The sequence below is a fragment of the Gekko japonicus genome, unplaced genomic scaffold (assembly GCF_001447785.1).
Source record: "Gekko japonicus isolate JY-2015 unplaced genomic scaffold, Gekko_japonicus_V1.1 scaffold45, whole genome shotgun sequence".
Taxonomy (NCBI): domain Eukaryota; kingdom Metazoa; phylum Chordata; class Lepidosauria; order Squamata; family Gekkonidae; genus Gekko; species Gekko japonicus.
The window spans coordinates 907,800-1,051,978 of NW_015177011.1; the positions used below are offsets into that span (position 1 = coordinate 907,800).

The following is a 144,179-nucleotide window of genomic DNA, read 5'->3' on the forward strand; positions in this document are numbered from 1 at the left end:
ACAGGTCAGGCAGGCGAACTTTAGGCTAATAATATGGCAGCGTAGCTGACGCAGTCCCTGTAAACCAGTTGTCACTTTCCCCCAAGGAACCCTGGGACCTGTAGTTTCGTGGTGCTGCTGAAAATCCTGTTAGAGGTCCCAGGTCTCTTAGGCCAAAGCCATGGCAATGAGCAGAGTTTACATGTTATGTGTATACAGAAAAAATAGAACTTTTATTAAATTTTATTTATTTATTTATTAGATTTGTATCCCACCCTCCCCAGATGGGCTCAGGCCGGCTTCCAACTGCGGCAAATGCCATAACAAACAATTAAAACAGTATAAAAACAATCAATAAATAAAGTGCGGTGCTCTAGATGTTGACTTATCGCTCCAAGATGGGATCCATTTATCAACCTGGCCTGACAACATGAGTTCTTGGTCCCCTAGGCGTCTTCCCAGGGCTGAATCACTTATAGATCTAATCCACCGTCATAGATGGCAACTCGGTGGTGCACAGTACACACCCTTCATGTACTCTCTTAGCAGAAACTGAAGGGCAGAATTTAATGTTACAAGGAACAGAAGATGGCTATCAAAAGCAATGATTGTATGTTGAGTTTTCCTCTTCCCCACATAACATGTAGTACAACCTTCTCCATGTCCTGAAGTCATCATGCTATTTTGCCTTGCCTCACACCGCATCTGAAGCTACAACATTGGTTAGTTATATGCTGAACTCTCTTACACTGAAATAACTGCTTTAAAATGTTCAACATTAGTTGTTTCAGACCTTCCCTTGATTTTCCCCTTGTGGTTTCCAGCTTCCTTTTTTTCATCCAGGCAATGACATCAGCTCTAGGCACTTTGCGTTGAACCTGATTATCTAAATTCATTTGAATCTGGCTTCTGGCCATGCTTTGAGACAGGGATTGCTTGGTTGTCCTAGTGACTGACGTGTGAGAGGGAGACTGGGGAAGGTTGACCATGTTGAATCTCCACTCAATAGCTTTTGATACTATTGACCATCATATATTTCTGGGTTGACCTCATGGGATGGGGCAGGCACTGTTGTATGGTGGTTTCACTCTTACCTGGTTTGTAAGGTAAGAATTTGGTTCTGTGAGCTGTAGCATCCTTTATCAGCAGACAACACAATCAGGTGATGTTGTGGAAGGTAACCCAACCCACAAGTTTGCTCTGAATATACATAAGGGAGAGGAAGAGAAGTAGATTGTAAGCCGCTTTGAGACCCCTTAACCTTGAGAATAGCAAGGTATAAATACCAGCATTTCTTCTTTGTGTGTGTGTATGTGTGTAATATTTTTTTTTACTCTCCCAGCTAACCATCCTGGTGTCCCACCATTCTTTGTGTATTAGCACGACAAAGTAGAGTTCAAGGGTCCATGCAATATAAGAGTCTTCCCTCCACATCCGCCATACTTATGGACATTTTATAGTTTATATAAAATTCAAAGTTGATAGCTGCAATCTGAAACCATTGCAGGCACAGTGGTAACTGTGGCAGACAGAGCTCTGTGAGTGCTAGCAATGGAGAAGCCCCGGTGACACACTGCCCCCCCCAATACATTTTATCAGATCAATTTAAAGATTGTCAGTGGCCTGGTAATGGAGAGGCAGACAGGTGTATGTATTTGATACACTGTGTATCTCCATAAACATTGCTACAATTACCATTTTTACAGAATTTTAGAGTACATAACATTCCTGTAAAGGGGGTCATTAATATGCCCATTTTATTTTTTGGGGGGAAATTACTTGTTACTGTGCCTTTTGGGCCAAAAAAGATCCCCAGGTCATCTTACAAAAGCAATGAATTTGATAAGCAGTATAATAATAATAAATAGACAAAATATTAAAATAGCAGCAGGATAAAACCAGGCAAAACAAGACACAAGAGGAAGCATTAAGACTGTCAAGTTGAAAGCTCTTCTGAACAGAAAGGTCTTCACCAGTTTTCAAAATGATAGAGCCAGAAGAGCTTCATGGAGGAGGGAGTTCCACAGGCTTGATGCTGCCACCATATTTTTCCACCCACCAAATCTCTGATGGCTGTAGGACAGGGGTCTCAAACATGCGACCTGGGGGCCAGATCAGGCCCCCGGAGGGCTTCTTTCAGGCCCGCAGTGGAACTGGCTGTCTTCTGCTTCTTCCAGTTCTGCTGCTGCTGTGTCATCACAGGTTTGCAGCTTACAGATACACACAGATGAACAGCATACTCAAGATTGCAACAGCACAGACATTTTGATGCAATAATTCAAAGCAAGAGGTGTCAGTTATCAGACACTGTTAAATAAACAAAATATTGCAAGAGTGCTAGTGTTTTAAGCATGTTTGTATTTTAAGTAAAAAAAACCTTTGTGTTTGTGTCCTTTATAAAGTTTATATCTCCGCTACCTGGCATTACATTTTATGACACACATGGCCCGGCCCAACAAGGTCTCATGTCAGATCTGGCCCTCATAACAAATGAGTTCGACGCCTCTGCTGTAGGATGTAGAGCAGGGCCTCTCCAGGTGATCTGAGCACATGGATGGGCTCATGTTGGAGAAGGTGGTCCTCGAGGTACACTGGTCTAAATTCCTTAAGTTTAATTTTACACACAAAAGGAGAATGAATAGTTCTGCAGAAATAAAGAGCTGCCATCTACCATCTGTCCTGCTAGTGTCCTCACATGGGTTGTAAAAGCAGCACAGCCACCTTTTCTTCTCTTTGCTAGTTATGAATTTTCTGAAGAGATAGAGAAAGTTAGTGAGGGGAGCAGAGAGAATAAGGGAAAGACAGGAACACTGAGAAGAATAATACCAACATGCAACATGGGACCTGTTTTTAAAGTTGTGTCTTCTGTCTGGAAAGGTTGAAGTATACTGCCTTGCAGTATATCTGAGGTCTTACGTTTATCTAGCCCGATACTGTCTGCTTTGCCTGGCCTGGCTGTATGGCTGCTGGTCTTCCCTGACCCCGTTCCATGAGATCAGGGGCTGAATTTTGGACATCTGTGAGGAAAATGTATGTTGTATTATTGACCAGTGTGGCCTGTCCCAAGTTCATAACTAGCATAGCTCTGGCACCCACATGTCCCCAGTTGTAGCCTCAGATTCTATCTGTTCAGAATTCCGTAGCGGCCTTCTACAGTGGTCAAGCGATAATTGTACATAATGCTCAATAAGACAATAGATTAGTCGACATAGGACCAAAACAGGAGTTTTATAATCAATTGATGCAAGGCCTGAGAAGATAGATGAGACCTCATAGAGTATTGCCTTGTGTCATGGTCAAGTATATGTATCCTGAGTATTGCTATTGTAAGCCCTCTTGTTTGGGTCCAGAAGATACAGAACCAATGTACACAAGGCAATACTCTATGAGACCTCATCTGTCTTCTCAGGCCTTGCGTTAATGGATTGTGATTATAAAACTCCTATTTTGGTTTTATGCCGGCTATTGTCTTATTATTGTATCATTGAGCCTATATGTACAATTATTGCTTGACCACTGAAGAAGGCCACTTTGACCAAAACGCGTCTGGTCGCAATAGGTCCCACTTGTGTATGTTATTTATTTATTTGATTTTATTTGTACCCTGCCCAATTAGGCCCATAATCGTTTTTAACTAACTGATAATTAATACATGTATTTTTGAGTATATTTAAATTATAATTATACTTTTTAGTTATTGGCTCCTTACTTTGTATGTAACTAACCTTTCAGGTACTTGATTCATTTGTTTGGGTTAAGTTTCCCCTCTCTTTTTTTTTTCTCTTTCCTTCAGAATTCCATAGCACATACTGTATGAATTTGACTGAAGTTTTAACAACACTGGTGTGTGTGTGTGTGTGATGTCTACCACGGCCTGTGGTTACCCCAATTTATAAGAAATGTAACGCTCTCCTTCCATCATTTATCCCCACTACAGGCATTGCCCTCTACCCTGGGAAGGCTGAACTGCTGACCTGTAAGCATCATTACTATGATTATATTTTGCCTTTGGTCAACCCAGGTCAGCCAGGAGAAATTGAGTGCACTACTCAGAGAGTCAACTACACAGATCCCTTTACTAATCAAACCAAGGTAATAATTCAAGTGAAGAATCAAAGTCCAAAGACACGGTTGATGTTCCATGGCTGTGAATTTTTCCAGGTTTTGTTTGAAACACCTTCGGCAAGTTAATCTTACTACTGTGTGTAAATAAGATTGAAGTGGAGAAAAGTCCTTTGCTGGTACATATGTGAAATCTGCTTAATTATGTCTACATTTGCCTATTGTTGAGACTGACTTAAGCTTACCACGCATGAGGCTGGCAGACCCACCCTAATTGCATCTCTTTAGAGAACCAAAGGGGCACACCGGCAGGAATGTGGACCTCCCCCTTCCCCTGTTGCCCACCACTCTTAATATTTCCTACATGACCTCTAGTACTGGAGCAGAGAGCCTGGCTGGGAGACATGCCAGACCCATAGCCAGGTGTGGACTCTAGTCCTGTAGTTGGCTCCCCTGCAGGGCTGGTTTCCTGTCCTTTTGTTGGACCCTGTCCACATCTTCTGGGTACACCAGAAGGTTTTTTTTTAAGTTTTAAAATGTTTAAAAATACTAATAATTTTTTTCCAGGAAGAAATCTTGTAGAGCTGGCCCTCTTAGGAAGGGGGCGGAGCCCAGAATAGCCCCACTGTAGCTATGGGCCTGAGACATACTCTTAAGGGCAGGAGGGAGAACAACAGACAGGAAAAGCTGTTCAGCACATCTCAGCCTTGCAGCTCGTTAAGTTACATCCCATCCTCGCTTCACATAGAAATGGGACGGACCCATGTTTAAAGACAAATGTCTTTAACCTTTACCTGTGGGTTAGAGCCTTGGAGGTGATGGCAATGGAGTCTTAGGCTGGAGAAAGATGGAACATACGAAGTGGATGGTTTAATAGCACCATTGCTCCCTGCAGTATCTGATTTGTCTGCCGCACTGTGCATTCTGTACAGACTGATCTTGCATGTTTTGGTGGCGTTCAGGCTGAACTGGGAAACCTTGATTCCTTCTCTTCAGGGTTCAGGCTGATATGTCTGTTATATAGATGGCTGCTGCAGGAACTGGTTGGCCCTCAGGTATGTCAGCGCTGGAGCCTCTTTCCTCTCAGCTTCAGTGACCAGCTATATTTTGGAGATGATGATACTAGCCTATCTTAGGCGGGGGTCACACACACTCAATAATCCACTTTCAATCCACTTTTAATCCACTTTCCGACTGGATTTTGCCAATTCATACAGTAAAAATCCAGTTGGAAAGTGTAGTGAAAGTGGATTATTGAGTTTGTGTGACCCCAGCCTGAGAGAACTTTCATAAGTATTACAAAGTAAGAAATGTGGGATGATATGAGCCCTTCAAATGCACTGAACAAATACTAACTGCTGTTACTATTCCCTGAAGTTCCCGTTAGTCAGTCAAGCTGTCTGATTTCCTAAGTCTCCTTTTGCTTGGAGTGTCAGTAATTCCTACACCCTGGTTATGTGGAAAGGCTGGCAACAGACACCCTTTTTTCATTGTATTTAACAGAAAATAACACTGCATTTTAAAAGGTTTAGGTATATGGGAGGTTATGTTTATTTTAGATCCAAGAAAATGTCTTTGCCCTGACTTGGTCCTAGTGATAAGCTGACTTTGGAGGCCAAGATTTCCTTTTGTCAACTCTTTGCATTTGCCTTCTGTCCTCCTCCTGCTCACAGAAACATGCTGTGATTGTCCAAGGTCCTCAGGAAGTGAAGAAACGAGAACTGGTGTTCATGCAGTTCCACCTAAATGAGACAGACCAAGATTTCAATGCAATAGACTACCTTCTCTTTTCCTCTTTCCAGGAATTCCTCAACAGGTATAGTCATGTTTTCTATCCAATAAGACACAAAAGCCTGGTTCCAGCTGTGCACAGCTCCTGACTGAGCAGTTCCTCAGTGGAACAGAGGTGGTGGGCTCCCATTCAGAAAGCAATGCTGATTCTTTGACTTCACATGAATTTAAGCAGACTGTGAGAGGTAGGGCAGGAAGGGATGAGCCAGTGCTCAGGTCTCATGGCCCTTTCTTACGTGTCCAGGGTAATGCTGATCGCCACTTTGGGATCAGGAAAGAATTTTCATCCAGGCCAGATTGGTCCAGGAATCCTGGAGGGTTTTTTGCCTTCCTGTGGACATAGAGCAGGGGCCACTGGGGGAATGGGGGGGGAGTAGCTGAATTTCCTGCATTGTGCAGGGAATTGGACAAGATGACCTTTGGGGTACCTTCCAGTCCTGTGTTTCTTGGGTCTCTATTCCCAGCTACAACAAGATGCATCTTGCCAATTCACTAGGACCCAATGAATGAGTGTTGCAGTGCAGATGGGACTGCACATCTGTAGTTGCATAACCTGTGTGAACATGGCTGTCCCTGTCTGAATCGAGGTAATAAATTGAAATATTTCTCTCCGATTCACACATTTCCAGCACAAAAAAAGGTATTTCACTGGTACAAAACTGTGAAACCTTGTGTTGGCGTCTCCAGTATGCTTGACCCCCCCACCCTGCAAGCCATGCAGGGCTTGTATAATTTCTTGTGTGCTATTTCAGATGCAGTGCGGTGTTGGGGTTTGTGGAGTCAGCACATGTGACACAGTAGGAATTGCTCTGCAAACACCTGGTGACACAGCACAGCTCCTGACTGAGCAGTTCCTCAGTAGAACAGAGGTGGTGGGCTCCCATTCGGAAAGCAATGCTGATTCTTTGACTTGACATGAATTTAAGCAGACTGTGAGAGGTAGGGCAGGAAGGGATGAGCCAGTGCTCAGGTCTCATGGCCCTTTCTTACGTGCCCAGGGTAATGCTGATCACCACTTTGGGATCAGGAAAGAATTTTCATCCAGGCCAGATTGGTCCAGGAATCCTGGAGGGTTTTTTGCCTTCCTGTGGACATAGAGCAGGGGCCACTGGGGGAATGGGGGGGGAGTAGCTGAATTTCCTGCATTGTGCAGGGAATTGGACAAGATGACCTTTGGGGTACCTTCCAGTCCTGTGTTTCTTGGGTCTCTATTCCCAGCTACAACAAGATGCATCTTGCCAATTCACTAGGACCCAATGAATGAGTGTTGCAGTGCAGATGGGACTGCACATCTGTAGTTGCATAACCTGTGTGAACATGGCTGTCCCTGTCTGAATCGAGGTAATAAATTGAAATATTTCTCTCCGATTCACACATTTCCAGCACAAAAAAAGGTATTTCACTGGTACAAAACTGTGAAACCTTGTGTTGGCGTCTCCAGTATGCTTGACCCCCCCACCCTGCAAGCCATGCAGGGCTTGTATAATTTCTTGTGTGCTATTTCAGATGCAGTGCGGTGTTGGGGTTTGTGGAGTCAGCACATGTGACACAGTAGGAATTGCTCTGCAAACACCTGGTGACACAGCTCCAGGTTTTCCTGGAGGAGGCTAATATACTGGATCCCTTTCAGTCTGGTTTTCGCCCTGCCCATGGGATGGGGACAGTGTTGGTCGCCTTGGGATCGAGGTGGATCGGCGATACTGATACTTTTTGATTTGTCAGCAGCTTTAGATACGGTTGACTATGATCTGTTGACCCATCACCTCGCTGATTTGGGGATAAGGGGGCTTGCCTTGCAGTGGCTGACCTCCTTTCTCCAAGGTCAGGGACTGGGGGGGATTATCTCAGCGACACCTACTAGAATGTGGTGTGCCACAGGGCTTGATTCTCTCCCCAGTGCTATTTAATATCTACATGTGCCCCTTCACTCAGATTATCTGGAGGTATGTGGATGATACCCAGCTCTATCTACTGATGGATGGCCACTCGGACTCTGCCCCAGAAAATCTGGACAGGGCACTACAAGCCATGGCTGGTTGGTTACAATGGAGCAGACTGAAATTGAATCCATTGAATATGGAGGTCCTGCACCTGGGTCGTGGGGGGATCGGGCTCCCAACCTTTGACGGGGCCCTACTGGTGCCAGCACTGAAGGTGAAGAGCCTGGGGGTATTCCTGGACGCCCTACTAACTATCGAGGCCTAGGTTGCTGCTACTGCCAGTTCCGCCTTTTTCCATCTGAGACAGATCAGAAAGTTGGCCCCATATCTCATCCACCAGGATCTGGCTACAGTGACCCATGCAATGGTCACTTCCAGATTGGATTATTGTAATTCTCTCTACATGGGGCTGCCCTTGATTCTGCGCTGGAAGCTGCAGCTGGTGCAGAACGCAGTGGCACAGGTGCTGACTTCCTTGTCTGTGTGGATGCGGATCCCGCCGGTGCTGTGTGATCTGCACTGGCTGCCTATTGAATACCAGATCCATTTCAAGGTGTTGGTGCTTACCTTTAAAGCCCTATACGGCGGGGCCTGCATATCTGTGAGACCGCCTCTCCCTCTATGAGCCCCGAAGGGCTTTGTGATCTGCCAACCAACATCTTCTGGTAGTCCCTGGCCCCAGGGACGTCTGTCTCACTGAAAAAGCCCTGGCCCCTACCTGGTGGAATGAGCTCCCATACGAGATCAGGGCCCTGTGGGACCTTTTACAGTTCCGCAGGGCCTGCAAGATGGAGCTCTTCCACCAGGCTTTCAGTAAGGGTGGCAGGCGTCCCCCTTCTCTACTGGGCCTCCCCTCAGCGGGTCAGATCTGCATTACCATCTAAGGACCAAAACTTGAAATAGGTGGCATCTGTGAGGCTTTAACTATCACTTGTACCAGAGGAATGTTGTTTTAACTGGTTTTTATTTCTTTGTATGCTATATATTATTTAGTGCGCATGATGAAACCGGCCCCAAGCCTGCTATGCGAGGAGGGCAGGATATAAATCCAAAAAATAAATTAAATAAGTAAAAATTATTGTTCCACTCTGGGCGTTATCGGCTGTACAAGGGGATATCCTTTTATTCCAGTTTAACTGTCATGATGTCCCTAAGAATCTTGGGAGTTGTAGTTTGGTGATAGTGCTGAAAATGTTGTGCTATAGGGAGATCTAGTCCCTCCCTTCCCAAGCAGCTCTTCCAGGAGTGACCTTGGGGAAAGGAAACGGCATCAAGCCATTTAAAGGCTGTGGCAAGGAAATGCCCATTGTTTCCCAGGCTTCCGTTTAACACTGACTTAGTGTAACCAGCCATGTGGTTAGCGGATGCCTTTGGCTCATAACTGGAGAAGGGCAGGGAAGCAACTCTTTGATGTACACATCCGTTTGCACCATAATAAGTAAGCAGCGTTTGCCCTCTCAATGCGTGTGTGCGCGTGCATGACGAAATTCTATCCCTCTAGGAAATAAAGCAGCACACGATATGTTTCGGCAGGCTGCAAAATGAGCCTTTAACTAAGCGTTCTGAGTAAAATGCTGCATCTAAGTGAATTCTGGCCAATTGACTGCTTAGAAGCTTTCCATATAAATGAAGCTTGGTGTGAATCATACTACAGAATCCGCGTGTTTCCTTTTGCGGGGAGGGGGAGTGTTTCACATTGGCTGCTTTGGTAACCTATAATTAGCCTGTATGGAAAGGCTTTTCAAAACGAAATGGGTAAGACTGAATAATTAAGAGGCCTGCCAGGCTGGTAATGGAGCTAAAAGCTCTTGCAGACGCAGTTGATGGAAGCATTCATTGCTGCATAAATCACATTTCCATCAGGAGCTTCCTCAGATAAGTAACTTGTCTGGAAACACAAAATTTCCACTTGGCAGTAATATTTTAAAATAACCTTTCCAGATGTTTTTTATAGTGCACAGCTATGATTCAGTTGTTGGTGAGATTTTGATGTGTATCCTCAGGGAAGTGTTTCAGTTACTGGAGAAATTGTCTCTTCACAATACAGGAAGATGTAGATCAGAGGTGTCAAACTCATTTGTTACGAGGGCCAGATCTGACATAAATGTCACTTTGTTGGGCCAGGCCATGTGTGCCTTAAAACATATTGCCAGGTACCAGAGATAGAAACTGTATAAAGGACAGCAGCTGGAAGGCTCCGAGTTGGTGCAAGGCCCCGTGGTCTGGGAGGGGGGTGCAGAGGAAAGCCCACATAGGCAGACTGTAGAGCCAGCAGTGCAGCAATGGGCAGATGTTCCCATGATGCTTGACTGTGCAGACGAGGTTGTTCTGCCATGCTGAGGCCACAATGGATTGGCTCCGCCCACTCCCCCCCCAGTACTACCACCCTTGCACCAGTTGCTCGCAGGCCGCATAAGAGCTCTGGACGGGCTGGAACCAGCCCCCGGGCCTTATGTTTGACACACCTGCACTAGGAGTTTTCTAGCCTGGAGTTGGCAATCCCTGTCTCCTTCCCACCCAACAGCCAACCTACTTATATCTGCCCTTCTCTCTTACATTTTCCCTCTCCCTCACCCCAACAGCCTCTACCTAGGAAAACTGTGGCCCAGTTGTGTGGTGTCAGGCCCACTTGCATGGTAGGGAACCCTCCTCGAGAGCCACATGTTCGCCACCCCTGCTCTATATCCTCTCCACTATTTCCTCTTCCCCTTCTCCTGGCAACCCCCATATCCTCTCCCCTTTTCCTGCCTCATTCTCTCCTTCTCAGCCATTCTCCACTGACCTTTTTTTCCATGTCCCATCTTCAGCTATATTTATTTACTTCATTTATACCCCACCATTCTCCACAGTGGGGACCAAAGCAGTTTACATTATTTTCCTCTCTTTTTTATCCGCACAACAACCCAGTGAGGTAAGTTAGGCTGAAAGTATGTGAGTGATCCAAAATCACCAGTGAGCTTCCACAGCAAGATGGGGATTTGAACCTGGATCTTCCAGATGCTACTCTGAATCTCTAACTGCTACACCACACTGGCTATCATAGGATGGCTGCTGTTGAACAGTAGCAAGCAGCCAGGCTTAATTGAGTCACGCAAACTGGGGTGGTATCAAGTCACCCAGCGGTTGCTTCTAGGCCTAGGGTTTCCAACCTCCATGTGGGACTTGGAGGTCTCTCAGAATTAGAACTGAACCCCGGACAACAGAGATCTGTCCCCCTGGAGAAAATGACTACTTTGGAGGGTGGACTCCGTGACATTATATTTGGCTGAGGCCTCTCCCCTCCCCAAACCCTGCCTTCCTCAGACTTTACCACAAAATCTCCAGGAATTTCCCAACTTGGAACTGGCAACCCTAATCAAGCCTGGTCCCAATGAGTCTTCCCTCAAAGGACAAAATAGGCCTGGGGGGGGGACAAAGAAAAAGAGTTGGGTTTTATACCCCCCCTTCTCTACCCGAAGGGGTCTCAAAATGGCTTACAATCACCTTACCTTCCTCTCCCCACAACAGGCACCTTGTGAGGTAGGTGTGGCTGAGAGAGTTTTGAGAGAACTGTGACTGGCCCAAGTTCACCCTGCAGGCTTCATGCGGAGGATTGGGGAATCAAACCTAGTTCTCCGGATTAGAGTCCACTGCTCTTAACCACTGCACCATGCTGGTTTTCCCTACCGCCTTGCCTCTGCCTTTCTTACTCACAAAAACCAATCCTGGAATACTGTGCTTGCCTAACAACAGCCACTGAGGGAATCTGTTGCTTAAATCTACAGGTGCTCCTTTTATCATTTTGGGGGTTTTAAACCCCTCCCCCCCATTCTTTTTTTAAAAAAGATTTCACATGTTTCTGCGAACCTGGGCTTGGAGAAAGATCTGTCTTGCCCATTCACAGCTCCAGTCACCAGATTTAAGTATCCAGAGATTTGGCCAACTTTTCTATTAGTATATAGACAAGTGAGGATGCGCGATACTCGTGGGGGGATCTTCCACATCTTACCTTTCTGCCCCTCACCAACAGCAATGTTGCTGGGACTGCTGCAGCTCCTGCCCCTCCCTACAGTGTCACTGGCAAAAGCTCACTGTGGCCTCCCAGTCTTGCCACCAGATCTGCAGCAGCTTCTTCCTCCATCTCCGCTACTGCCGCCGGGACTGCTGCGGCTCCTGGCTATTCCCCCCATTGCTGCCAATGCAGCCAGGTCAGGTGCACCTCCTGGCCTTGCCAGCGGGATGGCTGCAGCTTCTTCTTCTCCCCCACCTCACCAGGGCTGCCATGGCTCCCGGTCACCACCAATGGAGCTGGGTCAGGTGCGCCTCCCAGCCTTGCCACCAGGCCTGCTACGTCTCCACAGATCATCTCCACTACTTTTACCAGGGCCACTGTGGCTCCCAGCCCCCCTCCCCCCACCGATGCCAATGCAGCTGAGTCAGGTGCACCTCCTAACCTTGCCATCTTCTCACTGCTTCTTCTCTTTCACCGTTGTTGCTGCCTGGCTGCCATGGTTCCTTGCCACCCCCCATCACTGGCAACATATAGAGGAAGTGGTATGTGCATTGTCTGCACATGCACAGACAATTATTATTTTTTGTTTGGGGGGGGGGTCCCCCAAGTTTGCAGGAAAATCTCTAGCTTTTTTGTGATCCCAGTCCAAAGATTTATGTATCTGCAGATGGGAGCCACACATCACTATTAGATGTATAGACAATGTGTCTGTCAGATGAATTCTCAGCGTTCTTTTTTTTTAAAAGTCTATAGGACCCTTTGCTGCAGGAGATATGTCTTATCTCCGCAACAAAAGGCAATATAAATTTTTTTTAATGAAACCTGGGCATTCAGAGAATCAGACCATGTTATAGCACTATGTCAGCTGCCAATTTAAAAGAGAACCCGAAAGCCTCCAGTGCACAGGGAGGGGAAAATGGTTGCTGCCAGGGGATTGGGGCAGGGAAAATGAGGAAACACCTGCCTTGTGGAAGCCCTGTTGTTGCTATGCTGTATCATTAGTCGCAAATGGAAAAAACACAAACTGTGTTCTCAGAATTGTACTTATTTTTACAACAAATGACCCTTTAACTTAAAATACCTTTCACCCTTCCCCTCAATCTTGCCTGTTTCAGGAAGGGCACCCTAGTCATCTAGATAAGGGGTCCCTAGACCTTTTGAGCCTGTAGGCATGTTTGACATTCTGACGTGGCACAGTGGGTGCAGCAACAAAAATGGCTGCTGCAGGAGGCGGAGCCCGCCACAAAAAGATTGCCACAGCTTAACTTCAGTAACAGGGAGCAGATCCTTGTGTTGTGGTGGCAGCTGCTGACAAAGCAAAAGAACCCATACAGCCAATCAAGTCTCCAATAGTCCACCAGAAGCCTTGCTAGGCAAGAGGCCTCTCTGGCCCCTCCCTCTTCCTAAAAATACTTGGCAAGCACCAGAAAAGGTGCTGGTGGGTGCCATGGGCACCATGTTGGAGACCCTGGATCTAGAGGAATTTAATCTTCTTCACTACTATTTGGGATGTCAGAAGGAAAAGGGGACAAAACTAAAAAGTCAGGAAAAGTCAGTAATTTTTGAGAATGGATCTTCTCAGTCTTTCTCCTCTGTGACAGTACATACAGTCTGCAGGCTGTCTTCCACATCTCTGGTTCTTAATTGTTACACACTTTCTCTTTAGTTGCTGACAGATTGTAGGTGCCTAATCAGTTTGTGATTCCTCAGCCTTTAGAGATTAAAAAAAACCGTAGGTGCCTAATCAGTTTGTGATTCCTCGGCCTTTAGAGATTAAAAAAACAAAACCGCTTCCCATTCTTTCAAACCATAAGGACTAGAAACAGAGTTTATTTTTACGAGAGGGGAACGATTCTCGGAATACTGAGTTCAAGGCCAAATACCCAACTATATAAACACAACCCCAGTTATTAGGGTGGTTACTATGTATGTTGGTATAATGTTCAAAGTGCTCCTAAACATCTCCCAGTTTTCAGGCTGTCTCAGAACATGTTGATATCATCCAAGGTGCTCTACAATCCATGTAAAACAAAAATTGACCTTGGGTTGTGTTTTTTTTAGTGATCCAGTCTTCCAACGGTCTCTTATATATTCCCACCTGTGCCATAACAATGGTTCTAAATGGCATTTAGTAGTCAGGTCGGTGCTGAGAGATTCTGCCTTTAGAATGCCTTCCTTGGGTTAGCAGGGCCAGTTCCATGCTTTTGTGACCAAGGGATCTGCAGTATCCCCTGTTTCCCTGGCAAGAGGCCTGCAGTGGAGCGATGGAATCCCTTCCAAGACAAGAGACCTGCCTCTCTTCCTGTGTGTGCCTGTGTGTGCATGTGTGTGTGTATACGCACACATTTGCCACTAACTTACCTCTACAACATGTAATCCACATTCTTTAAGGGTCTTCCAAGTATGAGGAAGGCAGAGGAGAGGTTGGACTGGGTTCATGACTCAGCTCAGTGGGCCTTTTGGTAAGGAGGAATTCCTGCAGCTTGAAACAAATGCTCATCCCCTCTAGCACCAGGAGAATGATGGGGCCGGCATAGTCTGAGAACTGGGCAACTGCTGCTGCTAGTATTTCAGTTTATAAAATATGATCCTCACCTTGTTGGTGACCATGCACTGATGTGTTACTTAGTAATGGAAAGTATATACATCTCTCAGAAAGGCCAGGTCATGGGGGTAATGTGTCTGCCTTGGAAGAATGGAAAAATTAGTTCATGTGCTGTGGAATAAGTTTGAAAGCTGCAACACTGGTTTCCTGTTGATGGTGCATTAGTTACATTTTGCTCAAATATGTATCTGCAGGGGTTAATTTCTGGTACAGACCTTAATAGCTGGGGGACCTGTAGGTCAGTGAGAGCACAGGCCATGCATACATAAACTTCCAGATCCACTTGATTGCCTGGGCAAGCTGGGGGAGAGACACTCAAAAAGTAAAAACCACGGGGCCAAAAAACCCACTGTGCTAATTCAGTATAATGTAGCTTTATATCTATGTAAGGCTACCTACATGTCTCCTCCCACTTTCAGATGCGTCGGGACTAACTGTGGTAATGGAAAATAGCTTCTGTCAGCCCTTAAGGAAAGCTCAGATCAGGCATCAAGATCGTGTGAATTTAATTTGGTTTATTTGTTGGCAATGTTCCTTTGGACCCTTGTTGATTTAAAGCAGAATCTCAGAGTGGGCCTCCTGTAGCAAAATAACTTACGAAAGGTGGTGTATTACAAAACCAAGAATAACACAAGTGCTGAAAGAGCTACAGATACGCTATCATCTCGGCACCCTTTCCCCAGCCTGCTAAGTTGAGGCCGTACGACCACCTCCATGTTTCTACAGAAGATCTGCGATAGAACAAGCTTGTCTAAGGCCATCCTTGGAGGTTATTAACTGAACTGCTATTTGAACAATAAACATCCATACTTATTTAATTTAATTATATAATTTAAACTAAATTATGCCAAACAAAACTCTTTTTTTCCCATGTTGTCAGTTTTATTTTTTAGATCGGAGATCATAATAAAGTAAACATCGAACAAAGGGGATAGTTCATTGTCGTAAATTAGTGATGTAAAAATGTGTGTCTTGGGTGCGTGTTCTCCTGGCCACAGAAGCCATGAAAGCAGTTTTTTTCAATTATGTCCTTATCGCTGTTTGCTAATAAGAATTACACCCTTTTGCTAGTAAGACCAACATCCCTATCCAAATAACAAATGTTCCCAATATTTGAATTTAAAATGTTTAGAATCATAATGAGTAATGAGGTTTGTGTGTATGTGAACACATGAAGCTGCCTTATACTGAGTAAGGACCCCGGTGCATCAAGGCCAGTGTTGTCAGACTGACAGTGGCTGTCTGGGGTCTCAGGCAGAGATCTTTCACGTCACATCATGGAGGGCATAATCCATGTCCTGTTACCACACATACATCAGTCCTCATGAAGAGTTCTGGAGAACGCTGTTTTGTAACAGGGTGAAACCTCAGTAGACTATAATATACCATACAGCCCACATTCCAGAACGGCCATTTCTACTGGGGGAACTGATCTCTGTATTCTGGAGATCAGTTGTAATTACATGGCTTTTGTTTCTGTTTGTGTTTTTTTTTTAAACCAAGATGTCTGCCTAGAAGTATTGTTCCTAAGGAATTGGGAGTTTCCCAGTTTCTGAGTGGATCATACAGCACATTGGTGAGTATTAACTGAAAACGAAGTCATGTAATACTCTCTAATAAGGTATTAGAGAGGACTGATAGATTAAAATTCATGCACACATTGAGGAAGTTAACAGTGTCTGGGGGCTATTTTAACCTCCCTTACCCTTGCGTAAATCCACTTGCATGAAAACATCATGCAGCCTATTTTTAAACTGAGCTTGAGCAGTAGCCAGCTTTGCACCACAAAGCTGTTCTTTAGAAGAAAAAAGGCATAGGACTGGATTAAACATACTGTGTAGACACACTGTTCTATTTTTGAGAAACCTGCTTTTGGAGACAGAGCTTGGGCAACGGCTTGCAATTTAATCCAGCAATTAAAAATATGCAGCTGAATTATTCATCACAATTAGCAGTCTCTCCCTTTGAGCTCTGTGGAATACAGAGGGACTCTTCTTAGGAGTGTGCAACCATGTTTGTCCAACCTCTGTATTTGAGTACTAGTTCGACTAAGCTGTGATGTCCCCCTGTTTTTGATTTGGAAAGGTTCTGGGGGAGTACTTTGGCCATCCATATTCAGGCCTTCCTCAAGGTCCTTTTGCTGTCCTTGCTGTGAAGGAGTGGATTGTGCCGTAGGGTCTTGGGCCCAAGCAAGCAAATACTGTGTGGAAACTCAGGCCTGTGAAACCCTGCTGTGTTTCCCCTCCCCCTTAAGGTAATGACTCTTTGGTAGCAAAGTGTATTTGACTTCCTTCCCTTGCCTCTCCCCCACTGCAGTCCAAACAAGTCAGAATTTATGAAGAGGTGTGAAAGCTCCTACTCCAGCTGGAAATTCTCTGGTGGCTTTCGAACCTGGGTCAAAATGTCTTTGGTGGAAACGAAAGAAAAAGACGGCAGGGAGACGGTTGAATTCAGACAGGAGGTAAAAAGGCCTAATGCAGCTTCTTGGCTGTATCAGGCAACAAGGACATCTAATTGCTGTTCATCCAGGGGCTGCCCCTCCTGCAACCATGCTTTGCTAAGGGAACAGTTCTGAAGGCTTATCAGGTTGGACAAAGGGTATAGCACAACTTGGGGTGCCAACTCCGAAATAGGAAATCCCTAGAGATTTGGGGGTGGAGCCTGGGGAGAGCAGGGTGAAGGGGGGGCCTTCAGTGGAATATAATGCCATAGAACCCACCCTTCAAAGCAGCTGTTTCCTCCAGGGGAACTTATCTGTGAAGTCTGAAGGAGCCGTGGCGTGGCTCAGTGGTAGAGCATCTGCTTGGCATGCAGAGGGTCGCAGGTTCAATCCCTGGTATCTCCAGTGAAAAGGATCAGGCAGTAGGTGATGTGAAAGGCCTCTGCCTGAGACCTTGGAGAGCCGCTGCCAGTCTGAGTAGACAGTACTGATCTGGATGGCCCAAGGAACTGATTCAGTATTAGGTAGCTTCAGGTGTTCATGTGAAGATCATCTGTAGTTCTGGAAGATCTCCAGGCCCCACCTGGCAATTGGAAACCCCTAAGCATAACTTTAGTGGTTTCATGATTCTGCAGGACTCCCCCCTTCCATGAAGATTTCACTTCTCTGAGCAGCAAGAAGCCCGTTGCCAGTGTCACAGAGTTTAGTTGCCCTTGAATGAGAGAGAACAGGAGATTAATGTCTTTGCCATTTGCTTATATATAAAATGCATATAAAAGGACATTCCTTTAAAAGTCCCGTACAGCTTATTCTGTATCAGATTCCCATAACAAGCAGCTCTACTTGCTTTAGCCAACTGCAGGGAAAACCCAGAACTGTAACATGAAATTGTGGCTGATGTCTCTCTGCCTTTCTTGTTAAGGCTGTCTCCAAAACCTGGAAAGAGATTTTCAGCCATCAAGAAGTGTTCAACCCTTTCATCCCTGACCATCCTGCCAGTTACACAGAACCATAGTAATAGACCTGTTTAAACCGGGATGCCAGACTTCTCCCACAGACACAGATATTTGTGCTTAGTTATTGGCTTAGTGAATTCTGCCAGTGTCCTGCTATTAAATATCATGTGTGAGGTAGAGCAAGTACCTGAGGCTTAGTCTCAAAACCCAAGTAAACCTATAATTTTTTGGGGGGTGGGACTGCAGAGTAGAAGGGCATATTGCATAGAAAAGTATCTCAGGGACATTGGGGGATGGTGGTATGATGTGTTTCTTGGGAGCTGTGTGTAAGATGCCCCGAGCCCGCCTTGGCGGCGGGGGGGATATGAATAAACAAAATAAATAAATAAGTGCACAGCTTCTGAACAGGAGGCATAGGGCCACCTCTGACGCAGAGTTGGGGACTCCTAGGTGCCAGAGCCTCCTACCGCCACTTGGAAGTCCCATGGCACATCGTCATCATGTCTGATAGCCTAAATGTTTTGTAGGCTTGGGTCCTTTCATGCTGGAGGTGAAAGCCTGTAGGTCATAGCAGTGTTAACAGTGACAGAGCCAAGAAGTAAAGCTAATTGTTACTCAGCTTGAGATTTTGAAATTAGGCTTCTGCCAAATTAGTGGCATTAGGCAGCTGTGAGCAGCAGGAAACCATTCATTTTGTGTGCATGAGTGCACATTGCCTGCTTTAGAAGCCACATGTGCTTCAGTGTACAGCTGTAGCTTACTTGGAAGGAACAATTGGTCTTTTGGAAGGACCGACCTCCACCTGCATCCTTCTTTCCAGAAGTAGCTACTATGTACAGAATGTCAGAGGCCAAGAATGCCTGAGATGATAATGTCATCCTGAAATACGAGTCCAGAAAATAATACAGAAGGATCCACTGTTTTTTCACAGCCAATTCAGGTATTGAATTATGGGTGTAAACATGCCATTCTTTGTGGTGGCAGGATCAATTAAGATTGGTGATGAGCCTTGTTATTGAAAAAGTAATCTAGTACCAGGAGAAAAGCAATAAAGATGTGACATGTGGAGGATGAGAGGAGGAGGAGATTGGATTTATACCCCGCCCTTCACTACCCAAAGGAGTCTCAGAGTGGCTTACAAACTCCTTTCCCTTCCCCTCCCCACAACAGACACCCTGTGAGGTAGGTGGGGCTGAGAGAGCTCTGACAGAGACTGCTCTTTTTCAAGAACAGCTGTGCCAGAACAATGGCTTGCCCAAGGTCATCCAGCAGGTGCAAGTGGAGGAGTGGGGAATCAAACCTGGTTTTCCCAGATTAGTCCACATACTTAACCAGTTGGTCAGTATGATCAAGTGAACCAATTTTGTCCAAGAGCAAGAGTTAAAGATAGAACATTCCTTTTCTTAAGTGTGAAATATTTACCTCAGCTAAAATATTTGTCCCTGGATGAGGCAGGTTTACCAGATGACAACCTGGAACGATGTTCTGTATCTTTAGCAGCATCCTTCAGCCATCGTTTCCCTTGTCCCTTTGCCTGCCCATGCTTCCAGCCTAGGGTATAGCACATCTAGAGCTCTCTCCACAGCTGCCAGTACACACAAGGGGGCAGGGGAAGAAGGCAACAAAGAAGAGGCCATGACTGCATTCCTTTGCTTGGGGCTGAACTAGACTTTAAGCCCAAAACAAGTCACACACACCCACACCTCTTTAAAAAAAAAAAAGCTGTTTATAGAAGCGGCGCTAGGAATCCTGTTCCTTATCTTCACATTTCCCCCCCCCCCCATACTTCGAAGTGGATGTATGCACACCCTGTCACTTGTCCCTCCTGCAAGATGCCTTGTATGGGTTGAGGCAGCAATGAAGCCAGGTAGGGGCACAAATGCCTTCCCCCACAGTTTCCCTTCTCACCCCTCCTTAGGGAAGAGCATTTAATAAAGAGGGCTTTACACGTAACCATGATTTGCAAGAGTGAGTGTAACTTCTAACCCCATAGAAGGAACATATACTCTGAAACTGGTGCAAGTAGTGGCTCATATTCTTGCTCTGTTGTTAGATCAGCGTGGTGAACTACATTGAGCGGAGGACAGGAGCAGGGAGCGACCAGCTGTTTTTTGTGGTGTTTGAATGGAAAGATCCTTTTATCCAGGAAGTTCAAGACGTGAGTAGACTTCCATCATGTGTGTGTTTTGTGTGGGGCCTTTTTAAAAAACATGGTAACTTCCAAACACTGTGGCTATGTAATATACCCAGTTCAGACCACGTGGCCAGTTTGGGCTCCACTCCCGCTCCAATCAGGGGGCTAGGTTCCCGGCCGAGAGCCTATGGAACTCTTCTCCACTGTAAATAACCTATTGGGAAGTGGGGGGGTGTTATGGGTGGCGGTTTCACGGGCAATATAAGCCGGCCTGCGAGCCGGCTAAAGTTGTCTTGTTCCTGATCTAATAAAGTACGCTAAGCTGAAATCACTCTCCGTCTGCGTACTTTTCAGGATACTTGTAGGTGCCATATCTGTATTCTTGTGTAGAAACTGTTGCCATAGACATTGTGAAAGATCTCAATAGGATTGAGTCTGGGCACCTAAGTAGACTAGGAACATGTCATTCAAAGTGGAGATTTGTTCACAAATGCGCTTCTGCCATACAGATAGCTCTTCAGAGCATAACCCCCTTTTCCTTTCCTCACCTAAACCCCTGAAGCAAATACTATTCCTTTGAGTTTAGAGAGGCTGAGATTCTGGAAACCCAAAGGAGAAAAATCTCCTTGTAATTTCTGCTAAAGCTGCCTTTCCCCACTCCTGCTGCTTTCGGCCTTCCTGTAATACTTGCAATAAAGCCACATTACAAATCACCAGCAGTGGAGTATCAGCAGCAAAAAAACCCATCCTTCTGGCAGTAGCACCCTTTAATTTCCTTTAGTGGCCCAAGGCAGTACAGCTTCTGAAAATTTACCACTTCAGGAGCTTTGTGGGAAAGCTGGCTGTACATTTCGAATGGAACTCTGACTCCTGCTTCTTCCTCCACAAAGGCCACATGCAGCCTTGTTTTTGTTTTTTTTATAGAAACGGTGAGTTCGGTGTTGTGATCTTGAATATGCTTATGAGACAGGTAGATTGCAATGTTAAAAGAATCTACCTATCTTCTACGTGCAATTTTTAGGTTTTAAAGTTTTGGAGTTCTTTTTAGTTACTTAACCTGTTCTTGTGGGGTTTTTTCTACTGATTTCAAAGGAATTTCTAACAGCTGAAATTCCCCACACAGTCAGCATGACACTGTCAATGATTATAGTGCCCCTTCCCTTGCTAAGCAATCATTGTACCTTCCCAGTTTCAGACAGAAAGGAAAAAGCATCTCTGATTCATAAACAGTTAACAATCTCATGTGCAGAACAGACACAAGGAAGTTGGACAGTTTCTTTACATGGGTTTTCAAGGAAAGATTGGGATGTATTTTTTTTTAATAGAATTTAGAGATTGGAGGACCAAAGCATTTATCTCTATTTCTTACCCCCCAAATGAGGCTGCAGCAGCCTGCTAGATGGTACAACCAAAACACTTGCTTTTCTTCCCTGCAAGCAGAGTGCCTTGCAGAGGACATGATGCATGGTCCGCCTGAACCAGCAGTACCTACAGAGTGTACAAGCAAAACACTTGCAGGCAGGCAGGCAGGCAGGCAGGCAGGCAAAGCACCACTGCAAAAAATGGGATCGCAAGTGAGCCACCCCATCCTCTTTCTCACACACAAAATCAAAGCCAGAGACAAGGCAGTGAGCAACAGTGCAAAGGCCATGCAGAAAATACCTGTTGGGACATCCTTTGGTAGGAACATCTGCTAGTTCTTCCAGATGGAAGACATCCCTGTGTCAGAGCCCCTCTTGTCCTTTGCTGCTGTCACTTGTGTGCAGCCATGGGACCAGACCAGTCCTTTCCAAAGTTTATAAATGTCGCCCTGACCTGGATAGCCCAGGCAAGCCCGATCTTGTCTGATCTCAGAAGCTAAGCAGGCCAACCCTGGCAAGTACTTGGATGGGAGACCTTCAGAGAATACCAGGGCTGGGACGCAGAGGCAGGCAATATCAAGCCACCTCTCTGAAACATCCAAGCCCCACTAGGGGTCACCAGAAGTCAACCATGACCTTCAGGCGCATACACACATACAAATACCCCCAAAAGACCAAAGTTTACAAACATTTAGCAATCAGATTAAATATCTCAAAAGGGAATTAATATTTGGATTACTTAATTTCCAAATGCATATCTCTGTCATTTTCTATGCCTATATTTTTGGCCAAACATTAAAACAGGCAAAAAGCCTGATGTTCAGTTCTGTTCTGAGAGGTTCGCAGTTAATGCATACCTTGCTCCTGGTTCAGTCCTTTGCAACTCTCATCTTCAGTAGAGGGCTGAGCAACAACTTTGCTTTTGAGACCTTAAAAAAAATTCTGAAAGTCACAGACAGTCATGGTTCATGCATCAAGGTTTATAGAATACGAAGAGCTTACTTTCTTCTGCTCTTCCTTCTCAGCAAGGTGGGTGGGCAGAAACGATTCACACAGTTTTCCAGAATAAGGATGCACCTGCGTATTTCTTATTGTAGTATGTATTCAGGAATGTGGGTATCAGGGCTGAAGATCTGACCATGTGAAAGAAAAATGGAGCTCTGTGGACCCGTTACAAGTGCCCGTTTTCCCCGTTGGTGAGCTTTTAGATTTGTGAAACAGCTTTTAGAGTAGCTGCCACTTCCACTCTTCTGTTGATAGTGGGGGCAACTTATTCCCATCTCCCATGCCACTGGTGCACAGATTGACTCATTTGAACAAGTGGGACTTAAATTGGCAGGGTGCGTGGTTAAGAATGGGAGGAAGAGAACTACCATGTGAGAAGACTCCTGTATGAAGCAGGTAAGCAGTCAAACCACTTTGGAACAAAGGTCTGAAAATGTATACCTATGGGAAATATTTGCATTACAAGTTTAATAGCTTAAAATCAGAAGTTGTTTTGTTTCCACAGATTGTCACTGCAAATCCCTGGAACATGATTGCCCTTCTCTGTGGCATCTTCCTGGCTTTATTTAAAGCAGCTGATTTTGCTAAACTAAGTGTGAAGTGGATGATAAAAATCCGGAAACGGCATCTCAAAAGAAGAAGTCAAGTCCTGAACCACATAAGCTGAGGACCATAAGCACCACTGGGCAAGTTCTGTAATCCACTGGAGACTATAAATCAGTACAGAAGCAGCTGACCTGCACAGATGTCAAGGAGTCCAAGGCTGAACCCTGTGGGTCCCCAGGGCAGTTGTCCACAAGTAACCAGACAGCAGTTTAATTTTACAAAATAAGTTTAGAAAGTTTATTTCAAATTCCAATCAATATATAGATTTATTCTACAGCCAACATTCTAAAATCTTGCAGTGAGAAAACAAGAAAGCTAGCTCAAGTGTCTAATACTTCTTGGGGTTGCATTAGATGGCACCAACCTTAAAGTCAATAAGTGGAGAGCCAGTTTGTTGTAGTGGTTAAGTGCGTGGACTCTAATCTGGGAGAACCGGGTTTGATTCCCCACTCTTCCGCTTGCACCTGCTGATGTGACCTTGGGTCAGTCACAAACTCTGGCACAGCTGTCCTTGAAAAAGAGCAGTTTGTGTCAGAGTTCTCTCAGCCCCACCCACCTCACAGGGTGTCTGTTGTGGGGAGGGGACGGGGAAGGAGTTTGTAAGCCGCTCTGAGACACCTTTGGGTAGTGAAGGGTGGGGTATAAATCCAATCTCTTCTTCTCTAATTAAAAGCCAAGGCTTAATATGCGTTCTCTTCGCTGCTAGCAATTGCAATTCAAGCAGATCATAGTTCAGGCCTTTAGTCTATCAGGATCTCAGGTAGCGTCAATCTTTCAAGGCCTTAGTTGAATTATAGTTTTTGGCCCAGCAACCTCAGGTGATGATGACATCCAATCAGAACATGTTCTCCGGAGAAGGTTCTAGAACATTACCTCACCATTCCTGGTTCTCCTTTCCTCACCTATGGGCCACAGGCTCCCATAAGAAATGAATCATGGCACCTTCATCTTTGGCTTTGGAGATGATAAGGCCAAACTTGCCAAATGGCAACACCTGCAAGATGGACTAGGCCTTTTCTATTCACACTAACCTTGAGAAGGGAGGCAAGGGGTGCTTTGGCTCATGACAGAGAAATTGCATTGTCAGGCTTAATTGTTTTGCTGGAGTATTACACCCAAACACTTGGAAGTTTTAGAAAATCAAGTTTGTAAGAGCTCCTATGAAGTCAAAGCTCTTTTTAAACATAAGTTTCTTTACTAAGCTATGATGAGAAAGGAAGACTTCTGAAACCTTTTGTAACAGAACATACCGTCTAGTATGTATGGACAAGTCTTTAGTAGTAAAGCAAAACCAAGACTGGTTTCGAACATAAGATTCCTGCCCCTCTTCACTAGTTGTCTCTACCAGGGAACCCAGTGGTAATGAGTTTAGTTAATCCTGTGGTCCTGGTTTGGAGTTCAGCATTTTCAAGTTAAAATCTCAGGGAGAAAGATGCCTACTTGAAGGCCCAAGGGGTGCTTGGCTTCAAGGTATTTTTCTATTGGAGATGACATCACCAAAATAGATGATCTGTTGGCCTGATCCAATGTAAGGCAGCTTATTACAGATCTGTTCCAACATGGATGTATCAAACAGGCTAATCAGGAGGTGAAAGCAGAGATGCTCAAACACCAGCTGGTTCGGCTTGCATCTCGTTTTCCAGTGGCAAACAGGTAGCCAATTGTGTAATGGACTGTTCATTTACACATTTGTGGCTGTTCAGCCTGTTGCTTCACTTTATTCCTTCCTAACAGAGCAATACAGTGCAATCAGTTTTTCATATAGCTGTAGCTACCATTTTTCCCACTGTGCCACTGGAGGGCTTTTTAAAAAGCATGATAACTGCTGTTTTACACTAACATTCTAATGAGCTATCACCACTTTCTTTGAAGTCCCAGGTTTTTTTTTGTTAAAGTCTCTTGCCCCTTTCATTGCAGACTTCTAAGGGAAATGTGATGCCTGCACCTTTCTTAAATGGGTGGTGGTGGCTTGGCTTGCCACTACAGCCATGGATAGTTAAGTCTGATAAAAATGAATGCTGTTTTTTAAAAATCCTACCCTTCAATGGTCATCTAAGTAGTTCTTAGTGAACTGCTACTAATTTGTTTGAATTGTTTTGTACTTGCACAGCTCTGAAAATCCCAATGTAAATCTGTTCAGCAGAAAAAGTCATTTAAAGCCCCCCAAACAGACTGGGTGAAAACTCACACCTTCTTGTCACATGCCAACACAGTAAGTTTGACTGTCAAACTTGTTAGACACAAAATTTGCAGTATCTAAGAATATCACTAATTTAGACTACTAAAGGTTTACACTGTTTCAGAAAGGTGAATGGTCAAAAGGACCCATTTCTGCAGGACAGAATACTGAAAGCACTGGAATTTTAATCAAGCATTCCATTTTGGTTAAAAATGTGTCTGTGTAAAGTGTTTCAATAAATTATGTTTGTGTGCAGCTTTTTAAAACTATTAGCTCATTAGTCAACTGCTGCTTTCTGTGATTATGTGATTCTGGATGCAACACTTGGAGGGTACAGTCCAGCTCTCCTAAACTTACTGGCGGCAGCGGCAGCAACTCCAGAGAAAGCAAAGTTGTGTCCTTTATGCTAGTAACCGCCAGATGAACATATCCCCCAGTTGGTTCCAAAATAATGTGGGCCAGTTTCAGGCCAGTTCTTTCAAATGCCTGAAAAAGTGTTTTCGGTGGTAATAATGATTAATAATCATCGCATGGCAGTGTGTGTAATATAGCCAGGAGATTCTAAGATTGTCTGGCAGCCAGACGTTCTAGCTCTTTTAGGAGCTGCGGTGGCTCAAGTGGTTAAGACGCTGAACTGCAGGCTGTGGAAGGTCAGTAGTTCAGCAGTTCGAGACCCGAGTATGCCGCATGACGGAGTGAGCGCCCGTCTCTAGTTCCAGCTCCTGCCAACCTAGCAGTTCGAAAGCAAGAAATTGCAAGTAGATAAATAGGTACCACTTCGGTGGGAAGGTTAACAGCGTTCCGTGCACCTTGGTGTTTAGTCACGCCGGCCACATGACCACGGAAACGTCTTCGGACAGCGCTGGCTCTTCGGCTTTGAAACGGAGATGAGCACTGCAACCCTAGAGGCGGACTCGACTGGCTTTCGAGCAAGGGAACCTTTACCTTTTACTTTTTACCACTGGGTGGCAAGCTGGACTTGTTTTTTAAGGCAAGAGATCTTTTAGAGATGGTTTGCCATTGCCTTCCTCTGTGATATGCTCCTGGTATTCCTTGGAGGTCGCCCATCCAAATACTAGCCAGGGTCAGCCCTGGTTAGCTTCTGAGATCCGATGACATTGGGCTAGTCTGGCCTATTCAGGGTCAGGGTTTTTGAATGGGAAGAACCACCAATCCACGAAAAGCTTCCAAGACAACATGTATGAGTATTTCTAAATAGGATGAAACTGATTTTTTCCACATCTGGAACCCTGTAGAGTTACTTAAAACTGAAACTGTAGGCTGGCTGTAGCCATGAGGTAAAGATACAGTTGGGCTCTCCCCAATCTATTTAATCATGGCAGTTCACTAGAAGCTGATCCAGTGTCTAGGTACACATAATCTATTTATTGTAATGTAAAAACGTGTGCCTAACCTCACACAGGATCAGGTTGTAGAAAAAGTACAGCTGCAGAACATGCCAGTTTGGTGTAGTGGTTAAGTGCGCAGACTCTAATCTGGGAGAACCGGGTTTGATTCCCCATCCCCACTCCTCCACTTGCACCTGCTGGATGACCTTGGGCAAGCCATAGTTCTGGCACAGCTGTTCTTGAGAAAAGAGCAGTTTCTGTCAAGGGTTCTCTCAGCCCCACCTACCTCACAGGGTGTCTGTTGTGGGGAGGGGAAGGAGTTTGTAAGCCGCTCTGAGACACCTTTGGGTAGTGAAGGGCGGGGTATAAATCCAGTCTCCTCCTCCTCTTCTTACTACTTTTAGGGGACAGACTGTGGCTCAGTGATCAAGTATCTGCTTTGCCTATATAGGGTCCCAGGTTCAGTCTTCCGCCTCTCTAGTTAAAATGATTTTATAGTAGGTGATGTGAAAGACCTGTGCCCGAGACCCCCTGCCAGTAAGTGCAGACAACACTGACACAGTGTAAGGCAGCTCCGTGTGTATGTATAAGCCAGTATCAATAATAAGAAACCGTAACGTACTATGGCTGAAGCAGTCCTTCCTGATAGAACTGTTGCGGCTCCAGTGCACCAGAGCAGGTTCATCACTTAACAAGAGTGTGAACTAGAGAAGCAAAACGCTGTCAGGTTTGCTGCCACCAGGTCAGCCTACATCCCAACTCTTAACATGAGGACAATTTTATCTAAATGAAGGATTCTATTCTCTATTATGTTTTGCAGCACTTCCTTTTCCATTTATCAGAAGTAACCAACATCAGTATACCCAATTCTCAAAGCGGTCTAATCTGTGGATACTTAAAGATTGGTGTCAAGAAGATGTGTCAGTGAGAGAGATATCAATTATTATAAAATATAGGAACAACCTCTTCAGTACAGTGATGCAAGTCCCATCCAGCAGAAGAGTCCACCTAAAATATCACCAGACATTGATTTACGTCCAATCCATTTGTCATGTTATCCTCTTCAGTTCGACAGACCATGGCTTGGATCCAGCGATAAACAAGTGGAAACATAACAGGATTTAGTGCAGTTCTGCTTGCACAAAGTCTTCTGCAACACCTTGCACTTTCATCCCTATATATTATAGTGCCCAGAAATTGGTTGCAAAATATTGTGTGCAAGTGACTAGTGCAGTCGTCTTGCACTTCTGCTTGCAAAAGGGCTCTAAGCCCTGGATCCAACTCAATGTTTGGGTTAGTCCTACATTTTCATGAATGCTGCATTAATTTAAACACATTTCTAGTGAAACCACCAGTGTAGCCATTCTTTTGTACAGTGTGGTTAAACTACAAAGACAGCAATATACCAAACTAATTACAAACATAAAGACTTTATTGAATGCTGCTCAATCCCTCAATACAAAACTGTTTTCCACACGATTGCAATTTAAGGAAATTGGAATGGTACTCTGAAAGATCTGCCCAAAAAAAAAAAATCCCCCACCTGATCAGATAAAAACAGACAAGACTTGGTAAAGTCAGCTTTTCCCAACTTAAATAAGAGCACTGTATTTTCATTAAACAAAACAGGAGTTACTTTATCAGACAGGTATTTCATTCCTGGATAGGAATTACAGAGCCCAAGCCTCTACCTTGCAGAGCCAGCTCAAAGCAGAACTGCTCTGTTGTATAAGAACTCTGGGGCCACTAGGAGCTCTGGTGAAATGCTCAAAAGGAAATGCCACCCTCTGTTACAAAACAAGAATCACCACTGAATGCCTGACTAAAGGCAGAGATGTGGTGACCCAGTGGTAGCAAGGCATCCGGAGAAGCTGCTGCCTCCCTACCCAGTCAGAGTGTGCACGTGGTATCCTATTTTTAACTTGTGCTCTATTTAACCCCCCTCCCTTCACACACACACCCATCGCTTTGCTCTCTGGAATGTTTTGTGCAGTAACAGCTTTGAAATCTGTGGCAATGTAATGCACAGAAGAGTAAATGCACAGAAGAGTATTTCATCCAGATAAAATATACCCTGCAACCCAATCTTGTGTGTGCTTACTCAGAAAAAAGACCAACTGGGGTCAACTGGGCTTACTCCCAAGTATGTGTAAGATTGTAGTTTTTAGTTTCATTTGAGAAAATACAGCACAACTAGAAGTCTCTTCTAGAAATCTCAGCCAAACCTGCAGTAATGTGAAAAGCACATAAGGGAAAAACGTAAATAGCTGACTTCTATACCTATGTGCAACACACAATAAAAAAGAAAAAATTCAAGTCAATTTTCACCACTCCCATAATTAAAATCACACACATCATGGATGATAAAATTCACTTGTGAAAAGTCAGAAGTGATAATATAGCAATGATTAGACAAATTTACAATATGCTGTGTAAATGTCACATTCAGTTATTGTATTTCTGTTCAAAAACTTTCATTTACATTTTGCCAGAGGAAAAAAATAGGCCATTTCAAATATACTGATGAGGTTTCTCTTCTGTATTTTACATATGTAAAAAAGGGGATCCTGTGAAGGAGTCATTTTCACTTGGCACTTCGTCTTCAGGTTGTGTATTTATTGTGAGTGTGCTAGCCTGCTCAGGCAGGGCTTTTTTTAGCTTTAGTTCCTCCAACTTCCTCCATAGTTCTTCACGGTCTAGCTCCTTCTTCTTCTCTCTGTAGAAAAGACAAACAATTGTGTGTCTTTAATCACTGGGCACTCTTACCACAGGGATAAAGTAAGAGCATCCAAAGCAAAATAATTCCAAGATTAACAGCTTTATCAAGGCATGAGCTTGTCTCTACAAAGGCTTACTTTACGGGATGTGCAAATACATGCGAGAAGGTGTGTGTGTGTGTACAGAGAATGCAAGCACATTCTACAACTAACGCTTTGTGCAGATAAAACAAGGTTGCGCTTACCTGTAACCATTACTTATCGAGTGGCCTTCTGTGCAGGCACACATGGGTCTGCATGGTTGCAGGCCAGCCACGGAGAAGAGCTTCCAAGCTTTCTAAAGAAGTTCCCAGGCTCTGGAGTGCTCCTCCTCTCCTCTGTCTACAGAGACTCTTTTCCTGCCCAAAGGGTCACGTGACAGGTGGGGCAAGCACTCCTCCCTCAGTTCTTTTTGCTGCCATGAGGAGGACCCCTGCAGGGCTGGCAGCCCGCAGCGGGAAAAGGAGGGAGGGATGTGTGCTATCACAGAAGGCCACTGGATGAACAACAGTCACAGGCAAGTGGAACCCCATTTTCATCATCGTGGCTTCTGTGCAGTCCCACATGAGAGAACAAGCTCACTTGCCAAGTAGGAGGGTGTGGGCTGAACGACACATTGCTTGTAACGTTGCCTTCCCCACTGCAGCTTCTTTTGTGGCGTCCACATCCATCGAGTAGTGCTTGACAACCGTAGAGGGAGTGGACCATGTCGCTAATTTAAAATGTCCTCCAGCACAGGTCTGGCATGGAAAGCTGCTAAAGAAGCCTGGGCTCTCATGGAGTGAGCTTTCAGGGACACGGGGCAAGAGATCTTAGCCTCATCATAAGCTGTTTTGATTGCTGAAACCACCCACCTAGAGAGAGAGACTCTGCTGAGGCAACTCTCCCTTTCTTTGGGCCTCTAAAACACAGAAATAATTTCCTACCCTTCCTGAATTCTTGTGTCATTTTTAAATAAAAAAGAAGTGCCCTCTTCACATCTAGAGTGTGTAGGGTTTGTTCTAATGGAGACGTCAGGGACAGGAAGAGCACTGGGAGCATGATGTCCTGATTGAGGTGGAATGGCAACATCACTTTAAGGAGAAACTCCAGGCTAAGCCTGAGGACTACCTTGTCTGGGTGGAACTTGATAAAGGAGGGTTCACACTGAAGTGCACGGCGTTCATCTACCCTTCTGGGAGAGGTGACCACCACTAAGAAGGCGGTCTTGTAAGAAATAAACGACAACTCAGCATTGGCTATGGGTTCAAAAGGTTTATACATTAATTTTGATAGGACTAGGGACAAACACCATTGGGGAACTGGGGGGTACAACAGGAGAAACCATGTTAAGTATCCCTTTTAGAAATTTCTTGGACTCAGATACAGAGAAAACTGACTGCCCCTTAACTGGGTTATGATGGGTGGATATTGTGCCCAAGTGAACTTTTATTGACAAGGCCGCTAAACCCCCTTTCCTGCAATTCCAGATGGTCAAAAATCCTCCCCAAATTGCAAGACTGTGGATCAAGCCCTTGCTTGTCACCCCAATGAACAAACCTCTTCCATTTGTATTACTTCCTTCTTGTGGGTTTACAGGAGGCTGTAATAACCTGTTCTACCTTTTGTGAAAGCCTTCCAACTGCAGGATCAACCAAGCCGTCAGGTACAAGGATCCCACCTCTGGGTGGCAAACCAGGCCTATGTGAAGGAGGTCGTTCTCTAGGGGGAGTGTTATGTACTGCCGTCTGGCCAGTTTCCACCATGTGGGGAACCAAACCCTTCTGAGCCAATAAAGGGCCAGAAGTACACATGATGTCTGGTCTGCCTTCACCTTGGAAATTACCCTGTGGAGGATACCAATGGGGGGGAATATATAAGAAAGATGGCCATGCCATTGCCATTGAAAGGCATCCCCCAAAGAACCTATGCCCTTAGCTGACCTGGAGCAGAAAAGATGGCATTTTTTGTTGTTGATGTAAATAGCTCTATCTCAGGACCCCCTATTCCCTGAAGACTGGGGCCAGGTAGAGGTCTTACATGGTCCACTCTCGTTCTGCACTTGTGTCTCCGCTCAGGCTGTCTGCCAGGGTGTTGTTTAGACTGGCTAAGTGAACTGCTGTCACCTGTACCCCGTGTCTTACTGCCGATTGCTAGATGAGTGTGGCCTCTGCACAGGTGCATGGATCCCGTGCCTCCCTGCTTTTTCAGGTTAGGGTTAGGTAACCCTAACCCTAACTTTGCTGTGACATTGTCCGTTGCTACCAGAATGTGTCTTCCTCTGGTGATCTCTGCAAAAGAAGTGAGAGCTAGTTCGACGGCTCTCAATTCTAACAGATTGATGTGAAGGCTGGACTCCCTTTTCATCCATTTACCTCTCACCCTTAATCCCTGATAGTGGGAACCCCATCCTGTGAGGGAAGCGTCAGTGAAAAGGTGAATTTCATGGGACTGGATCCCTAGGGGGACTCCTTTGAGAAGATTACCAGATATGGACCACTATGAAGTTAGCAATTAGACCCTCCTCCCACAGAGGGGCTGTTTTTGGGTAGAGAGAGAAAGAAAAACACTCCTCTTAATATCACCCCAAAAACCATATGTAAAGGACACTGCCTGGCCCAAAAGGAAACAAAATGGATGCCAGCCAGGAACAAGCCTGGGCAAGTATTTTGGAAGGTGATTCAGAGCGGCTGTTTAATGTCCCCTCCACACCCCAGAGAGATGAATAATTGATGGGACAATGGGTCCATCAGGATCTATTGACTCACCTTGGACTAATTGCTTCAAGTCCAACCTTACTTCCTCTGCACCCACTTACCCTAATTACTCTTTATTCACCAAACCCATTAGCTTTCCTGTCCGGTACTTGCACGGTCATCAAGCTTCTTTCACATTTTTTGTCTACCTTAGGAAAACCCATCAAGTTACTATTTTTCTGGCAAACGTGTCATACCCACCAAAGGGCATGTTTTGCCTTATATCAGAAGCACTCTGCTTCCTGGAAGTCTCTGTGTAGGTCTTGGATCCTCTGCATCGACCCCCACTTTGTTGGGCTCTCCCCTCTCATGAAATGCTGGTTGTTTCGCTGCTTCCGCAGACCTTTCCTCAAGACAGGTAATTACCATTGTGTGTTTGTTTTATTCTTTTTTTTGTAAATAAAAACAAAACCTTTCTAGTTGAACATTTGCCTGGTTTATTTCAAGAGTTCTCTTAAGGGAAAAATCCCTGTAAGCACAGGTGGAGAATCTCAGTTACCCCCTCTCGCTCTGTCTCCTTAAAGCTAATTCCCCCAACTAATTAGGAGACTGCCTATTTGGGTAACAATGAGGCATGTTACAATGGGTCTCAGGACTGATAATTTTTTCTAATGGGGTTCAGAATTTGGGCCAAAGTTCCTTATGAACCAATTCTGTAATGGTCTCATGCATAAGCATGCATATGGAGTCGAGGCCATGTATCCTTAGGCTAGGAGTCTTTGAATGGACCTAGCTGATCGATACCTGCTGGACAAAATCTTTTTCACAAGGGCTTACATCATTCTGACCCTGGCTAGGGTGCAGGTATGCCTTCCCATCTAAGGCACTCAAGGATACCCCGATGAATTCAATAGACTGGACCAGAGCTAGGCGGGACTTCTCCCAATTCACTAGGAAGCCCAGGGACTGAATGGTGTTCTAGGGCGAAGTTCAAATTCGCAGCCAGCTTATCTGGGGAGTTGTCTATAAAGAGCCAGTCATCCAGGTAAGCCAGTCATCCATGCACCCCCTTAACCTTAAGCGAGCTATGACCTCTGCCACACATTTAGTAAATACTCTCTGTACTCATAAGCAGTGTTCCCTCTAAGCTGAGTTAGTGTGAGCTAGCTCAGTTTTTTAGCCTCCAGCTCACACATTTCTGTTTTAGCTCAGGAAGGATGGCTCCAGAGCAAATTGATTTATGCAGTAGCCAAATCGCTCACTCACAACTTTAATGTCAGTAGCTCAGAAAGTAGAATTTTTGCTCACAAGACTCCACAGTTTAGAGGGAGCATTGCTCATAAGTAGCCCCTGAGTAACAAAATCTTAAGTATTTCTTACAGGGTTCATGGATCAAAATATGGAAACATGCATTCTTTAAGTCTAAACTAGCAAACCAGACATTTTGGCCCGTGAGTGACATCACTTCATGAATAGAAAACATCCTGAATTTTGGGACCTGTAAATATTTATTCAGGGATCTCAGGTCCAGGACAGTTCTCTTCCCACCCTTTTGTCAATGGCAAAATATCTTAAGAAGCCCTTTGAGTCTTCCCCAGGGGTGAGTTTTGTAATTGTGCCCTTAGTCAAAAGAGAAGCGGCCTCCTGCATCAGGAAGGGTGATGAATTACAGGTCTGGACCAATAAGCATTGAAGCGGAGGCAGTGATTTAAATTCCAAAAAATAAGCCTTCTTTATTATTGATAACACCCACGAGTCAACAGTAACTTGGCACCAACTATGAAAGAACTTAGATTACCTATCCAGAAACAACTGGTCAGAATTTAGTCAGACAGAGGGAGCACTTCTTGAGTGCTGATCCCTAGGGGACTGAGACAGATTTATTTATTAGATTCAGTTTGTATCCCGCCCTTCCTGCCGAAGTGGGCTCAGGGCGGCTTACATTAAAAGTTAAAATACAATAAAACACAAATTCAGTGCATACAAAACACATCATAAAATTCATATACATTCCTTCCCTACTGTCTACACTGCCTTTTTGGCTGAGGTTGTTGAGTGTAGGGTGGTCTACTGACCTGCTGGCGGGTCAGTGGGGGTTGGTATCTATTTATATTTTATTTTATTTATACATTCGATTTATATACCGTTCTTAACCCCAAAGGGTCTCTGAGCGGTTTACATACAGGTTCCAAACTCAGTTTATCCTATCTAAGGCCACATAGTACACAAGGGACGGGGCTGCCTACCGGCACCCAGGTGTCAGGGCTTGCTGTTCTCCGGCTTCCACTGTTTTCTATATTCTTAGTTACAGTATGACCTTGGTTAGTGATAATTCTGGGTATGCCTCGGGAAGTACCTTTGTTTCTTGAGCGTTGATGAATTGTGGGTTATGTCAAAAGACCTGGCTGTCAGCTTGTTCTTCCTAATGCAGTCCAAAACCGTATTGGTTTGACAAAGTCCGAGGCCATGGATCTGCTATTGTGCACCGTGCCTGGCCACATTAAGCTGCTGCTTCCCTAGCTTTTGGCTTTCTGCAATGAGGACCTTAGCAATGCTCTGCTTATCAACAGGTAAGAGCTCCACAAATTGTAACATCTTTTCCCACAGCAACATTTGGTAGCGGCCCATCACTGCCCTAAAATTGGCCACCCTCAGTCCCACTGCACTGGATGGGTAGATCTTTCTTCCCAACAAGTCCAGTCTCCTGCTTTCCTTGTCAAGAGAGGATGAATGACTGCCTGCTCTTCTGACACTACGGAATTTGCTTGGGGGTGGCGAAACAAGTAGTCACACCTCTCTTCCTTGATCTTATAGAGATTCTCCAGTTTGTTAGATGAAGCTGGGGTGGAGGCTGGCTTGGCCCAGATGGCCATGGCTATATCTTGCATCCCTTGAAGCATAGGGAGAGCCACAGGATCCGAGTTGGGGCTATATAACACTTTCATTATAGAATCAGTTGACTAGGGTTCCAAATCATGGAATTCTAACCCCAGGGCTTTTGCCATTCAGACCAGGTTCTCTGTGGGAGAAGGAGCCAATGGGTCGGCAACTGTATCTTCCAAGGAGGGCATCGAAGTGCCCTCTGAACCCAAGATCTGGTAGAGCACGTCTTCAGATCCTTGATGAGGGGGTTCAGAGTTGGATCCCTGGAATTGCTCACAGCAATATCCTCTGGATCTGGAAGCATTCTTTTGAGGCTGCCATGGTTATGGAACCTGCGCCGTTGCCCAGGGTCCCCATTGCAGTGGCCTCATGAGCGGAAACGGCCCCCAGGGATTTTGCTGCAATGGCCACTGGTTCAGTGGCTGAAGCTCCGGCTGTCTTTTGTCTTGCAGCATGGATGGCCTCAAAGGGGGTACCTTGAACACCTCGTCCTCTGATGACTCCGGAGATCTGGTAGTTCATCTTGATGGCAAAGGTGTCTTCGGATGGAAGAATGGGTCAATCTTGAGCCCTGGTGGTGAATCTGGGTGTCCAGGGGACATCGTTCTAAGGATCGGCAGTGTTGACGTTTGACTCTGAAGGGAGTCAGCCCACCAGGTTTGTGGCAGGGAAGATCCATGATCCTGAGTCGATGGTGAAGTCTGGTTTCATGGAGATAGGAACTGTTGATTTTAAGGTGAGACTGAATGGCGTCAAAGGCTGCGGCGGGAGTGTTTAGCACTTTTCTTATCTTTTTTTGGGGGGCGGCTCTAATGCCAATCTCAGAATGGAGGTTTGTGATTGCAGTTCCAATGTTGAGGGTATTGGTGCCGAAGCCACTGAGTGGGCCCTCATCCCTTTTTCCATCATAGCCCATTTCTCCCTGTGGGTCTGGGGCACCCACGGCCTTTTCCCATAGTGCCACTTTAAGTCTCGTGGCTCTGCCTTCATGGGCATGTGGCTATAGGGCATGTGACCATACTGTGGCCCTCTCCCAAACATAGGAGACAAGAGATATGGTCTTCATTCCAGGCCATTTTGCTCCCCACTCCCCACATGTCTGAAAAAGAGCCATCCTAGCGATTCTGTAGGTCAAATCCTAACACTCTCAGTGGACTACTCTTTTGAGGCTCCACGAAGTAGCTTGTAGAAGTACATCCTTTCCTCACAGCAGCAAGAAGATAACTGAGGGAGGAGTGCTTGCTCCACCTCTGTCCTGTGACACTTTGGGTGGGAAAAGGGACCTCTGTAGACAGAGGGGAGGGGGAGCACTCCAGAGCCTAGAAACATCTTTAGCAAGCTTGGAAGCTCTTCTCTGCAGCTGGCCTGCAATCATGCAATCCCACGTGGGACTGCACAGAAGTCCTGTCAATGAACAAAACATCTTTGTGCACATTTCCAAAACCAGAGATAATTTACTTTTACTCCTTAACCTTATTTAGATGAGTAACGAACAACCATTTTAACTGAGGCCTGCTGTTTGAATATTCACCACAGTGACCCTAAAGCCAGAAATGGACTGAAGGCTCAGAATGCAAGAGATTAGTCCTCTGCTGCTTTCAGGAGTCCCTGAAAAACTTGGATTTGCAGTCAGCACATTTTTTTTCTGTCTATGGATCAACTTGCTAAGTCTTTTGAAACAGCCCACGTAACCGATTAATGATCTCATTGTACTGCCATGTGTTACTAGCTCTAGACTACATCTCTTGAAAACTGCTGCTCTGCTCAAGTGACCGGCGCTTACCAAGAAGACTGCCATTCTGAACATGCAACTGTGTCTGGAAACAAGATCACTGTAGAAACAGAACCATGTAAGCAAGGAAATCTAAAAACCATAAAAGGCCCTTTTTTCTTGCACTAGTATGTCACTTGGTTTGACTCCGCATCTATAGATGGTGAATATTCACGTGAACATTGTACTCTCTGTTCTGCCGCTTAAAGCCCTTTCAAAACTGTGGGCACCTTTGGAGTTCTGAGGCAAGGTGGTGACGAGCACAGCCACAGAATAGCTGCCACGGGAAGTGGAGTCAACCACAAAACGTCAGGATATGAAATTATGTATAACTCTAATAGTAACTTCAACATTTCAGGCAGAATTACTGTTTAATGGAATGCCTTTTAAGAATGAACACCCACAGCAAAACAAGTGAAGATCCTTGTGCTGTGGTGGCAGCTATTGCTGAAGCAAATTTTTAAAATACCTGCACAGCAAAGCAGCAGCTGTACTGGCCGAAAGCCCCACCTGGCCTCGCTCACGTTCTAAAAACACTTGGTGGGCACCCAAAAAGGTGTTTACGGGTGTCACGGCACCCATGGGCACCATGTTAGGGACCCCTAGGTTAAACCGTCAAGAACGTCTCCCTCGGTGCTCCATCTGAGACTTTGCACAGAACAGAAGTGGCCAACTGTCCATCTCAGCACCTGCTGGCTCAGAGGTGGCCCCTCACGCCCTTCCGCTATGCCAAGGCAGCCTCATCTGGGATGGCAGCTGCACCTGATAACTTCCTTAGAACCAAAGAGGGGAAAGTTCTCTGCAATGGTAAGAGGCCTTTGAGCACATCTTTCCATCTGAATGTTGGAAGGAAACCCAAGTGTGACAGCTCTGCGGCTGTCTTAGCACTCGTCTAAAGAACATCACAACAAAGAGGCCTGGCTCCTCCTTTAATACCGGGGGAAGGCAATATCGTGCCTGCTCAGCCCCCGAGATGCTCAGCCCCAAAGAGCAGCCATCCTTTGAAGACGTTTTTTCCCCCCTAAGCTTATCAGATTTGCAAAGCATTAATCTGCACCAGGGATTGCAATCTTCTTTGGCGTCCAACATATGCTGGGTGCTGTATGAACACATGCATTTCACACCTTGAGACTTAAAGGCTACTGAACAGAAGCCCTTACTAAAGTGGGAAGGTAGGTCTGGAAAAGAGCAGCAATGGCCCTGACCTGGATAGCCCAGGCAAGCCTGATCTCGGAAGCTAAGCAGAGCCGACCCTGGCAAGCGCCTGGAAGGGTGACCCCTCCACGGAATACCAGGGCTGGGACGCAGAGGCAGGCAATATCAAGCCACTTCTCTGAAACATCCAGGCCCCACTAGGGGTTGCCATAAGTCCCTATAACTCCCAGGCTTGCAAGCGCACACACACACAAATACTCACCTCCCCCCCCAAAAAAGAAAAACAGCAGCAATGAACTGATTGCTAGCAGACTGAACAGAAAATGCGAGGCTCCAACAGTCCAGGCAAAGCTTCATATGATAAATGGATTTGAACGAGAATTTAAGGGAAAGGAGTTGTTTGATGCAGACAGAATTATTCGCAACTAAAAAACCCCACAAAATCATCTTAATCCCAAAATCAGGATGCAATTCAGATGATACTTTCAGAGCAAGCATCAAAGTAAAATACCTTTGTCTCTCTGCTTTGTAAGAGTTTGTGAGTTCATCAAATAGTTTCCCATTCATCTCCATCAGTGTTTTCAGCACGTTATATACTAATGCTACAATGGTCCTAGAACAAAAAAAGGGGAGCATGTTAGGAAACTGACGGTTGTATTACAACATCTGTTCTGAATATGTCCAACGGCTGCTCTCATTTTGTAGCCACTTATGTAAAGTACCAGGCAACAACACGATCTAAATGGTAGTTTTAAAACAGATGTTTTCTCTCTTGACTTAATATGAACATGGAAGATGTTTGGCCCAGTCTCTGCTTTTGATTAATAAAGCTTTAAAGCAGCAGGGTAGCGCCAACTAATCCAGTGAAACTGATGATGACTACTGCAATATTAAATAGCTCAGAGGTCATAAAATGACTGGCTGGCACAAATAAAAAGCAACTATGCAAGTGTCATTATATAACAGTAACATACGGAAGGCCATTTTCTATAGAGATTACAGTAGTATCATTCAGATCCAATTCAAATTCTACACATTCAAGAGACTAATTTTATAATTCCTTGTGCTTACAGGAACTTAGTTCAAAATTAGGTTACCTAAAATCATATAAACAAGTGTGGCCCCACAAGAAACTTGTGGGGAGGGGGCATTTCCCCTGCCTTTTTATCCTTCCCTCTTCCCCCTCTCTATTAATGTTCCCACTGTCTCATTCTGCCTCCACCCCTTATCTATCAGTCTTCCCTCATCCCCTTTCTACCCTTACACCTTCTACGTCACTCTTCCCCCTCTCTCCTACCACCCCTTATCTGGCAATCCTCTCTCATCCCCCCTTTCTCCCCCCACCCCTTCTCAATCACCCCCCTTTGAAGTGGCTTGATAGCCTGCCTCTGCCTCCTGACCCTGGTATTCTCTGGAGGCCTCCCATCCAAGTACTTGCCAGGGTTGGCCCTGCTTGGCTTCCGAGATCTGACAAGATCGGGCTTGCCTGGGCTATCCACGTCAGGGCCAGCAGCTGTCCTTTCAAAACTTTCCCTTGGCTTCTAACCAGTCAGACTTCAGAGAGAAGCAACCCTGGAGGCGGGGAGGAGGAGTCTTTGCTCCGACCCCATAGCTCCACCATTGCTTCTCCCTGCAGTCTGGCTAACTAGAAGCCAGGGGAAAGTCTTAAAAGGACAGATTATTATCATCATCATCATCATCATCGCATGGCATTATGTGTAATGTACCCAGGAGATCCTAAGATTTTCTGGCAGCCAAAAGTTCTAGAACTTTTAGCATTATGCACCACTCGGTGGCGAGCTTGACTTGTCTTTAAGGCAAGAGACATTTCAGAGGTGGTTTGCCATTGCCTGCCTCTGCGTCATGACCCTGGTATTCCACAGAAATCTTTAGTAAAAGACAAAAGATTTATACAATTTGAAGAGAAACCAGAGCTGGCAGCTACGGAGACAGGGGTCCTTTTAAAAAATTTCCCACCAGTTTCTAACTGACCAGACTGCAGGGAGAAGCAATGCTGGAGACGGGCAAGTGGGGGCGAAGAACTCACCCACCCCCCACCTCCAGCGTTGCTTCTCCCTTCAATCTGACCCGTTAGAACCTGGTGGGAATTTTTTTTAAAGGACAGCTGAGCCAGTGGCTACGGAGTCTTGTGAGTGGGTGAGGAGACTCCTTCTCACCACCACCTCTGTAGCCGCCAGCTCAGGCGCCCTCTGAAAAATTTCCCACCAGCTTCTAACTGGCCAGACTGTGGGGAGAAGCACTGCTGGAGGTGTGTGTGTGTGTGGGGGGGAATGCTGCTTTTCCCTGCCCTCTTTCCCTCCCCTCCTGCAGCAGTGCTGTGTTTGGGTTTTTTGAAAAAAAACCTCATACCTTTTTAGCAGAGGATTAAGAATTTTCTGCAACCATGAAGGGGTCCCACAAATCTGGAGAAAAATCTCTCTTCTCCCCATGTGGGCTCAAACAGCAGATATAAGTTCCTAGAGGAGCCCCCATCTGACTACCAGTATATAGATAAGATAACAGACTATCTTTGTTAGAAGGTGGGAGATTTGACTGACTTTTAAATATGAACAACTGTTTGCAAGATACTCTTCCAGCTGTTTTGATTTACTATACTTTTGTCACTGATTTTCATTCTATGATGATGGCTTCTTAATAGACGTAACCTCAGGCTCTGTAAACCCTGAACGCAGCAGAGTCCATGACATCCTGACATATAAATCCAGCAATTCTAGCTTTCTGCAGAGATACTCTCTTGTTAACTTTTCCCTAAATCTCACTCCAAAATAATTAAATCATCATTATTTAGGGGACCTTCAAGAGAACAGATACCCTCCTATTTCACTAGTTATTCAACTTTATTCTTTTGGCACAAGTTGGATTTCTAGCATAATATGGACTGCCTACTTGTGGAAACTTGCACACATGTTTAATTCATCAGAAAGCTTATGACAAACGCTAACTCAATATATATCTAAAAGGTACTTTAAAAAGAATGAATGGTAAAGAGTACATACGGGTTCCAATGTTCTTTGGAAATCTTGTATAAACTACCAAACATAATCGGCAGAATTTTATCAATGTTCTCCTCAATCAGACCAAGAATGTATTCATTATTCCAGAAGTACAAAGCCCTTTCTGCAACCTGAAACATACATTTCAGAATTCAGTTCAATTAAGTTGGGTAATACAAATCCCAAATAAAAGCTGAATGTGCCGTATTATACCTGAAAATGTGAACTTGACACACACTTGGATATCTGTTTAAAGAGAGGTTCCTGTATTTTTTTAAATTGTGTTGGTTCTATTACATCCAGGATTTCTTCAATTTCACCTAAAAACATTACCTGTTAAAGAAAAAAAAGTAAGTAGACTAGAGATCCTTCTTTACCAATCATCATATAAATAGCTATAAAGCATAAGTGGTAGACAAAAAAATTCCAGTGTTTTTTTAAAAAAGTAATCTACATCGATACATTGTTATTTCATTTGGTTTGTTAAATTTGAAAGAATAATCGTCAGATGCAGACCTCTTCGTGTGGGGCGCTATGCTGGATCCTTTTAAAAAACTGTAGCCGCATATGCTTAGGCTCCAGTTCATACAAAATATGTATTTACAGTCAAGGAAGGCTCCCACCACTGGTTGGATCTAAAGGACCACAAGTTTCTTTTTACCTCCCCTTTCCTATTAACGGCTCTTTGTACTACCTTATGCATGGCACTGGGTGAGAGGGAAGGGCTCAGCACCATCGTTTCCCACCCTTGATGGGTTCCTATGTGCTTGAATTTCTTCTTTTTTACCCCCACTTTTCTCTACCCTCAGGAGTCTCAAAGTGGCTTACAACCACCTTCCCTTCCTCTCCCCACAACAGGCTTCACGTGGAGGAGTGGGGAATCAAACCTGGTTCTCCAGATTAGAGTCTGCCGCTCTTAACTACTATACCACGCTGGCTCTCGGCTCAAAAGTAATTTCTTTCAAATATGCAACTGCAATCCTACTTATACTGGGGAATAAGCTATTTCAGCTTTCTCAGTCTGTGCTACTGTTCTATAAGAAGAAATGTAGAAATGAATGAAACTGACCTCTTTCTGGCTGCATGTTTTTGGCCAAAATTTGAGCAATCCTCTGATAACCTACATTGTAAAAATAAAATGTAAAAAACAGAGTAGAGTCAGAACATATCTACTAAGATAGCTGCATACTGAACTGAAGCAGGGGTGGACCTGAGATGTTAAAACAGTCCTGGAGCAAGCAAAGCCAAATAGCCTCTTATGGGGGCCACACATGGTTCAACTTGCTCCTGGCTGCTGCCAGCAGCTCTTCCTGACAAGAGACCTACCACAAGCTTCCCTGCTAAGAAGAAGGGCCGGTCAGCCCACCATCTGAGCAAGTTGTGCAGATAGACAAGATTTGAATTATTATAATCGTGCTATTTGACTTTACATTGTATTCAAAACAATGCTTTTGTTTCAACGATATCTCAACATATTTTACATACAAATTTCAAATGACAATTTATAAGCTGGTTATGAGCTGCGGTGGCTCAAATGGTTAAGACGCTGAACTGCAGGCTGTGGAAGGTTGGTAGTTCAGCAGTTCGAGACCCGGGTGCCACATGACGGAGTGAGCTCCCGTCTCTAGTTCCAGCTCCTGCCAACCTAGCAGTTTGAAAGCAAGAAATTGCAACTAGATAAATAGGTACCACTTCGGTGGGAAGGTAACAGCGTTCCATGCGCCTTGGTGTTTAGTCATGCCGGCCACATGACCACGGAAACGTCTTCGGACAGCGCTGGCTCTTCGGCTTTGAAACGGAGATGAGCACAGCAACCCTAGAGTCGGATTCGACTGGCTTTCAAGCAAGGGAACCTTTTTTTTTAACAAATCTGGAAATAAATTATACTTAAATGCTCCTCTTGGAATTCAACTTACTTACCTTAAATCAGTTTTCCTGTTTACTTGAAGATTCTCTAATTACATTTTTATCTCATCCTTCCGCCAAGGCGCTCAGGGCAATATACATGATTCCCCTTTTCCACCTCATAGCCACTTTGTAATGTAGGAGATTTGGTGACTAGCGCACAGTCATGGCACTAGTGAGGATTTGAACCTGCAACTTTAAAATCCTAGTCCAGCACTATACCTCAGTGGCCTACTAACCCATGGTCTTTTACATACGTTAGCACTGCCGCCTCTATTTCATGTTTGGAAACACTGCATTTAAAAATATTTGGTCAAGTATCTCTTCTAACTAATCAACACTGGGGTTTTTCTACAGCTTAATTTTTCAGAATGCTAGATCAGCGCCAGTTTGAGGTTTTGGTGGGCCCACAACACACTGCCCTTCCCTCCATCCCACGGCTCCAGCAGAAGAAAAGCAATTGCTGCTATTAAAAGCATCCCTGCTTGCTTGCCACCTCCTCCTTCTGGGCAGGAGAGGGACTTCTTGCAAGGACTCTGAAGAGGTGGCACAGGAATATCCTAAATAAACACATTGGAAGCTGCCACTGCGCCAAGAAAGATGAGTGAACAAGCAGGTAAATGAGCGGCAGTGATAACCTGAGCAGTAGTGGTACCCGGGGGCAGCTCAGCTGCTTGCCCCCTTGTCTGCCTAAGGGTGACAAGCAGCTGCTGTCCATCCCTCAAGGGGAACCCACTCTCATTGCTGCTACTCAGCAAGAGGAGCAGGCTGAGGTGAATAAACAGAAGCAGTAGCTCCAGGCTCATACAGATGCTCACCCAGGCAGGCAATGACTAATAGCAATCACTCCCTTACCTTGCTCTGGAAGGGCCAAGCTTCAGCATGGTGCATGTGCCAAAAGATAATGCCCAGGGAGGGAGGAGCGCCCAACCTAGTCACTGGGCAGAGAGAGGGCAGGTGGTGATACTGCCGTTGGCAGTGGCCCTTCTAGTGCCCCGGCGACTGTGCCAGAATGTCAGCTTCCAACACTGGGCCTCCTGTAGACAAATGTCTGGCAAGTGAGGACCTTTAAAAATCTCAGGCCACCAAACAGTCATCAATATGAAACTGAATTGTCACTCTCACTGGCTGGCAAAGAGATGCAGGAATAACGTCTCACCACTATCAGTCAGCAGACAGTCATATCTAATGGTATCTTTCAATTCTTGTGATCCAAAGAGGAGGACAAGTTACATAGAGGGGAAGACTACCACTTCTATAGCTGGCCTTGCCCATCTTGGCTGCACACATCTAGATGGCAGGGACTTGTACAGTTTGGTCCAAGGAGTGAGTAATACTTTCTTAAGGAAAGAGTCCGTTCTCACTGTCTTGAAGGAAGCAGCAATGAGACCTCCGCAGGCCTTCCTTGGAGGAGACAGGTTATATAGACATCAGCCTTGTTTCAGGTCTGGCTTTGGAACCAGGCCCTGATAGACAACTGTTGCTTGGGGGATTTGGGAAGAGGGAAGAAGCCGTATAACTGAGAAGTTCACTATGGTCAATGGGATCAAGTCACAGATGTCTCACCCAGTTGGAATATTTGGAAATGAGGGGCATGTTCTGTGATGGCTGGGTGCCCATCTGGCTGACTGGTATCAGGAGACAGCGCTGGGGACAACTGCTTGGATCCCTGGCACTTATAGCAGGAGAAACGGCAGAACTCCATCTTGCACTCAATGCTATGCAACATCTATATAAAACCACTGGAAGAAACCATCCAGAGTTTTGGCATGAAATGTCATCAATATACGGACAACACTATCCATACCACTCTTCAGAAAAGCTGCCCGAGACTGCTCGTAACAAATGTCAGCATTAAAAGAGTAATAAATTTAAAAAAAAACAGCTCAAAGCTAACATGAAAGACAACAGTAAAATAACAACGAAACCAAAGCATAAGGGAGTTCAGCATAAAATCTGCAAGAACAAAGCGTGTTAAATACACTGACTACACAATGAGCCAAATACAACAAAATGGATAGGTCACTAAGATGGTAAGATGGTCACGGGAGGAACTCAAGTAAAAGCCTGGGTAAACAAATTACCTTAATCTGGTGCCTAAAAGAGTTAAGCGCTAGGCAAGCTTCAAGGGGAAGAGCATTCCACTTGCAGAGCATCACCCTGAAAACAACTCATTTCTACTCACTATCCATCTCACTTCTATAGGCGGCAAAGACAAAGTGGGGCTTAAGATGAAGATCTTAGCTGGCAGGCCAAATGGTGCAGAATGGCAGGTAAGCTGTCCTATGAACCAGCATTATGGCTTGTGCAGATCGTTCAATACAGGGGCAATATAGTTAGCTGTATCCAACCACTGACGAGCTTGATTGCCAGCGTTTTGTACTACCTGAAGCTTCCAAAAAGCCTCCAAAGGCAGCCCACATAGAACTTGTTACAGCAATTTAACCTGGATGTGATCACAGCATGAATTATGGCCACGTTTTGCTTCACAAGGACAGTCACAGCTTGGAGGACCAGTTGAGGCTTGTAAATAAATAAATGGAGCTACACAATACATAAGTCTGAGTTTTCCACAGGAATGAGTAGCACTCCAAGCTATGAACCTGCTCTTTTGGGGAAAGTGCTATTCTTCCAATACAAGTAGGCCCTGTATTCCCACAGTAGCTGTACAACCCTGACCAACAGCACCTTACTTTTGTCTAGAGATGTGAAGGCCTGGAAAAAAACCGGAAAAATTCAGGGGAAAAAACGTTTTTTCCCCATTTTTTTCCTGAAGCGTTTTTGTTTTTTTCCGAAAAATTGGAAAAATTGAAAAAAGAAAAGAAATGATTATGGAATGTTTCATTTTAACATGATGAATAAAATATTTTAAGACAAGGTGTTCAAATATTTTCCAAATCATTTCACATATATATATATATTATGGCTTGTGCAGATCGTTCAATACAGGGGCAATATAGTTAGCTGTATCCAACCACTGACGAGCTTGATTGCCAGCGTTTTGTACTACCTGAAGCTTCCAAAAAGCCTCCAAAGGCAGCCCACATAGAACTTGTTACAGCAATTTAACCTGGATGTGATCATAGCATGAATTATGGCCAAGTTTTGCTTCACAAGGACAGCTTGGAGGACCAGTTGAGGCTTGTAAATAAATAAATAAATGGAGCTACACAATACATAAGTCTGAGTTTTCCACAGGAATGAGTAGCACTCCAAGCTGTGAACCTGCTCTTTGGGGGAAAGTGCCATTCTTCCAATACAAGTAGGCCCTGCATTCCCACGGTAGCTTTACAACCCTGACCAACAGCACCTTTTGACACTTGTTAGAACTTAGACAAAAACACCTGATTCAGCTGTTAAGGAAAAGCTGGATGTCGTCAGCATAGTGATGGCACCTGACCCAACTCCCAAACAATCACTGCTAAAACAGAATGGAGGATAGAACAGAACCCTACAGAACTCCATGGTGTAAATTCTGGGGTGGGGTGTTGAGACCAGTAGCAGTCTGCCCAGCACCACCTTCCACAAATGAGTGGCCAAGTAGGAATAAACCTCAGCCATATTTCTCCTTTCAGCCACCTAGAGGTGATAAAAGGCTTGATGAAGGCTGGGACATCAAAGCTCAAGCCAGACACGACTGAGAGGTTGTTGGCTGATAATACTGCCAGCCTGGGATGAATGAGCTGGCTTGTGCTGGCCAGGTTTACATTCTTCCTCAAAAAGCAGATGTGCATCTTGGGCTTGAGCCCCTCTCAGGCTACTCTCTCCCTGCACCTATCCAGCAAGCAGATGAGTGAGACACAACTCCACCCAGATGCTACAGGGAATTCGTTTTGTCCAAGGGACGTACACAGGAAGGCAACCAAGATGATTGGGGGTTGGAGCACCTTCCCTGTGAGGAAAGGCTGAAGAGTGTGGGACTTTTCAGTCTAGAAAAGAGATGACTAAGGGGGGGACATGATAAGAGGTTTCTAAAACTATGCACGGGGTGGAGAGTGTGGACACAGATAAAATTTTTCTCCCTCTCCCAAAATACTAGAACTCAAGGGCATCCAATGAAGCTGATGGGCTGCAGGTTCAGGATGGACAAAAGGAAATACTCCTTTACACAGAGAGTGATTAAAATGTGGAATTCACTGCCAGAGGATGTAGTGATGGCCCCACAGGAATAAACAGCTTTAAAAGGGGATTAGATAGATTCATGGAGGATAAGTCTTATCAATGGCTACTAGCCATAGTGACCTAGGAACCTGCACATTCAAAGGAACTAATCCTCTAACTCCCATAGCCAGGAGTGACCTAGGAACCTGCACATTCAAAAGAACTAATCCTCTAACTCCCATAGCCAGGAGGCAACATCAGCGGGAGACCTCAGTCTCTATGCCCTGTTATTGGCCACTGTGTGAGAAAAGATGCTGGACAAGTTATCGGTCTGATCCAGCAGGGCTCTTCTTATGTTCTTATGTTAAATCCAGCCTTCTCTCTGGGAATCCCTCACTGCCCCCGAATGCTCTTAAAACTTTTAGGTAGCTGCCACCACCTCCTGAATCACATCACCTCACCAATTTGATGCCAGGAGGAACATCAAACAGGGCTATTTGGTAAAGTGGGCATGGCAAGGCTCATCGGTAGGAATCAATTTTTAAATTCCTTGAACAACATAAAATTTTATTCCACTATCCATATCTCTTGAAAGTATACATGCTACAGAATTAAGGTGCATGTTCTAAGAAATAAAATAAAACAGAATGATTTCTAAGGTATAGATAGGGACTCTGGAACAAGTGATGCTCTGTCTTCTTGGTGCTTGGGGGGGTCAACAGTGGGAGGGCTTCTAATGTCCTGGCCCCACTGGTGGACCTCCTGATGGCACCTGGTATTTTTGGCCACTGTGTGACAGAGTGTTGGACTGGATGGGCCTTTGGCCTGATTCGACATTGGCGTCTCTTATGTTCTTATGTTCTAACCTAACTTGAAATCTACAACTACCTGGCATTTGTTCCCCTCTCACTGTGAGCTGGAATAAATGGGTATATGTATGGAGGAAACTCTGGCTGTCACACACACAAAACACACATACACAGAAAACATCTTAATACAACCTTGTGGTTTAGTCATTAATGTGCTGCTTCGGAAGAGTCAAAGAAATTCCCGTACAATGCATGGGTTCTGTAATGGAAGATCTTGTCTCACAAACCTGTTAGTGTTCTTTGAGGGAGTGAACAAACATGTGGACAACGGGAACCCAATAGATGTTGTTTACCTTGACTTCCAGAAAGCTTTTGATAAAGTTCCTCATCAAAGGCTCCTAAGTAAGCTGAATAGTCACGGGATAAAAGGACAAGTTCTCTTGTGGATCAAAAACTGGCTAATTAATAGGAAACCGAGAGTGAATATAAATGGAAAATTTTCTCAGTGGAGGGGGGTAAGCAGTGGGGTACCACAGAGATCAGTACTCGGTCCAATGCTTTTTAACTTGTTTATTAATTATTTGGAGTTGGGAATAAGCAGTGAACTGGTTAAATTTGTGGATGACATGAAGTTGTTCAGGGTGGTGAGAACCAGGGAGGATTATGAGGCATTCCAAAGGGATCTGTCAAGGATGGGCAAGTGGGCGTCAGCATGGCAAATGGGGTTCAGTATGGCCAAGTGTAAAGTGATGCACATTGGAGCCAAAAATCCTAAATATAAATACACATTGATGGGGTCCGAACTGGCAGAGACTGACCAAGAGAGAGATCTTGGGAGTCATAGTAGATAACTCACTGAAAATGTCTAGACAGTGTGCACAGTGCAACTGCAATCAAAAAGGCCAACGCTATGCTGGGGATTATTAGGAAGGGAATTGAAAACAAATCAGCCAGTACCATAATGCCCCTGTATAAATCAATGGTGCGACCTCATTTGGAGTACTGTACACACCGAATAAACCGAATGTATAAACCGAATGTAACAATACAGTTCTGGTCACCACACCACAATAAGGATATTATAGCTTTGGGGAAAGTACAGAAAAGGGCAACTAGAATGATAAACGGGTTGGAACACTTTCTCTATGAAGATAGGTTAAAGCACTTGGGGCTCTTTAGTTTGGAAAAACGACGACTGAGGGGTGACATGATCGAGGTTTATAAGATTATGCATGGGATAGAGCAGGTAGAGAAAGAAGTACTTTTCTCCCTTTCTCACAATACAAGAACTCATGGGCACTCAATGAAATTGCTGAGCAGTCGGGTTAGAAGAGATAAAAGGAAGTACTTCTTCACCCAAAGAGTGATTAACACATGGAATTCACTGCCACAGGAGGTGGTGGCGTTTACAAGCATGGATGGCTTCAAGAGGGAATTAGATAAGCACAAGAAGGGGGACCCGCGATACTCACGGGGGGGGAGGTCCATGTGGAGGAGGAGGAAGCAGCCACAGGTAAGCCTCCCCCCTGGCACCAACGGCAAGGCCCGTCTGGCTCCTGCCGGGCCCACCAAGCCTCCCCCCTTCCCCTGGCACCATCGGTGAGGCTTGTGTGGCTCCCGCCGGGCCTGCCAAGCCTTCTCCCCCTGGCACCAACGGCAAGGCCCGTTCAGCTCCCACCGGGCCCGCCAAGCCTTCTCCCCCACACCAATGGTGAGGCCCGCACACCTCCCAGCTGTCGGGCCTGCCTAGCTTTATCCCTCCCCCCCCCATGGTGGCGGCGAGGCCTGAGCGACTGGCCCACCAAGCCTCCTCCCGCCTCCAGTGGCAGGGGCAACAGTGAAGGCTTCTCAGAGCATTCCCTGTGCATGCACAAGGAATGCTCCTTTACTTTTGGGGGGATTTAAGTATCCCCCCTATAGTTTTTTTACAGTTTATAGATTTTCCAGCAGATCTGGAAATTGCCCCAAATGTGCAGGAAAATATCCCTGTCCCCCAGGTGCCCCCGATGTGTGGATTTAGATATCCGCACATGGAGGGCGCCTTGGCTATTAGATATATAGATACGGAGCAGAAGTCCATCAGTGCCTAATAGCCACAAGGTATAGATAGGAACTCTCAGGCTGGGGCAAGTGATGCACTGTATTCTTGGTGCTTGGGTGGGGCAACACTGGGAGAGCTTCTGGTGTCCTGGCCCCACTGCTGGACCTCCTGATGGCACCTGGAGTTATTGGCCACTGTGACAGAGTGTTGGACTGGATGGGCCTTTGGCCTGACCCACCATTGGCTTCTTATCTATATATCTAATAGCCAAGTTGCCCCCTCCATGCGGATACCTAAATCCGCACATCGGGGGCACTTGGGGGGCAGGGAGATCTTCCTGCACACTTGGAACAGTCCCCAGGTGTGCAGAAAAATCTAAAAAGTTTAAAAAAACTGTACAGGGGATATTTAAATCCCCCCAAAAGTAAGCGTGTTACCTGCGCATGCGCAGAGAACGCTCTGGGAACTCTGCAGCGGGGAGAAATTGGCAGCAGAGCTGGGGGGTGGGGAGATCGGCAAGCCCTGCGGCTGGAACGTCAACAATTCTGGCTTTAAAATACTGCAAGTTAGCTGGGTAGGTGTCACGGCTGGGCTGCCTTGAACCTGGACTGCCTGCATTCCCACTGGAGAGCTCAATCAGGGAGTATACAGGCTCATTTGAAGTATTATTCTTCTGTGCTCAAATTAGGGGAACATGACTTAGTCTCTACTTAAGCAGTCTAGAATTTAAGCAAGATGACTTGTAAATTAACCAGGCTGGAATGGAGACTGACCCAGCAACCCTATCACACTGCTCCAAAGCAAAGTATGACACAGGATGGTGTACCATTCATTTGCATTATCCAGAATTAAGAAAAACCCTTCTAAAGAGTTATGAGTACAGCATTCTGTGGGTCAAGAAACAAACTTGGCTTTTCAGCTCTACTAACATCAAACTTGACCTGGGGCTGCTTGACATAGCTACCATATAGCTAAGTCAATGAGGCTAACATTTCCTGGCAAAGGGCATTTACAATCCCCCCCCCCCCACACACAATGCACACTGAATTATACTGGTAGCCAGTGGGTCAAATGCTGGCAGCCATAAACAGACTGGGAGAAGTCTGATATTTACATCAAAAAGACTAGGTAGATGAAGTGAGCTCAGTCTTCCTGTGCCTTGATTTCCATGCTTTGGGATCTTTCCTCCGAGCGTGGCTCACTTCTAGCAGAGGAGCCAGCTGGGACAAAACAATCCAGGACAAAAAAAATCAAGTTGTAAGGTGAGAGAGGATATGAACACCTGTTGTGCAAAGATCAGCCCCACACCCACCCTGCTGCACTTATAAAGGGCAAACATGAACAGAAAATATGACTGAAGCCATCATATCTACTTTGACCCATAAATATTGGTGAGAGGACAGGAAGCATAGATGTTTCAATGCTTGTGTTTCCATACTTCTCACACATACAAAATAAAAACTCTTCTGCGTAAAAAAACAACAACAACCACACCCATATCTGCCTTAAGAAATGTGAATGCTTAGATTGCACATGTCTGGGGAAGGAGGGAAGGAAAATTTTGACTTTGGATATGGTGGAAAACCATGGAGACTGAAGCATGCAGCTTTTATTACATATATGGGTTTAAAGCAAAAAAGCTTTTGATCCTAAAGTACTAGATTTTAAAAAGTTTGATTATATGCATGAGCAATTACATTTGTCTTCCAATTTAGTCTTGTGTAACTTAAAAGCAGTGTACACATACTACACATACACAAGTGTTATTCAAGTATGTAGTCATAGCTGTTAACAACACTAAAAATGAACGAACAACACTCACCGGCTCTGTTAATGCCATATCTTTCTCCAGGAACTGAACAACACAATAGGCCAACTAAAAAGCAAGACCAAAGAAGATTAAAAGCAAGTTTCTGTTAATGACAACAATAGTAGTTTCAGTTTAGTTTGTAGTGGCATTTGGTTAAGCCTCACCAATTTCAAATATTGCAGCATGTGCAAATATTAAGCCTGTTTAAACCGGGCTACAGGGGAAGCCAGCCCCGGAAGCTGCTGTGCTGCAGGGAGTGATCTGTTAGCTGTGGCACAGCAGAATCCTGGGGCCAGATTCTCCTGCAGCGCTGTTTAAACCATGCTGCAGGAGAAGCCATCCCAGCCAAGTCTGTGTGCCGTGGGGAGAGTCCTCCCTGTGGCACGCAGATCCTGGAGCCAGCTTCTCCTGCAACACAGTTTAAACTGTCCCTGCAGGAGAAGCCAAGCCAGCCCCAGGATCGGGCTGCCATATTTTTTAACCAGTATTTTTCTTTTCAGGTCTATTGGACCTGAAAAAATTCTGGATTTCCGAAAAATTCCAGATCTGAATACCATACTGGTATTGGGATCCAGGATTTTTTGGAAATACCAAATTTTGGGGGGGTCCAATAGACCCAATTCAAAAAATGCCGATAAAAAGAAAGTGTACACCCCTATTCTTGTTCTATTGGTGAAGAACTTGTTAAAAAATACAGCAAATCTACTGTTGAGCTGTCATTCGTAACCACATACCTAGACACAGCTGGATCATTTCTTTGGTAAAACACAGGGTATCTATCGTATGAAGCATTTAAAATTCTTACAGCCTATAAACTATGCCAGTGGCAATGCATGCTCCACTTTTTATTCCCTCTACTCAAAATAAGATGTGTGTATTACACTAACTAATCAAACCTTAACCACAATAGCATTGAATATATTTTATTTATTACAAAAACAATTCTTTCTGACAGGTAGACATACCTGTGCATGAAATAAAGCTAATCCTTTTGCAGTGTGCATAGGAATCAGAACCTTCATAAGGAACTGCTTGTGCTCTGCTTTCAAGGGCAGTGCAAACCCATTGATAATACTGGAAAAGAAGGTAGACAGGACAGTTTTAGGGACAGTAGATTAAAGAACAAAATGTACTGTTAATATTAAAAAAGCAGCACAACCCACACTTACACACCTAACACCCTGTCAGAAGTCTCTCTGGCAACACTAGTTCCAGATTTACTTCATAAATATGAAGCAGCTATAAGACCAGCACAGGGCAAATCTCTCCATCCCCCCCCCAGGCTATAAGCTTCTTAATTCTGCAGCTGAAGATGGCAGCAATGAGCAGCATTTCCCAGTAACTGCCAACCAGTTTTGTTCCCTCATCTCAGCATTCAGATACAGATCTTTATATTGTTCATGCAAGAACTGCTTTTGATGTTACAAAGCAAGACCAAACGAGATTCAAAGCAGTCAATTTTGTACCAATTCATGGCCCTTTCCAACAATTTATTCTGTAATATATTAAAAAAGCATATAAACTGCATGTAGGTTGTGACAAGACAAGGACATGAATCTATTCTTGGCATTATTCATCTAGCATGGATATGGAGTCAGACATGCATGTGATCAGATTAAATTTATGCTTTTTCCCCTTTCACAGAAGCGCTGCCCTTACAGTCTATTCATAAAAACTGAAGGAAGCTTTCCAGTACTCATTTCAGGCTTTGAAGATGAGCTTAAGTCACCCTCCTTTTTCCAGGCTAGACAGTATTTTGCTTGTTAATCATAAGCAGACAATACTATTCTTTAACCCCCACTGACAATAACGCTCTTTAAATTACATTCTTGAATTGCACCAGTATTTGAACAGGAAGAAATTACTGTAATATATCATCCCAGAAAAGTCACATGACAGGAATACAAAATTTCTGGCTAATGCTTTGAAAAAGATACAATCTATATACTATTAGGCCCCCAATACGAGGATAGCTAAATCCACAGATTGGGGCCACATGGAGGCTAAAGACATTTTTCTGCAAACTTGCCCATTGGGATGAAAAGTGGGATATAAAAAAAAAAAAAAAAAAAAAAAAACACGGGGGGGGGGGGGGGGGGGATCCCCTGAAAAGTAAAACACCTCTGGCAGCCAATGGCGGCTGCACAGTAGGGTGCAGTGGAAGCAGCAGCCACGCAGCCTGGGCGCCGTGCTGGGCCCAGTGGCAGCCATGCAACCCAGGAGCCACACTGGGCATGCTGCCATAGTCAGCACAGTCCAAGAGCTGTGCTGGGCCACAGTCCTGGGAGAGGCCAGGGGCTGCACCAGGCCCAACAGCAGCACCCCAGGACTCCATGCTGGGCCTGGCAGCGGCACAGCCTATAAGCTGCACTGGGCCCAGTGATGGCGCAGCCCGGGGAGAGCCTGGGGGCCGCACCAGGCCTGGTGGCAGCTGCTAAACAGCTCAGGTCTCCATACTGGACCCTGTGGCAGCTGCTGGAGAGCCTGGGAGCCACACTGGGCTTGGTCGGGGGGGGGATGGGATTCTCCCCCATGAGTCTTGTGAGCCCCGCTTACAGACTATATGTATTCAGCTGAGTGTTCCAAAAGTTCCTGATACGTGAGTAATATCATTAAGTGAGAAAAACAATTTGCGGCGTGCTGATGCAATGCTCCTGAAGCTGCTTTGAGACACATGAACACATGAAGCTACCTTATAAGGAATCAGGCCCTTGGTCCATCAAAATCAGTATTATCTATTCAGACCAACAGTGGCTGTCCAGGGTCTCAGGGTGAGGTCTTTCATATCACTTCCTACCTGGAGATGCTGGGGACTGAACCTGAGGATTAGTGTATCAGCTAAAAGCAATCTTAGGTATCAAAGCTAATTTTCACCTTGAGAGACCAAACTGAAACACAAGGCCCCTTTCAGAGGCAGTTATGACAGTTTGATGAGTTTTCAACAAAGAACAGCCCCAAACTCACATAAAGAGGGCTTTGGGGGTTTAATTTTAGCAGGAAACAGTTACTGAATCCTACCCATGTTTGCAGTTACCTCCCTGCAGCCCTTCACCTCAATCACTTCTGGAATCAGAGTTCAGCCAAGGAGTCAAGTGTTCAGAAAAAGAAGCTACAGGAAGGTAAGCAGCAAGTGGAGGGAGGGTCCCTTAGCCAGGTGCCCCTTTTGCTGTTTGAACAGGTGGAGCTGATGCTGTTGCATCCAATTTGGTTGTAACTCAGTAAGTAAAACCAGAAATGACAAACAGCAAGTCTTTTGCATATTAGGTCCAAAGTTTCTGCCAATGTGTCCTACAAATGAGAAAGGCAACCCCATTATCTGAATGGCTATTTAGTAAAAGAATAAGCATACCTTCCTAGTATCTCAAGGAGTTCAGCAACACCATTGAAATGTTCTGTTTCATATATAAACCTGTCAAAGGTACAATTCAACATATGAGACAAAGGAAGCCGAAATCTAAAGAGAGGCACGGAAATTTTATGTAGTAAGCCATAAATTATTCGATCATGTTTTTAAAAAAGTTTTGATAAGAAAGTATTGATATATTTCAATCCCCTCCCCCCACCCAATCTGCTTTTTCCGGGAACGTGACATATTTTCTTCTATGCCTCTAAAATTTCTGGACATTTCACATCTCTACTCCTTGGAGAGGTAGAATGTCTCTTAACATTCTCTGTGTACACAAATACATAGCCCCGGTACCCTAGTTTCCCTCCAGCAGAAACAAGTAAGAGTTAAAGGGTACACTCTGGAGCACCTTTAAACGAGTCCCTGCGCATGGTGATCCATCTCAGCTGAGGAACAGGTTTTCACCTCCCCTAACTGTGTCCTGCATTCAACTTGTTTACTTCATCACATAGAACACATAAGAACCTCATAACTAAGCCAGTTCCTATGTACACAACCATACCCTGAATTCAATTTCTTGGTCATGCTACAGTGCGACAGAAGTCAAGGGACTAGCTCTTTTTAAAAACATATTCATCACACTTGCAAATTGCCATTCAATTGGTCATTTGGGAAGGGTATGAAGTTGATCAGGATGATCAAATCTCCATTTCACAGATTATCTTCAGGGCAAGTCTGACCCTTCATTAAAAAATCAATTCATTCCACATGATCAGCCCAGTGCTAAATGAGCGTTCAATGGTGAGGAGTGAATGACTAAGGTTTTCATGCTTTCACTTTCATGCTTCAAGCCTCCTGCTTTGTTTTACTAACAGCGTGGTTGGGGCAGCTGTCTTTTGTACAGTCTCACGTCTATGTCTGAGTCAGCTGGATTATCTGCAGTGTTTACCTTCACATGGGTGATCTGAGCCTGGAATCTATAAGGTTGGTGACATTCATTCTTCCTAAGAGCAAAGAGCTAAAGCTATTTAATTTTTTTCAAGAGAAAACAGCTGAAAGATTCTGCCGCTGAAATCCTATAATCACTTACTTGGAAGATAAGGGCCAAACTACAGCTACACAGGAATTTGGCAACTGGACCCCCCACCCAACATCTTTGTTTCTTATTAGAAGCAGAAGCATAGGGCTGCCAATTTGCTAGGGGAGGATTTTAACACTATCCCATTGTGGAAAACACACCAGGAAAAGGGCACTAGAGGGATTAAAATTCTTCCTGCAGTATGCCAAGCAAATGGCAACCCCCTGCAGCTGCTTTTAAGTTAAAAAGAAAAACAAAACAATGAACACCGGGAGATCCAATCCTGGATTCAAGTGGACATATACATGCAAGTATATGGAAATAGGACCCATGGAACTCAGTGAGACTTATTTCCATATGGAAGATGTGACATGTGCCAGTTTGGGCAAAAAAGATTCTGCTCCTCTTACTGTCTAAGAGGAGAGGTGAATTTCTTCTTCTAAATGGCGTTAAGGTTATAATAATAAATCCTGTAACAGCTATTTTTATTTGTGGGCTAGCAATAGTATACTTAGTTGCAAGGCTGGTACTTATCATCATTTATTACATTCTGGGACCAACGTATCTAAGGGAATGACTCCTCCAGTATGTCCCTGGGAGAGCCTTACACTCTTCAAATAACAACCTGCTGGCAATCCCTGCCCCTAGGGATGTCCGGCTGTCCTTGACCAGGGCTAGGGCCTTTTCAGTCCTGGCCCTGGCCTGGTGGAACTTTGCCAAATGATATCAGGGCCCTGCGGGATCTTATGTAATTCCGCAGGGCCTGTAAGGCAGAGATGTTCCACCAGGCTTTTGGTTGAGGGCAGCAACAGTTTCCTCATTGGCTGGCACTCTTCCCCCCCCCCTTCTGAATTCCCTTTCCCTCTGCCCAGAAAATTGGCCGGTAGTCCAATTGGGTTAAAAACATTATGGGACACCATCTTGGACTGTTTATTCTGAATTTAATTTTTTATTAAGTTGTACATTGAATTCTAATGTTTTGTAAATTTTGTGGCCTTATCCCCCTTTATACATCGCCCAGAGCTCAGTGTAAGCTGGGATAGGTTGATTAATAAATCTATATCATTATTATTATTATTTCCCCCTGGGAAGGCAGCATGGTATAGCCTGATCTTGTCAGATCTCGGAAGCTAATCAGGGTCAGTGCTGGGAAGGGAGACCACCAAGGAAGACTGTGCAGAGGAAAGCAATGCCAAACCAGCTCTTTTTCTTATTTGCCTTGAAAGCCCCTTTGCTGGGGTCGCCATGAGTTGGCTGTGACTTGGCACTTTACACACACATTATATTTCCTCCTGACCTTTCTTCCATTATGGCATTCAAGGGCCTATACAGGTTTCCTAAGAGGCCTGTTATCCGGGCACAAATCCGATCCACTTAAAGTTCAGCAAGGCCATTTTAGAATGTGCCCTCAGAACACATCTTGGTTCTAAATGCTTCTATAAAGAACTATATATATTATACCTGAGAAAAATATTGTTGATTTGTTTTCTGATGAATGCTCTTAATCCAAGGAATTTGCCATAAATTCGATGAAGAACAGTTTTTAAGAAGTCGCGCTCTCGTGGATCTTCACTATCAAAAAGCTCCAACAGCTATTAATAAAGTATTACTTATTATTTCAGTTCCTGATATAGCTCACACTTAGTGGAATAAAAACAAGTTCTGCCATGACTCCCCCCCCCCAATATTTTGCCACAAATAAATTACTTCACACACATGCAGACTGGGAACCTCTAAAAACCAACTTAAAAACATTAGATAAAAGAAACTGCTTCATGATGCATTCCCATTTGTAACACTATAACCTGCAATAAGTACATCAACAGGCATGACCCATAAGAAATTAGACTCCATGATAAATCCCATTATAATTAGATCTTACTCATAGTTAAACCACATTATTTCCGTGCAATTCAGGTATTACTAATTTACTCTGAAATGAGCCTAATGTTTCTAAACAAGCTAGAATACTCAAGGGGCAACTTAAGAAATCTGGACAATTCCCCCCACCCCAATACAGCACCATGATTCATGAATATTACCCTTAGCAAAAGCACAGAAACATGCTAAGAATATTTACCTGCTGTACAAATTTCTGGTCAATATGACGCTTTGCAATGCTAGGCTGGAAATCAGGACTCTCTAAAAATCTCAGGAAAAATTCATATACCAGCTATGAAAGAACAAAACAAGAATTTAGAAAATATACATTCACAGGCAATGAATCCATAAATTTCCAAGAGACAAAAAGTTGAACATAAGTCAGCTAGAAGAGAGACAGCAGGAGTATGTTTCAAATAAATTCGATACAGCAGTTATTAGCCTACCAAACCTCGCACTGCTCAGGCTGTTAAGAAATCACCTCTTTCCCTATGTCCTCCTGTGATGAAGTCAGATAACAAAGACTTATCTTAGGCTTGGTAGATGAAACGTTTTCTGTCTGATTATAATAGCATTACATCTATACTGAACTGAACAATAACTAGTTATCTTAAAACTGGTATTTGAAAACATGGCTAGAAGTGGAAGTCAAACTCGTGTTTAAAAGCTAAGTGTTGTTAGCACTAAGACCCTAGAAAATCCTAGCTAAAACACAAAAGAGTCAAACAAGAGAGGAATGTACCTGGGGCAGCAGCAAACACCCCCCAAAAAAACCCCACACCCACCAACAAAGCAAGGATGAAAACCAGAAGAGACATTTAGATTTGGCAACAAGATAATTGGTAATTTTATAGTAAGGCAGAGTGAAAGGCAGAGGGCAAAAGCCAGGAAGACAAGAGAAGTGTTAGAAACATCAAAACAGCAAGTTCCAAGAGCTTGGGAGTAAAAGACAGAATGGAAATCATATCGTAGTTAAGAGTGACAGAGAGAACACAAAAGCATAAACCAACACATGTAAGATACTTAAGAAAGGAATATACTGCACTTCCAGAATTGCCAGGATAGCACACTACCCACAAAAATGTTCACTCACTGTAGCATAATTTCCCCCCAAAAAAATTAAGTTTATTTAAAATATTTTATAACACATTGTTGGGGATGGAGAAGATAAAGTTACACAAAACATTCTACAATAACATCTAACGGTTCTTGTCTTATACAATTATTTATACTTACAGAACAAATTACAACTTTTCGTAAAGTCAGATTTATGCAACTAGAAAGAATAGAATTGTTCATAGAAAAATAACTATATGTTTAGGAACCATATATCAAAAGTTGATTTTTTGCTTTTGAGATTGTTTCCCAGTTGAATTTGTCAATTGTAATCTTGTCTAATACTGGATTCCACTTATCCAGAGGATCATAAAAGTCACATTCATTTTTATGTTCAGTATTGTAAATAGAATATTTTTCTAAAAGAAAAAAATCCCAAACTTTATGGATCCATTGTGCAATGGTAGGTGTTTGTTTGTCTTTCCATTTCTGTGCGATAACCATTTTGGCTGCAGTAAGTAAAACATATGATACATTTTTTTCCCTCGAAGTGTGGGTGTCAAATGGCCATAAGTTTAACAGAATTATTCCTGGCTCTAGCGGTATATTAAATCCTGTAAGACTTTTAATATTTTCTAAAATTAGTTTCCAAAATTGCTGTATTTGGGGGCATTTCCACCATATATGGAAATAGTCCGCTTTTTGTCCACACTTTTTCCAACATAGTGGGGAAGTGTGTTTATATATATGGGTAAGTCTTGCCGGGGTTAAGTACCAGCGCATTAAAGTTTTGGCTGATGCTTCTTGTATATATGTTGACTTAGAGATTTTCGTTTGTATTTTCCATATTTCTTTCCATTGGTCTTGCGTGAGATTTTGCTGAAGATCCTTGGGCCAAGCAAGTTGATATTTATGCAACTTAGGAGAGTTGGTGTTAAGTAAGTATTGGTAAATTTTTGCGATTATTCCTTTTTTATATATACGGTTTAAGTAAAAGGTTTTCAAAATCTGTGGTAGGTTTTGTAATATTATGATGAAATTTAGTATTCATAATCAAGTGTTGTACTTGCAGATATTCGAACCATTTAAATGTTGTTTTGTGCTTTTTTTCTAGATCTAGTTTGGAAGGGATTTCATTGTTCTGGAGGACGTCAATGATTCTTGTTATATTGGACTTTTTCCAATTGAGGTAAGTATTGTTGTTTTTTGCTGGTAAAAACCATTTTTGGCCCGTAAATGTGCATAATTTAGAGTATATTGCCGAAAGATTATTTTTATATTGATACCAAATCTTAATTAGGGTTTTTAGATAGGGATTAGCTATTTCTCTTAATGTTTCCTTACTACTGTGTTTCCAGAGTAATACAAGTATTATGTGGGGCTGGTTGTTCTATATCTTTCCAATCCGGGGTGTTGTCATTATGATATAGGCGTATTAGTGATGCTAGATTTGTGGCCACGTAATAATATTGCAAGTCTGGTATTGCCAGGCCTCCGTTTTTCCCAGTTTGAGTAGTGTTTAATTCGTGAGATTTTAAATTTCCATAGGAATGTATTTATTTCCATTTGCCATTTCCTTAAGAGTTGTTTATCAATATACACTGGTAATGTTCGAAAGAGGTATAAATATTTAGGTAAAATATAAGACCTAAGAATACTAATTCTGTCAAACCATGAAAAAAAATTACTATTCCATTGTAAAATTTGGGATTGTATTTTTTTATGGAGTGTGTAAAAGTTGTCTTTAATAATACTGTTTATATTTAATGGAATTTTTATCCCTAAATATGGCAACGTGTTTTCTGTCCATTCATATTGGTAGGTGTTTTTTAAAGATTTTGTGACCTGGTCTGAAAGTAGTATAGGATATATTACGGATTTTGTTTGATTAATTTTTAAACCTGATATCTTCCCAAATTTTGTTAGTTCTTGTTGTATTGATTTTAGTTATTCTATTGGATTGGATACATATATTATCATGTCATCCGCAAAAATGCTTGTTTTATATTCTTTATCGTTAACCTTAATACCCGATATTAATGTATTGGATCTTAGCGTGCATGCAAGGGGTTCCATAGCCAAAATAAAAAGTAAGGGTGACAGAGGGCAGCCCTGGCGTGTTCCTCTATTTAGAATGAGGTTTTGTGATGTTGTTCCATTAATTAATAAGTTTGCCTTTGGTGCAGTGTATATTGCTTGAATGTATGTTCTTATGATTGGTCCAAACTGTAAATGTTGTAATAATTGATCTAAATATTTAATTTCCAGCGAATCAAATGCTTTCTCGATGTCTAATGAAAGCAATAGGGATTGTTTGGAGTAGTTGGACCTAGCTGTGTGTATAATGTTGAGTGTTTTGCGGACGTTATCAGTTATATCTCTAGAGGGTATAAAGCCTGTTTGGTCCTGATGTATATATTCTGCAATTATATTTTTAAGCCTAGTCGCTATGATAGTCGTAAATATTTTGTAATCACTATTGAGAAGTGATATAGGTCTATAAGCTTTGGGATCAGTGGTGTCTTTTCCCTTTTTTGGAAGCAGGATTACAGTAGCTGAGCTCCAAGTTGCAGGCATTTTGTTTGTTTTTAATATTTCATTACAAGCTTTTTGCAATGGTTTATTCAGTAACAATTGGAAGGCCTTATAATATTCGGCAGTAAAGCCATCAGGGCCTGGTGTCTTATTGTTCTTTAAAAGTTTGATTGCTTGATCTATTTCTTTTAAAGAAATTTTTGTTTCCAATTGATCAAAGTGTTCTTTACTAAGTTTGGGCATTTGGCAATTATGAGCTAAATAAGAAATAATATTTTCCTCCTGTGGATTAGTTGAGGTATATAGTTTGGTGTAGAAGTTTTCCATTATTTGGACTATATCTGGTAAAGAGGTTTTAATAGTTCCATCAGTATTTTTAAGAGCTGAGATATGTCTTTCCGTCTGTCTTTGTTTAATTTTCCACGATATATATTTTAGCCTTTTCGGTGTTTTTGACGTTGTGGCTTGCCTTACATTAAAATTGTGTTTTTGTATTAAAGTTGAGTCTAATATTTTGAGCTGTTTTCTAACATTAAGTAATCGTTGATAGATTTTTTCACTACAAGTTTTTTAATGTAATTCTTCCAATTTTTCAATAGATTGCCTAAGTTCTTGACGATGTTTCCTCTTTTCTTTTTTACAGAGGGCTGTTAAGGCAATGCATTTGCCTCTTACTACTGCCTTAAGTGTGTCCCAGAGGAGTTGTGCTGAATATTCTGCTTCCTTGTGATTTTGGAGAAAGGAAAGGATTTCATTATTTAGTTGATTTTTTAATTGCTTGTCAAATAATAAAATTTTATTAAATTTCCAATGAAAGTTGCTTCGTTCTCTTTTGTTTGCATTTAAGGTTAGTTCGACTGGAGAGTGGTCTGACCATTTAGATATACCTATTTTTGAAGAGGATGCTTGGTTTAATAGGTCTCTAGATATAAATAAATAGTCTAATCTTGTATAAGTGTTATGTTGAATTGAAAAGAAAGTAAAATCCCTATCCGTTTTATGATGTAGTCGCCATATGTCAAATAATTCGTTGTTTTTCATTATTCTTTCCATTTGGGTTATAGTGTTTGTAGATTCCTTGCTCGAGGATGTTTTGGCTTTTTGTTTACCTGTTTTTTTGTCTAATGTGTTATTCATAAGAGAATTAAAGTAGCCTCCTAATATAAGTGACCCCTTTTTAAATTTTTGAAGTTTGCCTATGGTATCCACCAAAAAGGTGTTTTGATGGACATTAGGGCATATAAGGTTGCAAGGGTCATACATTCATTATTTAAAAGTCCCTTAAGAAATAAATATCTTCCATTGCCGTCAGTTTCCATATCTGTAATTTGGAAGTTTACATTTTTGGCTATTAAAATTGCCACACCTCTGGATTTAGAGGTACCCTGGGCTAGCTTTTGTATAGGGAACCAAGCCGATGGTAATGCATAGTTTTTATTTTTTTATATATGTTTCTTGTAAGAAAACTATACTTACTTGTTGTTTATGGAGATCCCTAGCTATACGTTTAGCTTTAATAATGTTATTTATTCCTCTACAGTTAAGTGTTACCATTTTTAATTCAGTCATTGTTATTATGCAAGAAACTATTTGTCATATAATAAATATTTCCTTGGATAACATAGTTTTCACAAAAGTTAAACAATTTTATTAATAATTCAAAGCATTTTTCAAGACCATTGTCTTTAAAAAAAAATCGGTATCTCCTACTAAACTTGTAGTTATTAGGTTAGTACAACTCACATAGATAAAGCTTGCTAAAATATAAAACAAATATAAACCAAACCATTTTTGGTAATTTTTATAAATCCATGTGTTAATATTTGACACATGTGCTCTCGTTTTTTCCAAGAAACCAATATCGGTTGTACCAAACATTAAACATTTAAACTGTCTTCGAACCATGAAAACATCCCCCTCCCCCCTCCTCCCATTTTAATACCATCTAAGAAGAAAAAAATAACCTGTTTCAACACTCCCCTCCCTTTCCCTTTGCTGAACCTTCGGGTGAGAGTAGTACTCACACAGAGCCTTATGGGATGTGCTCTGCCGAAAGGTTTAACTGCTTCACAACAAAAAGTAAAATACAAATGAATAGTGTCATCATAGGGGTTTCCTAGCCACCTCCCATGCTGTCCCCCTCCCTCCTCTATAGTTATGTATATTTAACTATTAATAAAGCCTTCCACTATAATCGGGACAGAAAAGTTAGCTCCATTTAACAGAAGAAAAGACATGTTGCAAAATACTTATAAGATCACACGGCGTCGAGTTGGAATGCGGCTCCATTTATGAGGTGAGCCTTGTTCTTTCCGCTTGCGTTTCTTTTGTAAGTCCTCAGTGTCCATGTTTTCCGGTAGTTGCAACCCCAGATCTTCTAGCAAAGCCAAGCCGGATTCATAATCTTCTGCTTGGAACGTGGATCCTTTGATCCGGACTTGAAGGTATCCAGTAACAGTCCATTTATATTTTATATGAGCTTCCTGAAGGCGTTTCGTTATAGGTTTGAGGTCCCTTCTTAGTTGCAAGGCTTCCTGTGGTATATCTGGAAACACGGAGATCTCTTCTGTGTTATATTTAAAAGGACCCTTGTTTCTGGCTTCTTGCAAGATTAGTTGTTTTATTGGCAGGTCTAAGAACTCAGCAGCAATGTCTCTGGGCCCTTTTCTTTTGTCGTTGTTCTTTGGACCTAGTCTATACGCCCTGATAAGCATCGGTGCTACACCATCTTCAAAGTGAATGGTATTAGCAAGCCAGGTGGAGAGAAATGACGTCAGTTGTTCGTTCCCCTCAGCAAGTTCTGGGATTCCTCGAAATTTCAAAAATTGTTCCCTGGAGCGATGCTCAAGTATTAAAATACGCTCTCTCGACCAATCTTGATGTTTTTGTAGTTTTTGAATATCATTTTGGTTTGTAATGGCGGTCTCAAGGGCTGTATCTACAAGTTGAACAGCGTTTTGTATAGAGGCTTTTACCGTTTCCAATTGCTCTGCCATTGGTTTTAGTATTTCGTGGAGATTTTCAAGGATTTCTGTTTTGAATTGCGTTAGAGTTTCTTTTAAGTCTTCCTTCGTTATTGTTTGTGTTGCTGTGGTGTTTTTCGCATCTCCGGTCGCCATTTTGTTTCCGTTTGTTTTCGCTTGTCCGTTTTTTTCGTTCGTGTTTGGAGCGTTAAAGAGGTTCTTTAGTTTATTTATTTGTTGGTCTTCTGATTTCAGCCTTTTCTCGTCGCTCTTTCCCATATTTTTTTCGCGGTTTAGTTAAGTGGAGGCTTTGTTTTTAAGGAGGTCAGGGGATCGCTCTGGAGAGAAGCTAGAATGCGTCCGCCATTTGCAGCCGACGCTCCGCCCCTTGACACTGTAGCATAATTTGAAAAAACAAGAAATAATATACCTGTATATGGGGCCAGGAGGCTTCTAATGTTGGCTCATCTTCTTCTGGATCAAAATCTGGATTTTCACTTGGTGGAAGTGTTCTGAAGATATTAGAACAGATCTGGAAGAAAAGAGTTACCTCATTAAAAACAGAATTCAATTTAGTTTTACATAAAATAGACAAAGTAGGTCTTATAACTGCTTAGTTCTTTATTCCACAACTGAAGTGTATACTTCTGCACATGAACCTCCCTTCTACAATGTCAAACCGTTGGTCTACAGCGAGTAGAAAGGTGCAATTCTGCTTAGGACTGCACTGCTAGCTCAGTATGGTCTCCTGAGACAGGCATCAGCCCTTTTCAGTCTCTCAACTGGGGTGCCACAGACTGAGCTGAAATGCTATGCATACAAAGCATGCACTTAACCACTGTCCTATGAGCACTCAAAAAGATAGGCTAGAGTGGTCCCAAAATTATATTTTCCTGAAGGTCTTTAAAGTACCAAAAAAAGTTAAGTCTCTTAAAAACAAGACATGCTTCTGCAGTATCAGAGAAACTCAACATACAAATCTACCCTGTACAGGATCAGTTCACTGCTACACCTAGTTCAGTACTGTCAGATAAGCTTCAGTATTTGAGATCTCAGGCAGGGGTCTTTAACAGTGCTACTTGAGAATTATAATTTAAAGAATTCTGGCTCCACTTCAGTTTATGGGCCTTGTCAGAGTGAGAAAAAGGAAGACTAAACAAAAACAAAACTGTGAACTTTATTCAAGCTTTATTTGTGAATTCTTGGGTAGTGCAGCCATTTGCTAAAGAATATTCCAAGTTACAATTTATCTTTGTAACCATCAAAGCTGTGATACCATTCTTCTGGATAAAGCCCTCAAACTGTAGCAATTTTTTAAAAGACATGTTTGGCTGAGAGTCAACAGCCCACAAAAACAGGATGAGCTCAATAACTGCCATAAAAATGCTATTAAAGTATCCCTCAAACCCCAGTGCAAGATCTTTTCCAAAACATAAGTGCCACTCAGATTTTGTAGAAGCGATCTTGGAGACACTAAGATCCAAGCACACTAGTGAGAGGCAGAATCCTTTGTTATTACTGTATTCTGCCCTCATTTCCTTCCAGGAAGAGCTTAACTGAGAGGTTTCAGAGCTTAGAAATCCTTCCTCCCATGAGTGATTGCTTCATTGCTCAGGTGTATTGGAAAGGCAACCACCATATCTTACAGAAATCCTTATTTCTACTGTTCCATATCTTCCAGAGCTGTGCCTCATTGTAAGAGGCTCTAGAATTGTCCCAAAGTGAAGACACAGAGAAAAATTAGGTGAATGCACATGTGTAAAGATATAAGCCTTACAGAGAAGAAATACAGGTGAGCAGTGATCACAACAAAAAAGTAAGATACATGGTCAAATAGTACAAATCATATTCTGTTCCAAAGTGGGAAGGGATCCAGACTATCAGATTACTCTCTTGACTTAAGAACAGCATTCACATGTGTGATACACATACACCCTTCCTTATCTGTAAAACATTTAGTAAACAAGAATTCTCATATTGCCTGCTTCACATTTTCTTCTAACAATATGCTGACAGAAGAGGAAACTTCGCAGTTTCTTTACCAAGACCCTAAACAAAGTGGCTCAAGTAAGAGAGAGAGATCCAACGACTGATAGACAACTTAAAACTGATAAATCACCAGGCCCAAATGGCATACATCCAAGAGTTCTGAAAGAACTCAAATGTGAACTTGTGGATCTCCTGACAAAAATATGTAATCTTTCATTAAAATCTGCTTCCATTCCTGAGGACTGGAAGGTAGCTAATGTCACTCCTATCTTTAAAAAGGGTTCCAGAGGAGATCCGGGAAATTACAGGCCAGTCAGTCTGACATCGATACCAGGTAAGTTGGTGGAAACTGTTATTAAGGAAAGAAATAGTAGGCACATTGATGAACAAAAACTATTGAGGCAGACTCAGCATGGGTTCTGCAAGGGAAGATCTTGTCTCACTAACCTGTTAGTGTTTTTTGAGGGAGTGAACAAAGACGTGGACAAGGGGGACCCAATAGATGTTGTTTACCTTGACTTCCAGAAAGCTTTTGATAAAGTTCCTCATCAAAGGCTCCTAAGTAAGCTCAATGGTCATGGGATAAAAGGACAAGCTCTCTTGTGGATAAAAAACTAACTAATAGGAAACAGAGAGTGAGTATAAATGGAAAATTTTCTCAGAGGAGGGTGGTAAGCAGTGGGGTACCGCAGGGATCAGTACTCGGTCCGATGCTTTTTAACTTGTTTATTAATGATTTGGAGTTGGGAGTAAGCAGTGAAGTGGCTAAATTTGCAGATGACACAAAGCTCTTCAGGGTGGTGAGAACCAGGAGGATTGTGAGGCACTCCAAAGGGATCTGTCAAGGATGGGCAAGTGGGTGTCAACGTGGCAAATGGGGTTCAATGTGGCTAAGTGCAAAGTGATGCACATTGGAGCCAAAAATCCCAAATATAAATACACATTGATGGGGTCTGAACTGGCAGAGACTGACCAAGAGAGAGATCTTGGAGTTGTAGTAGATAACTCACTGAAAATGTCTAGACAGTGTGCAACTGCAATCAAAAAGGCCAACACTATGCTGGGGATTATTAGGAAGGGAATTGAAAACAAATCAGCCAGTATCATATTGCCCCTGTATAAATCAATGGTGTGACCTCATTTGGAGTACTGTGTACAGTTCTGGTCACCACACCACAAAAAGGATATTATAGCTTTGGGAAAAGTGCAGAAAAGGGCAACTAGAATGATAAACAGGTTGGAACACTTTCTCTACAAAGATAGGTTAAAGCACTTGGAGCTCTTTAGTTTGGAAAAACAATGGCTGAGGGGTGACATGATCGAGGTTTATAAGATTATGCATGGGATAGAGCAGGTAGAGAAAGAAGTACTTTTCTCCCTTTCTCACAATACAAGAACTCATGGACACTCAATGAAATTGCTGAGCAGTTGGGTTAGAAGAGATAAAAGGAAGTACTTCTTCACCCAAAGAGTGATTAACACATGGAATTCACTGCCACAGGAGGTGGCGGCAGCTACAAGCATGGATGGCTTCAAGAGGGAATTAGATAAGCATATGGAGCAGACGTCCATCAGTGGCTATTAGCCACAAAATATAGATAGGAACTCTCAGGCTGGGGCAAGTGATGCTCTGTATTCTTGGTGCTGGGGGGGGGGCAACAGTGGGAGGGCTTCTAGTGTCCTGGCCTCACTGCTGGACCTCCTGATGGCACCTGGTATTTTGGCCACTGTGTGACAGAGTGTTGGACTGGATGGGCCATTGGCCTGATCCAACATTGGCTTCTCTTATGCTCTTATGTTCTTATGTAACTGGGACTAATGAGCTGGAGCCTATCATTCTATTCCATCAGTACATGAACCTTTCCACTGACACTAGACACCTGTGCCTCAGATCTTTACCCCAGAGAAATGCAAAGACAAAATGGCAGGGCCTAACCCACTGTTATGATAGGTTAAATGAACTCTCAGATTTCAAGAATTGCCACTGACAGACAGTTTGGCCACATCTTTGTTAAATACAAGGCCACGGTTGCCAACAGAGGGGGATTGGGCGGACAAAATTGGCGATTGGGGGGGGGGGTCTGCTGGAGAGCCCTTGAAGCCAGCGTTGCATCTGGCCAAACATCTTTCCATTCATTTTTAATGCAGTTCTGGCTGCACCCACTAGGGGTACAGGGAAGCTTGAGTACAGTAAAAGGCACTCTATTATTGGTTATTCTTGCCTTTCTCCAAGACTGAAGCAACTTACCTAACAGATCATGCTAACATGATCATCAACCAAGCCAGCATTGGTGCAAGACAAGATAGCACACTGATGGCTGCTACAATAATTGGCAGCTTGGAGCCTGCTAACAGCCTAGCCTTTCTCTCACCCAAATCAGCCTGATCTTGCAAAGTGGTAGTTAGGGTGTTGCAGCAAGATCAAACAACCTCTCTCTTTTACTTTATGTCTCTCCCTCTTTTCCACACTTTTCTCATTCATTTCTGTCTCCCTCCACCTATTTTTTCCATGTCCTCCCCTTTACTTTCACTTCTTGGTCTCAAGACTTTCTCATCCCTGTCCTGCTTGGTGACAGAATGTACTTAAGAGTAGTATAGTAGCAAACCTTTGTTAATATTATGAACAGAAGAGGGGAGTTAATATTTGCCCGTGATCTAACAAAGTCGCAAAAGGATGCCCCCACCCCACCCTTTACATGCACAGTAATGGAACATAAATCTGTATCAGTGGTTATATATGTGGAACAGAGGTTACAAGTACTGGGTTAGCAGAAAAAAGCAAGAGTCCAGTAGCATTTTAAAGACTAGCAAAATCTGTGGCAGGATATGAGCATTCATGAGTCACTGCTCCCTTCTTTAGAAAGTAAGTAAAGGTAAAGGTTCCCTTGCTCGAAAGCCAGTCGCATTCGACTCTAGGGTTGCGGTGCTCATCTCCGTTTCAAAGCCAAAGAGCCAGCGCTGTCCGAAGACGTTTCCGTGGTCATGTGGCCAGCATGACTAGACACCAAGGCGCACGGAACGCTGTTACCTTCCCACCGAAGTGGTACCTATTTATCTACTTGCAATTTCTTGCTTTCGAACGGCTAGGTTGGCAGGAGCTGGAACTAGAGATGGGAGCTCACTCCGTCATGCGGCACCCGGGTCTTGAACTGCTGAACTACTGACCTTCCACAGCCTGCAGTTCAGCGTCTTAACCACTTGAGCCACCGCAGCTCTCTTTAGAAAGTACTGGGTTGTTAATCATTACTATGCTGCTGGAAGATCTAACAGCCCTTTGCAAATCTACTTTGCTATATGACAATCTTTTAAATCTTTTTAGTATCATTAAGATTAGATTTACAATAAATACCATACCCAATCTTTCTCTCCAATGGGCACCCAAAGCTACATTGTTCTCCTTTCCTCCATTTTATCCTCACAGCATCCTTGTGAGGTAGGTCTGGCTGAGTGTGTCACCCAGCAACCTTCCATGGTGAGTTGGGGGATCTGAGTATTAGAGACACAAGACAGGTTGCTTAGAAGTTCTCATTACATGTTGTCCGTGATGAAAATAGCCTGGTTCAGGGTGTTTCGGTTACCTTCATTTTTTGGCACTGTAACTTTCATTGTCGTTCTGGGGCTGGTGGCCAGTTTTCAAACATGTTACATTATTTTCTGAGTTATGCCTGCCATAGAAGCCCTTAGCTTCAGTCGCAAATATCATGGTGTTGTGGTGGTTTGTCTCAACGTGGTCAAGATTTTCCTATGCCTTTCCATTTTGGCCCTGGAACTCCCACAATCATCCTGCAGCTGGTGGCCAATTTTGTGTCTCCTAGCTTTATTCTTTGACAAGTTATGCCTGCCAGTGTGGTGTACTGGTTAAAGTGTTGGACTAGGATCTGGGAAACCAGGTTCAAATCCCCACTCTGTCATGGAAGCTTGCTGGGTGAACTTGGGCCAGTCACATACTTAGTTTAACCTACTTCACAGGGTTGTTATGAAGATAAAATGGAGAAGAGGAGAATGATGTAAGCTGCTTAAGGTCCCTTTTGTGGAGAAAGACAGAACATAAATAAAGTAAATAAACAAACGTGGACAGACTGGCTAATTCTTTTATTATTGTAGATACATTCTAACAGCAAGCCAAATGATTTGTTATGATCTTTGGTTTGGATCAGGGTCATATGAGGGGGGGGGGAGCTCAGATGGAAACTTTGTTTGGGGGCTCTTGGCAGCCCTGCACAAGGCAAAGAACAGGACAAATATGGTTCAAACAAGTAGATGCATTTACAATCAAGGAGTCAAAGTATATGATCTGCACAATATTCTCACCCATTCATTTCAGTGTTAAAACATTCCCGGGCTTCCTTTTACTCCATTCTGAAGTTGTTTGAAAAACCATATTTAGGGAAAAGAACTACAGTGGAACTATAGTTTTGGAAGAACAACTGTCCCTAGAAGAGAACATTCTTGTCCTTTTCTTTTATCAGTGGGTATTACAGGAGAGCAAGAATTATTTGCATTGCCCATACCCCTAGGACATGGGTAATTCACATCTCACTAGTACAAGTTTGGTACTAACTCAAATTATTATTATTTTTAATTATTCTTACAGGCCTTTATATAATATTGATTCCACATATATTTACTTGTTGCTAACCCAGTACTTTTAAGCAACAGCTGTCCTATTAGTGACAAATATAATTTTGAAGAACTACCTATTCTAAACCAGCATCACACCATTTACAAAAACAAAACAAAAACTAACTGTTGTTGATGGATTGTTATTCCATATTGTTTTGTCTGACCTAAGTTAGACTATCATTTTCAACATGGCCAAATATTTAAATACTTAAATCCAGAGACTGGAGCTAAGGACAGACAAGACAGATCTTTCTATAAATACAAAAAGCCATAGATTTGCAGAAAAATCTGAAATCTAAAATAATATATATGGGCCCCGTTCACACGAGGCGATTTGGCCCGGGAACGGGCCAGTTTGGAGGCGGATCAAAGCAGCGCGATCACACCACCACATCTGGGAAGCGTTCTGCTTCCGCCTCCAAACTGGCCCAAACCCGGGAAGAACCGCCGCAAAATGAACCACCTACCTCGGTGGTTCGAGTGGACGCGGCGCTTCTTCCCGGGCGTCTGATCGCCGGCGCTCCCTTGCGCCGGCTCAACCCCGGGCCGGAGCCGAACTGCGCATGCTCCGACATGCGCAGATCGGCCGGCTCCCGGTTAGAGCCGTCTTTTCTCTCCGGCGTTTGATCGCGCCGGGGAGAAAAGGCGGCTCGGCCGGGGGATCCGGGGGATCCCGCCGAGCCGTATCAACGTTGGCGCGGCTTTTAAAAGCCGCGCTTTAAAGGGCTTTTCCCCTGCCGTGTGGCAGGGGCCATGGATTTTCTTTAAAAAACCCAAATATTAGAAACAGTACCTTTAGCTTTAAGAAATACCCATTCAGTGGCCACTGTGGGGGTTGGTAAGCAGCCACAACAGTAGGCTTTGGCTTCTGTCAGTAAAAAGTAGGAGGAAGGGCAGGGCCCTTTCTTGATTGTTTTGGCCTTCAAAGGTGGATGCATTGGGACCAGGCCCACCAGTAACCAGCAGGTGACCTGCTACCACCCAACTTTCATGATTCATCCAGGCCCAGCAGTTCACTACTGTTCAACAGCAACCACCTCATAATAGCCAGTGCAGTGTAGTAGTTACAGTTTCAGACCAGGATCTCAGAGACCCAGGTTTGAATCCGCACTCTTCCTTGAAAGCTCACCAGATGACCATGGGCCAGTCATACACTGCCAGCCTAACCTACCTCACAGGGTTGTTGTAAGGATAAAATGGAGAAGAAATGCGAAAAATAAATAGATAAGAGGAGAATGATGGAAGCTCCTTTGGACTCCCATTGTGGAGAAAAGCAAGATATAAATGAAGCAAATAAATAATCGATACAGTGGGAACTGGAGGGGCAGATAAAACGTAGGTTGGTTAGTGGGTGGGAAGGAGAAAAGGAAGCAAGGAAAGGCGAGGATATAGGGGCTACCAGGAGGGAAATAGGGAACAGTGGGGAAGGGATACAGGGAAAAGTAAAGTGCTTTCCACAAATCCTTTCAAGTTTCCCACTGTACAACTAGGCCAGGCATTTCCCAGGGAGAAACTGCCAGGGGGAAAAGAAGAAGGGAAAGCTAAAGAGGGGGAGGGGGGGGACACACACAGATAAAGGTAATTTGCTCGTGTGTGGGAGGGATGTTAGGCTGTCCGTGACTGCTGCAGGATGCGGAAGCAAATAGCCTTCTCTCCTGTCCTTGCTCACAAATGATACTATAATGAAACAGGGGGAAGCTTGGCTTCACAGAATACTTGACAGCAATTAGTAACAAGCAGTTATTTTACTGGTGTGCCAACCCTAGTTTAAACAGTGAAATATGTAGTATGATGGAAGACCTGACAAATATAAATTTAATCCCGCCCCCCATAAACAACTTCTGTGTTGCCGCATTGCCTGTTACTAGTTACTTAGAGGTGTGTATCTTAGGGGAACCTTGAGATGCTATATATTCAGTCTATTGTCTTGTGGGTATTATTCCTGCCCAAAGTGTTCCTCAATTAAATTAAGGTGATTTTTAAGGCAAAAGGCTCAACCGTGTGTTCTAATAACTAAAACAGATAGGATAAAGAATATCTCCTATGTATGTTTGAGAAGTCAAAAGTCCCTCTCCAAACTCCCCCTTTTTAGTGTTACTAATTCTTACTATCATATCTTACCATTACCCTTCACAACATTTATAAAAGGCCTTAAGGCAAAAAGACTGAGACTTAGTAAAACACAACATCATAACTTTGCAAACCGCTTTTGAATTGCTGGCTGAGACCCATTAAACCTTGAAACCTATCAGAGGGCTGTATTTTAAACTAAAACAAAAACATTCAGTCAAAATTGAAGATTGTACTTGTGTTTGAAGGGGGGGGGTAAGCCAAGGGAAGAACTCAGTTATTCGGGGAGAAAAAAATACCCTAATGATCTCCCACTGTACTGCATACATGCAACAAGCATGTTTCTTAAAGAGCTTGCCTCAGTCAACAGCTACTCATCTGAGGGCAACAGTACACTACTACTACTAATAAAATCAAAACTCACTGACAACTGGAAGGAAAAGCACTTGCATGGGCAATACTTGAAAGACATTGAGAACAAAGTTGATAGTGAAAATACTTGGAAGTGGGTCCAAAATGGGCACTTGAAAAACTCATTCTAGCTGCACAAGAGCAGGCACTCAAAACGAGTAGTATGAAAGCAAAGATTCAGAAAATCGGTGATGGTAGCAAATGTTGAATTTGCAAGGCAAAGGATGAAACAGTCCTCCACATGGTCAGTGCCTGCAGTAAAACTGCTCAGACTGACTAGAAAAAACATCATGACAGAGTTGCAGCTCTGTTGCACTGGAATCTTTCCAAGAAGTATGGCTTACTATCAAGCCAGAAATTCATGGGAGGACCAACTAGACATCATGGAGAATGATGAAACAAAGATTCTTTGGCACTTCTGATTACAAACAGATAAATACTTGGAGCATAACACCCCAATATCACAATTGTAGACAAAATCAGAAAAAGGGTTTGGACCAATTCAGCATGATTCTTTGGTTGAAAGTGTACCAACCCCATTTCGAAATCTTTATTAGACTGAAGCAGAAAGAAAATAAAACTTCAGTCGGAGCTGAAAACACACTAGAATTAAAAAAATACAGCTACATGTGGCTATATCTTTTTATTTTTGAATGATTCCATAACTGCACAGCAGATGGTATGGCTTGAACCCAAAAGATCTTTGTAACTTCCCCCTAGCATCTTTGATGGTTGTATGTCACATCCGTATTTCCAATTAAGTATCGCTTTCTACACAGTTTTGAAGTCCAAGTACTAGCAAGTAATCCTGCTGTATGCTAATGGTAGTGTAAATTTTAAAATTAGAAGTCCTTAATTTATTGTTAAAACAGCAACATAATGAAGTATTTGGGTCTTGATTTTCTAACCTGTTAAAGGGCTCATTTTGCTAGCATTTTAACAGATGACAGAACTTTTACTGTGAACCACACTATATTTAACCTTGTGTACATTGGAAATCAGGGACGTCAACTAATCCAGAAACCTATACAATTTATTTAACCTAGAAATAAAACTAGTGTAATAATGAAGTCAGAGAGCAGATGAAAATGCAACTAGGCAAGCTGATTTGGTTGCCAATTGTTTCTAGAATAGTCAATCAACTGAATTCCAAATATCTATATGCAAGGGAAGCATTTATTATTGTTGTTGAAATGCCACCAAATCAGGTTTTCTTTGGAAGCAATTAAAAGTTCTCTTCCTAATTCAGCGGTTCAATTTACATGTCTTTCTGAGGTATTGTGAAAAGGCAATATGAGCTGCAGAATATCCTGGAAATGTTTCTGCCGTATCTATTCTGCTAATTTTCATAAGTACTGAAATGTGAAATAGTGTTTGGAAGCAAGACATCTGTAGTTTTATGATTTGAATTATTGTGTTACTTGGTGATCAAAGATTTTTCCCAGGTCTCTTAGCTAATATCACCTATCACTGTTCAGATCTTCCCTGCCCCCATGAAGAACATTTTAATTGTCTGAACACTTTACCCTTGTGATATCTTGTAGCTGTCATCAGCTGTAATACTTGCGCATCTGTTTTCCAGGACTGTAGCCATGTCTGACTTCTGCGCATATCCAGGTCACAGCTACTAAAGTCAAAAAAACTACTGAAAATTTCTCTGAACTATGGATGCAACCTCACAGCCATTAAAGACACCATTTACAAACTTCAGCAGTTGTCCATTAGCAGCACATACTGCCTACTGAACTAGGGTTTAGTCCTTTAACAATATGCTTCAGTTTCCTCCACAAAAATGTAGACAATGGCCAGGAAGAAATCAAGCAAGAACCGCTGTATTCTAGATCAACAAACCTTTTGGGAGGTAAGCTATGAGGCTCAGCAGCTGGTCTATCCATTTTTACACTGCCTTTCTTATAAGTGCACATGGTTTCCCCCATACACATGTCCCAATTTTATTTTCAGAACAACATTGTGAGGTAGGCTGGGCTGACACATGGTGACTGTGGTCACTTAATGAAGTTCACAGCATAATGTCATTTTGTCCCCAGGTTCCTTAGTCCAACATTAGTCCACCATGACTCAGCTAGAAATGGGTATTTAAGATGAACATAGACATAAGCTGAGTTTTGGCCATTTGAATATAACTCAGTTTCATTTAGAACTCTGCAAATATTTGGGCAATAAAGAAAAATGAAACAGAGCATTTGAAACGTAACTGATACCAGGAGACAAAGTGTCTTAGTGTTTAATGTAACTTAAAGTTTGCCAATCTTTCCTGAAGAACTCAATTCTTAGTAGCCACACCCACAGGAATTACAGGACAACTTGTGCTCAAGAACAGATATGCCAACAGCATTAAGATCTAGGCCCATTCTGCATCTAGCATTTGCTCCGCTGTTTTACCAAACTCTTGTCTGAACAGAAATTCCCCTCTACATTGCAAGCCACTTTCACTTTCTTTGATTGTTGGATTTTATGGTAGCCTCCACACTCCATGCAGGTTTCACTTCCTTTGATCTCTCGGTTTTATGGTACTGTCTGCATAGATTTATGGCTGTTTGATGGTCGTTGTGGTTTTGAGCTGCATATTTTTCTGTTCCAGTGTGGGTTTGGTAAAACAACAGCGCGAATGCTAGATGCAGAATGGGCCCTACTTATCCAACACATGAATATTCCTCCATGCAATAAATGACCACCATGTGGCAACACTAGGACATTCTACTGAGACCTGAGCCTAATCTTTTACCACAAAATTTCCAAAATACTTGCAAGTATGAACATATGTGCAAAGTTTTTTACAAGCCATAGAAGCTGAAACTGAAGCGCTGTGAAAGTAACTAACAGTAGACATATCACTCAGAAAATCACAGCTTGCACACAGACTTCCCTACAGCAGAATTCTGTACCAGCTTGCCACAGATTTCTCACTCTCAGTTATTCTGTTCCCTTAATTCCTCATTCCCTGGTTCCATATCTTTCTTATCTGTAGTTTTATCCTCCCAGTGTCCTCTTTCTACTGACACTTCCAGCCGTCTTGCTCTTTTTCTCCTCCATCCCAATGCTTCCCTTCTTCCTCCTCATTTCCACTTTGTTCTCTCTTCCCTATTGCTTCGGAGGAAAGGCACAATAAAAAATAAGGCAAAATGGTTGTATGCTCTCTCATCCTTGTTTTGCACTGCCTATTTTACACCTGGATCCAATGCAACGCCTAGAGGGCAAAGCAAACAAGGAACTGGGGGAGGGAGGTTGGAGACAATCCTTCCTAAGGTATGTACTTCTTCCCACAGAAATACTATAAAGCCAGAGACAGGCTTAAGTCCTAGAAAGATAAAGAGCTGAGGACTGCAAACAAATGAAGCAAAGCAACCCGCTGGGCACACTCATCTATGCCACAGCAACTGCAAGTTAAGCAGTGCAGCAGCGTGCTCCTTTTCTCTTCACCAACATGGAGGGAAATGACCTTTAGGGCAGCCCTACTTGCACACTGTCCTCCCTGCAGCAGGTTTCTACAGCGGGGATATTTCAGTTGTAACGCCATTCCTTCACTCAGCAGTGGAAAAGGGAAGAAAACTGTGCTCTTCTCTGCTTCCTATAGTCATCACACTCAATTTAAAAAAGCAAGTGGTGAACAAGCTACTGGGTTTCTGTGCCCGAGAGTATAACCATTTTGTTCTCTTGCAATTTAATGACAGCTAAGTTGAGAGTGCCAGCCAAGGTATTGTTCTAACACAGAAAGGTAATCTGGAACACAGACTCAGTTAAGCAAGCAATATTAAGTTTCATTTTAAAGGTATAAGAAGGAACACATCACTTCAATTAGTTACTTACCATTTTCACTATGTCACAATATGCTGATTCAATAATCACACCACGATTTGTTGAAACATATTCCACCAGTTCATTCAGTGTTGCTCTTTTAATTTCTTTGCTCCTCAAGTCCGAGACAGAGTCCATGAAATCAAACAATACACAACACTGCTGCAGCTTCTGACAAAAGAGGTCTTGCTGTTCATTTGAGGTGGCATCTGTAAGGGGGGGGGGCAATGATGACACCATTTTATCACTAGGATTCCAATTCTGCACGGTAATATACAGAAGTCAACATGTTTGCCACAAGCTCCAATAATGGAAATGAAATATAATACAAAGTGGGAAATATCAGATCTGATGCTCTATCACAGGGGTGTCAAACACAAGGCCCGGGGAACGGGACCAGCCCATCTAGGGCTCTTATGCGGCCCCTCAAGCAACTAGTACAAGGGAGGGAACAGGAGGCTGTTTGGGGGGGGAGTGTGTAGAGCCACTCTGATTGTGGCTTCAGTGGAACAACCTCGTCTGCAGCAGTCAAGCAGCACGGGAGCATCTGCCCAGGGCTACACTGCTCGCTCTCCAGTCCGCCCACATGGGTTTTCCTTTGCACCCCCCTCCCAGACCATGAGGCTTTGCAGTGAGGATACACCAATTTGGAGATTACCAGCCACTGTCCTTTATACAGTTTGTATTTCCAGTACTTCGCAGGGCTCTTTTTGTAGCAGGAACTCCTTTGCATATTAAGCGACACACCCCTAATGTAGCCAATCCTCCAAGAGTTTACAGTAGCCCCTGTAAGAAGAGCTCTGTAAGCTCTCGGAGGATTGGCTACATTAGGGGGTGTGGCCTAATATGCAAAGGAGTTCCTGCTACAAAAAGAGCCCTGGAACTTGGCATTACTTTTTATGCCACACATTGCCCAGCCCGACAAAGTGACATTTATTTCTTTTTTTAAAAATCATTTTTATTGCATATTGTTCAGGCATTACAGATTAAAATGTAGTGTAAATACAGTGTAAAAACAGTATACGACAGACATTGAAAAACAAGTTAAACAGGAAACTATAGAAAAGAGCAACTTCTTCTATGCTTAACTGACCTATAACGAGTAGTCATGAGCTGTAATGAGCTGCAGTATATTATAAACTGGTTAATCAAGTATTACTTATAGATAAAACCATTTTTGATATATTTGGTTTGAAGGGAGAAAACTTTGTGCCACCATATATTCTAATACTGGAGTCCTTCTTAAACCTCCTCAGGAAACAATCCATATACAAAAGAGCCAGTTTGGTGTAGTGGTTAAGTGCGTGGACTCTAATCTGGAAGAACCAGGTTTGATTCCCCACTCCTCCACTTGCACCTGGCTGGATGTCCTTGGGCAAGCCGTAGTTCTGATAAGAGCTATCCTTGAAAAAGAGCAGTTTCTGTCAAGAGCTCTCTCAGCCCCACCTACCTCACAGGGTGCCTGTTGTGGGGAGGGGAAGGAAAAGGAGTTTGTAAGCCGCTCTGAGACACCTTTGGGTAGTGAAGGGCGGGGGATAAATCCAATCTCTTCTTCTTCTCCTCCTCATCAGGAAAGCTCCTCCATTAGCATGTTCATAGCCTGGGGAACTCCTACAAGATAATGACTCAGCCCTACCCCACCTTCTGGAGTAGATATAAATTACCTGCCTACCATTTTTCTTCTCACCTTGACACAGAGTGTACTCCATCTTTCTATGTTATACCTCTGAGGATGCCAGTCACAGCTACTGGCGAAATGTCAGGTTCTACAATGCCAAGACCATGGCCACACAACCCGGAAAATCTACAGCAACTATATATATAGCCTTTATACTTCTATTCTCCCTTTAACATCACTGTACAAAATATCTGTTTCACTACACCAAATGAACTCAGTCATACTGGGGTTCTTTTGATGTGATGACTGTCAGACAGGTCAATGGCAGAACATATAGACATACAATTTCATATACACTCAGAAGAAGAGCATATCTTTTGCATGCAAAAGATCCCAGGTTTAATACCCCTCCTTTGAAAGATCTCAGGAAACATGTGCTAGAAAAGACCTTGAATATTAGCTCTGACCAAGCAGACAGTTCTGAACAAAAGTGAACACTGATCTGACTCTTTATAACATTACTAAGGACTGGCCTAGGTTCTTAGACAGGGAGAACAGAAAGTCAGTGTAAACTCTCCATGTGTTTAGGGAGCTCTCTTCTTCAAGAGAAATGTGGAATTAGCATTGTACTTTCCTCTAGGGAGCGGTGGCGCAGGCAGTAAATGCCTGCCGTAATAACAAAAAAGAACAGCCATGATGGCTGTTCGAGTCCCACCGTGGCCGGAGTGAGCTCCCGGCCCTAGTCCCAGCTCCTGCCCACCCAGCAGTTCGAAAGCAAAAATAACAGCAAGCGAGTAGATAAATGGGTACCTGCCCTAGGTAGCAGGGGGCACCCCCCCTCCGTTGTGAGGCTCGGTGGGGGCATCGGCGGTGGCAGAGTGAAGTGGCGAGCAGTGATGGCAAGGAGGCGCAACATCAGCGGTGGATCGGATGACGGCGGAGGCAGAGCCAGAAGGCGCAGGAACGTAGCAGCGCAGGCGCGGCGGAGCCTAAAGGACATAGCCAGAGCCGGGCTGATGCGAACCATGCGCCAGATGGGCCCGCCGGAAAAAACTGCAGACTCCGAAGGCCACCGGAAGAAGAAGAGCCAGGCCGAGCTGAAGCCAAGCCGAAGAACAGCGAGTCCCACCATTGGGTGCTGGTAGGGCAGTCCCCACCCCTGACGATGTGGCCATAGATAGGGATAAATGAAATTGTGTAAGCCGCTCAGAGACCCCTCAGGGTTCGAGCGGGATACAAGTCGAACGCATATAAGGACCCCTGGCCCCGTCCAACTACACCAGAAATTTGTTTGAAATGTATGAAGGAGAGGTGAAAGGATCATTCCAGAACAGCAGCAGGATTTGGAAGCTGGTAGCACTTTATGGGATAAAACTGAACTGTCAAGTCTGTATTGGTCAGATTATATTTGGAACAAGAGAAAACACTTGACACAAGACATGCAAGCTCATACCAAAGATTCTGCAGTAGACACTATTAGTGTAGTTAATGGTACAATAAATGCAGACAACACAACCAACAGTATAGCACACAGAGGAAGAGATATAAAACCAAAGGGGCGAAAAAAGGGAAATAGGTGTTTTTTCCAACTTTCTTCCATTTTAGAACAAGACACTTTTATTTCCCCAAATATCTTTTAATAACTACAGTTTATTCAATATACACTGTTTTCTACCATTTGTGTCCATGGCAGTTGAAATGTAGCACAAAGATCATAACTATGTTAAGAAGCGGGAGGGCCCTTTAAGGAAGCGGGCAGAGCCCCTAATAGCCCCACCGTAACTACGGGCCAGGGAAGAGAGTGCCTGCCCCCATTCCAGAATGCAGCAGCCAGAATGTTGACTGGAGTGGGTTGTAGGGGTCATATCACTCCCGTCTTGGCCTACCTACACTGGCTCTGAGTCAGTTTCCAGGCACACAATTTAAGGTGCTGGTGCTGACCTTTAAAGCCCTACACAGCTTGGGACTAACATACCTGAAGGACCACCTACCCCCTTACAAGCCTGCCCAATCATTACACTCATTCACTGCCAGAGGATGTAGTGATGGCCACAGGCATACACAGCTTTAAGAGGGGATTAGACAGGTTCATAGAGGAGAGGTCTCAGTGGCTACTAGTCAAGATATCAAAAGGAACCTGGTGACTAATGGGAACTTCCATGTTCAGAGGCAATAAACCTCTGAATGCCAGTGCTAGGAGGCAACATCAGGGGAAGGCCTTGGCCTCTATGTCCCGTTATTGGACTTCCAGAGAAACTGGTTGGCCACTTTGTGAGACAAGATGCTAGACTAGATGGACCAATGGTCTGATCCATCAGGGCTCTTCTTGAGCGGTCTTCTTGAGCACCTGAGGGACCGCCTCTCCCCATACGAACCCCAGAGAGCACTGAGGTCAGGGTCGCAACACCAGTTGACCTCCCTGGTCCGAAAGAAGTCAGACTAAATACTACCAGTTTGGTGCAGTGGTTAAGTGCACAGACTCTAATCTGGGAGAACCAGGTTTGATTCCCCACTCCCCCACTTGTACCTGGCTGGATGACCTTGGGCAAGCCGTAGTTCTGATAAGAGCTATCCTTGAAAAAGAGCAGTTTCTGTCAAGAACTCTCTCAGCCCCATCCACCTCACAGGGTGTCTGTTGTGGGGAGGGGAAGGGAAAGGAGTTTGTAAGCCACTCTGAGACACCTTTGGGTAGTGAAGGGCGGGGTATAAATCCAATCTCTCCTTCTTCTTCTACCAGAACCAGGGCTTTCTCGGTGGCGGCCCCACACTGGTGGAATGGGCTCCCAGAGAACATCATGGCCCTGCGGGACCTCACACAGTTCCACAGGGCCTGTAAAACGGAGCTCTTCCGCCAGGCGTTTGATTAGGGGCCGCTGCTGAGTGGTGTGCCCTGGAACATCTTCTGGCCAAACTTAGACCATCTCCTGGCTAGAGTCCCCGCTGGTTACTACCCCTAGCTAGGGATTGATTGGATTACCGCCATAGTTGGTACTGTAATTGTTGTTGTTTACTTGTTTTAACTGATATTGTATTTATTAATTGTTTTAACTTCTTATGTTATTTAATCTGTTAGCCACCTTGAGCCTGCTTGTCAGGCAAGGCAGGGTATAAATACAATAAATAAATAAATAAATAAATAAATTAATTCTTATGTTCTTATCTCCTGAGGCACTGATTTGAATACCCCAGGGTTTTCCAGATAGTTTAAGGAATACTGCTTTAAACGGAGTAACCTGTTTTTTATTCCACTTTAAAAAATCAAACTATTGACTAGGAACTTAAAAAAACAACTGAACTACAGTGCATAGGATCAGCCAAAATTGGGAGAGGAGAAGCAAACTTGATATGCTCCACCAAAGAGTGAGCTCCTGTATCAGTAACCAGCCAACATGGTGGGGAGGGCGGGATACAAACTGAATAAATAAATAAAATAAATAATAAAACTTCCTTCCACACAGTGAGGATACTTTGGTTTTCTCATTGCTGCTGCACCTGTCAATTCAGTGCAGTGACAACGGGGTTTCCACATGGTGAGCCTCCCTGGTTTTTTTCCACGCCCCAGTCTCTTATGGTGGTCTTTCCTTCTCCCCACTATCAGTTTTTTAAGCAACTGATACAACTGTTACGATTGTTATTTCCTCTTAATTCCTTGCTTTAATTTCACATAAAAGTTTCTAGTCCAAGTTTCTAGCCCTTTTCATTGCAGACATAACCCTTTACCCTTATACCTCTTCAACAAAAGGGACTAAATTATTTTTCTTTTTTAAATCTGGGAATTCAGAGGTCCAGGAAGACAAGTTATTATAATGTGGTAGCAATTTGTCAACCACCCATTTTATGAAAAATCCCTCTGATGGCACGGGGGTGTGTGTGTCTGTGGGTCAGTAGCAGAGCATCTACTTAGCATGCAGAAAACGACAGCAACAGGAGTAGAGGAGGGAAGGGCTCAGACATTTTTTGCAGTGATCACTTTCCTAAACAACCTCAGTAAAACAAGCTTGGGAAGGATCACAGGAAGGCCAGGGAAAAGTCAAATGGTGCACAAGAACACCACAGTGCAGGATGGAAGCGGGAGAAAAAACCCCAGCAGGTAACCCAGACCAAATACCCAACTGTGGAAGCAAGTCTGCTTTACTTACACCTTGTCTCTCTTGTCTCCTCTTGCTATGACCACTAATATCTTAAAAGAAAACAGTATTCTGTGCTAACCATTTAAAGGAAGATGCTCTGCTTAAATTATGTGTCCAAAAATTAAATGCCAGGTTTTTTTAGGTTACTTGTGCTAGTTGCTATGCAACATCCTACAAGAAAATCATACCAGAATTTAACAAGACTAAGTCTTGCAGAGTTGGGGTGGAGAAAAAGTGTTTAGAGTTCTTAGCTAAGACTTTTTATCAGTGTACAAAGTGGATAATTGGATACCTACCATGAAGGGTCCTTCTCCTCTGAGGGAAGGAGGGCATCTTGATTAGATGATTCCCACCATCCAATCAAGGAAGGCAGGAACTAATTCTCAGCTTCCTGTCTTCAGCCTTGTGGGAGTCACCCTCTCCATTTGGCAACTTCATCAGCAGTTTAGACTAAGCTCAGAGGTTAAGACGCTGAGTTGCAATTGGAAGGTTGGTAGCTTGGCAGTTCAAGACCTAGTGCCATGTGACAGAGTGAGCTCCTGTCTCTAGCCCCTGCTCTTGTGTATGACAGAGTGTTGGACTAGATGGACCACTGGCCTGATCCAACATTGGCTTCTCTTATGTTCTAACCTCCAGGCAGTCAAGTGCATCCAGATGGGGTTGGGATGCAAAGTGGACCCCATTGTAGCATGTCTAGGGACACAGGTAATTTCTAGGGGGGTTCTACTGTAGGGTTGAGAACCAGGGCCAGCATGGCCAGAATAGGGCTACTAGTATAATGTCCGCTTATTGATCTTTGATCTTCTGGAGGACCCTGGGCAGAATTGGGAGAGGGGCAGAGGCGAATAGTGGAGTCTTGGGCCAGGGAGCTATGAGTGCATCCATTGCTTCTGCCCTGGTGTAGTAGAGCCTCATGAAGAAGCAGCTGAGGCTTCTTTGCCATGGAGCCATTGTTGTTCGAATCAATTCACTATCTGCAGGAAGATCTCCTTTTTTTTTTTTACAAGGGAAAAGTGAAGACAGTTTTGTAAAACGATGGTCGGAAATGTACAAATGGTTAGAAAATAGATAACTGACTCTAAGATGTATAAATATAAGTGAACAAACGATTATGTATGAAAACCCAATAAATATAATTTTTTTTAAAAGGAAGATCTCCTTTTTGACAGACCACTCTCCTTCCTGTATGGATGACCAAGGATGAGTATAAACAAGTAACCAGTGCTTGAAGAGAGAAAGTTAGGAAAGCTAAAGCTCAGTATGAGCTTAGGCCAGTGAGAGATGCTAAAAGCAACAAAAAAGGGTTCGGTTCTTATGTTCAAAGTAAGAAAAAGAGCAAGGACATGGTAGGCCTATTGCGGGGACATGAAATTGAAATCGTAACAGGTGAAGAGAGGGAATAACTGCTCAATTCCTACTTTTCCTTAGTCTTCTCTTGTGAGGGAAATGGTGCTCAACATGGCAAAAACAGAGCACAGGATGAGGGAAGGGTTGGCCTAGTTTCTTTAAATGAAACTAAGTCCTCGGGACCAGATGAACTGCATCCAAGGGCATTAAAAGAACCTACGTATGTAACTTCTGAGCCTCTGCCCATTGTTTTTGAGAACTCTTGGAGAACAGGTGAGGTGCCAGAAGATTGGAGGTGGGCAAATGCTGTCCCCATCTTCAAGAAGGGAAAAAGGAGGATCTGGGTAACTACCGACCCGTCAGCTTGACATCTATACCTGGGAAAGTTTTAGAACAAATCATCAGTCAGTCCTTGAGCACTTCGAAAGGACAGCTGTGATTATTAAGAACCAGCATGGGTTTCTTAAGAGCAAGTCATGTCAGACAAACCTTATATCTTTTTTTGAGAAAGTTACTACCTTGCTGGATCAGGAGAATGCTGTAGACATAGTTTATCTTGATTTCAGTAAGGCTTTTGATAAGGCCCCACATAATATTCTTGTTGACAAGTTGGTTTAGATCCTATTACTGTTAGGTGGATCTGTAACTGGTTGACAGATCGCACCCAAAGAGTGCTTGGCAATAGTTCCTCATCCTCTTGGAGATGAGTGACAAGTGAAATGCCTCAAGGATCTGTCCTGGGACCTGTTTTGTTCAACATTTTCAATCAATGATTTGGATGAAGGAATAGAGGGAATGCTTATTAAATTTGCAGATGATACTAAATTGGGAGGGATAGCAAATATGGTAGAAGACAGAGTCAGGATACAGGATGATCTTGACAGGCTGGAAAACTGGGCTAAAAGAAATAAAATGAATTTTAATGCAGATAAATGTAAAGTTCTATATTAGGTAAAGTTCTACATGCATTAGGAAAAATCAAATGCATAATTATAGGATGGGGGAGATTTGGCAGTAGTGATGCAGTAGCTAAAAGGGTAAATGCTATTTTGAGCTGTATCAACAGAAGTATAGTGCCCAGATCACGTGAAGTGATGGTATCACTTTACTCTGCTCTGGTTAGACCTCACCTAGAGTACTGTGTTCAGTTTTGGGCACCACAATTTAAGAAAGATATAGACAAGCTGGAATGCGTCCAGAGGAGGGCATTGAATATGGTGAGGGGTTTGAAGACCAAGTCCTAAGAGGAAGGGTTGAAGAAGCTGGGTATGTTTAGCCTGGAGAGGAGATGACTGAGAGGTGATATGATAACCATCTTCACGTACTTGAAGAGCTGTCATATAGAGGATGATCTGGAGTTGTTTGCTGTTGATCCAGAAGGTTGGACCAGAACTAGTGGGTTGAAATTAAATCAAAAAAGTTTTGGCTAAACTTTAGGAAGAACTTCCCTACGGAGTGGTTCCTCAGTAGAAAAGGCTTTCTTGGAAGGTGGTGGGCTCTCCTCCTTTGGAGGTTTTTAAACAGCAATGCTAATTCTGACAGCAATGCTAATTCTGTGAACTTAGGCAGATCAAGAGAGTGAGGGCAGGAAGGGTTGTCTCAGATACTGGCAGTGCCATAGAGTATAATTGGAAGGAATAGTTTGTATTCCATTCCAAAATTGTATGATATTTCTGTTGTAAACATGTTATGTGGAAAATAATAAAATAGAATTTAAAAAAAAGGAAGGGTTGTCTCAGTGCTTAGTTCTTGTGGCCCTTTCTTACATGTCCAGGGAAATGCTGATCACTACTTTGTGGTCAGGAAGCAATTTTTCTCCAGGCCCGTTTGTACGCTTTTGTTACAGGATAGTGAGGGCACTTTCCAGCATAGTTTTTACAAGAGGGGTGTCTCACTCTGAAGGAAGCTTATGAAGGCTCCACTATGACTGTTCAGGCTTCTGCTCTAGTCCCAATAGTCTCAAGAGTGGCTGTTGTCCAACTTATTTCAGCCATTGCATGATAGAGGGAGCCATTAGGGTTCTTACAGCTCACTATGGTGAACACAACCTTTGGTCCCTTACCATCTTTCCAGAACTATGGCATCTGAGACTGCTGCCAGAAGAAGATTATGGCTCAGAGCTTGGCAACTGATGCCTAATCTGAATGGCCCAAGCTAACCCGATCTTGTTGGGTCTCCGAAGCTGAACAGGGTCAGGACTGGTTATTTCTTGAATGGGAGACCATCAAGGAAGTCCAGGATTACTATGCAAAGGCAGGCAATAGCAAACCACCTTTGCTTATGTAACTACATGTTAAGTCCATAGATATGACCTATACTTGTTAAAACGTCAGACCATTTGGGGACGTTCTCGACAAGACTTATATTGAAACCTGACACACTAGAGCACTCTGACAAGAGGAGTTCTGGGAGTTACTTCTTTAGTGTCCACTGTGTCCTTCTGAGATTTCACAAGGATTGCAGAAGGATAAACCGGGGTTCTTCCAGACAACCCTTCAGAAAAGGTTCATTCAACAAATAATTATTAGCGGAAAAGATAAAACAACCTGTAGCCATAAGCCATTCAAAGCATAACTTCAAACCCTTCTGGTGGGGGGGGCATATTTTCTATACTCTGGGACATGTAGTCCGACTCTCAGGCAGGCAATTAGTCCTTACAAATACGTTACCAGAGGATACTCCATGGAGTTCCTCAAACTTCACTGGAACACCACATGCCTCCCTCCCCACACACACACACGCAAGGGTCAGAAAAAGTTTGTAGAACTCTTGCTACTATACACCATTTCTTGACATTTGAGCCATACAACCTGTTCCTCCCTTAAAAGGGGGACAAGATTTTCCCCTTCATGGTGACAAGAAGGAACGGAAATTGAAGGGCAGTTTAGTCTTAAAATACCCCAAGAGTACACTAAGACATTTCACATTAAGATATTTCAGAATGGAGTCTCCAGATCCATCACTGAGTCCTTTCAGTCAGAAGAGTATCTGACTTCAGTAGATCTTGTTGATCAGATCAAACCCTGTAGCACCAAGAAACAGAACTATATACTGTCTGCAGAACTACAGATTCCTGGTCAATCTTTAGTTAAGTTCTCTAGCACCTACTAAGAAAGTACAACACCTAGGCGTCAGGATGGTCACAACTTGCTTATACACTAGACCACTACAGCAGCTTCTAAGACATTTCCAACTACAAGTTATGACCAAGGGGGGACCCTTTCCATCAGGGCTCCCTTACAGTAAAGACAAATCTCACTGGGAGGGCAAGAATGCTCAATCCCTTTCAGGTAAGGAAACATTGCATCTTGGAGGTGAAGCAGATCTTTCTCAATCTCCGGTCTGCCTGATTGTGGACAATGCTAGAAGGCTCACCAGTATAGGGTTGGTGGTCTGGGAGCGAGGCAAGCCCCATGGAACTTCAGACAATTTATCTGGCCCTCCTTTACCATCAGCCTACAGATACTTGGTCAACATGTACTAATCTGACCAACAACTTACAATGAAGGTTTAGCTCTTCATCTACCACAAGGAAACTATCAAGATCATAACGTGGGTGGAGAAAAACCTGACATCACCAAAAAAGCTTCAAGTGACTTGGGTGCTCCACCATGTTTCTTCTTCTTCCATTGGCCGAAGCGATCGAGGCTTAACATCCCAGTGGCCAAGTGACCTATGATTGCCTATCACCCCCCCCCATCCCAGTTCCTTCAAAATTGGTCAGGAAAATCAAGGACTAGAAGGCAGCACTCACAGTACTAGAACCATATTGTCCTCAGTGACCATGATTCTCTGACCCTCAGGATAGGGCAAACCGAGCACCGCTAACGTTCCCAGTATCACTGGACATGCTTCCACAAGGTCCAGTATGGCTTCCACATTCAGGATGGCTGTGTTTAGCTGCTTGGAGATTAAGGGAGGTGACCTTTATGTCTAGACTGCCTTTACACCAAAGGCAAATTTGACTTTTCACAGGTCCCAGAAGATTTTAGTCTTCTTCATTTTACCCGAATCCTATCCATCCGAAGGACAAACTGCAGCAGGCCTTAGAAGTAAGACATATGCTTAAAATTGATTCCTTATTCATCTTTATCTCTCTGCTGAAGGAAGGAAGATGTCGATTTGGACATCGGCACGGCAGTACCCTTAAGACCTACATTATTGAAGCTTACAAAGCTCAATATTTGAAATACCATCTGGGATCACTGCACACTCAGTTCGAAGTGCCACAACCAACACTGCCCTAACCAAACATGCCACAGTCAAAGAGATAGGCAAGGTGAACACATGGTTGTCAATATCCACCTGTGAACGTCTATGACTTAGCTGACAGAGCCTTTGGAAGTGATTTACAATATATTCTAGATCCAGAGGACTATGACCCACCCAGTAAATGAGGACACTGCTCCGGGAGGTCCCAGCAAGATGTCCTCCGCCTTAGCGGGAGAATGACCATTGGACACTTACCGTGAAGGGTTCTTCTCCTCTGAGGAAAGGAGGACATTTTATCCCTCCCAAAGTCATCATCAAACTAGTTATTCAGCAGGTACACTTCTTGTCTCACAAGTACTGTTTGCCTGTTTTTTCCCTTATCTAGGTTGTCACTCTGTTCTTGTCTGTCTGTTCTCTTTCCTTGAATTGACTTTAAATCTTACTGCTTTTGGAGTTACCAGAACTGAAGAGGGCGACTCCCAACAGGCAAGAGACAGGAAGTTTAAAAAAAAAAATCCTGCCTCCCTGATTGGATGGTGGGAATCACCCAGCAAGATGTCGTCCTTTCCTCAGAGGAGAAGGACCCTTCACGGTAAGTGTCCAATGGTCATTCTGTTTTGTAGAGTTACACGTGTCATGCTGCATAGTTCTGATTAGATCAGAATCTTGTGCTCTCATTAAGGTACCGTAGTTTCAGTGGTGTACATTCAGTGAAAAGAACCTATCACACTAGGTCAGACAAAATGCCTGTCTAACTTAGGCTTTTAACAAAAACAGAACATTTGGAGAACTGAAATCAGATGTCTGTCTTCTCTCCATCTTTAGTTAATAAAGCTTAACACCTCTTCATAGACACATCTTCGATAAGGACCAGGATTCAATAATTTTTAGAGATACTTACGCCAGTTGGTATGCAATACTTGGCTGCAATGAACTCCTTAGGTCAATTATGCAGTGTATGAAACACTTCCTTTCCATCCTGAATATATTATCAATCAATTTTACTAAATGTCCTTTAGAAGTAGCATTGTAAGAGATGGTTTCATCCCCTCTGTACTTCCCCAATAATTTTACAGATCTTTATCACAAGGTCTACTCAGTTACCCTTATTCCAAGCTCCTTCCAAGGTTTAATGCTTTAATACCTACAATGCATAAAAGGAAGACAGTGAAGGATGAAGGAAGGTGAACAGGTTTTTGACTTCAGAGTTGCACTTTGTTCCCATGCAGCATGTCATGATCTTTATCCAGTACCCCTCACTGTAGTGTTCTGGTTCCAATTCCCAATTCCCGCTCATAGTACACATTGCCCTTCCCTTACAATCTATAACACTAGACTACAGAGTAGTTGTTGTTCAGTCGCACAGTCAAGTACGACTCTTCGCGACCCCATGGACCAGGTCACGCCAGGCCTTCTTGTCTTCTGACATCCTCTGAAGTTTGCTCAATTTCATGTTCGTTGCATCTATGACATTGTCTAACCATCTCATCCTTTGCTGTCCCCGTCTTCTTTGACCTTCAATCTTTCCCAGCATCAGGGTCTTCTCCAGCAAAATGCCCAATATGGGGTGAGGGAGTGAAACAAGGACATTTTTTATAGTACCATAATAAATTCTGGGTATAAGTAGAGATTCCCAACAAGGACAAGTATGCAAGAAGTTGGTATATTAAAAGAACAGGAGAACCCTGGAGTGGAAGTAGGTTATTTTTAAAGTAAGATTACTTCAACATGGCTGAAGTCAGCCCCGGAGCAGCCTAACACAAAGCCCATTTTGAACTGTGTATATTTAGAAACAATGTTGTAGCTTACATTGGAGCAAAATGTTCCCTGTTCAGTACTACATTAGTAGGTCCAACTTCTGAGCACACAAAGTGAGTACTAAAAGCAGGGACTAGCAAATGCTACAGGACTGCAGTACCAGTAACTGAAGACACAAGAAAGTGTATCAAAGGGTTTTTCATATGTGTGATTAGAGTAACACAAAGATACCAAAAGTATTTAGGTCTGAATAAAATAAGGACGTAAAAGCATTAGAGATGTTTTTAATATACATGTACTTGTCCACGGATTTAACCAAAATAGTTACATTATGGATTCTTCTTAGCTTATTACGGGTTCACTGCTAAAGAACTTTAGGAGATCACGTCATTCTTTCCATAGAGTTCTGCATTAGCAACCCACATCTTGTGCATTTCTGAAATTCTGCTCATTTCAGAAGAGTTTATTGTCAGTATTTATTTAAAACATTTATTAGCCGCCTTTCTATCTTGCAGAACTCAAGGCAGCTTACAATGTAAATAAAACAATTGATTATTAAAAAAACATAAAAAACTACAATTTATACTCAATTAGGACTGCCAATAAATAAAAACCAAATTAGTTAAATGAAGTCCTAAATCACCTGCCTCCTGAAGATCGAAAGTGAGGTTGCCAGGAGCACCTCCCTGGGAGGTTGTTCCACTGAAAAGTTGCTCTCTCGTGTGCCCACCAGACAAGCTTCTTTGATTGGTGGGACAGTCAGGAGGCCCCTTTCCCTGTGATCTTAATGCCTTGGGTGACACAACATATGGGAGAAGATGGTCCTTCAGATACCCCAGTCTAAATTCATGTAGGACTTGAAAAGACAAAACCAACACCTTGAACTGAGCTTGGGAGTGGATTGGTAGCCAGTGCAATTGCAGTAGTATCGAAGTCACACACTCCCAGTAGGTAGCCCCAACCAGCAGTCTAGCCACAGCATTCTGCACTAGCTGCAGCTTCCAAACACTGTTTAAAAGTAACCCGTCTTTGCAGTAGTCCCGTCTAGATGTAACCAAGGCATGGATCATTGTGGCTAGTTCTGACTGAATCAGGAACGGGTACAGCTGATGCAGCAGCCAAAGCTAGGCAAAAAGCAGCCACCTGGTTTTCTAAGGTGACTGCTGTGTCGAGCAGCACCCCCAAGCTGTGAACCTGGTTTTTCAAGGGGAGTATAATTCCATCCAAGACAGGAGAGACCTCAAGCCCTTGATCTGCCTTTCTACCAACCCAGAGAATGTCTGTCCTGTCAGAATTAAGCTTCCACTTGTTCGCCTTCATCCGGCCCATTACTGACTCCAAGCACCAGTTGAAGGCCCAGAAAAAAAATGGAAAAATTCGGGAAAAACCCGGGTTTTTCCCCTATTTTTCCTGAAGCCTTTTTTGTTTTTTTCCAAAAAATTGGAAAAATTGAAAAAAGAAAAGAAAGAAAAATGATTATGGAACATTTTATTTTAACATGATGAATAAAATATTTCAAGACAAGGTGTTCAAATATTTTCCAAATCATATATATATCAGATTGATCTAATTTCTGTGCACTGAGGACAAGCAAGTCCTAGGTTACAAACTGAACTCTCCAAACAAACTGAACTGGAACATTTTATTTTAACATGATGAATAAAATATTTCAAGACAAGGTGTTCAAATATTTTCCAAATCATTTCTTTTATATATATATATAAATATCAGATTGATCTAATTTCTGTGCACTGAGGACAAGCAAGTCCTAGGTTACAAACTGAACTCTCCAATGCAAGAACAAGAGGCATTTCTTCCTTTAGCAGGTGCTATTGTGAAAATAAAAAGGTTTCAGTTTTGTTTTTGCATGTGGGTGGGTATTCTGTTTGTAATAATTGTTTGGATACACTATATTTTTAATATGCTAGTTGTGATAATTTCATGCCAAGTAAAAATGTCCATAGTCATATTTTATGTTCCTAAAGTAACAGAATGACTTTCAATCTAGAAAAGACAAAAGAAATGCTAATGTAGCATTTTTTCCGAAAATTTCAGTTTTCTCCCGAAAAAAACTGGAAAAAACCCGGGGTTTTTCCCGAGCTTCAAAATGTCAGGAAATTTTACATCTCTAGTTCAGAACATCAATATATTCCCCAGAATTAGCTGGAAAAGAAAGGTAGAGCTGGGTTTCATCTGCTTATTGGTGACACCACAGCTCATACCCAATAGTCACATATAGGCTGGAATAATTACTCATCTATTATCATAGTTGAGACTTTTCTTAAGTACTTTCAGCAGTATTTCTCTGTATTCTTCAGATGTATGCAAGTTATAAAATTGTAATTAAGACTTTAAAATTAAATATATTACTAATAGTTGCAGTTGCACAAGAAATAATCCACAAGATTATATAGCATCATGTTACCCTGACAACCTGAATTTTAATTAGTATATATATATAACTGACAAGTTAAAAACCAAACTCTTCACCGATAGATTTAAAGCTCATTCTAATCATAGTTCTGCAACTACAAGAGGAGCTCATTTTATAATTTCTTGTTTCCTAACATTTGATGACTCTTGATGATTTCAGTGCCAGGTCTGCTACTATCAGTATAATAAACTCTCGGACATGCTCAAGATGCATCTTAAGTTCTCCAACTTAGCCTAGTGCCTATCCAGAACATCATCTATTTCATGACGAGCCACATCTTGGCGGTTCAAGGAACTTGACAGAAACATGATTAAGAGGAACCTAATGGCAAACCACCTCAGTTCATCTCTTGCCTTGAAAACCCTACAGAACTGTCATAAATTGGCTGCGACTTGATGGCACTTTCCACTACCACATCATACCCATCATTTTATTTGTTTGCTGGCACATTTCAATGCTATTTCTCTAGAACAAAGCAATCTAAACTAGCTCATAAGTAACTCAAAACTACAGAACAATTATAATTAAACAGCAGCCTCACACAGAAAGAGCAACCTGGACCAAAGACTGTAAAATTAGTAGGACTAACTGGCAAATAAACAAACCATTAACAGCAAAGGATCCATAAAAACCACAAACAAGGTAGTATAAATTATAAACCATGACCGAAAGAACTAAAAAAACACTCAGAAAAATTTAGTAACTTGGCTAAAGGCCTGGGCAAATAAATATCTTAATTAGGGTTCTAAATGTCAAAACAGTAGATGTCAAGCCAGCTTCTGGGAGAGAACAAGGGTGTTACTACTGAACAAGCCCTGTTTGCCCCTTGCCTCATTCCACAGACACAGGCACAGAGAAGAGAGTCTGGGATGGAGATCTTTAACTGATAAGCAGGGCTGTATGGGAAGAGGCAGCCCTCCAAGTACCTTGGTCCTAAACTATTTGGAGAACTAAAATGGTAAGAACCAGTACTTTGAATTATGCCTTGGAAACAGCCAGCCAGTGTAGATTTTTTTTAGTATGGAGGCAACATGATTCCTAATCTTTGATCTGGCCATAGCGTTTTATACTAACAGACACTTCAGCAGAAAAGTCTTTAAAGGCAGAGAACATGTTACAGTAATAATGTAATCTGGATGTGACTGGAGCATGGAATATGCGGGGGGGGGGGAATAAATCAGAACTGGGGGGTTGCCATTCCTTTCACATGTGAAATTGAGGGTGCAAGAGGACCCCAACTGTCTGGCAGTTTCCCCCCACCACATCTTCAGTTCCCGCCAGTGTACGAGTCACCCTACAGTAGTGTGTATATCTTCTCTATTGATATAAACTTGAAGCTGTCCCACTCTTTGTTTAGATATTGGTTTAGGATTTAGACCCAGTACAGGAACTTGAGGAGCTGTCCTGTTTTACAAACCCTTGTGAAACGGCACTTGAGGCAAACTAACTTTCAAAAACAGAATAAAGGTTTTATTAAACAGGCAGGGAATATATGTATATTAGGAATAGTCGTGGTTTTGAGATTGCTGAGGTAAAAGCTTTCTAATATATACAAAGAGTTGAATTCTTAGAAATTTCAAGAGACTGTATTTGTAGTTTTGTTTCAGTGTTTTCTAGTTCTTTCTTTGAGAGGCACTTTGTTTAGTATATTTCAGCACTAACACAGTTCTTATTAATGTTTCTTCCTGAGGACAGTGTTTGCTTAAAGTTTCTAGATTTCTTCCTCTGGAGTTCTAGGTTTTTCTTTAGGTATTACAGCTTTTCACTATCTCCTGAGGTGTCTAAGCTTCTCCCCTTTATCACAGACCAGGGTTCTCTTCCCAACCCCCTTCACTGGAAGGAAGTTATTCTCCTTGTCCCTAAGAAGCAATAACTCCTTTTACTATTTGGCTTGTACGGGAGTTCACTCTAACTACCCAGACCTTTTGCCAAATCCTTCTCCAGTATCCTTTGTCTGTATAAGGCTATTCTGTAGCTCTCCCTCAGAGTAATTTTAATATATTTAAGACAACGGGGGTTGTCTTAAATATATTAAAATATATTTTGGAGCCAGTTTGGTGTAGTGGTTAAGTGCGCGGACTCTAATCTGGGAGAACCGGGTTTGATTCCCCACTCCTCCACCTGCAGCTACTGGATGCTCTTGGGCAAGCCATAGTTTTGTCAGAGCTGTCCTTGAAATAGCAGTTTCTGTCAGAGTTCTCTCAGCCCCGCCTACCTCACAGGGTGTCTGTTGTGGGGAGGGGAAGGGAAAGGAGTTTGTAAGCTGCTCTGAGATTCTGAGTGAAGGGCGGGTTATAAATCCAATCTCTTCTCTCTGTAGAAGTACTTTTCTAATGCCTGTCAGAAAACACTGACTCCCAAATGTCTCTTCCCTCAGAAGCCAAACCCCGTGGCTACTGATCCAGACTTTAGTTTTCAAACCAAGACCAAATTGCGAAATACTTCTTTGCCCTCCAGATCAGCTGTTTTATTTCCTCTCTCAGCTGATGTTGGCCAACAGGGCCGGCTCGAGGGGTTTCTGCGCCCTAGGCCAGGCTGCCTCATGGCGCCCCCCCTCAGATGCCAACCTCCCGGTGGGGCCTGGAAACCTCCCAGCTGGGTCCCAGCAGCAGGGCCAACCGAGAGAGGGCTCCATTCTCCACCGCTGCTTCCTGCCAGCCCGCCTGCCTGCAGCAGGCGGCTTTTTTTGCTAAGGAGGAGGCCGGAGGCCAAGCGGAAAACACAACAAACCCCTCGGAGCCGCGTGGCCACCTGGGGCGCTTAAACCCCCAATCGGGGCTAATCCCCTTGCGAGCGAGCGGGATTTGTTGGGGACGGGATGGGGAGACAGGGAAGCAGGCGGCAAGAGAGTGAACGGCTTTGAAAATCCCCCCCAAAAAACATGTCTCTGGCGTGCGCCCCCCCCCCTTCTCCGGGGGATGGTTTGGCCCGGAGCCTGCCGAGGCAGCGGGCGAATGTTCATTTTCTCTGGCGACTGGCAACGGGGCAGAGGTGTGAGTGCCTGAGAGCCAAGGGAGGTGGGGAAAGTAGGAGCGCCCCCATTGCCTTCTCTGAGGTTGGCCTGCGCTTCATTGCGCGCCCCCCGCCAGGTCTCTTATCTGGGCCTGGTTTGGATTTGGGGGGGCTGCAAAAACCCGCCGCACAAGGGCAGGCGCTGCTTCCTGCGCCAAATGCGCCACCCGGGAAGGACCACGAGAGCAGATGAGGCTGACGAGGGCTCATGCTCTTTCTGGCTGCTTTGGGAAACTTAAGTTGCAATCCTTAACATTCTTTCCTGGCAGTAAGCCCCCTTCAGCAAAACGGGACTTACTTCAAAGTAGACCTCTTTTCAGGATTGTTTCCGTATCTCTGCAGTGCACTTGAAGGGCTTAAAAGCAGTTGGAGGGATGGGGGAACGCTTTTACTTTTGAAATGGAATTGCCTCGCTTTCTGTGGTTCTTCCCTCTTGCAAACGCTCGCCCGGCGTCCTTTCCCTCCAGTTCGCCGCTGGTATCGGGTTTCTTCGCTTCCTCTCTTGCAGTTGCATCATGATTTGTTGACGGCTTTGTCTCCAAGCTGAGTTTCACTTTGCGCCAGAAACCAAGCCCCTTGTCCCCCCTCCCTCCAAAATTTCCCTGCAAAGAGGAGAAATCCTCAGGCTGTTTTTTGTTTGAAATCCCCATCTTGAAACTTGGTTAAGGGGAGGCCGTAGCGTAAGAGGGAGGGTTTGAAAAGCGGTGGTGGAAACCGGGATGCGCGCACACGCCGCTGGGAAGAGGAAAGAAGGTACGCCGGGGGAGGGGATGAATGACCCTAAAATCTTTGGTTGGCAGCCTCCCCCCCCCGTCCCTGCTGCGGAAGCCCAGGGGCGCTTTTGCACATGGGAAGGGGGCGGTGAAATAGCAGTTTCTGTCAGAGTTCTCTCAGCCCCGCCTACCTCACAGGGTGTCTGTTGTGGGGAGGGGAAGGGAAAGGAGTTTGTAAGCTGCTCTGAGATTCTGAGTGAAGGGCGGGTTATAAATCCAATCTCTTCTCTCTGTAGAAGTACTTTTCTAATGCCTGTCAGAAAACACTGACTCCCAAATGTCTCTTCCCTCAGAAGCCAAACCCCGTGGCTACTGATCCAGACTTTAGTTTTCAAACCAAGACCAAATTGCGAAATACTTCTTTGCCCTCCAGATCAGCTGTTTTATTTCCTCTCTCAGCTGATGTTGGCCAATCAAAGAGCGAGTAGAGCAGCCAATCACATAAGCTCTTCTTTCCAGAGAAGATTAACTCATGATCTCCCTGACTCTCTGACACAAGCAGCATTTTTAAAAGCCCGCTTTTCTTTGCAATCTGTCACACCATTCCTTTCACATGTGAAATTCAGGGAATCACCCCCCTTGTATTGTAACACTGAGGTTCAAGGTTAGATAAGCAGCTTCCAACATATTTTATCCTAAACCTCAGCTATCAGGACAATTGCACTACTGTGCTAGGCTGAGGTTCAGGCCTATGGGAGCTAGCCCTAGAGCTGAGTGGTTCTGCAGTGGTACACTTTACAGGGAATTCCCTCTCTATTTACTATAATATGAACTTAACAAGCCCCCTCCCCAAAAAAAGTCTGTAGAGAAAAGAGATGCCATTCCTCTGAGCTGTCCAATTTCTCATTGCCTACCCAAAACAGCAGCCAACTGTGGGACAGGATACAAAAACTTGAAAACAGGGTTGCCACTTATAGCCATACATGCAACAGGAAACTTACTGGTTCAGAGCAGAGAAATCAAACAAACTAGGACATATTAATTCCGTAAACATATATAACATCTCTTTCTGTTTACTACATTTGCTTTGAGAACACATAAAGGAATCAGCTAATCCAATGCCCCATTCTCAGTTACTTCAATTTAAAAAAATCTTAGCATACTTGACTTTAAAACCAGAGGAATTCAAATGGAAACAGAGCAGAAGTACATGTCAGAAACCCAATCTCTTCCATACACACCTTTGTGACCTTTAGACTACAAGAAAAGGCAGACTCTCTTTTTCATCTTGCTTTTTAAAACTGGCCCCATGACTTAAGTCTATAGTTTTGAATGTTATTTTAAGAATTTATCCACCGTTATGCTTCATCTTACTAATTTTGGTATCTAGCCATGTCATTTTTTAAAAAAAATATTTTCAAGTCTAAGTTTAACAGAATACAACACTGAATAAAGCAGTTGGAAAACATGGCTCATTACTACCACCACCTCATGTTCTGTAATTTCCTTTCCCATCCTCCCTTCCTTCTCATCCTTGAATCAACTATCTATCTATAGATAGATATATAGATATAGATAAATATAGATAGATATGTATCGAGATATGTATATATACACTGTGCTTTCTTAAGGACTGCCTAAAGAGTAGTATAAAAATCTAGTGGATGAGTATTTAAGAATCCAGACACCCTTCAGGACTGTCTTTTTACCTGAATGCTACCAGAGTGAGATCCTCTGTACTCTACCTCTCAGTATCAAGGCATGGTACTCCTTACTTTAGGTGCTCCTTCTACTTGCGAGTTAGAAGAGTATCTTGATCTCTCCCAGTGGGACTCAGAGACAGACTAGTCTCCAAACCCTGTCTCAACAGTAGACAAAGCACCCTCAGAAAACACTCTGTATGTAAATGATATCTAAGTGGAACCACCCCCATCTTTGGTTTCTCGTACACTAGTCATCACTGCCACTAGCTTCAATGGGTTCAGTCTCAAAACCCAGTCTAAGCCCATCTGGACAAAGGACAACACCTGTAGCAACAACACCTCCATTGGGCTGAAGCTTTTCCTTCTCCAACAGAAGCCTCCGGGGGCTTTGACAGACATCACTAAGAGGATGGAAAACCAGTATCCTAGGTCAATCTAGGGGCACAGAGATGACCCTTTCCTGCTTGATCATTTCGATTAGAAGAAAAGTAGGTTTTTACGCCCCGCTTTTCTCTACCTTAAGAAGTCTCAAAGCGACTTACAATCTCCTTTCCTTCCTCTCCCCACAACAAGCACCTTGTGAGGTAGGTGGGGCTGAGAGAGTTCTGAGAGTATGACTGGCCCAAGGTCACTCAGCATGCTTCATGTGGAGAAGTGGGGGATCAAACCCAGTTCTCCAGATTAGAGCCTGCTGCTCTTAACCACTACACCACTCTAACTCTCAGGCTTATTACACTGGAAATCAATGGTGGGTCAATGTAGTGTGGAGCTCTCTCCCTGCTGTGTCCTGAGCACACTATCTGCTGAAGCAGCAGTCTCTCTTGCAATCATCTCTGGAGCTCTGAACTTCCTCACTTATCAGATTGAATGTTACTTGTTTCAGGTACCACTCCCCACATGATACACTAAAGCTGAACCTTTCTGCATGCAAGCTGGTTATTCCACAGATATGGTCTGCTATGATTAATGTCATATACCTCTCTGCCAATTCCAGAAGAGTACTGGCGTCCTCTTATAGGGTGCTTGATTTAATGTATGCTTTTGTTGCTATGTTATCTTTCTTTTTTTTTAAGCATTTGCTGTGATAGACTCCAGGATAAAAAGCCTTCAAAATGCCAGCTGGCCAGCCCATAGCTCTAATATTTTACTGGCTCTCTTCCTGTAACCACCATCCTCAAACCTAGGGGAGAGGCCATGTCTCAGTGGCTGAGCATCTAATGGCATGCAGAAGGTCCCAGATTCAAACCCCTGCATTTCCAGTTAAAAGGATCAGCAGGTAGGTGATGTGAAAGATCTCTACTACAAGACCCTGGGGAGCCACTACCAGTCTGAGTAGACAAAATTGACTTTGGTCTGATTCAGTGTAAGTCAATTTCACATGGGAACAGAGCTCATATCATATGAGCCAAGAACTTCTGCAAACGGGCTCTTCAGCCCAGCAAGCTCACATTTCTAGCTACCTGAGCCATGAACTTCTTCCCCTTGTACAGGCTGCATTCTTCTGTCCACCAACACAGACTTCTCGTAACTCTCCCATTAAGAAGTCAATGTATATCTAACTGATAGAGGATGTCTTGCTGGAAATGGAGAAAGGCCCATTGCCAGGGTCTCACATGGCATCTCAGCCATGGAGCAACATCCAGCAAAGAAATCCTGGAATATCAGGTCTGCTGAGGTGGAGTCTGCTGCCTTCTTCAGTTTTTGGACTCCAAAACAGGAAGAGGGAGTCATAGTACTTTTCTCTAGACTGAGAATGAAGCAGTATTTCCTGGGAGTGCAAGATGAGATCTGTATGTTCCTCAGTGCACTTTCCCTTGTTGCAGACCGGATGAACAAGTTGTCAAGGCAGGGATGGGTATGAGTCCCCTTGCTCTAAGGTGTGCTACCACCACACTATATTCTCCATGAACACACTGAGCATTAAAGTCAGCCAAAATTAGTAACAGTTGCTTTCATAAAGAAAAATTCAGGTGGGTAGCCGTGTTTGGTCTGAAGCAGTAGAACAAAGTTTGAGTCCAGTGGCACCTTTAAGACCAACAAAGTTTTATTCAAAGTGTAAGCTTTCAGGCACAAAGCAGACTTCTTCAGACAAATGGAATAAAATCTTCTCAAGGGTTACTTACAGAAAAAAGAGGGAGGGGGCAGTCATAAGGAGGGGCCACTTTGAACCAAGATGCATATGCAGAGCTGAAATTGTATCAGGTGGCTGGTAAGATAATGCATAGCAGCAAATTAGCACATAAATGCAAGAGTTAACAAAAAGATGTGATAGCAGCAAATTAGCATGTAAATGCATGAGTTAACAAAAAGATGTAAGAATGAGGCCAGCAGTACCCCCGAGATAAACCAAGCTCAACCCTGTGTACATGGGAGAACAGAAACTCAGTGTGTGCACACTTCTTCACATACTTCCTCAAATATTACATGCAGGTGGGGAGAGGTTAGTTGCCAGGAAGAGCTGATTAGAGTCAAGATGCATAAGTAACTGACCAATAAATATAGCTAAGATTGGAATAACACATATAATAAGGTATGTAAACAGTGGCAAGTTGGCATACAGATAACAAAGGAGTTAACAACTGATGTGAGAACCAAGTTTGAGTCCAGTGGCCTCTATAAGATTAACAAAGTTTAATTTTGGGTATAAGTAAGAACAGAATGACTTAGTGTGTGTAGTGAGATAAGAAGCCGATATCTCTGTTAAGCCCTGGGGGTTCCATTGTCCTGAGTGTTGTGATCACTTGTAATTTTGCAATTTCCCCTTCCATTCTGTTCCTGAAGTTCCTTTGTAATAAAACAGCTATGTTGAGGTCACCCCTTGAAGGTTGAAGTGTTCTCCTACAGGTTTCTCAATCTTGTTGTTCCTGATGTCCAATGTATTTGAAAAAGTGTGCATGCACATGAAAGCTGATACCTTGAATAAACCTTTGGTGGTCTTAAAGGTGCCACTGGACTCTAAATTTGATCTATCCTTTTTATCTGTACAACATGAATGTACTGGTATGAAGGAGCCATCCACTCCACCTTGATCCCTGTTCTTAAAACCCTTGAGATGGGAAAGTGGAGCCTTGCCTCCTTGTGGGCCCCCATCCTGGTGTTCCTCCTCCAGTTGTTTGGGTTGCTCTGCTTCTGGGGGGGGAAAGCTGTAGAATTTTAGTCCTCTATATAGCAATAGGGGAAAGCTCTTCTAGACAGAACAGATATTTAGTTTGCTAACCTTGCTGAGAGGATCATGCTGCACCAACTCCCACTCTTCTCTGTCAGATTAATTTTCCGAGGCACCTGAATCTATTAATGAATCTCCTCTTATAATCTGAATGAAGGAGAAATGGATTGTCTACCCTGGGTGTGCAATACAGGCCAGGAAGAGATTTTGCAGGGCTGGGGTTCTCATGCAAGAGGGCAGTTTGCCACTTCAGCTGGACATGGGAGGGGGACATCTACTCATATCACTATATATTTTCCTGGAGGCTTGTATGGGCTTTTTGGCTCTCTGTTTGCAAATTCCTTCAATCCTAAAATGAAAGGGAGAACACTAATGGATATAGAATCCCCCCCCCAACTGAGCCATGTTGCCAGCAGCCATGGCTTCTCACTCATTCATCACTCCAGATACTCAGACCTGTGGAGCCAAGGCCTGAGTTGGACCTGTAAGCCTACCCCACTGCACTGGGGTGGGTGCTTTGGCGCCAAGCTGTACTTTGCCCTCTGTCATCTGAGAGGCACTTCTCGGCCTATGGCTCCGCCTTGGAGCTATGTTGTGGCAGGTAGATAAGGCATGAGATTTTGCAGACCAGAGGCAGAAAAAAGGGGTTAGAAAGCAACCAGTGACACACAGGGAAAAAAGATCTTAATTGTTTTTACAAAGGGGGAAAAAAGGATGAAAAAGCACACAGAAGGAAAGATCCTGCAACCCAGTCGCTCAGTGAGAAAGGCTAGTCCCATGGAGCTTCCAAGATCCATGAACTCTCTTTAGGAGGCAGGATTCAGAAAAGTATTAAATAGGATGGGCACTCCCCTCCCCACTGAGGGTGGAAAGAGAAACTCATTGTTGCCTCCTAGGATGATATACCCAGGCCTGAATCTATTTTCATTTGAGATAAGGAAGACATCCTATCAGTTCCAAACCCTTTCCAAAATTGCTGATGTACGAGTATAGAGAACTACTCTAATGACATTTTTATAGCCCTTGAATTCATTTAATTTTGTGTGGAAAAATGGCATGATATAAATTATAAATAGGGCTCTAGACCACATAAAGACAATTGGTCTAGAGCAACAGTTTATTTCCATCTGTTTGAAGAACTAAGTCTAAATTTACTCAACATAGCTACAATCTAACTCAACATGAAACCAATAAACATGGAAAAAGAAATTCAATACTAAGCTGGCACTGAACAAGCAGAAGATTTAAATAGAAAAGTTCTTCATGTGAAGACTGTCAATGGATTCTATACTTAGCAATTACTGTTCATGAAATCTTACTCTAAAAAAGCATTCTAAGGATAAGAGGTCACTTCTTAGAGAACTTAAGTTCAAGTATAGTTGTTTTAAAGACATGGAAACTTTGCACTGCTATGTGAAAACATTTAATAATAACAGTTTTTAAAAGCCTACAGACTAAAAACTCATTACAAAGCTTCTCTTCGTTCTCATTTCTAGAAAATAAATTTTTAAAGCTGGATTCCTAAATAATCTTTAGAGGAAAAAGTCCATACCAAACAATTAGCATGCAACAGAAAGTACATTTACAACTAAAATTTAGGTATCTGCATTCAAAAAGCAAATAACCAAAATCTGATCGACATTTAACTAAGCCAAGATTTGATTTTTGGATTCAAATAATGTCACATCAGGCTATTTTTCTTGGTAGTGCCACAATGTCTGCAGCTGCATTCTTTTTTTCAGTTTCCATTTCCCTGCACCATCTTTAAATTTCCATTCCTCTTGGGCAGACAAGTTAGTGGAAAGACAGTCACAAAGAGGGAGAGAGACTCAGCCGGAACCTGCCTCCTAGGTATACTGTCCAACCAGATTCAGAGTTTTCTGCTATAGTACTAAGACTTCAGCATTAGCCTAACCGCAGACAAGGACAAATGCTTTTGTTTGCATGCACTGGGAAAAGGTGGTAGATACAGAAGTTTCTAATAACAGCAAAATCTGGCACTTCTGAACAGAGGTAAGCGCTTTTGTATAGTCTATAAGGCAGAAGAGCTTAAAAATGTAAATTTTCCAGAAATTTTGAAGCCAGAGGAAAAAATGTTTTGGAGGTTTTTGTTTCCCGGGGGGGGGACATAAATTTGGAGGAAAATTTAAATACATGCACTACTTCCTGTCCTAGCAAAACTAAACTAATTTTATTGCTTTAACAATAGAAAGTGCATCATGTATAACTTATTCAGCATATAAAATTGTAATATTTGAAATATTTATCTAACTTAAATACCATAGTTTTCTACAAGCAAAATTGCAAAAACACTCAATACTTAAGAAAAAAATGCAAGCTGATGCACCCTAAGCCCATATATCTTAATTTTTGCTATCTGAAAAGTAGAAAAAAATAGGAGCTTTCTGTTACAAAAATACAAGCTTTCTGTTAGATAACTTAAAATATATTATTTGGTCAGAAAAAGGGGTCACACAAACGGTCAATAATATTTGCATAGCTAGATGTACCTGACGACGCATCTGTTCACACAAACGCTTATAACAAGAATAAAACTTTGTTGGTCTTGAAGGTACCACTGGACTCAAACTTTGTTCTGACATAAATGAAACTATAGCTAGATGTAGTTCCAGCTAGATGCTGTTTTCTTCCTTCTGTTGCTACTAGTTAGAGCTCAGTTCTCAATGAAACTTTCAGAGTTTGCCTCTGGTGATCTGGGGAAGTTTCTGCCCCACCTCCTTCTGATTTTTTTGCCTTCTTGCAAGGTAGGACACAAAGTGCTATTTGATACCCAGTCTCTGGGTATGTGTGTCATAGTGGTTTGAGGGAGAGGTTAAAAGGTAACTGTAAGGGACGAGTCAGGTCAAAAGGGCCACAGAAGCGACAAAAGCCCTGCATGTTGCCCTCATGAAAATCAGGTATCTTGTATTTAAGAGATGTATACTTCTACAGCACTCTTCACCTTGTCTTTAAAATGATTACCAGATTATTACAATATATTGTTCAAGTCCCATTTAACTATCAGCCACCATAAGATATTAAAGACACAGCAAGTAGCTTTCTGAATTCTTCCAGCTACAAGAGGAGTCAAGAGGGTGAAGTGCGCTTGTTTATCAGAAACCCATTCTACCAGAAGATAGAAAAGAGTAAGAGTCCAATAGCACTTCAAAGACTAACAAAATTTATGGTAGGGTATGAGCTTTCATGAGTCACTGCTCATTTAGGGTGCTATTTTAATTATTTTTCTTACATGTTATTGTTGTCACGATTTTTGCATGACCTTGTAACCCGCCTTGAGCCTGTTTGCAGGGAGGGCAGGATAGAAATTGAATTAAATAAATAAATAATATCGGACTCTTACTCTTTTCTACAGCTTTTGTTGTTGTTGTTGTTCAGTCGCACTGTCAAGTCCGACTCTTCGCGACCCCATGGACCACACCACGCCAGCCCCTCCTGTCTTTCGCCATCCGCTGGAGTTTGCTCAATTTCATGTATGTTGCATCAGTAACACTGTCTAACCATCTCATCCTTTGCCATCCCCTTCTCCTTGTTACATTCAATCTTTCCCAGCATCAGGGACTTCTCCAGTGAGTGCTCCCTTCTCAGTTGGAGGCCAAAGTATTTGAGCTTCAGTATCTGGCCTTCCAGGGAACAGCCAGGTTTTTAAAATATATATTTATTGAGTTTTATGAATGGTAAACACACACCACACTGATACAAAAACATGAACACAAAAACCAAACAAACGTATAGATAGACTACCGTTATTTTCTACTTACAGCAACACAACTTGCTTCTTGAAAATAGAATTAAATCATTTTCCAGCTAAACACGTATTCCTACAACACCTTTTAAGGTTTAGCTACACACTTATTTTCAAATTAATTTTATCATTTCACAACAGACATTGTTTTTACGCAGTTCTCACCACTATTCATACGATAACTATACATATTTATCCCTTTTCATTACTCTTCATTGTCACAATCCATAAGTTTCCTGCATCTTTATTTTCCCATTCATTTATCAATTTTTCCTTATAACCAAGATTCTATACTCACTTTTCCCAAATTAAGTTACCTCTACCTAAATAAACATTTCCAACCCCTTCTTAATTTTCATTATACTTCCATAACAACTACCGTATTTTTCGGACCATAAGACGCACCTGACCATAAGACGCACCTAGTTTTTAGAGGAGGAAAACAGGGAAAAAAATATTCTGAACCCTGGGGCCTACAAGGAAAAAAATCAGAGTCTCCCATCAAAGCTTCCAAATGTTTCAAGGGCTGTGTTAGAGAGAAGCCCAGACCCCCCCAGCACTGTGCTTCAGAACAGACCAGCTGCTTCCTATGATCATAAAATAAATAAATAAATATCACTTTTTAAATCTACACTTCCAATTCAAATTCTTTCTATCCATCTTTATCCCGGTTTTCAAAACTTTTAAAGCTATATTATTACTCTTCCTCTGTTCCCTCTGCAGGCGCCAGTTTAGTTACACAGTTGATTTAAATTTAAATAACTCAATTTTTAATAACCATCTAAGGTATCATGTACCAATTTTCTTTTACCCCGCAACAAAAAGAACAACATTCATACGAATATTTCCCCCATTCCTTCTCTGGCCGCTAATTGACTCCATTTTGGGCACAAAAATTCGGGGTAAATTTTATAAAGGGCGTCTCTTCTGTTAGGTTTGAAAACAAGCGTACTCACAAACTCACAATATTGTATAGGTTCAAAAAGGGTTATTCTTCGTCTGCGTTGCTGTAAATATTGTACTCCAAACATCGTTTAAAACAGAAGGCTGCGGCTAGTTGCAGACATGGAATCCATGCTGCACTCCCCCCGACGCTCCTGCTTCAGGGCAGTAACGATTCCCCCGCATTGCCAAGTGCAGGAGGGGTTGAAACAAAGCCCCCTGCACTGGACCTCTCTCTGGGAGGTCCAGTGGAGCCCAACCCTCATTGGGGGGCTCCAAAAGAGACAAAGGGGGATCGGGCGGCTCGGAGGAACCCGAAAGCCACCCGTCGCCACACCATACTGGAACCGGAACCCAAAGCCCACTGATTTCAATGGACCCAGAAGGTGTCCCTCTGCAGAAGAGAGCACTGCACCCATCTTCATCTTATCTTGCTGAAGACTCCATTTCATCTGTTGTATTCCTTTATTTTAGGACAGCTAGTCCTCCAGTAATTTCTTCTAAATATATATTACATATGTTCTTTGAGTTAAAAATCTTTTACTGGAGTCCTAACACAGCATAGTTTGTTCCTGAAGCAAACAGCCCTAATTCAAGTATCTTCCTGGCAGCAAGGAGAGGTGGGGGAAAAAGCTTAAAGGGCTGGATAACATCGAGAACAGCCAGGGTTGATTTCCTTTAGAATTGACTGATTTGATCTTCTTGCAGTCCAAGGGACTAACACGGCTAACCATCCTGATTTATCTTAGGATGCATTAACAGAAGCATTGTGTCCAGATCACGGGAGGTGGTAGTTCCGCTCTATTCTGCTATGGTCAGGCCTCACCTGAAGTACTGTGTCCAGTTTTGGGCACCACATTTTAGGAAGGATGTTGACAAGCTCGAGTGTGTCCAGACGAGGGCAACCAGGATGGTGATGAGAGGGTTGGAATCCAAGTCTTATGAGGAAAGGCTGAAAGAGTTGGATATGTTTAGCCTGGGAAAGAGAAGGCTTAGAGGGAACAAGATAGCAGTCTTCAATTATTTGAAGGGCTGTCATGTAGAAGATGGAGCAGATCTATTCTCTCTTGCTCCGGATTGCAAAACTAGATCTAATGGGTGGAAATTACAAGGGAGTCGTTATCGGTTAAATATCAGGAGAAACTTCCTAACTGTAAGAGTGGTTGAGCTGTGGAATAGACTGCCTCGGGAGGTGGTGAATGCTCCTTCACTGGACGTTTTCAAGCGGAGACTGGACGACCATCTTTCGAGTATGTTGTAGGGCTATCTTTCGGCTATGTTCCTGCAGAGTGCAGGGGGTTGGACTATATGACCTACAAGGTCCCTTCCAACTCTAACATTCTATGATCTACCAGAAGGTATTATAAGAAAGTATCCTTGCATTCTTCCACTTTTTGTGAAAATACCACTGATATGACAATGACATCCAATTCTCCATTTCTCTAGCCACTATTCAAAGTGCTGATTCTTATCTTTAAAGTCCTAAGTGGCTTGCCATCCTCCCATCCATCTGGCACTCCAGTTAAGATATGTCTCACAAGCCCTGCCTTCCATGACCCTGCCTTCAGAGGTGAGGCAGATGGCAGCTAGAGGGCAGGGCTTTTCCAATGGTGGCATCTCGCTTACAGATGGCCCTTCCCCCTTGAGACTGACCTGGCACCTCTGTTGCTTTTTTTAGAAGCCAGGCCAAAACATTCCTGTTCATCCAGGCTTTTAATTAAGGAGCTGATCTTTTAACATCATTTTATAACACACTTTTAGTCTGAAAACTTATCTTAAACTGCTTAGTTACCTATATTTTTATGCTCTAGCTTGGTTTTTTAATTTCAGGTTTTAATTAGTAAATTTTAATATTCTGTTATTACATTTTATTTTTAAATCACCTCCGAAAGGTTCCCTGGAGAAGTGGAATAAACGTTTTCTAACTAAATATCTAAATTGCCATACCTAGTGGTTCCGTAGAGGTCCTGAATTAGTACCTTACTGCTATGGTTAAGTGACTAACAGCGAATAAGTTGAAACCGAATCTTTAAGAATGGAGATAATGCTGGTTGGGAAGGCTGAAGTCCAGAAGGATGCTGGGTTTCCTTCTCTTGATGAAGTCCAGCTGACCCTTGCTAACTCAGTTAAGAACACTAGAGTTATACAGGATCCAGTATTAATGCTCGAGAAACAAGTTAATGCAGTGCAAAAACTGCATACTTCCAGTTTCATTTCACCCATAAAATGGGCCCCTACCTTGCCTCAGCTGATCTGGCCTTCTGAAGGTGCCACTCTGCAAATAGGTTACAGCAGCAACTGTTCACATGCCTGCCAGGTAGTGGTTCCCACCCTGAAGGGCATGTTTATAAAGGAATTAGAATAGTTGTACAATGGAACAGTTCAGAAGACCACTTTAATGAGTGAATAGGGTTGTAGCCTATTCCATCACTGACTGTATGGTATCACCTTGTGTTTACTGCATTGTTTTCTGTCTTTGTAACCTGCTTTCTGCATTATGGTTATGCCATGCCTTAGAGAGGTTTCTTTTTTGTCTGTTTACAAGGATTGTTTTCCAGTTCTGTAATCCTAGTCCTACTGCATTGTTTACTGGATGTTCTATGGCAGTGGTGGCGAACCTATGGCACGGGTGCCAAAGGTGGCACTCAGAGCCCTCTCTGTGGACACGCATGCCATCACCCAGCCAGGTCCAGACCATCATTAAAGTGTCGAATTCTCTGCCAAATAATTTTAAGTAAATGAAAGCATTTGGGATTGCTTTCCTTACCTTGTTTGGATCATCTTAAGTTATGTATGAGTTGTTTTTTCTAAACTAAAACCTCAGTATTCAGGTTAAATTGCCGTGTTGGCCCTTGGCGATAAAGTGGGTTTTGGGTCGCAGTTTGGGCACTCGGTCTCTAAAAGGTTCGCCATCACTGTTCTATGGGGTCTGACTGAATTTTTACAAATATATATTTTAATCCACCTTGAGACTCAGCAAGAAAGGCAGGCTATAAATGAAGTGCATAAAATAAAAATGAAAAACACTGTACAGTTAAATACATTTACTATGCTACAATTTTATGCTAGTAAAGGTATTTGGATTGGATACTATGCTACAAAACAGCATAAAAACACACACAAAAGAGCAAGCTTTGCTCACTCTTAGGTATTCAAAGGATAATGGACTCTTAGGTATTCAAATCATAATGGAAGCAGTAAAAGGTGAACTTTCCTGTAAGTGGTGGAAGGCTAGTCCAAGTGAGGTAAATAAAGGGGAGCATGGGCTTTGGCAAATAAAATGCAAGTCGGTGATCAGAAAGGAAAAAAGGGTCTATGAGAAATATATTACAAAAAACATAAAGACCAACAATAAAAAAAAAATCAAATGCACTAGAAGCAGAAAACCAGCCAGGGAGGCAGTGGGGCCCTTGGATGACCAAGGGGTAAAAGGAGTACTGAAGGATGATAGGGGAATGGCTGAGAAGCTGAATGCATTTTTTACCTCTGTCTTCACTGTGGAAGATGGGAGGTGCTTGCTCACTCCCGAACCACTGATTTCAGGAGGGGTATCAAAAGACCTGAGTCGGACTGAGATGATGAGAGAGGAGGTCCTACAACTGATGGACAAATTAAAAACTGACAAATCACCAGACTCAGATGGCATATATCTGAAAGAACTCAAATGTGAACTCATGTATCTCCTGACAAAAATATGCTATCACTAAAATCTGCCTCCATTCCCAATGACTGGAAAGTAGCTAATGTAACCCTCATCTTTTAAAAAAGTTCCAGAGGAGATCTGGGAAATTACAGGCCAGTCAGTCTAACATCAATACCAGGGTATCCTGGGGGAATCCATTATTAAGGATAGAATTAGTAGGAACACTGATAAGCAAAAGCTACTGAGGAAGCTTGTTCATTAATGATTTGGAATTGGGAGTAAGCAGTGAAATGGGTGAGTCTGCAGATGACACTAAGTTGTTCAGGGCAGTGAGAACCAAGGAGGACTGTGAGGAGCTCCAGAGGAATCTGTCAAGGCTGGGTGAGTGGCAAATGAGGTTCAACGTGGGCAAGAACAAAGTAATGCACAATGGAGCCAAAAATCCTAATTGGTGGTAACTGACCAGGAGAGACACCTTGGAGTCATGGTAGACAACACACTGAAGATGCTGACTCGCTGTGCAACTGCACAAAAGAGCAAGCTTTGCTCACTCTTATGTATTCAAATGATAATGCCCCTGTATAAATTGATGGTGTGGCCTCATTTAGAACACTGTACACTGTTCTGGTTACTGCACCTGATGGTGTGGCCTCATTTAGAACACTGTGCACTGTTCTGGTTACTGCACCTCAAAAAAAGATATAGTAGTAGAAAAGGTGCAGAAAAGGGCAACTGAAATCATTAAGGGGATGGAACATCTTCCCTTATGAAGAAAGGTTCAAGAGGTTAGGTGCCCTTGGATTAAAGAAACAATGAGTAAAGGTGACATGACAGAGGTTTACAAAATTATGCATGGGATAGAGTAGGCAGAGAAAGAAGCACTTTTCTCCATTTCTCACAATACAAGAACTTGTGGGCACTCAATGAAATTAATGAGCAGCAGGTTTAGAACAGATGAAAGGAAGTACTTCTTCACCCAAAGAGTAATTAACACGTGGAATTCACTGCCACCAGAAGTGATGGCTACTACAAACTTTGAGAGCTGGATAAACATATGGAGCAGAAGTCCATAAGTAGCCACAGGGTACAGATGGAACACTATGCCTGGGGCAAATTCAGGCGGGTAGCTGAGCTGGTCTGAAGAAGCAGAACAAAATTTGAGTCCAGTGGCACCTTTAAGACCAACAAAGTTTTATGTCTGGGGCAGCAATACTCTGTATTCTTGGTTCTTGGGGCCACAGTGGGAGTTTTGGCCCTGCTGGTGGACCGCCTGATGGCACCTGGGGTTTTGGCCACTGTGTAACACAGAGCGTTGGACTGGATGGGCCACTGACCTGATCTGACATGGCTTCTTTTATGTTCTTATGTACTCGTGGCTCTACATCTAGGAGCCAAGTAGTATAGCATCTTCTCTCTATTTGCATGTATCAGCCATTTGGAACTATACCAACAACATGATTCTATAACACTGAGGCAACTTCCATGTGAATCTGAAAGATGTCACAGTCACACTGTGTAAAGGGTTCATGAAGGACAACAATACAAGATTAGATTATTCCATAATGTGCAAAATTGATACATGATTTCTTCAGAGAAACGTATTGAATTTTTAACAGTGGTCTGATACATAGCCATAGAATCATAGAGTTGGAATGGGCCATAAAGGTCATCTAGCCCAACCCCCTGCATGCAGGATTAGCCTAAAGCATCCCTGACAAATGTTCGTCCAGGTGCTGCTTGAAGACTGTGAAGTTCCTACCACCTTAATATCAAGGGATGAGTGGCAACTCTATTGTTTCACGAAAATGAAAACTATGTTGTACCATGCTTCTTTTGGACCATGAATTTCAATCTTTAGCATCTGCTATTTAAGAAAACAATCAGGTTGTAGGAGATGCAAAAGACCTCTACCTAAGACCCTGGAGAGCTGCTGCTGGTCAGAATAGACAATACTGACCTTGATGGACTAATAGTCTAATTCACTACATGTCCCTCCCTTTCCCTGGCCAACCCCCCCAACCAGTGGCCTGGATTTAATTTGACATCAGGTTACCACTGCTATACATAAACAAATCTGACTGACATCTAAACAAATTGTTTTACACAGTACTTTATGATTTTATGATTGTGATTTTATTATGTTTTAATTCGTTATTAAATGACTGTTTAACGATGTTGCTGTAAACCGCCCTGAGCCCACTCGCTGGGAGGGCGGTATAGAAATCAAATAAAGTATAAAAACCTAACTAAAAGTTGGTCAGCTATTATAGTTCTAGCATTATACAAGTATCACACTGCAATAAAAACTCATCCACATGGAAAGGAGATCCATCACAACAGAAAGTCCAGAAAACTCTTCTATTTCAACCACGTAGCCTCACCTACCAACACAATTATCAGCTTAAGACACATATGGTATGGAGAGAGGATTATATACTTCTCTTCCCAGCTGTCAGATCCTTGATTCCAAAAAGCACACCAATATTCTCAGTATTCAACATGACTTCATTAGGCTTGTACATATCCAACAAGAAACTGAACTGCCACTGCCACTAGAAAGTCTGTATTAATTACAAGTTGCAAACCAAAGAATACTTGGAATGTTACCAGCCCTATTTCACTTAAGCCTGTCGCATGTACACACTAAGTGGTTATTTCCCCCAATTTTGCCATTCCCTATTCCCTACATCCTATATTGCAGGACTTATCATGCAACCAAAACTCACAACACCCCACTCCAGCAGCTGAATGCAGCCAGCCCATCAGAGATTTCGTAAACTTCCTCATTTTGCTGTTTGCCTGAAACTGCAAAAACGTGGAAGGTCGCCAAGCATCTGGCAGGCTATATAATACATGGTGGATGGGTCATTTTCATCTTAGTGGGTCAAAAACTGCAGGCTTGTTATACGGCAAGCACTTTAAATAAATTAGTATTTAACATGCTCATTATAACAAGATGTACAGATTGCAGGACAGAAAAGTTAGGAGTACGTTCTACTGCATATATGGATTTCTCATGCATATGTGGGTCGTGGATTGTTCTCTGCAAGGAGAGCAGGATCATGCTACACCCAACTCACTTATCATGTTATCCATCTCATCATTCACCATTTATTCAGTGTGATTTATGTTGCTCAAACAGAATGGAAGCTAAGTCATTCGTGCGGTGTGCAAGCTTGTAGTTCAATGCACTGTAACTATGCATTTTCAGAAAATGCCACAACATTATGCAATAAGGCCTATTACAATTAATTGCACTACCATTAGCTGTAATACTTTACAAAGATCACAGATCAAAAAACAACAATACGAAACACCATACTGATACTACAAGGCCCAAAATATTCCTCAAAACATATCTAGCATGTGCAGGAGTAAACAACTTTTACTTTAGGTTAATCTCCAGCCATTATTTGTACTCACCATCAACCTCTCGCGTTTTCCTGAGGCATATAACTTTGGAGGAGGGGGAGAGAACTGGTGGTTGGCTCTCTCATCTGCAGAAGACACAAAAGTGCCTGACTGCTTCTGCAGAAGTCCAGTGAGAAAGAAGAATCCAATCGTTCTCTTGAGCTCACACAGAAAAAGCAAGTATATTTTCTTTGCCTTCACATTGGACATTTTTGCAGAATACCACCTCCTGCTCAGTACAGGTATAAGAAAACCTTTGTCGTAGATATGCAGGTTAGAGGCAGTTAACAGAAGGAGAGTAGCATCTGCAGAGTGCACATGGAATGCACTGTAATTTTCCAAAATGAAAGACTATAAATTCTTATATGTTCATATTCAAAATATGGTTTACCACATCACAAGCAATGTTAGCAGATACGGACATATCTACAGAATGTGGATCCAGTTTACAGCAAACTAGGATGCTACTGGAGATCTGTGGATTACCAACCTGGCCCTGACTGTGGCCCTGACCCGGATAGCCCAGGCTAAACCAATCTCTTCACATCTTGGGAGCTAAGTATGGTAGACCCTGGTTAGTCTTCGAATAGCAGACCACCAAGGACGCCTGGAGTCACTATGCAGAGGCAGGCGATGGCAAACCATCTCTGAACACCTCTTGCCTTAAAAGCCCTACGCGGTCATCATAAGACAGCTGCAACATGACAGCATTTTCCAACGCCAACTACAGACGTTATGAGAAGGTCCCACTGAAATTAAACCTAAATATGTTTAAAGTGAGTTTTTAGGCACTGCCTGTTCCTTCACCTCCACTTGAGTGCAGACTGCAGGCTTGGAACAGGGATCTGCCTTTTTGTTTGCTTTATTTACTTACTTACTCTGTTTACATCCTGCCTTTCTCCCCAATGGGGACCCAAAGCAGCTTACATGATTCTCTCCTCCATTTTATCCTCACAACAACCCTGTGAGGTAAGTTAGGCTAAGAGTATGTGACCATCCCAAGATCACCCAGCAAGCTTCCATGGCAGTGGGGATTCAAGCCTGGAGTTTCCCAAAGCCTAGTCCAACAATACTATGTACGTTAAAGAAAATGTACACAGAATTAGATAACATAATTACTAGTACCACAAATTAGAGATCTCTGCAAACAAGCAGGGCATTTACTAACCAATAACTATTAGTTTATTACTATCATACTTCAGAACTGCTGCATAGCAATGTCAGTATTACTATCCTAACCCGGATAGCTCAAGATAGCCTGACCTCATCAGATCTCAGATGCTAAGCAGGATCAAGACCTAGTTGGTATTTGGATGGGAGACCACCAAGGAAGTCCAGGGTTGTTACGCAGAGGCAGGCAATAGCAAATCATCTCTTGCCTTGAAAACCCTACAGGGTTGCCTTAAGTCAAGTGTAACTTGATGGCACTCTCCATCCATTACCAGTGTTCATTTTCTGAGGAGACCAAATTGTATACCAACTCTGGTGATTACTGTGGATTTACTGGTTCTGCTAGACATACTCCCCTCTAGTCTTAACTAACTCCTCCCCTTTTCAGAAGAAGGAAAAGAGATAAACTCAAAATCCAGAAATCTGTCTCAAAAGTGCATGGCAGCTCATAACCTCACACCTTTAAAAATACTAGCTTATATATTTTATTCTTTTACTAGGAATCTACTTTCAGAATTATTAGTATTGCAATAAAAGTTTCAGAGTTGACAAAATTTAAACTGATGTGCTGTTGAAACTGAGCTTTCTACATTGGCATAATTTTTAACACAAACTTGCGATCTGGCCATCTCTCCCAGACTGTGGAATGCAATCCTATGAATCTGTGAATGTCAACATAAATTATGTATGGGGGCCATCTATAATTAAGGGATGCTTCATTCACAGAGGCAAATTTCTACACAAAAGGAACTTGTGCACATCATAAAATGTGATAGTCCTACTAGCATACAGATAGCTAGCCTATGCATGTGTACTGAAAAGTTGTGTGGGAGGAAGACTTCACCAATACAATGTATCCACAATTATTATTGTTATCTATTAAAGCAAACACATAAAAATCATGCAATTTCCCAGTTGTTTGCATGTAAAGACTTGGTAATATGTGAAGCAGCTTCAAACAGCTAGATATCAAAAACTGAGCACATACTTCAACATTTACAAATAAACTTCAAGATTAAATGAATGCATAGCAATAAAAACTTTATAATCATAAGGTCTTTTTAAAAAGAAAGAATGTAGCATTGATATAAAACACCTTCAGATTAAGGATTATAGTCAAAGCACACTTTGCTAATCTGCATTTCACATTTTTCTTTGACTACTACCACAGCCAATATTTCCTCATTAAAACATAAAATGAAAACTACATATTTAGGTCTATATTTGTATGAAAGCTTAGTCTGCTATGCAATATCACAAAGTCACATATTTCTGCACTGGTTTCATCCCGAGGCCAGAACAAGGGATAAAGAATGTCACAGGAGTAAATGGTTGATAGTTTAAATAAACAATGCTATGAACTTTTGACAGTCTGTTGACCTGTGTGAGCACTCCTACTCCAAAACAAACTTAAACACCAGCATTTCAGCTTCTAAAGGAAACAAATTGATAATGAATAAAATCAACACTACAAAAGCAAGACGGCAAGCACAAGACTTTTTGAAAATAATGGGGGCAAAGTCAGGTTATATGTAAAGCGTATATTCTGAATAAGTTCCTTTTGTAGGTTTATGCCACATCCGAATAGGCTTTAATCCCAAAGGCTCAGACAACAGGCCATAATGACAAAAAATGCAAGATCCTCAAAATGCAAGAAAGCGGTTAATCCCTCTTTAAATGAGACGCCTAACAACTCGTACAGTATCAGACCCGGGGAAAGGGGGCGGGAATAGTAGCAAGGAATAAGGCTAGAGGGCAGGAGCTTCCGGACAAGAAACAATCTGGTTTCGATGTGTATACGAAAAGAGACAGCTAGAAGAGAGCTGGGAAAGGAAAGAAGGCGCGCGCGTCGGAAGGGCACTCGGCGTTTGTTTTGCTTTTTTCCCCAGCGGCACCTGTAGCCCGAGGGCAGATGAGCTGTCCGTCGCTCCCTATGGCTAGTTCCTCCAAACAAATAATTACCTTTAAGCTGGGGCAGCGGGGCGAGCTCTACTGGGCTGCTCTGCGTCCGGAACTGCGAGGAGCCCTGCGATCGCTTCTGCTTCTGAGCCTTGCGCACCGATCTCCGCGTGAAGCCATCCACTTTCTCCGCGGCGGAGATCGCCGCCGACATGGCTGCGCGTGGAGAAGACACAAGGGGGGGGCGCCGACTCTCCCTTCGTAACACATCCAGTAAGGCAGCGGGGGGGGCGGGGGGGGGGGGGGGAGCCAAAAAATAAACCCCCCCCCGCCGAGGAGGACGGGAAGAGGAAGACTCTCGATCCAGCAGCCCCGACAAGGGCGGAGTTTCCCAAGAACGAAGAGGCTCTTCTTGACCCCAAAAGGGTATCAAAGCAAGGAGAACGAACACCTTGGAGAAGGGGGAGAGCTGCTTAATTACAATCCCCACGAAAGAAGTCGCTTCCAAACTAGGCGAAGGCGGAAAAACCTCAATGGCTTCCAATGGGGGGGGGGGTGAGCAGGGTGGAGGGATGTGGGGGTCGGACCGAGGTGTCTGTGTGTGTGTGTGGGGGGGTTGGATTCCAAAGGGGAAAAGAAAAGAAAAACAAAACCGTTCTTAATCCAGGACTGAGGCCCCGCCGTAATCTCCCGCGCTCGTCTCAATCGGAAGGAGCCACCATTAAAAGACGAAGAAGAAAAAAAGGAGGGGGGGGGCCTTTACTCCACAACCACCACCGTGCCTTCGCCGCCCGCCTACGAGCAGCAAACTTTGTCGGCAGCGTCCGGGCTCCTGAGGTGAAAGAGGCGCTGTTATTCCTCTCAGCCAGGCTCGCTGTGGTTGCCTGGGCCGCCCCGCCAAGAACTCGCTGTCATGAGCTGGAGCTTAGCGGAGACCCGAGCGGGGAAGGGAGGGAAGGAAGGCGGGCGGGCGAGCGAGCGGCCGGACTGCAGCCTCCTCAGCCACCACCGGGAGCCCCCCGGGCTTCTTCCGCTAACATCTCGTCACTCGCTCCCCCCGTGTGCCCCCCCCCCCTACCCCTCCCCTTCTCACTCCTTCGGGCTCCACTTCTTCCAGGACGCGGCTTCCTCTTCCGCGGAGCCCGTCCGCGGAGCCCAACGTAACAACCAAGGGGCGAATCTTCTGCTCCAGAACAGGCGCACAACTTGCTCGAAGCGAACGAGCCACAAGGGCGACGGAGTTCCAGAAGGGGGCGGGGCAGAGCGAGAGCAAGGAGGGAAGGAACGGAAGACGGTTGCGGCAGCCATTGGAGGAGCCCGGTGTAAGGATAATTGGCAGAAGCAAAATTAACCAATCGGAGAGCAGAAGCCTCACAAATTACTTCAGGGGCGGGGACCTGGAACCGATCGACCTTAGGAAACCGCGAGAGTGACGCCAGATTGGTCCAATGCGGGAAGCTAATGGGAGGAGCGTCGGGCGAAGGTGATGAAAGAAGATTGGGAGGCGAGCACCAGGGCGGGATGAGCGGATAGCCAATGGGGGACAGGGAAATGGTTGAAGACAAGCCGTGAGTGCCTGTGCGCGCGAGCGTGGAGTTTGTTTTCATATTCTGGTTGGCCGTGGACTTAGTCCTGTGGGGACGCAGAGAGAAGAGCCCTCCCCCGCCGTCTGTGGTACCGATAGGGTTGCCTGCGTTTTTTGCAAAGAAGACCAGTTACTTTTGTTTAACCTGACTGGTAAGTGATGTTCGCCTCGCTCTGGTGGGCCGAATTCTGTGCTTGGTTGCTTGTAAGTACTGAATGACTAACAACAAACAAACAAACGTGGTAATATGTTTCATGGCACTTGCTGTCCCGTCGAAGCCCGGTTACTAATCGGCTGCGATTCCATTCCCTCTGATCTGGCTCCGTGATGCTCAGTGAGGCTGAAGGCACTCTCAGACTCTTAAAAAACCTGCTGGCTAGGAATGGTTTTCTTTAGATTTTCCACTTCTCTGCACGATTGCAACACCCTTAACCACCAATCGAGACCCAGTTACCACTTTTGTCTTCCCAGCCTGGCCTTCCTCCTGGCAGGTGGGGATAGGTTTTGCCTATTGAAGATCAGCCTGTCATGAAGCCATGTTAGGGGAAGCAGTGACTAGTGATTATGTGTATGCCACAATGTGAAAGTATTCCTGTAATCATTTTCCACCAATAAAAGCTCCTACTTGAAATAGTAAATATATGTTCACTCTACCAAGTGTTTTTAGAAAGTGTGTAGATCTAGGTGGGTTTTTTGACCTATAGGGCTTCTGATTGGCTACTGGAGATCTGGTTGGCTATGTAGATTTGGAAAAAGTTGCTTTGGCAGCAGCTGCCACTACAACACAAGGATCTTCACAGGGCGACTGAAGGTAAGCTGTGTGTATACAGGAGAATATTTTAAAACAAACTTTTCATTCTAAAAGGTATCCTGTTAAAAAGAGCTTCTTCCTGAAATGCTGAAGAGTTGTTTTTGGATTTACGCATGTCTTCACTCTTTGACATTTTGTGGTTGGCTCTGCCAGCAGTCATCTTGTGGTTGTGCCTACCACCCTGTGTCAAGAATTCCAAAGGTCACCTCAAGTTTGGAAAGGTTGGGGACCCCTGCTCTAGGTGGTATGTTAGGGTAAATGTATAAAGATTAACTTTAGGTCTACGAGTTTCTCTGCATGGTGGCAGAAAGAAAATGTAACCAGACCATGATAAAAACAAATCTGGAAAACTCTTCATTGTTCTCTGAAGGCTTTATTCAAATTCACACTTTGTTCAGTGATTAGTTTTACTGCAAGTTGTGCAAGGTTTACTTTCTCCATTAACATTGCAGTCTTAAGCTGGTTTACACCCTTATAAGTCCATTGAGATCTGTTTAGGATTGCACTGTAACACTCTTCCAGAGGGTTTGCAGTGAGATATACAATATAAGCTTGAAATAAAGCTCTCAATGTATGTTCTTTCTCAGCTAGGAAAAAAGCAGTAAGTGTATATTTCTCAATCCTATATAAGATCCCATCTAATTTCTTTAAAAAATCTGGGAAGGAACAGAATCACATTTTCTTTCATGTCTGTACCACAATGAAGCTGCACCCATGGAACCTTTCCTTGCTTCAGAATTAATGGAACTCCTAAAGGTGGAATCTGAAAATAGACAGGTTTACACTGTCCTGTAAGAACCAGGTTCTTGTTCTGAAGTGCTATCTTAAAGGTAAAGGTTCCCTTGCTCGAAAGCCAGTTGAATCCGACTCTAGGGTTGCGGTGCTAATCTCTGTTTCAAGCCGAAGAGCCAGCGCTGTCCGAAGATGTTTCTGTGGTCATGTGGCCGGCATGACTAAACACCAAGGCACACGGAACGCTGTTACCTTTCCACCAAAGTGGTACCTATTTATCTACTTGCAATTTCTTGCTTTCGAACTGCTAGGTTGGCAGGAGCTGGAACTAGAGATGGGAGCTCACTCCGTCATGTGGCAACTCAGGTCTCAAACTGCTGAACTACCGACCTTCCACAGCCTGCAGTTCAGCGTCTTAACCACTTGAGCCACCACAGCTATCTTAGCCTTATGTTAAGAGGCTCTAATGGCATTAAAATGCTTTTTACCAACTTCTGGTTAGTGTGCTAGCAAGTGCCTCATGGATAGAGCTTCATCAAATTTTACCATGCAGTGGTAATATCCAGGTTGGAGTGCTACAGCATATTCTATGTCATCATGCCTCTAAAAAGCATTCAAAGAGCTTTGGGTAGAAAAGTGGGATATAAATATGCTTAATTTGCTGGGCTATTATGTGGGACTTGCTGGATTCAGCATATTTTGTTGGCGTTATATCTCTGCTAGCCTTCAGTGTGTTTCTGGTGCAATTCAAATTGTTGTTTTAGTCCATAAAACTCTACGTGACCTAAGACCAGAGTATCTGAAGGACCACATTCTTCTGTATAAATCTTTCTATTCCTATTTGGATACTTCTGTGTTGAGGGGAGAGCTAGGTGGGAGGAGGGGCTGTGGCTCAGTGGAAGAGCATGTGATAAGAGGGTCCCAGGCTCAATCCCGAGTATCTCCAGCTAAAAGGGCCAGGCCGTAGGTGATGGTGAAAGACCTCTGCCTGAGACCCTGGAGAGCTGCTGCCAGTCTGAGTAGACAGTACTGATCTTGATGGACCAAAGGTCTGATTCAGTGTAAGGCTCCTTCATGTATGATCATGTGTGAACTAGGAATAGGGGATTGTCTTTAACTGTTTGTTTGACAGCAGCCCTTCATACTCTTGGATTCTAATCCCAGTTTTGTTTTATTTTCTTTAGCTAATCCCAAATTTGTCATATTTTCTTGAGCCTTCAAGGAACTATTTTCTTGTTATTGCAGAGTAATTGCCCCATATGGGTTAAAGTCTAACTCCCCATTTTCATCAACAGGCAAATTTTGCTCTAATGAAGGATACACCAAACTGTGTAGTCATATGTTGCTAAAATCTGAGTTAATCATCTGAAGCTACCAATTAACAGCCATGTATAGGCAACTAAATTATGCAGGAAACGGTGGGTTCATGTTCTGTAGTAGGGAACATGAGAAAAGCAAATAAATAGAATTCTTCAGTTGTACGAATATAAATCATGAATCCTTTCTTAGCAACATCCCTTTCAAGATACAAGCATCTTGTTCATGAAGCAGGATGCTTACACGACAAGGGCACATTATCAATATTGCACCACCTTTATTTCCTTCCATTGGTGCCATGGCTTCAACCCCATGCATACCTCACCAGATGTCACATTGACCTTAGTGGAATTTACTTCTGAGTAAACATACATAGGGCCAGGCTTTGGAGGAAATACGATTGCTAAGTTCAATAGTGAGTCTAATAGTATAGAAAGAAACCTGTAGCTGGAACACAAGGGCTGGTGTAGCATAGCATTAGCTCAGCAGATCAAGAAGGCTGCTTGTTCAAATCTCATCTCTGCCAAAAACTCACTAGGTAGTCCTAAGCAAGCCATTCTGTCTCAGCCCTCACTTGCAATATAAGGATAAGAACAATCACTGTCTTTCAGCGCTCTTGTAAGAATGGCAAGAAAGCTAATGTAAAATGCTTTCAACACTAACCCTTACAACAACTCTGAAAGGCAGGCAAGCTTTATCCCCATATGAGGTGCCAAGGCTGAGACAGTGTATTGCCTCATGTTGTCTAGTGAGTTTTATAGTCAATGGAGGCCTTTGCATCTGCACATAAAATGCAGAATCTAAACAAGCATCACTTGTGTGAAAACAATTGTTACTATTGAATGCCATGGGGACTGAGCCCCTCATACCTTCCAAAATGAACAGTAGGTAATTTGTGTTCTAGCCGCAACCAAGAGTCTATATACTCCTTCAATGTTAAGCCTCAAAGGCCTATGATTAATTATTTTGCGTACATTCTGGGGCCCTCATTATAGTCCCTTTGCACGAGGAAAGGAAACATATTATTGCCAAGGAAATCTTTCTTGAGGACTATTAATGTACCCAGCTCAGCCTGGAGGAAGTCGACAGATTGCTTGTATCTGTGTGCCCAACCACATGTGGCCTTGATCTGTGCCCCTCCTGGCTTATCAAAGCAGGCCACGAGGGGTTTTGAGGTGCCTTGAGGGAGATTGTCAACAAGTCCCTCTCGGAGGGGCGGTTCCCTGAGGCACTCAAAGAAGCGATGGTCCGCCCTCTCTTGAAAAAAACCAACTTTGGACCCGGCTGAATTGACCAGCTATCGGCCGGTGTCCAAATAGGGCAAATTGATCGAGAGGGCGGTGGCGACTCAGCTGCAGGGCTTTCTGGATGACATTTCCGTTGATCCATTTCAGTCTAGCTTCTGCCCGGGTCATGGTACGGAGACAGTACTGGTCGCCCTTACTGACGACCTCCAGAGGCATCTGGATTGGGGCGGTGTGACGGCTCTGTTGTTGTTAGATCTGTCAGCCGCGTTCGATACAGTTGACCACCAGTTGCTGACCCACCGCCTTGCTGACATGGGGATCCAGAGGCTCGCCCTTCAATGGCCTCTTTTCTCCAAGGTCAGGGACAGAGAATGGTGCTAGGGGAACTGCAGTCTTGGAGGCATCCACTCGAATGCGGTGTGTCTCAGGGGGTGGTGCTTTCCCTGATGTTGTTTAACATCTACATGCGCCCCCTCACCCAGATTGCCCGGAGGTATGGGCTTGGGTATCATCAATACGCAGATGACACCCAGCTCTATCTGATGTTGGGTGGCCGGTCGGACTCCGACCCAGAAGATCTCCATTGGGCCTTGTAGGCCGTGGCTGGGTGGCTCAGGCTGAGTCAGCTGAAACTAAACCCGGTGAAGATGGAGGTCCTGTGCTTGGTTCAGGTCGGTTCGGGGTTGGGGGTCCCGCTTCTGACCTTCGATGGGGCACCTTTGGTTCCAGCATCGGTGGTTAGGAATTTGGGAGTGCTCCTGGATCCTGCCTTAACTATGGAGGCCCAGGTGGCAGCCACTGCCAAAGCAGCATTTTACCACCTTTGGCTGATTCGGCAGTTGGTTCCTTTCCTCGACCGCGATGACGTGGCTACAGTGATCCATGCAATGGTCACCTCATGGTTAGACTACTGTAATGCTCTCTACATGGGGCTGCCTTTGTCGCAAATCCGGAGGCTGCAGCTAGTGCAGAATGCTGCGGCCAGGCTGTTGGTGGGTGTCCCTAGGTGGGAGCACATCCGGCCTGTGCTGAAAGCGCTGCATTAGCTGCCTATAGCATACCAGATTCGCTTCAAAGTGCTGGTGCTTACCTTTAAAGCCCTATATGGCCAGGGTCCAACATACCTGAGGGACCGCCTTTCCCCACATATGCCCCAAAGAGCACTTTGGTCGGGGTCACAACATCATCTGGTGATCCCAGGCCCCAGGGAGGCCAGGCTTGCTGCAACAAGGGCCGGGTCCTTTTCAGTGGCAGCTCCTACCTGGTAGAATGAGCTCCCGGAGGAGATCACGGCCCTGTGGGACCTTTTACAGTTCCACAGGGCCTGCAAGACGGAGCTTTCCACCAGGCTTTTGATTAGGAGTCGCCACTACCACTACCACCATTGGTAGACCTGAGCGGTGGCCCCATGAAGATCAACCATGACTTTGCTGTGATCAGTACCACTGGATGGGGTCGAGTAACATCTATGGGTCTTTAATCTCCCTATTGTTATGGAAGATACTGGGGAGTCTATCTTGCAAATTTGAGTCCATCTTGTTAAATTTTTATTGTAGCCACTGAGCACTTTAATGTTGATTGTTTTATCCTGTTTTTATGCTGTTTTATGCTTTGGCACATGGTGCCCTATTGTAAGCCATCCTGAGCCCGCTTGCGGGGAGGGCGGGGTAGAAATGTAATAATAAAATAAAATAAATAAACATTTCATAAGCTGAATAGTTCAGCGCAAGCTGACTATTTTTGTGGTTGTGAGCAAGTGAGCCAGTCTTGTGGTGTCATATCTGGAAGATCTAAGGTCTTATGGGTGGTACTTTGTGCCAGTAAGAACTTAAGGGCAGGAGATAAATATAATAAATCTGTGATGAACTTCACTTTTGACACCTCAGAATGTTTGCACAATACACTTTCTGATTATGCCTTAGGAGAGGAAGTTCATTCTTCCACATCCCTTGCATAGTTCTGTGTGGAACCTGAGAGTCCTGGGTTCAAAGTTTAGGTTAGTTGTCCTAAAACTGTTAACAAATAATAAAACATGCTGAGAAGCGGGGCTTCAGCGCATCAAGACAGTCGACACCAGGAGCTGCTCCTGGCTATGACTGATTCTTCATTCTTTTTAGGAGGGTTTCAGGGGATCCTGAACCCTACTAGAGAGGTCTGGAGCAAGGGACTTGATTCAGGCCCCTTGCTTGAGGCAACAAGCGGGTGGAAGTCCTGGATCATCCCAGAAGCACGGAACAAAGAAGAGCAGGTTTGGCAGCCATAACCTGCACCAGATGTGAATGTCCCAAAGTAAGAGAGTTATTTTGAGCCTTATTCAGAACACCGATGAAGACACGCATCTGTGAGTACCTGTAATAGCAACAGTAACATTGAAGAGTATGATGATTTCTTTGAATAAGCCTCTTTAAATCTCCAAAACGATACAGAGAGGGGAGGTGGAATTCCACCACCCCCCGCACGTGAAGTGGCCGAGACGAGATAAGAGCCATTAAAAGAATGTTGAGATAAACACTTACTGGGGCAAAGAGGGATCTCAGCTTCTACAAGAGAACTATAAATTTTCTTAAACTTTTTTTGAAAGAAAGAAAGATATACAGAGTGAAACTCACCATCTTGCGACAACCCTTTGCGATGTCATGCTTTACTGCTGAGAACAGAATAGAAGCGCACTCTGTTTTGTCTGCTGGGAACGGATCAGCTTGTTTTATCTAGTGTTTCCAGTGACGATCTAAAAATCTGATCTGTACTGAAGGATCCTTATTGACAATATTACTAAGCATGGTAAACTTTGAAAAGGTTAATGACAATAAATAGCAGAGACTGTGGACTTTGCTGGGACTTTTGATACAGCTTTAAAATGCAGGGACAGGATTTAAAAAGAAAAATGACAGATGGTGTACCCTTAGAGAGCTCCTCAGAAATTAACCATCTGCAGCTATCTTGGGAGGAACGTTGGGACATGATGGTGGACGCTGTTACCCATGAATTAAAGGACGCTTTAGAACCTGCAATGGACAAACTTGTTGTAACATTAACCCAAACTACAAATCAGATAAAGGAACTTCAGCAACAAACAAAGCTAGAAGAAGAGCAGCCCCAGTGCCAAATTATGCAAGCTGCAGGAAAATACTACAAACAACCTGATTCAACCGATGGAAAAAAGGATCTTCAGTACTCCAAAATGCTACATGCAGAACAAACCTACAATCAAGATGTTCCAATTTACAGAAAAAACAACAGATCTACTAAAAGACTGATAAATCTTGGAATCGTCAAAGCTATAACTCAAAGAGAAGATGAAGTAGAAGCTAAGAGCAACAGACCTACTAAAAGACTGTCAAATCTTGGAATCCTTAAAGCTATATCTCAAAAGTCAGATAAAGTAGAAGCTATGGGAATTTTAACGACTTTTAAAAATGAACAGAGATGGCGAATGCTAAAAGAAATCCCCTCTACCTATAAGGAAAAGAGGCACAGAATGATGATCTTATTGAAAAAAAGGAGTTACAAAATGAAGAAAAGAATAAAGCTTTTTAAATAAGTCTGATCTAGAGAATCCCAGTCTCTGTGTAATTGGTTAAGATGGGCTAGGGGAAACTGTATTTACAATTAATTAACATTCATGATAAATTGAATTCACTCTTTTATAGGTATTTATAAAATTAAAGCCCACAATAAAATTAGGGAAGAGAGGGATCTATATTATGTGTGGGAATGCCTATTTGAACAAAAATGGCTAGGGAAGGAAGTTTAGGTAAAGATAATAACAGAGGATTGTAGAGAATGTAATTCATAAATGTATTATAAGGATTAGATACTTGAAGTACGATTGAGAATAGGTTTTTGTTAAAATATCACCATAATTAGAAATGTATAAATTTGGGTAATAGTTAAAGTTATCTTATAGAAGATTATTGTAGAATGCTTAAACAGAAGAGAGATTGTCTTTGATAATAGCAATGCAAATGGTAGATCTGATTATGTAACTTTAAGATATACTCACAGACTATGGACTCATAGAATAGGATTATTAAAAAACTAGAGTGTAAAACATAGATTTGCAAAAATAGTATTGATTATTTGGGTGAAAGTGGCATATAAACATATATACAAGAGGTGATTTAAGAGATATGGTACAACTATTAATACTCTCATGTATGTTTGTAAGTTTGTTAAATAATAAAAATTATTCAAAAAAATAATAAAACATGCTAACCTTAAACAATGTGCTTATGAAATATGTAGTCGAAGGCAACAATGTTTTTGCTTGCTTGACATGGGCAACCTCAAGTTTTAGAACAGAGTTCCCTAATCTTGCTGAGCCTGTGTGCACTTCTGGATTTTTGAAAATGGCTAGTACATCACAAGCGGGAATTAAGATTGCAGGGGAAAAGATCAGCAACCTCAGATATGCAGACGATACCACTCTAATGGCAGAAAGTGAAGAGGACCTAAAGAGCCTCTTGCTCAGGATAAAAGAGGAGAGCGCAAAAGTGGGCTTGAAGCTCAACATCAAAAAAACTAAGATCATGGCATCCGGCCCCATCACTCCTTGGCAAATAGACGGGGAAGTCGTGGAAGTAGTGACAGACTTCACGTTCCTGGGATCCCAGATCACTGCAGGCAGTGACAGGAGCCATGAAATTAAAAGACGCCTGCTCCTTGGGAGGAAAGCGATGGCGAACCTAAACAGCATGATAAAAAGTAGAGACATCACCCTGCCAACAAAAGTCCGCATGGTCAAAGCAATGGTATTCCCAGTTGTCATGTATGGCTGCGAGAGTTGGACTATAAGGAAGGCCGAGTGCCGAAGAATAGATTCTTTTGAACTATGGTGCTGGAGAAGACTCTTGAGAGTCCCTTGGACTGCAAGAAGATCAAATCAATCAATCCTAAAAGAAATCAACCCTGACTGTTCCCTGGAAGGCCAGATAATGAATCTGAAGCTCAAATACTTTGGCCACCAAATGAGATGGGAGCACTCACTGCAGAAGACCCTGATGCTGGGAAAGACTGAAGGTCAAAGAAGACGGTGACGGCAAAGGATGAGATGGTTGGACAGTATTATGGATGCAACGAACATGAAATTGAGCGGGCTTCGGAGGATGGCGGAAGACAGGAGGGCCTGGCATGATCTTGTCCACGGTGTCGCGAAGAGTCGGACTCGACTGTGCGACTGAACAACAACAAGTTGACACCATCCTAAAATGGCTGACGTGCATAGTGTAGCCAGCCTCAAAATAGCAACAACATGGGCTGGGGCCAGTCACAAAACGTTTGGTGGCTCCAAGGCAAGTCTTCTCTTACTGTGGAGGCAGCCATTTCCCAATGGATGCTCGCTGAAGACACAGAAGTAATACTTCTTGACTGTCCTGAAGCATCTCCTGCTCCAAAGAGACAGAAGAAAGCCAGAATGGCCTCTGTGCTTTGAGGAGGAAGGAAGTGGACACAAGGAAATACATTGTGAAACAGTTTTGGTATATCATGTGATATGCCAAATTGCTAGTACATGTGGGAGCATGGAGTCAAACTGAAGCAAACTTTTCTCAATGGTGTTCATTTATTTAATGTATGTTATTTATAATACACCTTTCTCATGGAGAGTCAAGGTGGATCACACAGTGTAGGTCTGTCAGCAAGATGAGACCTGTGTTAAGCAGTGAGATAGGATTAGGGTTACAGAAATCTGAACAGAGTAATTAATCGTGATAATAACTGAGTTGCAGCAGTCTTCACCAACTGGAACCGCTAAAATTGGGAGGGAGGGTGCTTTACAGAAATCTAATCTCAGTGTTATCATGGCATGGATCAAGGTGGCTAGATCAGTTGAGTCAAGGTAGGGGCCATCCTCAGAGCAAAACTAAGTTGGAAGAAAACATTTATTGCACCTACATTGACTTGCTTCTCTAGCACTAATGCTGGGTCCAGTATAACGCCTAGGCTCTTGACTGAGTCAACAAGGTTCAGTTGAACTTCATTGAAAGTGGGAAACACAATGTCTTTTAAGACCTCAGGCTTCTCAATCAGAATACCTTTGTCTTGTCAAGGTTCAGTTTCAATTTGTTCATTCTATGGCAATCAGGCAATGGCTCATGACCTCTAACATATCACCAGAAGAACTTGAAGAGAGAGAGAGAGCTGGGTATCATCAGCATATTGGTGGCATCCAGATACAACACTATGAATAACTTCTCCTAAGGGCTTTACATAGAGTTTGAATAACATGACTGCACAGGATAAATTGCACACTGATAAAGGTAGAAACCCTTTGAGTCTTGTTTGTAAAGATTGATTTAAACCAATCCAAAACAATTCATGATACCTACTTCTGCCTCCGAAGATTTCAACAAGATGATGTGGTCTACTGAATTGAAGGCAGCTGGTAAATCCAATAGGAGCAGCAATGAGGTATGGCCTTTGTCTACATTTCAGGCAGAGATCATAAACTAAAGCCACCAATGCTATCTCTGTTCCATAGCCTGGCCAGGATCACTGCAAATTGTACAGGCTATTTGGCTTTCAATATATGTAAGTCCCTAAATAACATAAGAACAATTTGTCTGAGAAACCATCTGCTGTCTCTCTTGCATCACATGATTTGAGACCAGGAGGAGAACTGAGATCAGAAGATGGGACTTTGAGTTGGGGCTCATGCTTTGTCTTCAATTTGCACTGCATTGCAATCCATTATTGGATAATTCATTCACAAGGAAATTGGTTTTGGAAGTATTTCAGTTTTAGCAGAGTAGATTTTTAATTACAGATCTGGGTCCCTGTTTTTTTATCAAAATCAATTTTTGTATGGAGTGCTCAGATATCATTGCTAAATGTCACATACAAACATGTTTCCTGCTTTGATCCTAATTGCTTACATTTACTATAAAGTGAATTTTTTTATTTACCTCATTTATACCCTGCCTTTGTCCCCAGTGAGGAATCAAAGCAGCTTACATTGTTCTCCTCACCTCCATTTTACCCTCACAACACCCCTGTGAGGTACATTAAGTTGAGTATATAGTACTCGAGGTTATTCAAAAATCTTCCATGGCAGAGGGGGAGATTCAGATCTGGGGCTGCTAGATCCTAGTCTAACCACTACATCACACCAGCTAGGGAGAAAATTTGGTATAGTGGTTAAGAGTGGCGGACTCTAATCTGGAGAACTAGGTTTGATTCCCCACTACTCCACATGAAGCCTGCTAGGTGACCTTGGGCCAGTCACAGCTGTTTCAGAGCTCTCTCAGCCCCTAAAAACAAGTCTAGCTTGCCACTAACACAATGCTAAGAGCTAGAAATTGCGGCTGCCAGACAGTCCTAGGATCTCCTACACACAATGCCATACAAGAATCATACCATCTGTCTATAATACCTCACTGTTTGTACTATTAGCATTTATAGCCGACTTGACCATGCAGGCCTTTGGCAAGTTAGCCAGTATCAGCCAGAAAAGCTTCTAGTGTAGCCTTTTCTCTGACGTGCCAGTTTTCTGTGTGTTTGTGTAGGAGTATTCAATTGTATCAGCCTCAGTGTAAAGTGGTACAATGGTTTACTACATCATCTTCTGCTTGTAAAGTGATTGTAGCCACAATTCTGCAGAGTCAAACTATCAGCTGCTAAGCTTATTGGGGGGGGGGGGTCCTTGAGTTCACAGTCTACCCTACAAGCCTGAAATCCTGCTTTTAAGCACCTTGAAAGAAAATTGACATACAAATGTAACAAAGGCTTAATCTTAAACCAAGAGACTGGAACTGAAATGAATAAATTCAGCAAATATTCAAGTTATTCATCATATGATATTATTTGAAAATAGAAAGTACATGAAATACTTTCATTTCTGTTTTACATTGTTAAATAATTGGCTGGAGAAGTGCAGCAGTTCTGTTATATGCAGGTTTGCTATTGGAGCATGATGGGAATACAGGGGCCACAAAAGAAAATTTAATCTGCCAAATAAGAGATTGATCTGCATACAGAAGAGTTAGAAACCATGAGACTAAGAGACTGTTACTAATGCACTACAAGGCAATGCAATCAATCTAGCAGAAAGTTTACCACTTAGCATCCTGTCAGCTTCTTAGCAGACTCTTGGCATGAGTTAGTACTGGCTAGAAATCATCTCCAAGTGGAGCACTTAATGATTGCAGGCAGCCAGTATTAAGCAAAAATAAAAATGATATAGTACAAAACAAGTACAGTGGGTCTTGTTAATCAAATCTCCATCATTAGACTGTGCCTAATATCATTGCCTTTCATGGAGGAAGGTGCTGTATGTATTTATTTAACTTTTACCCCGCACTCCCACTGAGGCGTCTCAAGGCGGCTTAAATAAAACCAGTAAAACAGTAATCATTTAATATAAAATACATAACAACTTAAAACCATTTGTATATATAATTGGCGGCTCAGTATAATAAAGTGCATCCAGAACACTCCATGATACAACCACTTTAAATAGCTTCAGCTGGCAGGCCTCTCCTACTGGAATGCCCACCGGAAAAGCTCCATTTTCACGGCCCTGCAGAACTGCTGGAGGTCACGCGGGGCCCTGATCTCACTGGGGAGCTAATTCCAGTAGGCTGGTGCTGCCAGGGAAAATGCCCTAGTCCTGGTTGATGTCAACCCGGCATCCTTAGGACCAGGGAGGGCCAGGTGGTTTTGTGTTCCTGATCGCAGTGCTCTCTGGGGCACATGTGGGGAAAGGCGGTCCCTCAGGTAGACAGGCCCCTGACCATATAGGGCTTTAAAGGTAAAAACCAGCGCCTTGAAGCGAATCCGGAATGCTATTGGCAGCCAGTGCAGCGACTTTAGCACAGGCTAGATGTGCTCCCGCAAAGGAAGACCCATCAGCAGCCTGCCTGCCGCATTTTGCACCAGCTGCAGCTTCCGGAGTTGTCCCAAGGGCAGCCCCATGTAGAGAGCATTGCAGTAGTCCATCCTCGAGGTAACCATTGCGTGGATCACTGAAACCAGATCTTTGCATTCGAGGAAGGGAACCAACTGCCTAATCAGCGGAAGATGGTAAAAGGCTGCCTTGGCAGTGGCTGCTACCTGGGCCTCCATTGTCAGGGAGGCATCCAGGAGCACTCCCAAACTCCTGACCTTCGGCGCTAGCACCAACGGTGCCCCATCGAAGGCCAGTAATGGGATCCCTGCTCCCAAGCCGCTCCGATTCAGGCACAGGACCTCTGTCTTCGTCCAATTCAATTTCAATTGACTCAGTCTAAGCCATCCAGCCATGTCCTGTAACGCCCAGTCCAGGTCTTCCAGGGTAGAGTCATACTGACAGCCCAACAACAGATAGAGCTGGGTGTCATCACCATATTGGTGACACCCTAGCCCATGCCCCCAGGCAATCTGGGCAAGGGGGCACATATAGATGTTAAATTGCATCAGGGAGAGTATCGCCCCTTGAGGCACTCCACAGATTAGTGGGTACCTCTGGGACAGCTGCTCCCCAAGAGCCACCCTTTGTCCCTGACCCTGGAGAAAGGAGATAATCCATTGCAAGGCAACCCCCTTAATTCCCATGTCGGCAAGGCGGTGGGCAAGCAGCTGGTGAACGACCATGTTGAACGCCGCTGACAGGTCTAACAATAGCAGCACCGCCGTCCCACCCCGATCCAGATGCCTCCGGAGGTCATCTGTGAGGGCGACCAGTGCTGTCTTCATCCCATGGCCTGGGTGGAAGCCAGACTGGAAGGGATCTAGCATGGAAGTGTCATCCAGAAAGCTCTGCAGCTGTATCGCCAGTGCTCTCTCTATTAATTTGCCCAAATAGGACAAATTGGAAACCAGTGGATAGTTAGCCAATTCAGCCAGATCCAAGGATGGTTTTTTTAAGAGAGGGTGGACCATCGCTTCCTTGAGAGCCCCCGGGAACAGCCCCTCAGAGAGTGACTTGTTGATAATGTCCCTAAGGGTGCCTCAAAACCCTTCACGGCCTGCTTTAATTAGCCAGGAGAGACACAGATCAAGGCTGCATGTGGTTGGGTGTATGGTTGAGATCAATCTGTCAACTTCCTCTAGGCTGAGTGGACTGAAATAATCCAGAATGGGACCAGAAGACTCGCATGGAGCCTCAAGTTCGCTCACTGTCTCAAATGTGGCCGAGAGGTCACGGCGGAGCGACAAGACTTTATCTGCGAAATATCTCGCAAAAGCCTCACAGCCTATGTCCAATTCCCTAATATTTTATCTGCCCTGTGGCAGAGCTGTTAAAGACCAAATCGTTCTATACAATTGTGCCGGGCGTGAGTTTACAGATGCAATTGTGGCTGCATAGAACTCCCTCTTCACAGCCTTGACTGCCATCTCATAGGACCTCATAAACGTCCTATAGGATGCTCTTGTTGCCTCATCATGCGAGCATGACACCACTGTCTCTCTAGCCGTCTGAGCCCTTGCTTCATCAGCCTTAGCTCCTGGGTATACCAAGGAGCCAGCCTTAGGCGAGGGTGTAGAGGGCGTCTGGGAGCAATCTCGTCAATGGCTGCCGAGAGTCTGCAATGCCAGTCCTTGACTAACTCATCTAACGAGCTGCCAGGGGGCAAAGGATCCTGAAGGGCCATCTGAAGCCGCAGAAGGTCCATTTGGCTCCGCGGGTGATCTAAAATATGCTCGCCACCCAAACAGGGTTGGGGTGACACATTCACTCGGGCCCTCAGGGCATGGTGGTCCAACCATGGAACTGCCATCGCAGTAATCCGGTCCACCGTCGCGAAGATCAAATCAAGTGTGTGACCGGCTCGGTGAGTGGGGGCTGTTACATATTGGGAGAGTCCCAGTGCTGCCATGGATGACACCAGGTCCACCGCCTGGGAGGACGCCACATTGCTGGCATGGACATTGAAGTCACCCAAAACTATCAGTCTAGGGTGTTCCAGTGCCCAGCCCGACACGGCCTCCACCAGGGATGACAGGCTGTTGGATGATACGTTGGGCAGTTGGTACACCAGCCAAACAGCCAAACTCTCCCCTGCTTCCCACACAATGCTTGTGAGCCTCGGTGCCGGGAGTACCCTGAAGGAGTAAGCCTCCCAGATGAACAGAGCCACTCCCCCCCACCCCATAGTCCGAGATTGGTGAAGGACCGAGAACCCAGGAGGAGCCAACTGGGAGAGAGCAACTGTCTCCCCATCTCGCACCCAGGTCTCGGTCACGCGTGCCAGGTCTGCATCCTGCTCCCACAGGAAGTCACGAAGGACTGAGGTCTTATTATTTATGGACCTGGCATTGCACAACACCAGTGTTGGAGTGGGGTTTTTAATCCTTGCCCCACTACCTGCCACCTTTGGGATGGGACACAGGCTGGAAGGTGGCCGAGCTTCTCTTTTTGTCCGCCCCCTTCCCTTCCATTTCTGCCTGGTCCCACCGCTATACCTTCCCCTCCCCAGGAGCACTGGTATTCCCTGGCCCACCATTATCATCCACCAACGATCTTCGCTGCCCTGAGCCTCAGATCGCTAGTCCTTGAATAGATGGTATTTACCCAGAAGGACAACTATGCTGAATATATGAAATAAATACCCCTTCCTAAAAAAAAATCTTGATAGCCCTCTTGGGGAGAAAACACTAACCTTCCTTTCAGATAGGTAGTTACTCCAGAGAGAAGCCAGTACCCATCCTTTTATTTCTCATTAATACATCAGTTTACTCCAGCAGTGTAGCTGTGACTATTTGAAATTGCCCACCAAAGCTTCCTGTCAAATCAAGATTTCCCTTAAACAACCCTCTTGCCAATGGGTACCTTCCCCTCTGTTTCTTTATTTGGAAATATTCCCAGGATCGTAAATTATCCCCACAGCCTATTTGGCGACTCAGAAAACATACGTAGGTCTTACACTCTATTTTTTTAAGCCTGTAAAGAGAACTCTTTTGTGTTTGACTCAAGCCTCTTGCCTTATTGTTGGAACTAGAATCTGTCCCTACAGTGCATTGTGCTCTTGGCTCCAAAATACCTGTGCTTGTGTAGCTGTGGAGCACCCAGTCCAGACACACATCTTGTGTTTTTGCTGCTCTTCCTCTTTGGCTTGCTATGGTTTATTGACTGCGCAGGTGCTTGGATCTCTGCCCTGAGACCTGGGTCTCGTACTTTGACTTGCATGGGTAAGTACCTGTAGCATCTGCTTTATCTTTCTGGTCTACCAATACAGCCTCTCCCCACCTATCATTAGTGAATGCACTGCAGCATGGGAGTGTTTGGGATATTTCTTATCTTTTACATGGGCTTTCTAGTGTGGGTGTTATAGTTCTTGCTTGATATTATTTTGACTGCTTCTGTGAGCTAATTCTTCAGTCCAGATATTAGTAAAATTCCCCTTAATATACCCTTTTCACTCTTCGAATTCTCGGTACTCCTTCCAGACTTGTACAGGTGCCTTGGCGCTTGTCAGTAGATCCCTTATGGCCCCTTGTGTGGGTCAGTGTCCATAGTTCAGATTGGGGAACTTGCATTACGCAGGCTGCAGAACTGCTCTTAGAAGTGTGTGTCTTCCTTACGCTCATGTAATATTCAGAAATCTACCCTGTGTTTTATTATAGTTCCAGGTCTGGAGAAGGTCCAGGCATGATCTAATTATGGTTCTCTTAGGCAGGCTGTGGTGAAGGTCCCTGGAAGGCCACCTACTTCCTTATTTTTTCAGTGTTTGTTTTGAATAAAATTATACTTCGATTAGCTAAGAACAACGTCAGCATATTCCTGAGTGACTGCTTTTTAAAGCTCAGATTATTGTAGTGTGGATTTGGGCAAAACTAGAAAATGGGCCATTTATATGCATGCCTTCCTGATCACATACAGCGATATCTATCAGGTTCATATGAGTTCCTTCGAAAGATTACAGTCTGAGGAATTCTGCAGTTCCTTCGAAAGATTACAGTCTGAGGATATGGACAAGATATTAGGGGAATTCTGCTGCTGCTGCTTGCCCCCTGGATCCCTGCCCTTTCATGGCTTGTGAGATGTGCGAAAGGAAGGGCTGGCTAAGTGGCTTCTGCCCGTTACAAAAACCTCTCTTGCTGAATATCTCCTTCCTTTGGCCATAAAAGGCAGTAGTAAGGCCTTTATCTAGGAGCTGCGGTGGCTCAAGTGGTGAAGACGCTGAACTGCAGGCTGTGGAAGGTTGGTAGTTTAGCAGTTCGAGACCCAGGTGCCACATGACGGAGTGAGCTCCCGTCTCTAGTTCCAGCTCCTGCCAACCTAGCAGTTCGAAAGCAAGAAATTGCAAGTAGATAAATAGGTACCACTTCAGTGGGAAGGTAACAGCGTTCCGTGTGCCTTGGTGTTTAGTCATGCCGGCCACATGACCACGGAAACGTCTTCGGACAGCGCTGGCTCTTCGGCTTGGAAACGGAGATGAGCACCGCAACCCTAGAGTCGGATTCGACTGGCTTTCAAGTGAGGGAACCTTTACCTTTACTAAGGCCTTTATCTAAAAAGCTATCTCTAGATGCAGCTTATTTTGATCAGTCTCGTTTCAACCTGCCATTTTTTAGTATACTCTTGATAAAAATGGCAGCTAAGAGCTCCAACTTTTCTTGGCTAGAAACAATTGCTTGGATTCTTTGAAGTGTGTGTTCCAAGCTGGTTATGGTACAGAAACTGCTTTGGTCATCCTGTTAAATTATCTGTGCTGTTCTACAGGCAAGGGGAGCATATCCCTGTTGGTTCTTCTCAATCTCTCCGTAGCATTTGATACTATGGTATGTATCCTTCTGGACTGCCTAGCCAGTATGACCTTAAGCAGTACTATCCTGTATTGGTCTTGATCTTTCCTGGTGTACGGGTCCCAGAGGCTGTTGCTGGGAGATTTTAATTTGCTGTTCTTGACCTTTCACACATGGGGTTTTTACAAAGTCCCCTCTATCTCCCATCTTTTTCAATATCTGCATGAAACTGCTGGGAGAAAACGTCTGGGGTTCAACGTACAGAGTCACCAATATACAGATGACATGCAGTGTGTTCTCCGCCCCCCCCCCCTTCAATCTAAATCCAGGGACATGATGGAAGTACTGAACCAGTCTGGAGGCAGTAAAGCTGGGTTCTTCTTTACAGTTACATTTTGGAGTGATACATACCTATTCTGAGTGGGCTGTTTGATTAGACCTGCGTTGGGCTGCAATGTAATGTGACTCACCTTAAGCTGGCAAACTGAGTCTTCAGATATTTCTTTGTAGTCATTCCCACCCCCACCCCACTCTTCCACTGTTTGTAGTTTTGGTTATATAACTCTGCCCATTGAATTTAACGCTTTGAGAATGAAGTGGGATCTGGCTCGCAAATGCTTATGCCACAATAAATTCCTTAGTCTTTAAGATGTCACAAACCACTTGGTTATTTGGGCTGCAGCAGACTCATTCAGCTACTCTGCTGGAATGTTTCGCACAATGCTGTTGGCCTCAGCTGAACCCATGACTGGAGTCAACAGACTGTTGCAAAACATTTCCACAGCTGTCCTTCTGCATATGTAAGAAAAGAATGCGATGTGAATCACGTAGATCGCTATTGATCTTTCACATTATTTTAGGCTGGGAGATGCGTTTTCCACAGTGAATCCCTATCCTGTGCCTATATTTACCTCCAGAAAGAAGTATTTGAAACGTTGCTTTCTGAGACGATTGTGAAATGCCTTATATCATGCTATTTTAAACATGCAAGAGGTGAAAGGAGGAAGGGAGGGAGAGAAAGGCTATAAACAGCACTTGTGCAAGTAAATTTTTTCTACTTATGTTGCTTTTGCTGTGAACAACTCAGTTTTTTCAAACGTTCTTTTCAAAACAGGTTCTTTCCTTTCCATTTTTCCTTCTCAGAAGGCTAAGGTCAGCTTCATCTAATCTAATCAAGACTGCAGCATATCCTGCAAAAAAAAAAAAAACGGGCCAGAAGCCTTCCATCGTGGCCTGAAAACCACCTCTTCCCCGTCTCACTCATTTTTTTTTAATTAAACATCCTGCTAGATGAAGAGTTCTGGAGAACTCAAAAGCTTACACACTGTTTTGTGATACTTTGTTTGGTTGGTCCCAGTGAAAAGGTGCTTACATGACTTTTGTGTTTGAATCTTTCTGAAGACCAGCGCAGCTAACTGCGGTCTCAGTTCTCAGTGAAGCTTAAATGTTGAAATGGTATGTGCTGTCATGCAGGGATGGTAAAGAAAGCAATGCTATCACGGAATATCTGATCTTCTTGCAGAAATCTGTGCCACCAGATCCCCCAGAACAGTTCCCCTATTTCCATTCTGCTTCTGGAAGGTTAAAGCACCAATGATGGGTTTTTTGGTTCACTTTCCTTTCGCATAGACCTGACACAATGGTCCAACTGTGCAATAAACTCTCTTAATCCTGTCCAGTAAACACAGCCGTAGTTAGCATTTTTGGGCTGCAAATTGTTCTTTTGTTTTGCAGGCTTTACTTGCTGTAGTTTTATTTCATGTGACTGTGCTATTTGTGGAGGAGTAAATATTGCCGGGGGTCTGTTTAAAAAGGCCAATGACCTGGATTTTTTTTCCGTTTGAATTATCTCCAAAAGTCAGACATGTTTAACCACTGATCTTTTCCTTTATAGCTGTATTTTAACATCATGGGCATGCTGTCTGCTTAGGAGACCAGCACTTGGGCACACAGGAAGCCTTGTTTATATTGGTCTAATTTGTTTGGTTTCAGTTCTGGCAGGAGTTCATTCTAATGATGATTTCTAAATTGCCAAGGCTAAAATGTAAAGAGTAAAAATTATAATAAACCAAATTTGTACGTTGGGCAAATGTCTTCATAAGACATTTTCCTAATTCCTAGTTTCAGTTTATTAAATACCAATAATTATATCAAAATAAATTGAAACTGATTTTTAATGAGAACTGGGATTATGGTGTGTTAAGTAAGAACAGTTTTTGCATAATAACCTGAAACTAAAACTGCATGAATACCCAATAAGACTTCAGTAGCTTCATCCTGCATTTATTTATTTCTAATACCTAACAGCTTGCCAACTAACCTTTTAAGGCAGGGGTGTCAAACATGCGGCCCATGGGCTGGATCAGGCCTGTGCAGGGCTGCAGTCTGGCCTGAGAGCAGCTGGGTCTGTGCTGCTTCCTCCTACCTGCTTCTGGCGTTGCAGCTCCTTTTCCCCAGCCTCTCGTATTTCCTGCTTGGGAGAGGAGAGAAAGAAAGCCTTCCTTTGATTGGCTGAGGGCTCCTCCCTCTCCTCCTCTGGGGAGGGAGGGAGAGGGATAAAGCCAGAGAGAGGGGGGAAATGTGCCAATAAAGGTTTCGTGTGTGTGTGTGAGTCCAGTAGCTCTTTTAAGAAGACTAGCAACGTTTCTTCCAGGTATAAGCTTTTGTTTGCCTGCAGACTTCTTGAGGAGGGGCAGCTAAAGAAAGCCGCCCTGAGCCTTCGGGGAAGGTGGGATATAAATCCAAAAATAAATAAATAAATAAATGCCAGAGAGAGAGGGGGTGAGAGTCAGCGCAACATTTTCTTCCAGCTGTAAGTTTTTGTTTGCCTGCAGACTTCTTGTGGGGTGTGTGTGCTAAAGAGTGCATGCCTGAGAGAGAGAGAGAGAGAGAGATGGATCCCTTTTCCATTTCTAACAGATGGGGGAGGGGAAGAAACCTAACCTTATTAGTGAAATTCCTTATTAGTGAAAGGGAGCAAGAGTCCAGTAGCACCTTAAAGACTAATAAAGTTTCTGTCAGGGTAGGAGCTTTCATGAGTCACTGGTCACTTCTTCAGATACAGCTAGAATGGGAGTCCATCCATCCTTATATCTTGGAGAGTGGAGTGATTTCAGATGCCAAATGACAATAGCAGGGATTGTTAATGAGAGAAACAACCTAGGTCTCAGACTGGGAGTTTGCGTTCTTGAGCTTCATGATCAGTTGCAATTCAGCAGTCTCTTTCTAATCTCCCTTTGAAATTCCTTTGTAAGAGAACGGCTACCCTTAGGTCAGCAACTGAATGCCCTGGAAGATTAAAATGTTCCTCCACTGGTTTTTGAATGTTGTGGTTTCTAATAGCAGTAGAAAAAGTAAGAGTCCAGTAGCACCTTTAAAGATTTACAAAATTGTGGTAGAGTATGTGCTTTTATGAGTCACTGCTCTCTTCTTCAGACTTATCTCCATTTATTCTTTGCATCCTCCTGAACTGAATCCTCTTGTACCAAATTGAGACCTAGGTTCTCTGTCTCATTACCAGTGCTGATATCTCTACTCCTACTACCCCTCTGCATATCACACCCAATCTGATCAAGCTGGCTATTGCCATTCAGTATCTGAAATCATCTTTATAGAGTATATATCTCTTGTACCTTGTGTTACATTTTATGGCACACATGGCCCGGCCCGACAAAGTGACATTTATGTCAGATCTGGCCCTCGTAACAAATGAGTTCGACACCTCTGTTTTAAGGGTTGCTGCCACAGTGTACAACTGGTATATCTGCTGTAAGCAATACAGTTCTACAATGAGAGGTAATGTATGGCTACTCAGGCAAGTGCTTAATGCAAATTTAATGTACTGATAAGATAACACCCATCAAATAACTGGTATGTATAGCATATGCTGTATAACATGTTGGACACTATCAGATAGCACTGTAGGCTGAAAAAATAGTTTTTTAAAAACATTTTTATCAGTACATATTTGTGTTATTGTTTGGTATGGCAGATAGGCTGTCTGGCCTAGAGGTCCATCTTTTTTTTAACACTGTCAGGCCAATTAACAATTTTGCATCTAAGTATTTGAATATGTTAAACACTAAGATACACTATGCATTTCTAAATTCTTTAATCTAGATGTTTGAACGATGGTATTAAAAGTATTATAGAAATGCTGCGTAAGCGGTCAAAGCATATAAATTATTGCAATCATTTGTACATTAGTCCTTAAAGGCAGCCCAGTATTCTTTCCATATTGCAGATGAAGGTGGGGGGTGAAGATGAAAGATACTGGCTCGTTTATTATTACATAAGATTGGAACCAGGGCCTTTCCAGGTCATAGTTCAAACTCATTGCAGCAACACACTGTGTATAAACTGTCATATAAAACTGCAGGCCTGGAAATCTTTAATTGGAACAATATAGTGATGCAAAATAACTTCTGGTTTCAAAAGAATAAACTCTTAAGTACACTGAGTCTTTTATTACTGCATTTGGCGAAAAAACATTTATGCTCAGAGTTCATTGTAGCCATGCACTGGAAATTGTTCTACCATATGCTAAGACCAAGTTCTCAAAATATATTATACCAAGACTTGTTGTGTTTTGTTCTTTTGTGGATCACATTTTCTTATCTTTCAGCCAGCACACAAAGGATACTTGGAGGATACTTGGCTGAATGAAAGAAGAACTTTTATGTTCTCTGACAATGAGCGAATGAAATATGCTCTCACACAGCAGAGAAAACATGCACATGTTTGGGGGGAAGTCAAGGAGTTCTTTGAAGCTTTTGCTGAAGCCCCTTGTATGGGTGAAAAAGCAAGTTGCTTTTGCATTTGAGGCAAAAACAGTAGCAAACTGGAACCAGCAAGCCTCTGTACATATGGGTAGGGGCATCTGGGCTCTTGTGCTCCTGCTTTTACAGACTGCCCCATCTAACGCACCGAGAGAGCTCTGCATAGGTTACACAAGCGATGGACTGGCTAACAGTGGCTGCGGCCTCGGTTCTGCCGTTGGCTCCTTACAGGTGCAGAAGTCTGCCTGCAGATGCAGCCCTGGAGCCTGAGGCGATACTTCTGCCTGTAAAGCATTTACCACTGTTTATTCCACTCCCTGGAATTTAGATGATACAATCTAATTAAAACAAACAAAAGATTTTGTTAGGGATATGCAGGATTTATTGCTTTCTCTATTTTTGGTGGAAGAGTAGGAGTTTTCTTTAACTGTTTCTTTTCTGTTTCTAAACAGTGCAGCCAGCACAATATACTGTTGAGTGTTGTTGGTTCCTTATGTATGCCTGCCTTTGTACCTACAGGTCTCTCAGGAGCCTTGCAGGAAATGAATCTAGACTGATCTCAGGGCTTTACTAAATGTTACAGAGAATACATGACCGCCAATGTCTCCCTGGTAATGTCTAGTAAAAGCAATGTGTGATGTGGGCCTCCTTCATGAGGTAGCCACAGAACTGATACAGGATAAAAGAAACACTGAACAGAGTGACTCCTTGTCATATGTTCCCTTTAGTATAGGTTATTTATTTTTATTCATATACCATTTTCTCCCCAAAGGGATCTCAAAACAGCTTACAACATCATTTTTGGAGAGGAGGCCGTCCTGACGCTTGGGTGCTCCTTCTCCCATAATCCCTGAAGGCACGAAATTAGGTCATTCTTTCTGCCCCCCCCCCTTCAGTTTTTTCCCTACCTCTTTTGCAAGCTCCAAGGAACTCCCTTGCTTAGTGTTTCAGAGATTCCGCTTGTTAAGATCAAATTATCTGGGAGGAGGCTCCGAGGCCCTTTGGGAAAATGGCCCTCAATCCCTCTTTGGGTGGGTTTTTGCATGATTGATGGGGGAGCTGCCCTGGATTCCTTTATGCCTTAGCATAACTCATTGTCATTTGATATTAGTTTAATTCAGGCACCATCTATCACTTATAGGCCTATGGTGAGGTGTACAAATTAGGGATCAAATGTAACTAAAATGGGGGTACCTGGTGATGCTGATGGTTTTGTTGCCCTGGCTTTCTTTCAGGAGTGGCTGACCAACTTCTTTAACAATGAGGTGGTCAGAAAAGAACAATCTCAGGGCAGAAAGAGGCTGAAATTTTCAAGTACCCCTGCACCTCCTCCATTCCTCCTAAAAGGCAAGTCACCCAGGGGAACCTGGGTTCGCCTGCAGGCCAGGGTCAGATCTCCAGTTAGGGTTCCCAGCTTTTAGGTTGGGAAATTCCTAGAGAGGTTGTGGCTGGAGCCTGAGGAAAGTGGGGTTTGGGGAGTGGAGGGACTTCAGTAAAGGTATAGTATCATAGTGTCCACTTCCCAGAGTAGCCATTTTTTTTGGGGGGGGGACTGATCAATATGTCATCCTCTCCTCAAGTGAGAAAGGAACTTTGAGCTTACATCTTGAACCTTCCCTTCTCTAGGGGATTCTAGTTAACTTACATGGGATCTTGAGCCCTCTACTGCTGTTACGCTTTTTGTTAAATGTTTCTCCTGAGATACAGGTGGCTCTCAGCCTTGCCCTTAGTTGATTATTTTCAGACTAAAGTTCCATTGGCTGCGATGAGCAGTGGCAATGAGTAGATGAGAGGTAGATGAGCAAGTTACTCTGGTGACAGTTATGGAGATGGGTGGGGGCGTTCCAGAGACTGTCAGAGTATGGGATACAGAGGCTTTTTATAACCCAAGGGGAAAACTTGCTATCTCTCTGGTGTGTCAACATGTCTTGATTGGAGGGACCATGTTGTGGCAGGCTTGAGCCACAAGACCTGGCACTCAGATTGGCGAAGGCCCCATGAGCCCATGTGGGAGGGTGTCTGAAAAGGAAGCTGTTTCTCAGAGAGGTAGGTGGTGGTGGATCAAGGAGAGTTTGATATGAGTGATGAAGGGAGGATGTTGCTTGCAGGTGCCACGCTTGGGGGATGCTAGACCATATGTTTGAGGACTGTAAGTTAACTAGCCATTAACCTTCATGTTATTTTGTTTTACTTAACTGTACCTAAATCTGTCTCATAGTTACCAAAGAGTTCTTGCCTTGTAGTTAATAAAGTTGTTTAAGGAGACTTGCACACTTCCTGACCTATGGCCTACGTTGCTCGATACATTATTGTAAGATCCCCTCCTGGTGTTATGCCTCTGGATGACAACAGGTAAGGGATAAATTTATGAAAACCAGAGGTGGTGGCATGGTACCAAAGACAAGAGAGGGCAAGAGGCACCCTTCTGCCCCAGCTTCCTAACCTGTCTGCATGTCAGTGAGGGGAAGTCTGAGGAGAAAGCACCCATGAGCCTCTGTGGCCATTTTGTGGTTTTCTATGGAAAGCTCTAGAAGCCTCTGAACTAAAGGGGAGGTAGTCCCGCTCCTCAGAGGCAGAAAGAATGACCTAATATTGTGTATGTGTGGGGTTTTTTGTTTTTGTTTTAAAAAAGATTATTCAGGAAACATAAAACAGCCACTGCAAAACTGGCATGCTAGTTGCATTGTTGTTGTTGTTGTTCGGTTGCACAGTCGAGTTTGACTCTTTGCACCCCCATGGACCACATCATGCTATTGCAACACTATTGAATTACAATAGACCATAATTTATTAATTCATTTTAGGAAGGTGGAGTTACAGCGTAAACAGCAAAACCATCATGTGTATGAAATGGGCATGCCATATTTCGTCAAAGGAAAAACACACCCTTTATTTAGAAGAGGTGGTGGAATCATTTCATTCCAGTAGTCTCATGAGTAAAGATGGTTATAAGCCAATCTAAACACATCTTGGGTATATTTCAAATTAAACAAAGGAACTTCAGCAGTGAGCCGTCATGAGTAGGAAGAGGGGTGACTGATAAGAACTCTTAGGAAGCACCTGGAGGGGGTTTTGGGCACGACGGCAAATGTCAGTGGCTCATTCTATGCAAAACATATTTGGATTCAAAATGTGCAATGGAGAATTAGAATGTTTTGTTAAAAGGAATTTTTAAAAATGACAGGCTTGTCACCCTAACTTCTCTGGCAAGTGGTCTGGTGAGGACAATCAGCCTGGCTCCTGCAAAAAGAGACCTAGTCCTGCCAGCCTTCTAGCATCTTAAACCTCTGAACCATCTGTCCCTCTCCTAGGTGTCAGCTTCTCACTGGAGGTATCTCTGGCCAGGGAGGCCGGTTTTCTAAAGCATTGCTGGGTAAGTCTGGAAAGCTACTCACATTCCCATCCCTTATCCATATTTTCTAGTTTCTTATTTGTGACTTATTGCCAAGATTTCAGTTTCGCTTCTGTCCGTTCTGCTTCGCTGTTCACCTTGACATGCTTTAGGGGGGGAGGGAATTCCTGAGGGGAGTGTGTGTGGGTTGAGTGCCTGTCTGTAGTAGCCGTAATTATTCCTCAAGTTGCACCCCTCAGCCTGTTCTCATGGGATTTGACCTTGGAGACTCTTTCGCTAGGCTGGAGTAGATATGACACTGTATATCTGTCAGGGTTGTCATAGTGGCCGAATGCTGACATATGCATGGGGTGTGCATTGGGTGTGCATTGGGTTTTACCTATAACCTCTGAATTTCACACACTTTCTTTGGTCCTGACAAAGAACCAGTTCCTGTAGTAAGCATATCTCTAATAAAACATCACTGCCAAAAGTGTTGTGGAGAGTGTATTAACTGGGGATCTGACACTTATTCATGAATCCGACCTCAAACACTGAGGATAATTTAAAAGCACTGAACCCCGAAATAAGGTGTGGATCACCATAAACCCCACATTCAGGGGACTATGCTGTTTCCTGGTCCAAAGTCCAGTTCTTGTGCCAACTGCTCCAAAGTGGGGTGCCCCCAGGACAAATGCACAGGCTGACAT

The 144,179-nt window shown here is 43.5% G+C and overlaps 2 protein-coding genes across 3 annotated transcripts in view; one reads left to right on the forward strand and one right to left on the reverse strand.

Annotated features, from left to right (window-relative positions):
• Nucleotides 1-23,303, forward strand: part of TMEM206 (transmembrane protein 206) — a 34,458-nt gene extending 11,155 nt beyond the window's left edge. For both annotated transcript variants that reach the window (XM_015427627.1, XM_015427628.1), the window contains exons 4-8: nt 3,917-4,071; nt 5,715-5,857; nt 16,685-16,829; nt 19,818-19,922; nt 22,770-23,303. In XM_015427627.1, the coding sequence (XP_015283113.1) occupies nt 3,917-4,071; nt 5,715-5,857; nt 16,685-16,829; nt 19,818-19,922; nt 22,770-22,931 (710 nt within the window). In that variant the 3' untranslated portion in view covers nt 22,932-23,303. The remainder of the gene's footprint in view (nt 1-3,916; nt 4,072-5,714; nt 5,858-16,684; nt 16,830-19,817; nt 19,923-22,769) is intronic.
• A 5,568-nt stretch (nt 23,304-28,871) lies between these two features.
• PPP2R5A (protein phosphatase 2 regulatory subunit B', alpha) lies at nt 28,872-116,241 on the reverse strand. The gene is made up of 13 exons (XM_015427599.1): nt 116,071-116,241; nt 77,099-77,295; nt 64,608-64,709; nt 57,823-57,915; nt 57,204-57,334; nt 54,668-54,727; nt 52,284-52,392; nt 51,331-51,384; nt 41,722-41,772; nt 40,866-40,985; nt 40,656-40,783; nt 38,150-38,251; nt 28,872-29,114 (listed from the first exon to the last, which is right to left on the reverse strand). The coding sequence occupies exons 1-13, from the start codon at nt 116,219-116,221 to the stop codon at nt 28,943-28,945; spliced, it is 1,470 nt and encodes a 489-aa protein (XP_015283085.1). The 5' UTR covers nt 116,222-116,241; the 3' UTR covers nt 28,872-28,942.
• Nucleotides 116,242-144,179: the final 27,938 nt, after the last annotated feature.

Bases quoted from the DNA above. Each gene is read 5' to 3' on its own strand.
- PPP2R5A (XM_015427599.1), bottom strand. From the start codon at position 116,221: ATGTCGGCGGCGATCTCCGCCGCGGAGAAAGTGGATGGCTTCACGCGG. The intron at 57,335-57,822 runs GTAAATATTCTT...CTTTATTAATAG, and splicing joins ACCAGAAATTTGTACAGCAG to CTGTTGGAGCTTTTTGATAG. The intron at 40,784-40,865 runs GTATAATACGGC...TGTATGTTTCAG, and splicing joins TGTCAAGTTCACATTTTCAG to GTTGCAGAAAGGGCTTTGTA.